The sequence below is a fragment of the Python bivittatus genome, unplaced genomic scaffold (assembly GCF_059951505.1).
Source record: "Python bivittatus isolate LINGU-HERP-01145 unplaced genomic scaffold, Pbiv_v1 ctg000670_np1212, whole genome shotgun sequence".
NCBI classification, from domain to species: domain Eukaryota; kingdom Metazoa; phylum Chordata; class Lepidosauria; order Squamata; family Pythonidae; genus Python; species Python bivittatus.
Genome location: NW_028277094.1, coordinates 2,889,466 through 2,992,468, shown reverse-complemented (window position 1 = coordinate 2,992,468; position 103,003 = coordinate 2,889,466). Strand labels below are relative to the sequence as shown.

The 103,003-nt window shown below is 44.6% G+C and overlaps 9 protein-coding genes across 14 annotated transcripts; 2 read left to right on the top strand and 7 right to left on the bottom strand.

The window, feature by feature from the left end:
• The first annotated feature begins 219 nt into the window (after positions 1-219).
• On the top strand, positions 220-5,372 carry RPL36A (ribosomal protein L36a). Its single transcript, XM_007434555.4, has 5 exons — positions 220-367; positions 3,141-3,246; positions 3,915-3,982; positions 4,582-4,704; positions 5,305-5,372. The coding sequence occupies exons 1-5, from the start codon at positions 365-367 to the stop codon at positions 5,323-5,325; spliced, it is 321 nt and encodes a 106-aa protein (XP_007434617.1). The 5' UTR covers positions 220-364; the 3' UTR covers positions 5,326-5,372.
• Positions 4,609-15,404, bottom strand: GLA (galactosidase alpha). Its single transcript, XM_088151570.1, has 7 exons — positions 15,021-15,404; positions 12,548-12,722; positions 11,577-11,754; positions 10,025-10,116; positions 9,051-9,212; positions 7,685-7,882; positions 4,609-7,038 (listed from the first exon to the last, which is right to left on the bottom strand). The coding sequence occupies exons 1-7, from the start codon at positions 15,203-15,205 to the stop codon at positions 6,757-6,759; spliced, it is 1,272 nt and encodes a 423-aa protein (XP_088007696.1). The 5' UTR covers positions 15,206-15,404; the 3' UTR covers positions 4,609-6,756.
• Positions 15,405-16,141: 737 nt separating this feature from the next.
• Positions 16,142-19,246, bottom strand: PIN4 (peptidylprolyl cis/trans isomerase, NIMA-interacting 4). Its single transcript, XM_007434556.3, has 4 exons — positions 19,139-19,246; positions 18,426-18,499; positions 17,212-17,331; positions 16,142-16,324 (listed from the first exon to the last, which is right to left on the bottom strand). The coding sequence occupies exons 1-4, from the start codon at positions 19,176-19,178 to the stop codon at positions 16,166-16,168; spliced, it is 393 nt and encodes a 130-aa protein (XP_007434618.1). The 5' UTR covers positions 19,179-19,246; the 3' UTR covers positions 16,142-16,165.
• Positions 19,247-21,013: 1,767 nt separating this feature from the next.
• Positions 21,014-52,000, bottom strand: ENOX2 (ecto-NOX disulfide-thiol exchanger 2). Of its 2 annotated transcripts, XM_025170747.2 has the most exons (15): positions 51,912-51,999; positions 42,018-42,140; positions 40,690-40,821; positions 39,577-39,732; positions 39,075-39,281; positions 37,828-38,061; positions 36,979-37,191; positions 32,090-32,196; positions 27,200-27,311; positions 26,214-26,395; positions 25,410-25,517; positions 24,234-24,290; positions 23,470-23,578; positions 22,269-22,354; positions 21,014-21,513 (listed from the first exon to the last, which is right to left on the bottom strand). In XM_025170747.2, exons 1-15 carry the CDS (start codon positions 51,973-51,975, stop codon positions 21,379-21,381), a joined length of 2,025 nt encoding a protein of 674 aa, XP_025026515.2. In that variant the 5' UTR covers positions 51,976-51,999; the 3' UTR covers positions 21,014-21,378. The 2 variants fall into 2 exon arrangements, with proteins under 2 accessions (XP_025026515.2, XP_088007715.1); XM_088151589.1 differs by lacking the exon at positions 24,234-24,290 and having other exon boundaries at positions 51,912-52,000.
• A 2,357-nt stretch (positions 52,001-54,357) lies between these two features.
• Positions 54,358-55,350, top strand: GPR119 (G protein-coupled receptor 119). The gene has a single exon (XM_007434564.1). The coding sequence runs from the start codon at positions 54,358-54,360 to the stop codon at positions 55,348-55,350; it is 993 nt and encodes a 330-aa protein (XP_007434626.1).
• An 8,499-nt stretch (positions 55,351-63,849) lies between these two features.
• Positions 63,850-74,738, bottom strand: SLC25A14 (solute carrier family 25 member 14). 5 transcript variants are annotated; one of them, XM_088151648.1, is made up of 10 exons: positions 74,175-74,738; positions 71,049-71,196; positions 70,747-70,841; positions 69,823-69,865; positions 69,261-69,381; positions 67,869-67,964; positions 66,894-67,018; positions 66,102-66,237; positions 65,713-65,793; positions 63,850-64,495 (listed from the first exon to the last, which is right to left on the bottom strand). In XM_088151648.1, exons 1-10 carry the CDS (start codon positions 74,668-74,670, stop codon positions 64,454-64,456), a joined length of 1,383 nt encoding a protein of 460 aa, XP_088007774.1. In that variant the 5' UTR covers positions 74,671-74,738; the 3' UTR covers positions 63,850-64,453. The 5 variants fall into 5 exon arrangements, with proteins under 5 accessions (XP_088007774.1, XP_088007773.1, XP_025026513.1 ...); XM_088151647.1 differs by lacking the exons at positions 69,823-69,865; positions 74,175-74,738 and adding an exon at positions 73,927-74,073 and having other exon boundaries at positions 63,852-64,495; positions 69,261-69,346; XM_025170745.2 differs by lacking the exons at positions 69,823-69,865; positions 74,175-74,738 and adding an exon at positions 73,887-74,040 and having other exon boundaries at positions 63,852-64,495; positions 69,261-69,346.
• A 771-nt stretch (positions 74,739-75,509) lies between these two features.
• Positions 75,510-81,644, bottom strand: RBMX2 (RNA binding motif protein X-linked 2). Its single transcript, XM_007434559.3, has 6 exons — positions 81,612-81,644; positions 80,905-81,020; positions 80,738-80,789; positions 79,477-79,606; positions 78,924-79,104; positions 75,510-78,072 (listed from the first exon to the last, which is right to left on the bottom strand). Exons 1-6 carry the CDS (start codon positions 81,614-81,616, stop codon positions 77,654-77,656), a joined length of 903 nt encoding a protein of 300 aa, XP_007434621.1. The 5' UTR covers positions 81,617-81,644; the 3' UTR covers positions 75,510-77,653.
• Positions 81,645-84,616: 2,972 nt separating this feature from the next.
• On the bottom strand, positions 84,617-88,962 carry RAB33A (RAB33A, member RAS oncogene family). The gene is made up of 2 exons (XM_088151686.1): positions 88,480-88,962; positions 84,617-85,207 (listed from the first exon to the last, which is right to left on the bottom strand). Exons 1-2 carry the CDS (start codon positions 88,672-88,674, stop codon positions 84,752-84,754), a joined length of 651 nt encoding a protein of 216 aa, XP_088007812.1. The 5' UTR covers positions 88,675-88,962; the 3' UTR covers positions 84,617-84,751.
• An 807-nt stretch (positions 88,963-89,769) lies between these two features.
• MARS2 (methionyl-tRNA synthetase 2, mitochondrial) lies at positions 89,770-95,363 on the bottom strand. The gene is made up of 3 exons (XM_088151685.1): positions 95,110-95,363; positions 93,660-93,994; positions 89,770-92,943 (listed from the first exon to the last, which is right to left on the bottom strand). The coding sequence occupies exons 1-3, from the start codon at positions 95,351-95,353 to the stop codon at positions 91,777-91,779; spliced, it is 1,746 nt and encodes a 581-aa protein (XP_088007811.1). The 5' UTR covers positions 95,354-95,363; the 3' UTR covers positions 89,770-91,776.
• Between the last annotated feature and the right edge of the window lie 7,640 nt (positions 95,364-103,003).

Genomic DNA, 103,003 nt, shown 5'->3' with positions numbered 1-103,003 from the left:
AAAAAACCTTGACCAAAAAAGGTCGGGGGTGGGAAGCAGCCCTTCTGCTTTTTTTTGCTTGTCTGGCATTTAAGCCCGGTTTCTCCTCTGGTCATTTTGGTGATTTGAACGTAAATCACTGACTGCGCTTTAACGAAACGATTGAAAAAGGAAATTATCCAACATCTTGGCTATTTACTCTTGTACCACCGCCATTTTCTGCCTTTGCCAGGAGGTGGCAGCCGCGGTTCCCTTATTTCCTCCAAGCTCTATTGGTTGATATGACGCTCTATCCTCGAGGCTTCCTTCCTTTTGTCTGCTCTATGGTCTTTACTTCCGTTTCCAGCGAGAGGCTCTTTCTCTGGGCGCCGCTAACGTTGGCAAGATGGTGAGTTAACCGAATCCGGTTCCATCCGCCGCTGGGGCTGAGGGTAGGGGCCTCGGAATGGAGCCGAGAGAAGCGGCGAGACCGAATGCCGTGGTTGTGGGGCTCTCGAGGGACGCCTGTTGGGACGTGCGCTAAGTTTGGCAAGGCCGGAGCGAAATACAGAAAGAATAAAGGACACGGTTCTCTTAACCTCCTGATAAGCGAAGCACTAACAGTAGCGTTGCCGACGCTTGGGCCTAGTTCTCAGTGTAGTGGCCAATCAGCTGAAAGTATTCCTTGATTCTTAAAGAACTGATGCCTGGGCTTAATAGCTTTCCTCCTCCCTCCCTGTCCCGTTTTCCTCTTTTGTCGTGCATCTTAGATTGTAAGTCTAATTATGAGCTCTAACAAGAGTATTGGTTGTGGGTTTTGGAATGTTTCTCATGGGCCAACACTGGTTTTTTTCCCCGTTTCTTGTGAGACAGGGATGGAAAGATTTTAGACTCACTAATCTCTGAAAGGATCAGTGAACCTGCCTGCACAAGGACACATTTTGTGTAAAAGAGCCGTCTTATTTTGCCTTCATTCCAGGAGACTGAACTGTTCAAAGGCAATGGATTCATCTGGGACTAAAGGACCTACCTAAGGGACCGCCTCTCCCCCATGACTTCTACCCGTCCCACCCGATCACACAGAGAGGGCATGTTTCGGACCCCCTCAGTAAAAGAACTCCGATTAGTGGGGTCCAAAGGTGGGCCTTCTCTGCGGTGGCCCCCGCTCTTTGGAACATTCTGCCCCCGGAGGTGCGATTGGCCCCCTCACTCCTGGCCTTCCACAGGGCCTTGAAGACCTGGTTCTGCCACTTGGCCTGGGGCGGGGAGCCCCATAGAGGCCTGCTGTCTTCAGCCCCAGACTCTTCATCTCTTGGACTCTCATTTTCTTTTTAGTAATGTTTTTAAATTGATGCTTTATGTATTTATATATATTTATGGTTTTAACGTTTGTGTGAGTCGCCCAGAGTTCCCCCATTGGGGGGAGATGGGCAGGAGAGAAATTTAATAAATAAATAAATAAAGTCTTATTTATTTTCCAATAGCTAGAAATCAGTCTGGATTCTGGGATGGGGTGTGCTTATTGGAACACCTCCTTAAGCGAAATGGTGAGAATGAGCCTTTGGACATATAAAACCTTCCGGAGGCTACAATAACTGAGATAATCTGCTCTCTGAAGGGAAAAGGGGACAAGACTGAGACAATCCCCTTCAGGCCGGTCCTGTTATCTGAGATGGGGTGTGCTTATAGGAACACCTCCTTAAGTCGAAACTGACAAACTGGGTAAAAAGTAGCTTTCTCCCTGCTGTGGTGAATATCAGATATTGCAGTTATTGTCAGGAAAGCTACACTCCAGAAACGTTAGTCTTGACCTAGAATGTTCAGTGGCCAGTCTTATTCTTACAGGATGCTGAACAATTAGCCTCGTTTCTAAAGTGCCTCCCTGCAAAATGTTTTGCCTGTTTTTTACTCATAGAAGCGGGACTTCCTCTGCAGCGGGTTTGGAAGCGAATAGGGTTGGGGAAAGAGATGTAGGGGTGTCTCCTCCTTTCAGCAATCTGCTCAGTTGCCCAATAAAATTCCAGATTGACAGTTGCAATTAATAGCTAATCATACGACTACTATAGAGGCAGAGCTTGCACAACGTGCTAGACTAGAGTAAAATGGTGATTGGCAGTTTGTGGTTCTGTGTATTGCAGGAAAGACCCTTTATCTTAGTAAATCGGTGAACCAGGCCATCATGGTTGGTTGGCTTGTGTATTACATACGGTTTTGTTAATCCGGGTTTAAGGTTAAATGAGTTGTGTGAGCTCAGAGAAGACTGCATTGACAGCATTTAAACAAACAAAACATATGGATCTCCTCCCTGAAGTTGGGAGGGGATACTAATAGAATAAGTGAATGTGAGAATGAATGAATCAGCTACACGTGTCACATACTGTTCAAAGACAAAATCCATTCTTATCATCATCGTGATAGGCAACTCCAATACTCTTAGTCTTCCTCTGCATGCACCTCCTTCCCCGTTCCGACCGTGGGGAGTAATTGTCTTGCACTTAATAGCTTCTATAGAGATTCTAAATAATGAATGCATGTAAAAGGTTTCAGATTTGCTAAACAAATTTCAGATAATAGATAGCATAGGAAATGGCCCTAAATGGGGATCAGCAGTGTGGCACTCACGATAGCTCTAGATGTCATGTACCGGTTTTTCCGCAAATATATTTCACTCTAAGAAAAAAAAATTAAAGAGCCTAAAAGGGTGTGAGAGAGCCAAACCTCATAAGAGCTTATATTTTATCAGTGTTTATTTTTTAAATAAAAATGATTTTGGAGGGGTGCCCAGGTCATGTTATTCCAAACAGTGTAATGGTTCTTGCTACCTGAAATATTAGCTGGCCCTTGCCTTGGATCTCCTGGTGGTGGTGTTTTTGTTAGCATTGGCTCCAGCAGAAGCTATTCCAGCCTGCTGATTTAGATCCCTTTAAGTGAAGATGCCCAGGGACTGAACCCCTGTTCCTGCCTGTGATTAGCCAAAAGCTAGAAAAGCTTTTTCTTTTCAAGTGTAGGGACTTCAACTCCCCAAATTCCCGGCAGCGGCCATACTAGCTGGAGAGTTCTGGAGTTGAAGTCCATCCCGTCGGAAAGGTACCCAAGTTGGGGAAGTCTAACTAGAATATTTGCATGTTTTTGCCTGCATGGCCAGAGTTCTGTTAATTGCTGTAAAACTGATTCCTTGACAGGTCAACGTCCCGAAAACCCGCAGGACTTACTGCAAGAAATGTGGCAAGCATCAGCCCCACAAAGTCACCCAATACAAGAAGGGTAAAGAGTCTTTGTATGCCCAAGGTAAGCTGTTCTCTTTGGCGCATCACTGTCTCTAGCTACTGTTGCTAGCCCTCCATGCATTACGGCACTGCTTTCTCACTTCCTGATTTCTTTAATTATGAAAGCAAGAGGCCATATTTTGTTTCCACTGTCTTTGATATATTCTTAGGTATAATCACTGTTTCTAAATATATATGCGATGTTTTTTAAAGGCCATTGTTTCCTCTCTGTAATAGGAGAAAAGGGCCACCCTCTCAATTCATTTCCATCTAAACATGAGATACAAAGGGCATGCAGTTTTCACACTGGACTAAGCCTTTCTTTGCAAAGAAAAATGTTTATAACTGATCATGCATATTAAGAACAAAAAGCCCCAGAAGTAGGAAGAACCTGGGATTGTGCACCCTGAAAAGCATGGGGGCAGTGGGGAATTGAAGCATTGAAAGATTCCATAAAGAATAGCAGCCATGTAAATTCCTCACTTTCTAAGCTTCTAAAACTAAGCTTCTAACATTTGCTAACATTTACCACAGATGAGACTTCTGTAGCAGAGAAAAAAGCCATACATTTTAATAAATAAAGATGAAGATTCTGTTGACAAAGTTGGTCATGCCTGTTTACTTGTGAGGCTTCCAACTGAGAAGAAACAGGCCATGATTTTATCTGAGGAGATTGTTTCTTTCTTTTAGGAAAGCGGAGATACGATCGGAAGCGCAGTGGCTATGGTGGTCAGACAAAGCCCATCTTCCGCAAGAAGGTGAGCTTGCTTTGGTGGGCCCTGGGCACTACCTGGACTGTTGAATCTTACCTGAGGAACTGATGTTGGGATCTGTAGAACTGGACCCTTTTTCTTTGCTAGGATGCTGGCAGTGACTGTTGAAGGAATAGGGAATGGCCTTGAAAGACAGCAGGTAAAGCTGCTACCAAGGCAATGGTCAGATAAGAGGGGCTTGAGCCCAGGCCAAGAAAATAATATGGGAAAATGTCTCAGACAAGCCCCTCCCTAGTTGACACGATGATAAAGTGAAGGAGGGGAGAGGCTCATTCAGAAGTGCAAGATTCTGCTACTGTAACTATTACAATGAAAGAAGTCCTGACCTATATGGCATTAATGTCTTAGTCTGGTCTACCTTGTTGGACCAACTGTGACATTACTGAATATGCCCCAGATCAAGAATGGTCTTTTAAAAGCTTTCCAGAAATCTAAGTTGGCTGCTCACCTTCAAGGTCTGAAGCTTCCACTTCTGCATCTCCCCATTTTGCCTTGCAGCAGATGTGGAGGAGGCTGAAAAAGGGAAAGTTTCTGAAATGACCCGGCTTGAGTTTATATGACAACCCTCTCCTTCTTGCTTGCAGGCAAAGACCACCAAAAAGATTGTGCTGAGACTGGAGTGTGTGGAACCAAACTGTAGGTCGAAGAGGATGCTGGCTATTAAGAGGTGCAAGCACTTCGAGTTAGGAGGAGACAAGAAGAGAAAGGTACCACTTTCAGCAATATTACGGGCAGTGGTTGACCCATCACTTTAGGGTTACCACACAAGTCTGGTCTGCTTAGATGACTATGTGCTTAGCAGTTCTGGAGATAATCGCTTTCATTTGGAACACCAGATTAGCAGCAGAATTGAGTTGAATGCAAAGAATAAATGGAAAGTATTTTGAGTAAGGACTATATAGGAGTATGATAAATTTGACTAGAATTTTCTTTTGCCAGGATAAATATTTGAAGATGCACCTTTAATTTTTTTTTTTTTAAATACAATTGTCAGGATGCTGTGACAAATATATTTAAAAGAACTCTAGAGTTGTGGTATCTAATTTGGCACAAGACCATGGGGATTAGGAATTGCAGCCTATCACACTTGGGAAAAATGGGAAGAACCAGGTTGGAAAATGTTATCTGGGGCCTTCCTAGAATTGCATTTCCCGGGATCCTAAGTCCATTAAGTTTGTAATCAAAGTCTAGGTATATTTTCAGTTTTCTAAGATAAGGATTCTTTTTCAAATTGAAAATTCATCAAATGAAATGTGTTTTCATTAGTCACTATAGCAGATACTCAGTGTCTTATTTTTCTTTCACAGGGCCAAGTCATCCAGTTCTAAACATTCTTGGGTATGGAACCCATTAAAATTCTGTCAGAATACACTGATTTGTTGTATTTTCTTTGTTGCTCACTGTTGGGAAATATGCTTAGAGTTCATCTGATATGAATATTATTCTTCCTTACAAAATAAGTGTCAAAATTGATAACAAAATAAGTACAAAATAAGTACAAAATTGGTAACAAAATAAGGAATTTGATTAACTAAAGAAATCGTCACTGATTTGGGGAAATAAATGTGGGAAGCTTTTTTAGATGTCTCCTGCCTTTTGGGAAAGTGTTTCTATCAAATTCTGAGGTTCTACAAATTTATTGTTTAAATTTGGTACATTTACTTGTTTGCTCAAAAGCAAACAAGTAAAACTGTTTCATGTTCCTCCTTTTCAAGACATTAATTGCAATGTATATTATACATATTTGTTGAAAGTCATTAATGTGATGGAGACTATCTTCTGTTTGAAGAAACCTTAACAGAACTTGATCATTTTTCCCCCCTCTTTCCCCACTGGCTCGAAAGAATTGATTAGATTCATTTTGTTTTAGTTTTCCTTCAAGCAGTAACAGCAACTGGAATAAAACTTGAGAGCTTGGCTGACTTGATTATAAGAAGCTGGACCCTCAGCCAGTGGCTGCGTTGGACAAAGGCAGCATACGTCATAGTGAGGCAGAAAAGATTTAGTCAAACTATGGAAGGGGAATCTTCTTGGGGGAAAAAGCATGTTAATGAACAAACGTCAGATTGAGAACTTTATTAAGTGCTGGAATTCTCAAGGTCAAACTAGGGATAGTGCCGTTCTGACACAGGTGCAGAGGCTCCAATCTTGGTTTCTACTCTGGTTCCAATATAGATTTCTGCAACTCATAAAAAACCAAAAGTAACTCTGAGTTACATAATCTAGCTGTTGGATCTTAGGAGGAGCAAAGTGCACCCAAATCCTCTTAAGTAAGAATTTCTTCTGTTACTGCACAAACCTGCCTGTAAAGCTGTTGTATCCTTACAAACACCTTATTCTGATCCAGTGATTGTTGAGAAGCGACTGTGAGTATACACAACTGCACTCATCTTTTCTGTGTCTCCCAAAAGTCAACAGCACAAGAAAACAGGCTGCTGTTCTGCCACCACAGTTGTGCTTGTATGACACGCTGAAAGTTTGACACAAAGCCAGCGAGTCAGTTTTGTTTCGAGCTACACCTCCAGAAAGAAAGGCAAATTATGTCACCCTCTCGAGACTTCAAATCAGCGAAGAATTCAGAAAAGGCCATCTTAGCGCTTGTTGACAATCAGCTTCTTGACTGAAGGAGACTCTACAGCAACCTTGCTCTGATTTCTTTTGGAGGGTTTCTTAGGCTTTGCCTTACAACCTCTTGAAATAATTTATAAGGCAAAAATGCTTCATGTTATAAGGGGTCTTGAGAGTAGCTTTTTCCATTGTCAGTAAAAAGTCAAGTCTGTGTTCACCACTGTCTTCAGCAACACGGTACCAGTTGGATTCACCACCACCTTCAAAAATGAAACCCAGTTGTGTAGCCCCAGATCTTTCCTGGTAGGAAGAATCTGCTGGATCAAACAACTGGGATTACAAGCTAAGCCACTGCCAACAATCACAGTAGCAAGGACGTAAGCCCGTGGTCCACCCATCTCCTGCCGGTTTAATACAGCTATGGCAAAAGCTCCGTCAGAGAGTGGGCGTTCCCACAACTCAAAGTTGTTGTCCTAGAGAAAATAAATGGCATCTATGAGAAGAAGCATGAAGGCGCCCTTAATCAAATTGCGGAGTAAGAGGCCAAGAATGGATTACATTAAATGAATCAAATCTACCTATTTGATCCCTAGTTACAGGGGGCATCATTTAATAACCTGATTGTAAAATGAAATTTTACACTAGGATCGAAACATACCCTTCTCAGTTCTAAAAGTGAACCATCACCAAGCATACATATGAGAATAAAGAGTATTAAAGTTAGTATCAATTCCTTGTAAATAGGCAGTGTAAATTACACAGAATAGAAGTACGTTAAAACTAATGGAACATTTGAGAGAGGGAAGGTCTATTAAATTCTATAGTATGTCATTCATGGTGATTTTTATCACTTGTGTAATGACACACAAATGAAACGATTCAAGTGATGTAAATTTAATTTAACATAAATTTAAGCGCTTTGTCCAGACCAGTTTGGATGCAACAGACTTGTATGTTTTTCAGGGAAGGAAATTTTGTCGGTTGCATCTAAAATCAGCTAAATGGGGGAGGGGGGTGTCCATTAAATCAAAATGTTAGTGTAATATGATTCTGACGCTAAACACAGCTGATAAGAAAACAAAAACATTCTGCAGCTGAAGCCTCCAAGGGCAGACTTACCTTTGTAATTCTGTAGCCCTGCTTGCCCAGGGGATCCTGGTTGATAGCTATCACTTCCTTGTTCTGGAGGAGAGCCTTGGCTTTTGGGCTAATCTGACGCAGGTCGTTGGACATGAGCAGCGGAGCTGCCATGATAGCCCAGAGGGCCATCTGTGTTACTTGCTGGTCCCAGCTCAGGCCAAAATTTCCAATCACCAGCTGGTACAGGAAGAGGAAAGATTAGAATGGATGCCTCTCAACACTATAAAATTCGGCTGGAGAGCAGGAGGTGAGACACCTTGGTGGGTGAAAACTTCCTTCTCCAGGCACATAAAGAATCATAGAGGAGTTCCTGATGCAACCCCTGGGAGATCCCCTTCAAATAACCAGTTTGCAAGTGTTGGAAAGTTCTCTTGGAAACAATGGCTGGGGTTCACACATCCTATTAAGCCCTAACCCAGAGAAGCCAGGTTATGGCTTAATGCGATGTCTGGAGCCCTGTCCCTGCCAGTTGCATCTAATACTGGGTAAAACAGCCATGAGTTGTCCTACAGCTGCAGCAGCTGTTCCACATTTGAGGCAGAAGAAGGGAACAAGGCTTATGGCAAGCCTGGCACTTGGGGCATGGGAGGGTGTGTCTACTGCCTTCCTCAAAACCAGCTGTTCCATTTCAGTAGTTGGTGAATGGGCAACCTGAAGCCCCAGGCCACTTCCTGATGGCTACTATTGCTAAACGTTTTTGCCACAACATCCTGCCGTTTGCAGGTGGGAGACACAGAAATAGGATGGTAAGTCTGATAAGTTTAAGATGGTTTGATGTGATGGAATGGCATGGGACTGGAAGGGGGGTAAAGAACGTGATCTCGTCTCCAGAGCAACGCACTGGAGATAAGAGGCTAACGCTGACGCCCCCCTAACATTCCAGGAGATAGTGAATTCCTGTTCCTGGGAACTGCTGGCCAGTCTGGGAAGATTCTGTGAACAAGCACTAGCTAATAAACCTTGCTGATTGAACCTGCACGGTCTCCAGGAGTTCCTTGGGCTAGGCCTGACATTTACTGCACTTCTAAAAAAAACGAGGGGAAATGGCCCTACCCACTTTGCCTCACTACCCTGCTTCTGCAACTTCGGCTCCCCCAAAACTTTACGTGTGGCCCCTGCCCTCCCTAAGGTAGCCACACCCCCCCCACCCGAGCTAGTCACTGTCCGTGGAACAAAGCTATTCTTTCAACACTACAATTGCCACAATCCAAGGCAGTAACAAAGCACAAATCAGCCTACTGGTTTCAGTGTACTTTTCCCCATTTTGTTTTGATGAATATCCAGGCCGTTAACCGAGACGCATTTACCCTGGCTGGGTAAGTGGCCCGAGGACAGGTTTCCTTACCATGTCTGGGTCGTTCCAGCCACCGGGCCCAGCTATGTCAACAAGACTGTCCTGGTTATTAGAGGTCCAGTCTAAGATATTCTCGATGCTCCTCCAGGAATCAGAGATGTCAGCATAATTCCTCCAGTAATTACAGTATTGCTTAATTTCTGTGTAGTTGACCTGCCAGGAAGGAGAGAAAGGAGAAACATTTATTTCATACTTTTAGCCCTAAAAGTTGAGTTGAAGAGACTCCAGAGTCAGAAAAGGAACAGACTGATTTTGTTTGGTTCAGGATGCAAGTGGGAGAATCTCAGAAATGAATACTACAATTGAACATATTTGAAAAATTATAGGAAACTGCTTTATATTGAATCAGATCCTTGGTTGACCTAGATAAGTATTCTCTACAAGAGGCATACAATCTGGTGACCCTCCATTATTTTACACTACACCTCTCCCACTCCTCTGCTGCCAGCTATACTGGTCAAAGTCAGTAAGAGCTGAAGCTAATTGCAAGGGTGAGAATTAGACCCTGATGGCTTTCCAATTCACAAGACTCTCCTGGCCAATATAAATCATTAGTTTTCCCCAAATTTCAAGGGCATCTCAGTTTTTGATCACCAAAAAATCTGGTTTGGGCTCCAAAGACTAGGAACTATGCCAAGAGTTGGGAACCTGTGGTCCTCCAGGTACCTCCAAACCACAACCCCTAACAACCTCAGCCAACATAACCAATAATTAAGGATGATGGGAGTTGTAGATTCATCATCTGGAAAACGACAGGTTTCCCCATACCTGAAATATGGAAATCTGACTAAACGTAGAATCACCTCAATTACTATCCAGCTCCATTTTATTCCTTGCTTTTTCCCCTATTTTGTTTAGCCAGGTCAGGTACAAAGATGATTTCCCATTCTATGCTAGCCTAAAATCTATATAAATTAATGGGGAATACTATATCCTAGAATGAGATCAAAACAATCCCCTCTTACCTTTTGCAAAAATCTCTGGTAAAGTGGCCATTCGCATGAATATACAATACTTCTGCCAGTTTTATTCAAAGCCCAAGACATTTTCTTATAACCTGGTGGCAGAAAGAAGTGCCCCTACAATTAAAAATATTCCAATGTTTCCAGCATCTGCAACAAAAGTTAGGCCTATGCTCAGCCAAGCTTGACTTCTTTTGACTACAGGTAGTCCTCAGTGACCACAACTGGGACTGGCAACTTGGTCATTAAGCGAAGCGATCACTAAGTGAAACCATGACTCTGCTTATGACCTTACTTCAGCTTTCCTTTGCTTTACAGACCTGCGAAAGTCATCAACATGAGGACTGGTGGCAAAGTTATCTTTTTATCACTGTCGTAACTGCGAACGGTTGCTAAACAAGGCAATTGCTAAATGAGGACTACCTGTATTTAGACACAGAATCATAGGGCTGAAAGGGAACTCGGTGGTCTTCTAGTCCCTCCTGTCCAGGGCAGGAATCCTCTCACCATCCCAGACCAACGGCCGTCCAACCTTTGCTTGAAAACCTCCAGTGACGGAGCATCCACAACTCCAAGAGGCAGGCTGTTCCACTGCCTAATAGCTTTCAGAGTCAGGAAATCCCTCCTTATTTCAAGTTTGGGTCTCTCTGCAGAGCTTCCATCCACTGGTTCTTCTCTTACCCTCAGGTGCTGTAGAGAGTAAATCCATACCTTCTGCCCTATGTATTGGAATACTGTGATCATCTCTCCCTTAATTCTTCTCTTCTTTAGGCTACACCTACCAAGTTCCTTCAACCACTCTTTGTAGGATTTAATCTAAGAGCTCCTTACCAACATTGTTGTTCTTCTCTGCACTCTTCCCAGCTCCTCAGGGTCCTACTTATTTGTTTAGTTTTCTTTGGCATTAACAGAGAAATAGTTTGCCATTGGTTTCTTCCAGGATGTTTTCTTGACTTCCCAGGATAACCTAAAACCCTGGGATTTCCTGTGTCTTCCATCTAATTACTAGCCAGCTCTGACCCTCTTTAGCCTTTTGAGATGAATCTGGTTTGGCTAGGGGTTGCCCCTTGTAGCTGAGATGCAACAAGCCAGTGAAAATTCTGGAAACACACCAGATACTTAAGCTCCCTTAATTTTCTGGCACAATGTTTATTTTTCATTATTTTCCAGAACTTGTATACTGTCACGATTGTGCATCTCTAGGCAACTCACAAACCTAAATCATAAGACCAACTTTTACCACTCATTAAAAACGAGAGAAAATTTAAGAGAGCATACAGCCAGACTGCTGGCAGGAAAGCACAGAAACCAACTGCAAAAGTCTTGCTGGAACTGGCATATTTTTATGGCATATATTTATATGGCTTTCCATCTTTTGACTAAAGTAGAGGCCATGAGTGGCTTGTAATCTATAGTTTACGAGATATTGGTTGTGTGAATCTTCCCACTGTGGCTTGTTCAACAGATCATGGGCAAACCAGCCATGGCTTAGCAAGTTGCATGACTATAACAATTACATCCTTTACTGACGCCCCTTCCTGTGCTGGGCACACACCTTCAGCCATCTGGTCCAGCGTCTCAAAGCCACAACCATCGAACTTCAGCAGATCCACCCCCCAGCTGGCAAAGGTCTCTGCATCCAGTTCGTAGTGGCTGTAGCTGCCGGGAAAGCCCGCGCATGTTCTGTTCCCGACGTCTGCATAAATACCCAGCTTCAGCCCTTTGGAGTGGACCTGAATCACAGATGCCAATAGGAAAAGTAAAAACAAGATCAGAAAACAACAGGCAAGTTGGTATATTTCCTAAGCGTTCCTGAAAAACAATCACGCTCGGGGTAAACTTCCTCGACCTGGCATTCTCCAGATGTGTGGGCCTACAACACCCAGAATTCTCCAGCAAATACAGACAGCAGGAATACAGGGAGTTATACCTCCAAAACATCTGGCCTCAGGTTTGGATAGGCCGCTTTTAAGGGGCCAAACCAGAGAAAGACAGAAACCTACCTATCAAAAAAGATGCTGCTACTTAGCAGAGGGAGCAGGAATTCAGAGCAGATAAACAGATTAGTTTTATCAAAACATACTAGATGGAATGCCCAAGTAAAACCACAGTTGCAATGTACCTCTGAATATCAGGTGCTGAAGCCAGAGAACAAGGAATCAGCTGTTCCCATTATGTCCTGCCTTTGAGATTTGAGAAACAGCCATTAGTTGGAAATGGAGAGTCAACCCCCCTTGCCCGCTCCCAGATAGATCTTTTCAGTTTGATCCAGCAGAATGACTCTTACGGAATTGTGGGGAGGGTAGGTCAGTGGGGCAAGGTTGTTAATTTATGGCTTGCAGTTAGAAATTAATAAAGAAGGCAAAGTATGAATGTGCTTTGTTTAGGAAACCTCTCCCACCTTTTCTGGAGGGGAATTGGATTAACAGCAGCAGTGGTTTCTATGCATCCACATTCCTGAATTAATTTCCAGCTGCCCCAAGTTGGAAGAAGCTCCCAGGAGAAAGTTCCCAAGCACCCACTCACGTAGTCTGAGAGTTTGCCAATCCCGCTGGGGAAGCGTTTGGGGTCTGGCTGCAACCTGCCCTGTTTATCGCGGGTGGGAGCCATCCAGCAATCATCGATGCACAGGAAATGGTACCCAACGTCCTTCCATCCATCCAACGCCATCCGGTCAGCCATCTGCTTGAAGAGCTCTTCGCTGAGAGAAGAGAAGGAGAGAAAAAGGCCAGGAGTGAAGAGGGAAGCAGAAACTGAAAAAAGGAAGCAGTCACGTCTCGTTCATTCCCTGGATAGCTTAGTGTTGTCTATTCTGAGTAGCAAGAGTCTATCACTTCCTACCCAAGTTAGAAATGCCACAGACAAAACCTCAGATGTTCCACATGCAGCCTCTGTCCCCTCGCTAGGCTGGAGGCCAACACTGGCCTGATTTGCACATGGCAGTTGGTTATACTTGGCTTCCTCCTGCTCGCTGAATAAACCATAACAGGCTGGAGTCACCCAAGTAGGGTTCAGCAATCTGTGCACCACAGGTACCCCTCTTCACCAATTTCGGGTCAAGTACCCCAAGATCCCTCTGCTGAAAGTCAGCAGCAAAACAGCCAAACTTCAGCATCCTGGTTCTAGCCTCCAGTACTTTGGAGATGTTAAGAGCAGGAATGGGAGTCACTAATCTCTGGAAAGTCTCCAGTCCCATCTGCACCATTTGTCCTATTTCCCAAAACTGGGCCAAAATTTTCAGTAGCAATCCCCCCCCCCCGCGACACCAGTGAATTGGACCACCAGACAGCCTATGATGTGTGAACCCAGCCACAGTGATACTGAAGCAGCAGTCAGAATCCTTGTTCCTACTGCAGCTTTTTTTAATATTACATACACACTGTATAGCTATGCAGACGTCCTGTTCTTAACCCCTGTTCTCAATGCGATTCAGAGTTCCTTTTTGACAGACTCCAGACCAGGGTTTCTCAACCCTGGCAAGTTTAAGATGGGTGGACATTAACTCCCAGAATTCCCCAGCCAGCATGCTTCATACTCGGCTCTGTTCACACAAACTGAAAGGCTAGGCCCAAACAAGCCCCTTCTATCTTAGCCCAATATGAATTCAATCAGTGCTTTATTCTGGTGTAAATCAACAAAGAGAGGGTTCTATTGGGAATCCACATTTGCTTCACCCCTATTAATGCTGAGCTTTGAAAACCTGTCCTTTTCAGCCAATGGGAAGAGGTTGCATCAAATCAGAACCGTGTGGGCATTGGTCTGTTTTTGGACTTTGGGGCCAATGAAATGGCTATGCTTAGGGTCAGTGAAACTGTTGAAACCGAAACAGGGCCACCAATCAGGCGAGAGCTAAAACGGAGGGAAAACTGAAGAAAAGGGGTCCACTGCAGAAGGAGTGGGTCAGAGGAGGAGGGGGCGGGGAGGGGAGGGGGAGGGGAGGGGAGGGGAAGAAGAAGAAGAAGAAGAAGAAGAAGAAGAAGAAGAAGAAGAAGAAGAAGAAGAAGAAGAAGAAGAAGAAGAAGAAGAAGAAGAAGAAGAAGAAGAAGAAGAAGAAGAAGAGGAGACACTAGACTCGACTTGACTGGTGATGGCAACAGCACAACTGAGGCAAAGAGAAACCCTGTGAGAGAAAGAGCTGAAGCACTGAAGGTCCCAGGACAGCAACACACCTTGCAGCCAGCTGGACCAGTGCCCTGTGGAAACAGCACTGGGGACCCTTTGCTGAAGAGGATCTGAGGCAGCCAAGAAGTCTGCCACCCAATGCTGGGTGACTCCAGGCTCTGTTCTGATTTGACTTGAAACGTGGTTTGGTTTTGGCTCTCCTTTTTCTTCTGGGAGCCCTTGTCGGCTGGTTTAAGCGCAGCCCAGATGAGGGGAACGGGTGAGCCAGAGGGGGCTCTGAGGGTGAGAGAATGATGGATCCAGGAGGAGTCGGGTTTGAGCAACTGGGCTTTTGAAGGATGGAGGCAGAACTGAGACATCTCCTAGAGCGGGGCTGCTCCGCCTTGGCAACTTGAAGGCGTGTGGACTTCAACTCCCAGAATTCACCAGCCCTGTCCTGAGGCTCCATGCCAGTATTGATCAGCAGCCGCTGTCACGTTAGTTCAGTTTTGGACAGGCACCTTTTAAAGCATTCCTAACTGAGCCAGGCTTAACCAGCCACCCAGCAAAGAGGGGCGCTTTGGGGTTTCTCTGCCCAGGGGCATGCCTGGGGCTTTGGAAGGAAGGGGGAGGAAAGGGAAAAGGGGCTGGTGCCACCCCCTCGAGGGGATATTCGGGGCGGGAGGAGAGTCCGGCGTGGCTCTCCCCAGAGCGGAGGGGTCCCAGCTCTCCAGACCCTCGTCCCCGCTGAACAGCATCCCGGCGACCTCCTGGGCGCCCTGGACTAGAGCTCCCATCTTCCTTCGCCACGGGCTGCGGCTGATGGGGAGGCGGGTCCTGCTGGAAGGCGCCGGGCTGCCGGCCCCGATGCGCCCGCCGAAGGGGCAGCCTCGCCTACCTGATGCACTGGCGGGGCTCCCGCTCGCAGTCCGTCTGGCAGAGGAAGCGCTCCCAGGGCAGCCAGCCCATGGGCGGCGTCCGCGCCAGCCCGTTGTCCAGCGCCGCGGCCAGGCCGACCGCCGCCAGCAGCGCCCCCGCGGCCAGCGCGAACCCCGCGCCCCGCTCGCTGCCCGCGACGGTCATTCCGGCTTCTTCCCCCGAGTCACGACCGGGCTTCCAGACCGACGCGCTTCGGCCAATCACAGCGCCCCGCTCTCGGCCCGCGGCCAATCGCGGGGCTCCGCGGGCTTAGCCAATCGTCTTCCGCAGAAGGAAAATAAGTTAAAAACTCGCCGGGGGAGACGAGAGGAACCTCTTCCCTCTTGTGATGTTGTGTCATGTGACGCGCGTTCCAGAGGGCGGGCGCCACGTGACAGGGCAGAACGCGGAAGGGATTAACCCTTCCAAGCCGGGCCACTATTAAAAAGCCTCCCCGTTTAGTCCCTGCATCTTTAGTACCAAGAAATAACTTCTGGTTTTGGGACCGACACAGCGCACAATTATTACCGACAAAAGCAATGGCCGGCTGGGGAATTCTGGGGGTTGAAGTCCACACATCTTCAGGTTGGTGCTTCATGTTTGAGATGCATTTCCTCTCCAGCCTCTCTGCGCAAAAAGCTTTGAGAAACGACTGGGGGAAGGATCTAGGGGAGAACAATGCACTGTAGATGGAGGGCAGGCCCTGGGTCTGATCCTGCCGGTGTAAGAAGGGGGCCAACGAAATGAGGTTTCAACGGACATAAATAAGGCAGCAAATGAAATACAGAAACAAAATCCCAAAGACGAACTAAAGACGACTTGCTGCACGCAGAAGAAACAAACGCAGCGGAACCTTTTCCATTTTGCCACTCATACTTCTACCAGGTGCCCCTGGAGTCAAATTTTGGGCCTCCAAAAAAGCCAGGACAAACTGGGAGGCCTATATATTGTGGAACAATGCCACGTAGATTGGTGCAAGTAGAGAAAAAAGCACCAATGACTTCATGCCACCTCTTAGCCTCAACACGCACTGCAAGCAAAGCCACATCTTTATTTTTTCACAACCCTTGACAAGGAGAGAGAAAAACAGGAGACAAGAACTCCCGGGGTAGCATCTGCTGTTTATTATTTTCGCCCTTCAACCATGATGATGTGATATCCAAACTTGGTTTTAACAGGGGGGTCAGTGTACACCGCTTTGTCCATGCTGCTGACGGGCAAGGCGAACGCTGCATCCTGGAAGGGGCCCACCATGGAGCCTCTGCTCATCCAGCCCAGATCTCCCTGGAAAGCAAGAAAACAAGCACAAGGCAGGGGGGATTTTAATTAATGCTCTTAAGCCGGTAAGTAGCAGGTTTCTGGGATCTACTTTGTCATTAGAATCCCAAGATCAAACAAGAACCAGCAAATGAGGGACTGATGCAAAGGGTGGTGGCAATGACCTCTTCCACCCCACAAACCACATGCTAGAATATTCTGTATATACATGTATTGTTCTGCATTTCAGTACCTATAGGTTTGGAGCTTAAGTAGCCTAATTTTGGGCAAAAGCGAGAGGAAAGGTAAAGTGATTAGTGATGCAACTGGAGAAAAAAGTTTATCTCTTGACAAATGATTCTGCAACCTATCTGTAGAGCTGATCTACATATCCTGTTCTGAAAGACAGTGGCCATTAAAAGTCTAGATTGTACAGTAAACCTTAACCTCAGTTTCCATTTTAAAGCATTGTAACACACAACTTCCACCACAGGATCCTAAAAGCACTGCTTGCTTTCTTTGGAAGTACACATTGCCCAGATTCCCAGTCTAACATTCTGCTTATCTGCTTAGTTACTCTAAAAAAAAAAAAAACCCAAATGCACACAGACTAGTGACCCCACATCCAGCAAGGACCCCACGCTATTTTTACTAAGCGCACACTTCTCTGTATTTCCTCTACAGCTGACGACTCCTTATGTTTAAGTCCAGATCTCAGATATCCTAGAGTCCCCAAAGTTTAACGGACAGCAAAGTTTCCCTTTGGGCCTATTACGCTGCAAAGAAGATAACCGAAGCAATCCTGAGGGAACTGAGCTGCTCACAGGTCCCCCAAATAAAGAGGGGAAAACAGCAGCTGCACCTTGAAACACGTCCTTGTTCTTGCTCTAGTTTTGAGAAACAAAAAGACTTACTCCTTGTCTGGCTTTGTCTTCGCTATACTGGGCAGCTACCTCATTGAAACGCACTCCAGCTTTGAGTTTCTCCAAGGCTTCCAGAGCTCTGCTGTGTTTCTCACACAGAATATGCCTCACCTAAAAAAAAAAAACAAATCCAACCCAAAACATAGTTTAGATACATACAGAGAGGTCCTTCCACATTTGGCTTAACAATACTCCTACAGTTATGTTCCTCAATACTGGTAGCCAAGCCACAGTGTCATTTGCTTCTCAGTCACTAATCCTTGACTTGATGCAGTTTCTAGTGCCCCAATTCAGTTTCCCAATTTATGGCTACCTGAATAAGGATCTTGAGAGACTGAGAATTAGTAGGGCTTTGAGATTATTTGGTAGTAACATTTAATTTAGTAAGGAAATCAACCCTGACTGCTCATTGGAAGGATTGGTTCTGAAGCTCAAGCTCAGATACTTTGCCCACCTAATGCGAAGAGAGGACTCTTTGGAAAAGACCCTGATGCTAGGAAAGATGGAAGGCAAAAGGAGAAGGGGATGGCAAAGGATGAGATGGTTAGATAGCATCACTGAAGCAATGAACATGACATTGAGCAAACTCCGGGAGGCAGTGAAGGACAGGAAGGCCTGGCGCAATATGGTTCATGGGCTCATGAAGAGTTGGACATGACTTAAGGACTAATTTAATTTAGTGATTTTTCCCTTATCCAAAAGCATTGTTCAGCAACATTTTCATAAAAATATGTAAGTAAAAATAATAAAGAGAGCCAGTTTGGTGTAGTGACTAGAAACCCAAAGTCTGTGAGCTCTAATCCTTCCTTAGACACAAAGCCAGCTGGGTGACTTTGGACCAGTCCTTCTCTTTCAGCCCTGGAAAGAAAGTAGCGGCAAACCACTTCTGAAAAGTGTTGCCAAAAAAACTGCAGGGAGTTGTCCATGTGGTTGCCAGGAATCAAGACTGACTTGAAGACACTCCCTAAAAATAACAAGCCAAATATCCTTAATTTTATTTAGTGAACATAAACATATTAAGAGACTTATGACACTGGGCATTTTGTAGCAAATCCAGGTCACTGCCACCTTCTTTCTGGATTCTCTCCACTCTGAAATATCTTTGGCTTTGAGAGGATGATGCCTCATTCTACTCATTCAACCCTGTTCATGGCTGGAAGTGCATTCTCGGACGCCATCTCACACGGGGTGACCAGAAGACCTACCTTCACGGAACTGCCACCTCCTTTGGGCCCTTGACCTTTCTTGTCAGCTGCGTCACTGCCAGACGATGCTCCTCCTTTAAAGACACAAGAAGGGAAAGCAACAGTGAAACGGGATGGATAGTTAACATGGCTTCACCTCCATCTGCTGAATCTGCTGGGCAGGGCTGGACTGGACTGCAGTGCTCCAGGCTGTCACTCCTCACCTGGTAGAATCAGGGAGCAAGCAGGAGAACGCCAGAACCACCATGAATATCATCCTCTGGGGGTTCCCTCATGCACACTGCCCACAGTTTCACTCAGCATCCAGCCAAGAGCAAGTCTGAGCAGAAGAGGAAAGCTTGTTCCCTATTTTGTGAAATTTGGCCTGGCCCTGAGGGGGCATTTGTATTCTGACTAATGGAAGTCCTGCACATCCCACTGCCAGCTTGTCTCCCTATTCTGTGCTACAAACAGGGTCCAGAAGCGATGCATTTGTCGCGGCCATCCCAACTAAGCTGGGGAGCTGTCGGTCTGCAGAGGGACCAGTGATCAGGGCGAGCCGCATTTCCAAGCATGGCCCCAGAACTACAACTCCCAGAATTCCTTGCCAGGCCACCTTCAGGCAAGACCGCTTCCTGCTGGGCGAGCAGAATTGGTCAGCAACTTTCCCAGCAGGGGCGAGAAGCAGAAACTGGGAAAGAGAAGAGAGCGGCCATCCCGGTCCCAACCCTCACCCTTTGCCCCTTTGCCGCCGCCTTTCGCCTTCGGAGGCATCTTTGCGGTTTCTTCCTGCCTTTCTAAAGCACGGGGGAGTCGCTTCTCTATGACGTCACCGCACGCGACAGGGGCACGCAGGGCCCCACCCCTCGGCGCAACCGCCCTGGGAGATGCCTGCGGGCAGAGTTTAAGTAAATGATCTCAGCTGCTGAAATCGCAAATCCGCTTGTGGTGCCCATTGATTCAGAGAAGGGTTTCATAATTCAGATATTCCAATGGCCGACCCCCATTAGAGGGCTCTTTCCCTTTTCTTCTCTCAGCAGGGCATTACTGTTACTCCATTTCAGAAGCAGGACATTGAGCGGGTTAACCTTTTTTATTTTTTTCTCACACCCCTTGAGATATTGGATATACATCCGAGGCTAAGTTGGGAATTTCTGTAGAAGAACCTAGCCAAAATGATGGAAACCGCTAATGCTGGGAAATGCAAAGGGTTTTCCTCTCCTCCAAAAAGTTTTGGCCACCCTGGAGGTGGCCAAAAGTTAGTTCAGAGTTGGGGGAATCTGATGTTTGCCGTATTACAACTCTGGCCTTGGCCATTCAGAAACATCTGTACTTACTGAAAAATGCCCACGTATTTGTCTCTGCGAATGGATGTTATTTGCTTTAATCTAACCAAGATATTTTGCTGGCCAAGACTCTGATTCTCTTCTTTCTTCTCTCTCCTTCTGCAATCATTCTTTCTAGAATGATTGACAGTTGCCTCTTATTCAAGACTCTGAGGACAGGTCAAGATCTCCTCTATCTTGGGGAGCAGCCAGATACCTTAGGGCAGTGTTTCTCAACCTTAGCAACTTGAAGATGTGTGGACTTCAACTCCCAGAATTCCCCAGCCAGCCATGCTGGCTGGGGGATTCTGGGAGTTGAAGTCCACACATCTTCAAGTTGTCAAGATTGAGAAACACTGCCTAGGGGAAAGAGAAGAGACTGCATGACCCACTTCGCTATCCTCCAACCCAGGGAACAGCTGTAAGGAACAGGATGAGCAGACAAGAATCTGTTATCACCACCCTTCAGCATCGACCTCCTAAAATGGTTGCTTTCCCTCGTGGTAGATCTGACTGTGAACATGCTAAATAAGCAAGATACATTACATTCAGATTATTGGCAATTCTAGAATGGGCTACCCAAATTATACCATAGCCCTTTGACTATTGCTTGATCCAGTCTTACATCCAACACAGAAGGGAAACAGTAATATGCTCAAAATCCTGCTTCAAAATCTTGTCCTAAATGTCTGTGCTTCAGTGTTTGTGGTCCTCTGGAAATGCTGCAATTCACCCCAACCAATAGGAGACAAAACTACTTATAGAATTATAACTACGCTCCACCGTGAGCGAGATCCCACCCTTGATTTCTATAAATGTGTTGTGATACTGACTGTCTGCTCTGGATCTGGAGATTTTACTCAATTCTCTTCCAACATAGAGAGTCTCTCTCACTGAATCCTTATTCTGGAATGTTGTTTTCATTCACCTACTCACTACAACCCAAGATCCCTTTTCCAGCTTGTAACCAACACTTCAGAACCTGTCTGAATATATGTGGAAGTTGATTACAGGGAACCGCACTAGCCATTTTAATGACCGTTCTGTCAGATTGAAGAACTTGATCTGGATTTTTTTTTGCTGCTGCTTTTTGCTCTGACCACCCCAAAATGTTCACTGCTCACCCAAAATTTAACAAGTTTAAAAGCTCCACTCTTTTGATACTGACCGCCCCCAACACATTTTTGTTGCAACGTTGCAGAAATTTCTGCTTCTAAATATTGAGCATCTCTCTGTATTATCAAATGATGTCAGGGGCCAGAAAAGAAGTGTCTCCAATGTGATTACTGAATATTTTATTTTTTTAGCTGCTCTCAATGGTAAAAACATTTAACAGAGGCCTGAGTGTAACATGTTCAAAGAAACTATTAAAATGTTTTTAGCCAACAGGAGTTGTAAAAAGTATCAAAGATCCAAAAGAGAGGGTTAGTATCAACCCAACAGTGTGCATGACAGTCTTTTGCAAAAAGTCTCATTTTATTAATGAACAAACAAACAAAAGGACAATCAGAACCTTACAGTCCTTAAAAACTGGCCCCCAATTTTCTTGACGTAGTTTAAGGACTGGCTTTCCTAAGAAGAATCCATATCTGTGTATGCTACAAATATTGCACATTCTGCTAGTGTTCAAAGTGCTCCCGGCTTCAAGCTCAGGTTACAGTCTTCAGTCCTTCAAAGCCACAGAATTTCCATCTCTTTTCTAGGCTCGCTCCAACTCCGTTCATCTCTTGTTTGAAAGTATGCTGGAGTCGTGTCATGAGGGTTTCCACTTCACTAGCGCAAATCTAGAAAAAGAGAAGGGGCATCTCGTTAAAACTAACAAACTGGAATAACCCCTCAATGTTTGGGATAGTAAAACTGCCATCAAAAGCATCTGGTTAAGTTGATTGCCCTGCTAGAGGCTTGAATAGACAAAATCTTTCTTTTGCCTTCTGAAGAGCATCTCCCACATAGTCTTTTTTATACAATGGTATTAAGTGATGAAAACTAGTCAGTGTCTATCGTTTAACCATGGGATGGTTAGGAAGATGGGTGCAGGCCTTCATAACAGATGCACAGCATCCTCAACCTTCTTACTCACTTCTGACTTCACAATCTGTTGTTTTAACCAGTTTGCTGAACAAGCTACAATCAGAGGAGTTCACATTATGCTAAGCCAGAAACTACGACTTATAAAGCACAATGACTCGGTCTGCACATCACATCAAGTTATGTTTTAAGCATGGCTTACTGAATAAACCAGGATGGCTGGTTCACACATTACAGGAAGTGATAAACCATGGTTTTACCAACCCCAATGGCTCAGATCACACAAAATAAAAAATGAAAAAGATCGTAACAACTTAGGATGAGGTGCAAACTCAGCCAAAAGGGGTTCAAGCACACTGTTTCATTACTTGGCCCAAGTTGACCCACACAATGGAAAAGAAGCTGTGTGCACTCTAAAAGCAGAAGGGGCTCCTTGAGTTGCAAAAGCTTGGGATCCATTCAAAGGTGGCAAAGACTACCTAGCAGTTTACATTTTAATCTGTCCACCTACCTTACTATCCAGGCGCTGGAGGTAGGAGCAGATGTATTCGATGCTTGCCCCAAAAGGGTGAACATGCAGAAAAGTTGAGATTATTCCTAAAAAAAAATGTGGGGGGGAGGGGAAGATGTTATTCCCAGGAGACAGAGATGCCAGCGCAGAACACACCCTAATTTCTTACAAGAGCCCTTCTGTATTTTGGAGTGTTAAGTAGAAAATGTTCTGTGCATAGATCATTCTGTACACAGAACAGCTGTTTTGGGATGATCTGGGCCTGAACTGAAACATGCACATTTTGAGTGTTTTGCTCTGTGGGTGGAATAAAATGGGGCTCTTCCAGGCAGAAGTGGTTTGTGGCAGGGGGAGTGGAGGGAATAAGGCAAGGGCATTGAGAACAACAGCTAAGGGGAGAGAGAGAGGGAGGGAAGGAAGGGCACGGCCGGTGCGGGTCATCTCCTCTTCCCCTTCTCCCCTCAGCAAGATAGAAAGATTGGGGAAACAGGCAGGCCAGCAGGATATGCCTCCTGGGGAACTGGCAGTTGGGAAGACTGGAGAGTGGGCAGGCCACTGATCTTCTGCATGGAGGAGGGAAAGAGACCATGTTGTATGCCAGCCTTGCCCAAATTGTCCTGTCTGGATTTTGCTGTGTCCCAAATCCCAATCTTCCAGGTTTTGTTTCTGCCAAACCATGGCTGTCCCCAATGGCTCTGTAGTACTTCTGGAAAGCAACCCAAACACAACCATTTCATTCCTTTGTGCACACCCCTGATGGAAAACAGTTCGAGGGTTTCCTTACCACCACCCGCAAATAGCACAGCATTAAAGGGAGAAAACAAACACTGGAGGCTCCAGTTGTTCTGCCATCATATCCAGGGGGCTGCCGTTTATGTGCAGTTTTAATTCAGATCAGGTATGTGCTGCATTGCTGGATATCATTCTTAGGGCCCTTGAGCAAAATCTTGGGACGCAACCACCGAAAACTAGGCTGGGTTCAGTATTAAACTGTGCTAGACCAGAGGCTTTCCTACAGCATATGTTTGATCAGATTCAGATCCAGATAGGAATGGCCCAGGCCTCCGTCTGAAACCCTGGAAGGCGTCTCAGTCGGCGTGGACATTTCAGAGATAAATGAATGGTGCTTTGTGTAAGGCAGCTTCCGATGTTCCTAATTTGAATCTAAACCCCAAGGATCCTGCAGCTCAGTGGCCCTTACCCACTAATAAAGCTTCTCTCTCCAATCTTAAAGGGTTGCTGTGAAGTTCTCTTTCACGTAGGCTCTCCTTCTCTGGACCCATTGAGCAGATGGGTGACAAGTTGCTGCCCTAAAAGGAATTAAGGGGAATCAGCATATGGCACAAGCCTTGTCTCTTAACCACGTGCCAATTTCTGACTTGCACTCTGCAGACGTTGGAATAACTACACTGTCGCAGGCAATTAACTTAAAGGACATCATTTAAAAAGCAGATTGGGGGGAAAAGGTTACTTTATTTTATTTTATTTATTTATTAATTAAATTTCTATGCTGCCCATCTCCCCGGGAGGGTGACTCTGAGCAGCTCACAATTAAAGTAAAACCCAAAAACAGTTAAAAATATAAATATCCCCATTCATTAATTAAAAAGTCAGACTACATGAAAAGACTAAAAACATTCAAAATGACGGGGGGTAGAATCAATTACCCAACAAGCCAATTCCACTGGTGCGAGCCCCCATCTGGCCCCCAGCCCATCTGGCACAGCCAAGTTTTCATGTTCTTCCTGCAGGCCATGAGAGTGGGGGCACCTCAGGTGGTAAGTTGTTCCACAGAGCCGGAGCCATGGCAGAAAATTATGTTTTATATTTCATTCCCAGAAGAAATTCTCATTCATTCATTCTCACACAGAATAACAAATAAATAGATTGGCTGCAATGGAATTGCAATGCATACAGACAGGTATGGTAAGTACTACCATTCACAAAGTTCAGAAGACAGCTTACGTGATCTTTAGGATCTACTGGATCTTTCCCTCTGTCAGGTCCAGCTGCCAGTTCTTGCTACGTTCAGTTGGAAGAAGGAAAAGTGATCATCCCGTGAGTGTATGACCCTTAATGCAAGACCCTTCTGTCTTCCTTATGATTAAAACAGCCTTAGCTTTGCTGCCAAGTTTAAGAAGGAATTTACCAGCAAGTTACTTGGTTATTCAAGAAAGCAAAGCCAGTGTAGCTGCTAATCTTTTTCAAAGTAAATGTGTGTGTGCGCGCATGCGCGCAAGGACCCGCTTCTTGGTGATATTAGTGATTGAGGTTTGATGTTTCTCGGCTGCTTTGGATTTTAATTTTTGTAATGTTTGTAATTGTTTTTATTTTATTTTAATTCTGTTCACTGCCCAGAGTCCCTTGTTGAGATGGGCAGCCATATAACTTGGATAAATAAATAAAAATAAATAAAATGGATTTTGGTTTTTTTGGTATAACAAAACAAAACCCCATAAAATAACGGATCACGTAAACCCAGCAATATTTGGAAACTGTCGGCTCAGAAGCATTATATAGAAAGGCAAGCCAGTACAAAAAGCGATACTGCTATAAGACGAGACTATGATTTCTTTATATGGAGAACATCCAAATTCTTCACTGGAAGCATGAAAAGTCAGCAAAAATGTAACTGACAGGCGTCTAAGCATTGCCATTCTCAAATAATCAGACATAGGAAACATCTGCCTTTATCAAAACTGAAAGCTTCTTTGGCACAGAATCTAGATCTCTTTGGTACACAGTTATTTTTTTTTCAGAGGAAAAATAACCATAATTATGGAATTTGCTTAATAAATAAATAAATGAATGAATGAAATACGGGCTAGCTACTTCTCAGAATCTGTTGCCAACTTCCATCTGCTTGATTTCTGAGCTGTTACTGCCCATATATTTAAAATTATATCCTTTGAAATATAAGGGGGGGGGCAGTAGAAGTGTAAATTGCAAAATGATTTTTTTTTCTGGCAAAACTACGATGGCAGACTATTTTGTAAAGCTCCATCAGCAGACAGCATTATCTATGCCAACGTCCTACCCCGAATGTTTGGCGTTTAGGGAGAAAAAGCAGAGCAGCACACCGTCCAAAGCCTGCTACAGAAGACACAGCCCATACAGTCATTGGCTAAGAATGATTCCTACCTTTTCCTTCAGTCTCTCAAGCAGTTTGTCGAGCTGTAATTTTTCTTCTTTTGCTTTTTCCAACTCAGCTTCTCTTCTTTCACACTCATCTTGTAGTTTCAGAAGATGCTGGAATGGAGGGGGAAAATGCAGTGCAGCGTAGTAATTTACCACTTAATATTACTACTATGCCATGTAGTAATTTAAGACAATTCCAGCCTAGACAATGCAAAACTTAAATAATGCATGAATAAACACAACAAAGGCCAATGTGAGCTGTAGAGAAAGTCAATAGCACAGTCTTGTCTGCTTTCCCACTTTTTCCTCCCGTTTTCTTCTAATCTATTCCCGAGAAAAGCGTCTTTTCTAGGATAGCCTATATCCTTCCAACTTGCCTTGTGTTCTTAGCAAGGAGGGGAAACCTAATTTTCTTTGTTCCTGAACACCAATAAAACTCACGTAGATGACACCTACTGCTAACAAATGCATTCAGATTACAGCCCCATCCTGGGAGCGACTCAGACTTCTTAGATGGAACTTCTGCCCTAATTTTTAACTTTCCTTTTTTGCCTCTTCCATGTCCTTGATTTTTTACTATCTTCTTTTCTGATGAAGAATTGGGGAGAACTCAAGCGTTTGCCTACTATAGCCTGTCATCTGGGTCAGTCCGAAAAAAGGCAGAGCCCAGCTACGCCTCTCATTTGGGAAAGGGGGTTTTGGATAAATTACAAGTTTCACAATGAGATGAGCTTTTGCTCCAAGGAAAGGACACCAAGGAACCATTTTGGAGATGCCTCCTTCTCACATCACAAGAGAAGCCCCCACCTGCTGCATTCCTTGTAAAGTCTGCTGGAGAATTTTCAGCTGCTGATCCTTGCTTGGGTCATCTTCTCGCTCTGCTTTGCCCTGCTCCTGCTTCAAGAGCTCTATTTCATTTCGGTAGGCGTCCAGCTGACACCGTAAGCTGTTGTTTTCTTCCTTCAGAGCTTCTGTTTGTGATACTAAAGCTAGGATGGAGGAAGACAGAAAACTGAGATGGGCTAGCTTTCCTTATCACAAATTTCAGGCCAGTGTTCCACCGTGCACAAATAGCTTCTCGGTGGTCTTCTTCTAAACCAGCCTACCCCAAGCAGAAGATCCTCCAGATGTGAGAACCAATTCCCAGAATGCTCAGCAGTAGCCTTATTGGCAGGGGAATTCTGGCAATTAAAAGTCTGAAGGCCATCACATAGAGGGAGGCTGTTCTAAGATCTAATTCCATAATCATTTGTTGTGTGCGTGTTGTACATGTCCTTGTAAATGCAGTTGATTCACAACTGGACTTGCCTGTTTGAATTATTTGCTCTGCTAGATGCTTTTTCTTTTCCTCTGTATTTGCAACATTATAGCTGAATCAGGGATAGCTGGGGGGGGCAAAAAAGTCAAGATGGCAGATATGACTGCATGATCAAAGGCCTGCCCCCTATTTTACATTCATCCCTGAGAATCATGTTAATATGCTGCCTAGATCAGCTTACCAAATTCATCTCAAAGAAGGGAACTCGGAAGCAACAGCATTACAATGAAGGAACAAAGCATTTTCTACTTGATAATCCACAATGTGCATTTGTACAATTCTTTGGCTGCATTTTAAGATTTGATACTTTAATCCCTGATTTATATAACTCAGATATACTGCTTAAGTAGGTCGCTCCTAGTGTGTGAGTGATGGGGACACATTAAATAATTATAGAACAAACATATCTGAATTTTGCTCACAGCTGAATCAGGGGCGTCTTCCGTTTTTCATACTGTAAGCGTTACATGGATACCTGATTCTTCTGTTTCTTTGATCTCGGGTGACTCTGTTTCATCGTCGGACATTTCCATCTCCTCTTCTCGTCGAATGTCCATCAGTTCATCATTGTGAAGGTTACGGAGTTCCTAGGATTTAAAAAGCATTTTTAAAACATTTTGTTATGAGCCACTATGGCCACAGTCCATCATGGAAAAACAGCATATAAACTAAACCAATTTACAGTTTGAATCATTCCAGATATTCCACACCCAATAAAAACATATCTTCCTCTGGGTCCTCAAAAGCCAAAATAACTTTGGCAAGAACCTGAATGCATTGCTTTTTCTGTTTATACTACAGTGCAGTTTGGCCTTTGTGAAAACTGCTCTCGATTTTCACTTGATAAGCCTCCCTCCCCACAATTGGGCTCCTCGGCACGTGTTGGGAATCCAATGCCCACCATTCTGGTTGGGAATGATGGAAGATGTAGTTCCATACATATGAAAGGCCCCCAAGATAAGGAAGGTAAAGTTAAGGGATGTCCTCAAAACATTACTGGAGAACAAGGTATATTTACTGCAATATTTGAACACCCTTACGACATTTTCACTGAGAGGCTTTTCAGTAAAATCATACGAAGGTGTGCCAGGTTCTCTTTCATTCTAGATTCCAAAGAGGAGCAGCCACCACAGTGGACAGAGGCCTCCTGGGAACATAGGATGCTACTTTATAAATATCTAGCTTAGATACGTACGGTCCATCCAACTTAGTAGGTTTATATCAGAGCAAGCTCCCCAGGAATCTTGGATTACAGCGGGGTATTTATGAAAGCAAGCATTACAGGATTGTTGGCCAAAACATCTGGAGGGCACTTAGTTACCTCTGACTAGCAGCAGCTTCCCAAGGTTTCAGGCAGATTTTTTTTTTCTCCCAGCTTTCATAATGCAGTCAATATAAATAGACATTGTACATGATTTCAAAACATGTTTTTTTTTCCATAGCACTGAGTCCATAAGGCTTCTGAAGGTGGCTTGCTACCTTGTTTTTAAAACTGAGCACCATCAATAAGCCAAACAGCAGCCAGTCCAGAGCCAAATAATTGGGGCGAGGGGGGGGGTTGCTGTTGGTTTTTCTATTTTGCATGCAAAAAAGGCCCCAGATGTACTAAATTGGGCTGGCAAACCCTGGAACTCTGAGTGGGTATGCAGGATTTTTTTTTATTTAAGAACAGCACCATTGCTGGGGAACTGCTGTTCCAAGACAGGCGTATTCAGCTTTTCCTGGGTGTTTGTCTACTCTGCTTTTCACCTCAAAGGTAGAGTTTTTTCAAACCACTAAAAAACACTCAGCAGATCATCAACTTTCTCTCCTGTAGCTGATTCGGATGTTCTAGCATACCCTCCATTGTACTTTTCATTCTGTTTTTGTCTTTTTAATGGAACTTGCAATGAGGAAGGGGAGTTGGTTGTTTTTTTCTATTTGTTTTAAAGAACAACAGTAAGATACAAATGTTTTTGTTTTTTAAATATATATAAATATGTCCTGCGCATAAGCAGATAAATTCCTCTCCAGGCTGGATCCATATTTCTTTGTTTCGTTCCCATTGATCTTTTACTGAAATAAAACTAACAATGAATGCTTATAGGAAAAAGCCTTGCCTTGAATTACAGGTTACACGTCAGAACAACTTACCTGGACTTTCCGCTGATTGCAACGAACCTCTTCTTTATGTGTGTGTGTGGCTTTTTAATGGTTTGCCAAGAACAGAGACTGCAAGAGGTTTTCCCCTCCCAGTGATGAGCACTGCGGCTACTGATCCTTCGGAGGCCAGGTGGAAAGGCCTTTGGGTTGACAGCTGTCACTGTGACCCAGACAATTTCAGGGATGCTACTTTTAGCAAAACCCACTGAATAATGGGGGAGCTTGCACCACACCCTTAACCGGGTTACAAACCTAGTGGCTGCTTTCAGATGGTAACATGTCGAACTTGGCATCTGTTTGTTCGGTGGCTTAGCCCGATGCGTGTACTCCAGCCATATTGATTAGTTTATGGTAAAATGTAAAATCCCCAAATGGGTTATCCGCAGGTAAGATCAGTCTCCTATCTGTACGCAGAGGGTAGAAGGTATGATGCAGGCCACCGAGTCCAACCCCCGTTCAATGGGAGGGATTCCAAGAGGAGCTCCCTGAGAGATGATAACCTACCCTCTGCTTGAACATCTCCAGTGAAGGAGACCCCACTAATTCCCACCCCCCACCCTGGAATTGTTTCCACTCTTGAACTACTCTTATTGTTAGGAAGTTTGACCTAACATTCAGCTAGAATTTGCCTTTCTGTAGCTTTCTTCCATGAACATTATTCCATATTCTGCAACCAAAGAGAGCAGATGTTGGTCTTCTGCAACACACTTTCCCAAGTTGGCAGTGTGCTATTATTATATTTCCCTCGGTTCACCTACTCAAGACTAAACACATCCAGGTTCTCTCCCTCTCTCATCGAAGAAACTCATTTGCTTACTAGCCTGTCCACTGAGTTTCTGAGTTCTCTCAGAAGTTTACAGTAAAACATAAAACCTCCTGGAAGAACCTTTGGATCTTAAACCCAAATCCATTTGTCTAAAAGCATCCCAGAATCCAGGCCTGTTTGCTATGGGCTTGGCAGAGGGTTTAAACTACAGTCCCCATTACTTAGGATGATGGGAATTGTAGATCAGCTCACCTGGGAGGTGCCAGGTTGAGGAAGGATGCCTTGGTGATCTTGACGCTAAGATGCTTTCCTTCAAGATATGCCTGTCACGTTCATTTCTCTTACATATACCCATAGCAGACACCAGGCCCTATGATTCAAAATGTCACCTTTGCATCCAATGGAAAGTCACAGTCTGAAACCCCAGCCCCAACAGAAGTCCTTTAATCCATACCTGACAATGATTCATCTGTTCTCTTCCAACAGCTGTTGGAGTCAGGGGAGGCTTCCAGAGGAAGAGGAACTAGAGAGCCCTTTGCTTCAATCACTGCCAGTCTTTGTCAAGAGCTCTGTCCAAGCTCCCAGCCCTTGGATGAAACTTGAATTCAGAGCAGGTACCTGATCCTGGGGCCTATCGCATCCTGGGCCCCCAAGGCTTCTCTATCGCAGTGTCTGCCCCCCGGGATGAGGCTCCCCTGAGATCTGGATGGCTCCCACCCTGTTGGTGTTCTGAGAAGCCATAAAGACCTGGCTGTTCTCCCAGGCCTTGTGCTAGGATGGCTGGAGCCCCCTTTGTTGGACGTCAGTTGTTGGGATGTTCTGGGCTTTGCCATTTTTGCCTTGCTTCTTTTTCTTTCTCTCAGCCTGGCTTTGCTGTTTGCTTGTCTCTGTTACACTGTTTTTAATATTGTTTTGGTGTATTGTGAACTGCCCAGAGTCATCTGGAGTCAGGTGGCATTGAATGAATGAATGAATGAATGAATGAATGAATGAATGAATGAATGAACGAACAAAAACCACAGAGCTAATCTCAGTGCTGACCAGAAATTACCCCTATCAGGTCCAGGGTTGGGCGATACACTTGGAATTTGGGGACACAAACGGCTACCATCACGGGCACAGCTTGGTACAAAAGACATATACCAGGTGGGCAAGCTCTCAGGTGAAGAGTCTGACTGCAACTCAGTATCATTTTTACTTTCTAAGAAAGCCTATGGCAGGACTCTGAAGCATTTTTGATTACAATGGTTTCCACAAGGTATGGTAAAAAAAAGTCAAGATGGCGCTGGGACGTGCCATCAAACTTCCACCTGTTTTTACGTGCACTGCACATGAGACGCACATAAAAGCCAGGTAAAATAAATAAATTTATTTATTTATTTATTAAATTTATCTGCCACCCATCTCCCCCAGAGGGTGACTCTGGGCAGCTCGCAATTAAAATCAAACAGTAAAAATATAAATATCCATATTAAATTAGCTAAAAAAAATCATACTATATAAAAAGACAAATTCAAGATGACAGGGGGAATCAATTACCCCACCAGCCAATTCCAACGATGCGAGGCCCCATCAGGCCCCCAGGCCATGTGGCATAGCCAAGATTTCACACTCTTATGGAAGGCCAGGAGAGTGGGGGCGGACCGCACCTCGGGTGGTAAGTTATTCCCCAGGGTGGGGGCCATGGCGGAAAAGGCCCTCTTCCTAGACCCCACCAGCCGAAATTCCTTGACTGGTGGGGTCTGCAACATGCCCGTTCTGCCAGACCAAGTGGGGCAGGCGGATATAACAGGGGCGAGATGGCTATTCAGTTAACCTGGTCCTGTGCCATGAAGGGCTTTAAAGGTGATAACTAACACCTTGAACTGGACCCAGAAGCAAAATGGCAACCGATGCAGCTCACGTAACAGACGTGTTATATATACAGGTGTTATAATATAGAGGTTATTTGCCATTACTTTCTTCCCAGTTTAGTCTACAGTCCTGCGATTTCCAAAGCATAAACGAATCTGACCCTCGCCTAGCTTTTTTCAAATCGGCCAAGGCTGGAGAGGCGCTGCCACCTGCTTGCTGTCTTCCCAATTCACTTGAATTAAAATAATTTAGAAAAAAAAAATCCAGGTGGGAAGTGGCAAAAGAAGTAGCTGTCGTGGTGACCCGGAGTACAGCTTTTAATCGGCTTCCTAATGAAGATTATGATGAGTTAAGATGACTCCAGCTGAATTTCAAATGCCAAAGGAACCCCTATTTTCTAAGCAAGGGCACTCGTAACACACGTCCTGTTTGACTCTCTTATTCTGAACTTCTCTGCCTTTCAGCCTACACTTTGTTATCACCTCAGCTTGGTCTGTATGCTGCCACTTACCTTGCAGGCCCGTGGGCTAAACAAATCCATCCTTTCTAAGCAAGCCTAGAGGCGCAACTGGAGCTAAGAGAAACGTACTGGAAGGTACCAACCTCGGCTTGCTTGCACCACACGCTGATGTTCTTACGCTGCGCTTTCGTGAAATGGTCCCACGCCTTTTGTTTGCAGGCAGAATGGTACACGGCCACGATCTGCTCGACTGCAGGTTCAAAATCAGCAGGCAAAACCGGGCCACAATATCATCCAAAGTGGGGGGGGGGCAAGAAAAAGGAGTAAAGGAGTAAGAAAGCGCAATTAAAAAAAAAAAAAGGATTTGTTAGGTGAAGGCGGTGCCCTGGGGGGGAAAAATCCAGAATTGCAGAGGTTGTGTTGCCAGCAGCAGCATGGAGCACCTGTCGGGTTTTGATTTGAGGGGGTTCGGTCCAATCAGGGAGAAGCCAGGAAGGGATACTGATGAGAAGGGCGGTGGCATCGAAAGGTAGGGAAAACAACCTATGGGAAAAGGAGGAGGAGAGTTTCTGGAAACTGAAGAGGAGAAAAGCAGATGCTTAGCCGGAGAGAAGCTCTTGTTCGCAAAGAGAGCATCATCACCAGGGCTGGGGCTATTTCAGAAGACTGTAATTGCAAGTGCAGCTTGGGCTCAAAACCCTGCTCCATTCCTTTTCAGTCTTAAAGCCAATCTTTTGCCTAAAATGCTACAAAGATGGGTCTGAAAGTGCATGGGCAAAGCTGACCCAAATCTCAGAAGCCAAAAGGAGAGAGTGGGATTTCCAGTGGGGCCAGCACTGCATTACCTGTACAGAACATATATGGAAAATCACAGCAAACAGATTTCCTGATGGTAAGGTTTTTGTTTGTTGTTTCAAAATGAAGTTGATTATGTGAGAATTATAATTTTACATTAATTATGTTAAATTAACTACCTCACCAGTTATGAAGACACAAAGGCTTCTCTCCAACATCTGAAACAGGGGTGGGAAACCTGTAGGCCATATGCAGCTCTTACTACTCCCAGAATGGGTGGGAGCAAGCTTTCTGATCTTTGCTTTGGGGAGGGTTGGAGGGAGATTAAGAATAAAATGTGTGCCTTAAGTTTGCAGAGGCTTTTGCCCTTAAAAACCCAAACCTGCTCCTCAAAATTGGGCAGATTTTAAGGGGTAAAAGCCAGAGTTTAGGATACTCATTTGTTTCTGAAATCCCACACCAAAAGCCCCCACCAAGATGCCATAATATTACTCACTTCACTAGAACAGAATATCTGTAGCTCAGGGTTGAACTGTGGAGTCCTTGATAACCTCTGACCTTGGTTTACTTGCAGATGTTTCATTACCCGACTAGGTAACATCATTGGTGAACTCATCAGTACACTAAATCATCAGTGCATCAAGGTCAAGACACCTGTATCAAAGGTGAAGACCACGGGGTCAAGAGTCAGGAACCCAGGGTCAAAAAGAGGGACCCCAGCAGCGAAGTTTAACTCCCCAGGGCCAAAGCTCAAGACCTAGAGCCAAAGGACTCTCAGGACCACAGGGCAAAAGGACAGAAACCCATGGTCAACAGTCAAGATGCAAAAGTCAAAGGTAAAGACCACAGGATCAAAGGTAAGCACCATATGGTTTGAGGCCAAGACCACAGGGTCAAATGTCAGAACTACTGGTTCAAATCTCAGGACCTATGGGTCAAAGGACAGGGTTCAGTCACCACTCAGGACAAGGAGTCAGGGTGTGGGTGACCAGTCATGAGTGGGTCTTCAAGAGTGAGAGTCCTGATTGGGAACTAGGAGAATATTCTGCAATTGGAATTACAGTCTTCCCTCTGAAGAGGCCAAAGAAACCAGATACCAGACATTAAATAACTCTGGGGTCAGGATCAGGGTCTATAATCAGGCCTCCGAAGTGAACCGTCAAGACTCAGAGCGCTTCTTTTTAAGCCTGTATGAAAGGCCAAAGGCGAGGAGCCTAAGGTCCAAGGATGGGACCCCAGGGACAAAGGCCAAGGCCCCTGTATCAAAGGTCATGACCACAGTCAAGGGGCAGGACCCCAGACTCAAAAGGAGGGACCCTGGGTCAACAGCAGTGACCTCGGGGTCAAGGTTCAGGGCCGCTGGGTCAACGGCCAGGAACCCGGAGCAAAATAACAGGGCCCGGGGTCAAAGGCCAAGACCCCAGGTCAAAGGTCAAGACCCCCAGGCCAAAGGTCACGGCCCCGGGTCAAGAGGGAAGACTCCAGATGCAACAGCAGTGAGCCCCCGGGTCAAAGGTCAGGACCCCGGGTCAAAGGTCAGGACCCCAGGTCAAAGGACAGGCCCCCTTAGTCCTTGTCTAAGATTATGGCAACGGGTCCAGAGTGGAAACAGTGGTGACCCCAGGGCCAAAGATCAGGGCCCCAGGGTCAAAGGTCAGGGTTGGGGTCAGCTCTCAGGAACAGGGATCTCTGTGTGGGGGTGACCAGGCAGCTTCACCTGCCATGATTCGGACTTCAAGGATCAGGCTCAGGCGCTTTCGCCACGGACGTATCCGGACAGGGGTGAGAGGGGCAGAGGCTTAGAGCTACACTTTGGTTTAGGATTAGAAGGAAGGGCAAGGTTTATTGTGCTGCACCCTGATAGCGCATCAAGCAAAGGAGGAAGGCCAACCCTCCACCAAACTGCTAACTGTCTTTGTAACCTGCCTGTTTGATCTTCCATGGCATCAGGCAGTTAGCGTGGCTTCCTGCTTTCTCCGCTCTGAGCCACGTTCTTCTCTTTGGGGAGAGACTGCCTGTCCCACAGTGCTTGATCTTCTGCAGGGAGAATATTCTGCGCTTAGGATTAGGGTGCTGCCCTCTCAAGAGGCCAAAGAAACCAGATGCCAGACGTTAAATAACTCTGGCGTCAGGATCAGGGTCTATACTCAGGCCTCCAAGGTGAATCTTGGAGACTCAGAGCTGTGCTACTTAAGTCTACGTCAAGTGTTGGGTAATGAGACGTCTACAGGTGAACCACCAAGCTCAGAAAGCATCAAGGACTCCACATTACTGCCTGCTTCCCATGGAAACCCATTAAATTAAAATTTTCCACTCTAGGTTTAAAACACATCACTTTTTTCCTGCAAATACCCTGCCAAAAGTTAGGTAGACCATCAGCTCCTTAATGGAAAGTTGAAAATCACTGACTGCTTACTGGCTGTAGGAAATATTGTTCTTCAACCTGCTACTAGACTGACAACTCCAAACGGGATTTATCTTATGTATTTCTTAAAACGCAAACTATCACAATACAAGTTTAGGGTGCTTCTGGTATTGCTGAGAGCTACACCTGCTATCCAACGGTCTGATATGGTGTTTTGGCTTAGGATGAGCTGGTATGGTTACACCAGGCAACCTTGAAAAGAAATGAGGCTAAAAGACTATCAAAATAGCAACTCTCTCAGATGCAAGATGAGGGGCATCACAACGGCACAACCCAAAATAGGAAAGCAGTGGACCTACATCTACCAGCTCATCTGAAGCGCTGCCAGCAAATGCCAGTCCACTTTGTAAAGGTGGGCTTCATGCTTCCTTTTTCTCCAAAGGTTCTTTCCTTGATTTCTGGCTGTCTTGGATCATAGGGAAAAACTGCAGCCTGGGGTAGGGGAAGTTCTCCATCCTAGGGCACCTCAGGAGAGCAGGGAGAGGCTTTAGGCTTTTGCCCATCCAAGGCCTCCTTTGCTCCTAAATGTCCCATTTTGGGGCCTTTCTCCGGTTATGACAACTGCAGAGTCTTCGCTTGGTTGAGCTAGCCAGCCTGAGTGGTTTTGTGGAGAATGGAACAGGAGCACTCCTCCCACTCCCTGCAGCTGAGGGTTCAGATGGTTCTTTCATAATAATCCCACCTTTTCTCAGAAAACTCAAAGCAGCTTAGCCAGGGAAGTCCTTTAATTGTATTCTCTCACCAATAACCGTGTGAAGCTAAGACTAGCCCAATGTTACCCAGGAAACTATTGAGATGTGGCCTTGAATTGAGCACAGTAGCTGCTCTCTCTGCACCTTGGAGAGGGAGGCCAGGGAGAAACACGGGAGTCCAAACTGCACAGCAACGCCAGGACTGGAGAAAGCGTTAAATGACCGTAATGCAGTTCAGAACATGGGAAAGGAGAGGAAAAATACAACAGAATTACATTACCTGGAAGACTCAAACCTCTCAATTAGCAAAATGACCTGCAGATCCTCAAATGAAAAGAAAGGTGTGGGTAGGGGGGAGGACTGGGCTATCAACCTACCTTGGTTGCCTAAGCCCCTTTCCAATCAGCAAAATCTTAGGGAAGTCTGTAGGAAGCACCATCACTAAGGCAGAAAACGGAGCTGAGAGAGATTTTTAAAAAGGCCTGCTTGACCTTAAGCCTGTTCCTAATATAACCCAGAAATTAAAGAATCTGGCAAAAATGGAGCTGCCTTCCAGAAGTGGTCAGCGGCATCACCTGCTGTAGAAATGAGTGGCTGGCCTTCTGGTGGGGTGAATGGTTTGGAAGCGCATGACATTTACCAGGCCTTGGTATCTGCCTTCAAAAGCCCACAGCCTGGAGAACGTGGCCTTCACGTACCTTAGTTCTGGAACAAGCCATCTTTTCAGGCCTCAGTGGAAAAGGAGTGAACTCACATCATCACCAGAAGGAAGGGCATGGACTTTGCAACCTACGTATTGTCCTACTCAGAACGGTCTAAGGTGGAGGACTTGGTCTTTGAGGTTCTTTTCTTTCCTTACACATCAGAAATTGGGGGAGGGGAGGGAGAGAGACTGGGATCAGGAACACACTCCATGTATCCATCTCTTTGTTTCATGCTAGAATGGCAGAATCTGTTAGACATGCACAACAAATGAACCAAAGTATCTCCCCTAAGGAGGAAAATGCATACTTTGGATCTACATTTTCTCTGTCTCTGTCTCACCTTCAGTGGGAAATGTAACAAGGAAATGTACATACCAGCTAAGCAAAACCCCCTGGTTGCGACCCCTTGCACTTACACTGAGCAAGAATCCCCGACAACGCAAGTTTGAATTTCTCCTTTGCTTCCTCCATTTCCTTGTCATGGACCGCTTTTTCATTCATCAGCCGGCGGATGTGGCTGTTAACTGACTGGATCATGGTGTAGAAGCTGTTGGCCGTCCGCCGGTTCACTTCCCCCCTCTCTAACCAGGCCAGCAACGTCTGAACTGCTTCCAAAAACTTGGCATCAACTGAATGAAGAGGAAAAGCCTAATTCAGTTGCAAAGCACAGACTTGTTTATTGGGCACACTTATTAAAGCAATTCATCCCTTTGCAAGGATATTTACAAAGCACACAAAGGAAAAGTTTCCCCATGCAGAGATCTGGGTAGAATAGTCCACTCAAGCAAAGTGTATTCTGGAAGACTGTGGGTGAGGAGGTTCACCCTATATCCATTTCCAATGTTCTCCTCTATATGTAGAGGGGCAGCACAGCTCAGGGATAGAGTTCCTGCTTTGTCTGCAGAAGGCCCTAGGTTCAAATTTATAGAATGTCAGTTAAAAAAAAGCAGAGAGCAGATGACAGGGAGATCCCTGACGGAGATCCTGGAAAAGCATCATCTGAGCTCACCCACTGCATCATGCCCGACCCAAACCAAGCCAAATGCATCTTTGTACAAAATGGGAACTCAACTGCTGTGGCCTGTAAATGGCATAATGGGTTGTGTGAACCAGTCAACTGAGGTTCACTCAAGAAACAAGCAAGCCAAAGCCTTGCATGATAGGTGAATCCAATCACCCTCTGCTAAATGGACAGATTATTTAAGCATGAGGACAATGCTTATGATCTCATGATCACCTTGCCAATGAAATGTATCCCCAAGTACCTTTTAGCTTCTCGACCACTAGACTGCACTCATAATCTGAATAGTTAACCACGGGAGGCGGGGAGGGTGGGTGGAACCGTTCTTCTGTCTTCCTTCTGCGATGGCGTTCTTCTCTGGCCAGCATCCGCTGCTTGCATTCCCATTCATAGAGATCATCCCGGGCTTCAGCAAAATCCACGTGAAGGCGCCCCGTATCCTTTTTGTCGGTGCTGGAACCCAGCCGGATACGATAACCTGATGGACAAAGAATTAATCTCTGGCAGGGTCCTACAGCTTGAGTCTTCCTTGGCTTCTCACTTAAAACACTAGGGTTTCTACACTGCCAGATAATCAAATCCGAAGAAATGCAAACAGCTACTGCTTCGTTTAGGGAATATTGCTCTTTTGAGCTTGGTACATAAGCGATCATGGCCTGTTATGCCCAGCTGTGCCCATCAGTGATTCTCAGCATTTGCATTTTCAAAGATACTAACTGGCCACAAAGGCTGCAAAACATTTCGAATCAACTCCTTTAATAAGCAGGGTTACTACAATTTCAACCTGTGAAAAGAGGAGAAATCAGTTTGCCAGAAGGGCTGTTATTGCTGCAAGGCCTGACCCCTTGAGAGCAGTAGAGAAAGACCTTCCTGAGGATTCCTAACACCGCCTGCGTTGCAAACATAATGCCAGATACTTCTGATGCTTCTCTAAACCAGGAGCAGGCAGCCAATTTCAGCCAGAGACTGCAACTCATCCCCCAACTGCCTGTCAGACCACAGAAAAGCTTCCAGTTGACATGGTGAAAAGATGTGGGCCTTTGGGGGTGATTTTGAATCCAGGCACTTAGGACAGGAGAACAACGCAGGTGTGTTCGAATCCTCTTTCTGGAGCTCCTCTGTCATCAGAGCCAGAGCGAATACTGCCTGAACTCTGTTCCTTTTGGGATGATGTCTGAAATTATACTTTATGCTAGTTTCATCTGCACATCGGAGCTTTACAGTAATCTATAATATACTTTTTGCCAGACGCTTCCCAAGGGGTGTCCATTGTCCGGCTGAGGTTTTACTTCACAATCATTCACAGAATTTACCTATACTTTGTGCTTCTTGTAGGCCTACAGTGTTTTTTCACATTCTTTGTCCTTTTCCCCATTATTAAGGGAGGAAAGATAGAATAGCTGCATGAACATCCTGGATTAGAAAAGAACATTACAGAGAAAGGACCCTCCCTTTTCTGAACAATCTAAAGCGCAATCAATGAATACCCACCAGACAGGTAAACTGCTTTATCCACCATATACTCCTCAGCAAAACGGATATGGCAAAAATGCTTTTTACTCTTCCGAAGAGCTACAATCTCTCCACACTTCTCAAAAATCTCTACAATGGTCTCTTCTGTCCCATTTTCTGGCAGTCCTCCAACAAACACTGTCTTACATCCAGGAGGTCTTTCCCTTGTTGTGGGAGGAGGAAGATCTACAAATTGCAAGAAATATGACACGGAAACCTTCAGTGAGCAAAAGGCATCTGGTGTTCATCTACAAACTGACAAAATCTGCTCTTAGCCATGCCTGCAGCTGGCCCACTTGATTCTGCCAGGCACCGTTACCTCCCATCTCCTTCAAAATCTCAGAAACCAGATCTCTGCAGCACCACAGTCCTTCTCTTGATCTACTGTTAGTCGCAGGCAGCCTTGTGGGGTGTCACTTTCTAACCCCAAGGATTTCCCACATCCCTCTAGGGTGGTCACAAGCATTAAGGCAAGGCTCACTTGGATTAGGTGGAAAGAGTGTGCAGCTTTTGCAGTGAATGATCTCCTTGGCCACCGGCATATCTGACAGGATTGGTGGTGGCACTATTCCCAAACCAGGCATCAATGGATTAATTGGCGGGATCCCTGTCATCATTCCAAGGGCAGGGTCAAAGTCTGAAAGACACAAGTATTTCAGATGTAATAGCACAAGAATCCCAATGAGGATTCCAAGCACATTATACATCAGTACAATCAAGAGCCCAGGATTGTGAGAGATTCCTAAGGCAACGAGCTTGGAAAAGTCAAGCTATTTGGCAGCCTGGACTATCTCACATTCTGATTTTGGAAGAGGAAGAGTTCTGGAAGAGGAAGCATCCAGAGTTTATCTAGTCACTTATCGAGTTGCCCCCCATCCTGTCTTCCTGCTTTGTAACTAAAATGAAAGGTGTGGATGCCAACACATTGAACACTTGCTTAGTTACTCTCCTATCTTCTTTTCACCCAGATGGGTTGCTCTTTCTCCTGTTCAAAAAAAGACTTACAAAAGATGACTTCTAGGCTGGAAGCATGAAGAGCCCCAGTCCACTTTAAAGGAGAGAGGAAAGTGCACCTGAGCTTGAACTGGGCAGATTGATATAGCATTTTGCACATCAAAACACTGCCAAAATCACCATTTCAATACCCTCCAGCTAGAATTGATATTACAAAAATTGGTCACAATAAGGATCACTGGAATACTGGCTATCAGTAGTAGATAGTTCTGCCCAGCAAGAAGTCAAGAACAGAAAACTGCCCATGAATATAAATAGCTCTAGTCATAACTTGAGCCATTGAGCCAAGTCACAGGTTGCAGCGAAGCCAAGCAGGAGAAAAACAGAGAACAATTTGTACCTGGCAAAAGAACTCCGTTTATGCTTGTTTTCCTGATTAATATGAGAGGAGTAAGTAGAAAAGCACTGGAGTATCACCAGCACTTCTGCAACATGCTAGTGCCAGTGTATTTATTTTTCATCTAGAAAGGAGGGTGGGATCCTTCAGGGCATAGATCTCATGCATCTGGGGTGTATGCATTCTCTAAGAACAATGACACTTGACACATTTGTACTCTTCTGGGCCAAGAGTGCTACTTACTAGGTAAAGGAGGATCCGCTGTCATTCCCATTGGAGCCATTCCTAAATTATTCATTGCAGTGGTCCATGCTGTTGGATCAGACATGCCCAACTCCACTGGGGAAGAGTCAAGACTCAGAGTCTGGATGCTGTCTGTAGAGGAGGTCGTTATTAGAAAAAGGGTTGAAAATGCTTTCTAACCTAGTAAAAACGATGGGAGATTTTTTTAACTGGTATTTTTTTTGGTGGGGGGGGAGTATGTGCAGTGGAGCCAGAGATAAAACATATCTGGATAAAGAGTAGGGGTGAACTCCAACTACAGAACAGGATGTAACAAGAGATTCAAAGTACTTTAAGCCGTAAGAACTCAATGGTAAATACACACTCTTCCCCCTAGTAAGGACCTGTCCTTTCCAACACCAGAACTCTAGGTGTCAAGGTTCAAGCTCAAAATAGACGTTTACAAAATACAAGCACCGATCACAGCCTCTGAATGATCCCCCGATGGCAGGTGCACAACCCCTAAAACACAGACCACGATCCAGAGGAGTGCACATGTGTTATTTGCACACGCAAAACCATCTGGCAAAATTCCCTTAAAGAAGGGCTCTTGCTGCCAAACTCCTGATCTGAAAAGCAGACCCGCGTGAAGAGCAGAATAAGATCATCTCCGTTCCACACAGTGACAGAAGTTGAAACTGATCAAGGGTTGGGAAGCGAGAGAGTTGCTGTGGGGACTCACAACTATAAGACATCATAATACAGAACTCTTCCCTCTGTTAGAAAAATACTTTCTGTTTCCTCCCCGTATACTTAGGATGGCTCTCTTCTACAGAGAGCCATCCTATACACTCTCAGTATAACAGTGAAGGGAAAGCAACGGGAACCGACTGCCCAAGATGGGGCAGGAAGCTTGCTCCGTGCTGCATCAGATCAGATTTTGCACTCCAGACCTCTGGCTCATACTTTTAAGTATGGCTTAATACCCCCAGTCACCCTCTGGGGGAGATGGGCAGCATATAAATTTAATGATAAATGAAATAGGATAACAAATCCTTCACCTTTGCCTTGCTTATCAAACTGACCAACCCAAATAAACCCAGGTATACAGATTCATTTTGACTCCAACACAGACAGTTTTACCTTGTTGACTTCTAGCTATCAGGTGTCAAGCATCAGAAATCTCAGCACTCAGGAAGTGCATGAGGTAGAAATAACAAGACTTTCCTGCCCATTTTGAGAAGGATGTTGGCTGTGCTCCTTAGATCTCCTCACTTCACTGTCAAAACATCTCCAAGGAACAAGCTCAGTTTGCTTTCCACATTCTTCCAACATGCAGCCCAGTTTACCTGGCAGCATATCAATTCTCTTCCGCTTCTGGCTTGCCTTCCCTCCATTTTCAGCAAATCCAGCCCTGCTGTTGGATGGCAGGGGTTGGCTGTTTCCAAGGTCAGAGGGCAGCTGGTTTAGCCCTAAGAGAGATTGAAAAATGGGCTTACAAATGTTCTCCAGGTAGCCTACACAGAAAAATTAAAATATGCAAAAGCATCTAAATAATTCTACACAGGACAGCCGAGATAAAACAATACAATCAAGACAGGTCATATAATTTGAGAAGCAGAAAATGTTGATCTCCTAAAAAGAGGGCCTTCAAAATCTGGGAGCTTCAAGCAGGCTTCACTTGGCACCCCAAGGAAACTGGAATAAGTGAGTACCTTTAGCAAAGCTAAAGGCTGCCCCCACTTTCCTGGCCTTCCGAAAAGGTGTAAAAACATGGCTATGCCAGATGGCCTGGGGGCCTGATGTGGGCTCACCTTGCTGGAACTGGTTGGTGTGATGATTGATACTGCTCCCCCATCATCTTGAATTATATACTGGCTTTCATAGAATTGTTACTTGCAATTTTAATTGGGGGATATTTATATTTTTATTGTTTTTATTGTCTTGGTTTTTAATTGTAAGCCACCCAGAGTCATCCTCTGGGGGAGATGGGCAGCATATAAATTTAATGATAAGTAAAAATAAAATAAAAAGCTATGCAATGAGTTGCCTTATGGTATAATGTGCCCCCCAACCCTTCTCTTGGCACTCACCACAGTCCCTCTCCCCTTGCTTTTCTTAAAAGGCTTTTCTAACTAAATTAAATAGAAAGCCACAAAGCAAAATATTGTGACGCAAAATACCAACCTAGCCATATAGCTATTTGCAGAAATGCCTTTGGTCCCACACTGGTGTCACTCCAATAGGCAAGTCTGCCTTTGGGTAAATGACAGGCTTGTGACTGCCCACACCCACCGCACCCTCTCCAAATTTCAAATGTGCCCTCTACTCTAAAACGTTGCCTGCCCCTGCTCTGGAGGGACATATTCAACTGTCTGGTTGCTGAGAAGACAAATCTCCTTCACAGACACCTGCCAGATCTCAGATCTTCAGTAGTAGCTAGAGAAACATCTCTGACAATTCCCAAATATGGGAACAGGCAACCCAGCTGGTTCCAGTGGTCCAGGGTTTTGAAAGTTTTAAGAAATCACTCATGAATGGGCCCTGCGGTATCTTCCACAAAAAAAGGCCACGTTTGTCTTGTAGTCTTGTAGGAGTCCCCTCAAATGACACACTTTGGAACTTTCATTGCACTTCAGCCTGGGTACATCCAGCACCTTTAATTCAGCAAATGAACGATGTAAAGGCCATGATCTGGCCAGTTCTGCAAAGCTTTGAAAGCTTTCTTGACTGAAGCCCACACTCAGCTACCACCAACACCAGAGGAAGAGTCTGGATAAACAGAGCATTTTTGACCAGGTCTTCTTGGGATCAAATACTGAAATGAGCCCCTGTGGAGAAGTTCTGCTGTCATGTCCCATCTCAACCAAACCTGTCTCTTGCTGACAGAATTTTACATGATGGTGTCAGGTGTTAAACATCACGCTAATCCCAAAGCCCTCAAGAGTGAAGCAGCAGTGAACCTCAGCCATCCCTGGAATTGTTGGAGAGTCTTAGGCGCTTCTGAATGATAAACATTTACTATAATAATCAAGCCTGCATTTCCCTTATGGGATCAAAACTGAGGAAGTGACCATCTCTTCTCTCGCAAAGTATTGGAGCAAATGTGGTTAGAATGAATTGACTTGTAACCAACCTTGCATACAACGGGGGTTGTGACCCACCACATCAAACCAAGACCCCTCAGATATGGAGGTCTTAAAAAGCCCCCTGTTTTTGCTATCTCATAAGGACTGGCTTGATTTACCTGGAAGGAAAAATGAAATCTTGGGGGAAAAAGCAGCGCCATCAGAGGACATCTTAGAAACAAAGCTATCTGCATTATAGCAATCTTTTCGAGAGCTATATCTGGAGAAATATCCAGAAAAAAGGACCTCAAGTAAATCCATTTGCCAATACTCTTTGCAGATCTATTCATGCTCACATTTTCAGCATCCATCTAGTCAAGTAATCTTCCACAACTCTTAATTTAACTGCTTTTCAGTCTTTCTCCATCAAAGATTCCAGCCACAATGCTTGTATATAGAGAGGGCCTCAAAATGGCAAATGATTTTTTTTTTTTTTTACTATCCACACAAATAGTGCTATATAGCATATGGTAACTGGTTTGTACTTATGAAAACGTACCGTCTATTATACATCACAGGAAAGAGATTGCGATAACAGGGAAAGATACATATTAATCCAAGTTATATATTTATTCATTAGGTTTACATACTGCCTTTCCTCTAAAAACTCGAGATAGCATACAGCACTCCTTTCTCTATTTTTTCTCTACACCAACCCTATAAGGAATGCCAGTCCAATCCTGTTTGTCCAGCACAACTAACCCTTACCAAGTTCAATGAGATTTGTTCCCAATCAGTTTAGGCTTCACTTCACTAAGTCAGGGATAGAGAATCTGGGGCCCTCCAGAAGGTGATGAATTGCAACTCTCAGCAGCCTCAGCCAGCATTGGAAATGGTGACCACCAGCATTCAGAAACCTTCAGAGGGACACAGATTTCCTATCTCTACACTAGAAGCTAGAAGAGTTAATTGAGTGACAAAAAACAATAAAAGGCTTCCGCAAAGAATATCTGATGCTGTTAAAAATATTAGCAAACCAAAAGCAACACTGAAATATCAAAATACAGCTACTGCTAGTCATAGGAAAACAAATTAGGTGAAACAATGGCCTGACTCCATTCAATTGTCCTGATCAGAGATTTGCTACACTGACAACCAGCGTAATCTGATTTTGGGAACTCTGGGAAGGTTGATGACAATACATTTGTAGCTACAGAAGTTCAATACCATGGAAGCAATAAGAGCCATCTATTCATGTTCTTTGACTGCCAGCACCTTGTAAGTGACAAATGAAAAGAATGCAGGAGTATCATCTCTGGATCTGAAGCCCCTGATCTGTGACACCAGTGCATTTTGGAAACATAGAACATAATCAACAGTTAGGAAGGCTGCTTGACTATAAGATGGGATAGAGTTTGGTCATGTAATTAAGCATGCTGGCTGCACAAGGGTACAAAGAAAATCTAGCATGTTCATTACAAGTTGATATTGACTAATAAAACACCCCTCAATAAGACTTGGATTTTTAAAAGTTATATTTTTGAAAAGCTTCATATGGACAGCACCAACTTAGAAGAGGGTCTCCTTCATACATGAAAGAGAAACTCTTCTATGTGATCTAAAAAGAAACAGAAACACATATCTTCCTTTACAGTTATTCCTTTTCATCACATACGTGGATTTGATCAATCAGTGTGATTTCTTTAATGTTGGCACAGCCCTTAAATAACTCAGCAAGGCTGTATTGTTCTGCAGAAGATTGTTCTCACTATCTTCCCACTCCCATTATTTAAAATTTGAGTGATCAGCACTTCAGGGTCAAGAGCAATGTGCGTGTTTTCAGCTTGCAAAGAAAAGACTGGAAACTGCATGAAACTGACAACTCTTTAAGACAAAGTGAGCAGAAGTTTTATCTTGGTGTTTTAAGTGCAAAGGGACTCACCACCAGCAGTAAGACCACATTCTCCAACAACAATCTCACCAGGGGGTATTAAAAACCAATGAAAGGCATGAAAGAATCAAGATATCAGAATTAAGTAAAGCATATCTATTGGCTAAAACGCCATTTTAAATTATGTACTGTATCCAGCTATAGATAATTCATACTGGGGAAGCTAAAACTTGACCTAAATGCAGATACCAATGTTTGAATTAAAATGTTAGTCACACAGTTGCCTATCAGCTTTTTTAGAACTAATAAAAAGTCATACAATAGTTAGTGGGTTAGTAAACGACACAGAATTCTTTCTCTATCAGCCAGGATATTTAAAAACGGGGAGAGGTGGAATGATGAATTACACAAGTTTTTTTTTTCCAGTAAAACCCAACCGGAAAAGAACTTTCTCTTGGATCAGCTGATGGCTGTGCTGCCCAGACATCTGAGAGTTGCATTCTTGGTACATACGAGCAGCAAGGGCTGGGGAAACTTGCTATACATTAAATCACAGCACTGAAGTACAACAGGGCATCTGCCTCTAATTCAGTAATTTTCTTGACAGTTAAATTTGATATTCCCTAAAGGGAAAAATGTAATTAGTGATAAGTGACAGGCTTGAATAACTGGTGCTTCTAAAAATATTTTCAGCAATGAACAATGGTTATTTCACCCTCACGGCTTTCTTATATTCTTCCCTTGGCAACAATTAAGACTGATATCACCTACTTGGGAGTAAAGTCCAGTAAATTCAGGGAGATTTGTATTTTACTGGACAGAACCTTTTGAATTAGCATGTTAAGACTGTTACTTACTGCAACTCATCCCCTGCAATCCCTTATTCTCCTCATATTTATCCAAATCCTCTTTTTTCAGACATTGCGTAAATCAAAACAAGACTTTCCCCCATTTTCAAATGGTTCTTAAGAAAAAATATTTATGCTCATGCTGCTGTTTGAATTTCTATAACCACTTTGCTGATCTGTACACTTTTCAGCCTGAAGACCTTATAATGAACATGAGTAGTCTACAGACTAAGGTGGAGTTGACACAGCATTCCACTGTTTGTTTTAAATATAGTTTGCTGAACAAGCTATAGTACTTAGGTTCAATCCATAATTAAGCCAGAAACCATGGTTTACAAGCCACAATGACTGGTATCATAAATCATGCTAATTCTAAATTAATCAAAGTACATAATGACTTAGATTGAGTGATGTCTGTGGAGGCTAGCCAAAAAGCCTCTCATCTCCATCCTTAGGACATTAGAATCTGTAAATCTGCAGGGTGTTTTATCACATGCCTCCAACACACCTGGAAAAGGTTTTCATAGAGAAAAAAAACCCTATCATATTCATAAAGCAAATTTGTGAAAAATGGAATCAATCCTTCAAGATACTGATCCCTGTAAGATAACTTTAAATCTTCCACAATTATTTGTCACAAAGCATTTCCATGGCATATTGCATAAAACACAGAACTTAGTTTCCAATAGGAGGTGACTTAAAGAAAGCGGAGACATTTACAGTATTGTTTTCTCAATAGTTTAAAACTCGAAGTTTAAAACCCAAAAGTACTTTCCTTCAGTCTCCTTTTGTTTCAAGCCACAGCTAGAAATATCTTCCACCCAACATCTATCAATGCATAGAAACATTTAAAAGGGATTTTAAATCCCTTCCTGACACACATCTCAATGCATAAAGAATCAGGAAATTAAAAAGGCTATGACCAAAAAAAATGACGTTAAGAAAATACTGAACATTCTTTTCAAGATAAAACTGTCTCTAACTCCAGAACTGATCTGGAAAGTTAAAAGATGGGATGCCTTCAGGATGGCGTAATTACAATTCAATAGGACAGAGTACAGATTTAATTTAATAATCTCATAATTAAATGGTATTCTTGCTAAATCAAGGTAATCTGAGAGCAAAAATCAGGGAGCAAAGACTAAGCATTACACTCTACCTGGAATACTGATTTTAGCTGGCTTGGTTTAACCTCACCACCCCTTGATAAATACTGCTCAAAGCCAACATTTTGGAGAGGAAGACTTCCTGGGTTAAGCTCACTCCTCCAGAATGCGGACCTTACCTGTGAACTGCAGCAGAAACATGAGGATACTCTGCCCAAACGAACTGTTCGGTCCCAGCGAATATTTTGCAATATACCCAACAACATGCAAACATCACTCAGGAGGAGCACACACCAGCTCTTGGGTGACACACCAAGAATCCTGATCCTCTCTAAAAACCCAAGTGCCAGGAATAAGAGTAACAAGAGGAGAGCTTAACGTCAATAAAGCTACCACCACAGGCAACTGGAAACACCAGGATGCTAACGTGCAAAGGCATGAGACTTTTCACTGCTGCCCAGTTCTGCATCTGTCCTTGTCAGTTACCAATCAGTGATACTTAACAGACTGAGTTCTGGAATATTAGGGAGAAGACGGTCAGAGAGCAGGTGGCGAAGCAATTAACAGCGTGCTCATCTGTGAATCTGCAAAGGATTTGATTTCGGTCCTTAAATCGCTAGAGACAGAACGCAGTCGGCGAGCTGGGATCTCACTCAGTAATCTTGCAAGCAGCTGTCTTAGCAGACAAGCCAAACCTACCTTGGCAGCCCAAAGAACCCATGACTTCTCAGTGTTGTACATTCCCACTCAAAACTGGTGTTCTACATACCCCAAATGTACCATCAAGTGGAATATGGGCAAGAGAAATCAAACTATTCTGAGCAAAAGATCCACAAAGTTTAGCATAAATTAGAGACGAGATTAGGATGCAGAAACCACTGTTGCAAGCTACTTATTTTCCCGAGCGGCAGGGAACTTTTCTACCAGCTTCCACAATACAAAGAACATACAAACAACACATCCTGCTGATATTGGTATCATGCGCGGGAATTTGGGGTGGCTTATTAACAGCACAGGAAGCATTTACTGCTCTGTGTTGAACTGAATCAATACTTCAACCAAGGAAGGAAGGAAGGAAGGAAGGATGGATGGATGGATGGATGGATGGATGGATGGATGGAAGGAAACAGGCACAGAAAAGAAAGAACAGAGCACTACCAAAAATGCCAAATTCCTACCAAGAGTTTAGGAAGCTGGTGGCACATGTTTGACGTAGTAGATACCAAATGGCCACCAGTTAGCAAGTGAGAGACAGCACCAGAGGGACAACCACAAACCCTCTTGATATATAAGCCGATCGTAAATGAAAACTATTCAAAACCCTTTTCATCTTGTTTCCTGCTACAGAAGATACATTGCATGAGAGGACAAGTTATGTGATTTCTAAGAGGAGAGGTGCGGAGACCAAACATTTTTCAGCTATTGCATCAGCTGTCCCAAAGCCATCCTTCCTATTGTTTTTAATTAGACAAATTTTAGTATAACAATAAAACTTTCAGAAAAAAGCCATGAAGCAGAAAGATTCCAACAGTTGATATAAACCAAATAAACAAAAGCACATTAAATATCAAATGGCTAAGATCTCAAACACGACAGGAAGAAAGAAATGGCAGGAAGATGCTTTGTTTTGTGTGTGGGAGTGTGCAAGTTTTTTTTTTAAATAGCTCAGCAGTTAACCATGCCTGAGAATACCTTCTCTGCAATGGCCATAAATATAATATTTAACAGAAATATATGAAAGTGGTCTGTCTAAAACTTAAAGGTCTTAATATGTGAAGTTGAGTCATTGTCAGTTTTTGAAAGAAAACTCACACTCCGCTTATGCTTAGAGCAGTGTTTCTCAACCTTAGAGACTTTAAGATATGAGGACCAACTCCCAGAATTCCCCAGCCAGCATGGCTGGCTGGGGAATTCTGGGAGTCAAAGTCCACATATCTTAAAGTTGCCAACACTGAGAAACACTGGCTTAGAAGCTTAAGCCTAACTTGTGCTTCAAGGGTTTTATCTTCTGAAGTCTAACAATAATCAGGCAAAACTATGGAATAATCCTATTTTGCATATACCCCGAAACTCTTCTCTATTGTCATTGCACTAAGTAAGTTCCATTCAATTAGACAGACTTATGCAGAAATGTTTTGTATAACCTAATATTGATAATGAGCCCCAGGATTAAGACAGGCACATATTTAGTATTAAAGCCTTCCCCATCCTCAGAGTCTGATTTCAGAGAGATGCCATGCGCTCTTCACAGATTAAAATAAGAACATGCATAACTATCCAATTCTCATACCAAGAATCACTGACCAATGTTTTGCCGCTCACACTATATATTGTTTAAAGTTTTATCCTGCATGGTTTTTAAACCTCATCAAAAAAGGGTCAAGATACCAAATCTGACATTCTGATCACTGGATTACTTTAGTTATAACTAGATGAAACACCTGTAACATGCTTCATGTGGAAGAGCTTTTGCAAATGGCAATTGCTCAGAATGTAGCAGCAAAGTTACTAGGTACTTGCACTGGGTGGCATTATATTACATCTGCACAGGTTGTCAATATTGTTTCCAGGCTCGATGATGAGGACCGTTGATCATTCTTAAAGTCTTAAATGGCTTAAGTCCTGGATATCTTACAGGTTGCCTTTGGATAGACAAACTCTTTCCTCTGTCCAAACTATGGTGAAAGCCCAGTTGATGGGGACAAGAAAGTATGGCAAAGTCTAATTTTTGGAACTCTTTGCCCTGGATGGCATAATTGGCACCCTTTCTTACAGCAAAAACCTTTCTGTTTAGACAGCTGCTGAACCAAATATTATTTGACACTGCTTTGATATCCTGATGCAGTACTGTGTAGTTTTAAAATTAGGGTTGCTAACTGTGATACTGAACTTAGAAGTGGACAAACAGAATATAAATCTTTAAAAATATACTGCATGTACTTTTGAGCAGAGGATGAGAAACTGGGGGCCACGTAGCATCTTAGCAAGCATGTAAGTGTATTTGCACAGTACAGAACTGCATTAAAATTTAAGTATGCCCATCCAGCCATTCAGGAATCTGACCACTGCAGCAGTTGCTGCCAATCCGATGCCCTCCACGTGTGTTGGATTATGTGTCCCATCACCCCACCAAGACAACCAATTGTTAGACAGATGAGATGCAGTCCTGTGGAGTCCTTGGGGTTCTCTGAGCTTGGTTCTTTTCTTACAAACGTTTCATTACCCGGCTAGGTAACATCTTCAGTGCTAAAGTGGGAACCCCATCCCATTTTAGCACTGAAGATGTTACCTAGCCGGGTAATGAAACGTTTGCAAAAAAAGAACCAAGCTCAGAGAACCCCAAGGACTCCACAGTTCAACCCTGAGCTACACATATTCACCTCTATTGAGATGCAGTCCTTCGGAAGGCACCAGAGTGGGGCATGGAGGTCCATATACAGCAAGGACTTTAGCAATATAATCCTTCCCTTAACCCCTGTACAGGTAGTACCCAGGTTAAGTACACTGGGTTTAAGGATGACCCATTGTTAAGAACAGAGCCTACTGTAGCAAAATTTAAGTTAAATACATAATGATTCAAATTAGATACACGATGGTTCAAGTTCGTTACACAATACTACTTATACAGTATTACACAATAATACTGTTCCGACTTATGTACACATTCGATTTAAGGACAGACCTTGGGAACGGAACTTGTTCTTTAACTGGGAACTATCCCTAACATCAATAAGCTATTCCTGTAGGAACTCCACAACCTGGCCATGGTTCTATCCACAGATGATGATGATAAATTGAACTTCTACGCCACCCAACTCCCAGCATCCTAGGGGATGGGCTGGTCTAACAGAGAATATAAACCTTGACTAAAGTCAGCCACAGACTTTCAAAGGATCTGAGTGTGGATCTCTCCATCCCACTTTTCTTGCCAATTTAAAAAAAAAGTCAAGATTGCAGCATCCCCCCCCCCCCACGCGGACTGGAAGTCACTACGCAGACCCAGCGAAGCAGGCACGGCTGCAATGCAGAAGCCCAGAACCTGGAGACGGACACACCTTGCAGGCGCACCAAAACCCATGCTTCCCAGCCAGAAGCGGAATGCCGGTGGGGACAGCGGGCGCCTCCCAGGCGTGCCGGGACGGCAGCTCCCTTGGTTCCCAGCCAGCAAGGCCCACATGCCCTCCTCCAGATCTGCCGGGAGGGCTGGGGACCAGGGGAGTTGTAGTCCCAGGGCACCCGGAGGGTCGGACGGCTGGCTCAGGCCGTTGGGGCGTCCCTTTCGGACCGGAGGGAGGTGGCCAAGCAGGACCTGCTCCGCCACAGCCCTCACCTTGCCTTCCCACGCGTCCGCCGTCCGGTCCCACCGGCTTCCGGCCGCGACTCCCCAGAGACATCGGGGTCTTCGCCCGCGGCTGCTCCACCGCTCCCGCCCCGCCGGCCAGGCCTCGCCCGCTCCTGCAGCCCCGCCCCCAAGCAGCCCGCGCGCGCCCCCATTGGCGGTTGGTCTCTAGGGGCGCGGCCGCATGATGGAAATGTCGCCGCCGCGCGGAAGGCAGGTTCTGCTCCGCGCTCGCTTGATTGGCTACTCGAGGGGCTACGTCGCCATATGCCTCGGGCTTCTGGGCAATGTAGTTTCAGAGAGGCTTTTTGGTGGGGCACAGGGACTAGGATGGAGGAGCCTCATCTGGGCTGCGCCCCCTCTTTTTCTCCCTGCTGGAATCGGGTGATGGGAGTTGTAGGCTGGGGAGGATGGGTTACAGCTATTACCAAAGGCTTAACCGCAGGCTATTGGCTTGGAACAAATTTTAAAGAGAAATCGTTTGAGAGGAGGGCTAGTTTCTTCTTTGTAAGTAGAGGAACGCTGTCCTCATCCCGTCCATGTTTTAAAACTGTGTTTTCAGATATTTTTCCTGTTTTTAAGAACAGTTTTTATTATTGAAGAGAGTTTCAAATTATTGCACGCCCACCCTGGAAATCTGTACCCGTAAAAAATGGGCTGGATGAATGTTGCTCTTTTGTTCATGTCAACAGCCTTTCTCATGGTGATTCCTCTGTAAAAGCTGTATAGCGCTGGGCTTCCTTAAGATATTATGAAGTCCAGCCAATCCTAAAAGGAGTAGCTTTTGTGGCTTCCGTTCAGATTATCAGTAGATGGGCAGCACCCTTTATCTACAATGTTTGGGGTGCATTTCAGAACACACACAAGTTGGAGCAAGGCGGGAGGGGCATTGCAAGAAGTAATATGCAAAGGAAATAGGAACAGGGAATACAAAAGAACAGTGAGAGCTAGGAAAGGATTCGGTGTGCCTGTTGGAAACACTGAGATTTTAGAAAGTGGTTTTCTACAAAACAGCCACTCTTGTTTAAAACCATCTATGAAAATGTCTTCGGTGACTGTGGCACCTCTAAGCTCCTGAGTCCTGCCTGAAGTATTACAGAAGGATGTTCTCTGTGCTGGGCCCCTGTTCTGACATGCTTGGGAGGTGGGTCGGTGGCTCCACCCCAGCTATGCATCTGTTCTTGCTGGAGAAGAGTATGGATACCCTTTATTGATGCTTTCTTCCGTATCTGGGAGGGTTGAGAAAGGAATGGAAGGGAGAATAGATAGAAACAATGAAGAGATAGAAGGCAAGCCCATTGGCAGCTTAGCTCATACATTGAAACTTAGTCCAGGTATTGAGAAACCTGGGAAGAAGTGTTTCAAATCGTTCAAAAATATGCCACCTTAATGAACTTACTGTCATAGGGGTAGGAAATTCCTCTTATAGTTTTCAAAATTCTATACTTATGCCCACAATTCTATATTTACGCCCAGATCAGCATCAAACTCCATTGGATTGGGCAGCCAATACAGAGGGAGAGAAGTTTGGAAACTGTAAGAGGAATTTCCTACCCCTATGACGGTGAGTTCATTAAGGTGGCCATCTGCTGGTCTATGACCGAAATAAAATTGATTGATTCATTCATTAAGGTGGCATATTTTTGAACGATTTGAAACGCTTCTTCCCAGGTTTCTCAACACCTGGACTAAGTTTCAATTTATGAGCTAAGCTGGATATAATTATATAAATAAATAAATTATTTATAAATAAATAAATAAATGGCATGTTATTGAAGTCAGTATAATTCTTGCCCAGCTATGTGGGGCTTGACCATATCTGAAGAAATAAAATGAGACTGTGAGGCGGGGTTGTCCTCTGGGCCTGAACAGAAATCTCTGGATGCATATACCCTAAATGTAGTGCTCCCAAAAAAGGCCCTTTTTCTTACATGGAACCTAATTGCAACTTCTCCCACCAATTCTTTTTTATCAGGGTGCCTTTTAGAACAAGTTTGTTCATTGTTTAAACTCCATAGTCATTATAATGTGTTAGGAACATAATGGAAGTTCACACACCTACACATACACATACTTTGAGGTCATCTGCAGAGGACAGACTATTTTTCAAATACTCTTGAAGAGCTAAATGCAGTAATGCTGCAGGAAGCTGCTGCTTCTCACGTTGTCTGGAAACTGGGGGAGGGACTAGGCATGGCAATAACAATACTGTATGTGCTTTGAGAGGCTACTGAGCTGAAGGCTGCAGGAGAAGCGGACTAGGCTGGCTAAGGATGGACCCAGTGCTTCACCTCCTGGTTTTTGAACTTCTACCAACTGGCTACCCAACTCGGGGCATCTTTTTGAAAAACAGTTCCAAGGATCTGCATTTACACTGATTTTTAAGGGCAGCTTTAGCGACTCTGCACCCACTGTGCTCCAGAAAAGGATCATCAGCATGGGAAGTGTTAGCTTTGGAGTAATTCTTGCTATTCTGGCTTCACTCATTATGCTCATCAATTGTGCTGTGGTTATTGCACTGGTGCGGCTGATCTGGAAGGACCGTTGCCGTGGTCTGTGCTTTGTTTTAAACCTCGCTATCTCTGACTCCTTGGTGGGCTTTACCATCACAGGTCTGGTTACGGAAGAGCTGTCTGGTCCTGAGCACCAGACTCCCCAGCAGTACTGTGTCTTGCGAATGGCTTGCATCACCTGTCCCTCAGCCGCCTCCATCTTCACCGTGATTCTGGTCACCTTTGACCGATACTTGGCTATTAAGCATCCTTTCCGTTACTTCAAAATCATGGGCGGCCCAGTTGTTGGGATTTGCATTGGAGGGCCCTGGGTGCTGGCCTGCTTGATTGGTTTCCTCCCTATGATGGTTCATGGCTTCCAGCAGAAGAGCTACCAAGGTCAGTGCACCTTCTTTGGAGTGTTTCAGCCCACGTACACGCTCATGGTCTTCTGCGTCAGCTTCTTCCCGGCTTTCTTTATCTTCCTCTACTTCCATTGCTACTTGCTCAAGATTGCTTCTTTGCACATCCAGCACATCCGAGAACTGGAACCCGTTGGCCTGCCAGCGACCTGCCCAGCCTCTCACCCTTCCAACGATACCAAGGCCCTGCGTACGGTGGGCATCCTAGTTGGTTGCTTTGCCCTCCTCTGGTCCCCCTTCTTTGTTGTGAGCATTGTCCAGGTTGCCTGCCAGCGCTGTTACCTGCATCGCCTCCTTGAACACTATCTCTGGGTGCTGGGTGTGTGCAACTCTCTAGCAAATCCCCTCATCTATGGATATTGGCAGAAGGAGGTTCGCCTGGAGATCTATCAGATGTGTTTGTGCCTGAAGAGAAAAATCTTTCCTCTTGTCCACTTCGACAGCCACCCTGGTACTGGTCCCACCCAGTCTGGGGGACCACTATATTTCATCTCAGTAGCCCAGCTGAAGGAGTGATGTTAGTAAAAAAAAAAATGCCTCCCTGGGCACATTTCCTGGTAAGGTTCTTCTCTTGTGTCTTTCACCAGGTCTGACACCCAGAAGCAAAGTTATTCCATGGTAAGAGGGTGGGGAAATCAGGTTTGCTGATCTTTTTTCCTTAGCAGTAAGAAGTTCAGGGCCACTTTGACCACGTATATCACAACATACAAAGCTATTTATTTATTTATTTGATTTATACTCTGCTTTTTTTTACTCAAGGCAACTAATAAAAAAATAATACTAATATTAAAATCAACTAGCACTCAAAAGTTATGTTGTTGTGGATTTTCTAAATGTTGGGGGGGGGTTCAGTCCAACTCTCAATGGAGTATCTTCCTGCCTGCCAGAAAAATGCTTAATGGGGCGTAAAACTAAAATTGCTGAATTCTTAACATGATTGCACATGCTACAAGAAACGAGGGGGTTACTGCTAGCCCCAAAATACTACCTTTCCCACCCTTCCTGACATCCTCTCCCCAACCCAATTCAAGCAGTTGTTTTCAGATCCTCGTTTTCTCACACACATTGTCTGGATTCATCCAATGTGCATTAACCCCTAAACTCAGTCAAACAAAACAAATTGTGGTGTTCATATCATATGTGGTCCAAATAGGTAAACAATATTTTGGCTAAATATGATCGCCTGATTTATAATGAATGGGTTCCCACCGTACACTGATCTACCAACTTTTAGCCAGGCTTAACGTGTTGTGCCATTCACATTGTGCTAAGCTCTCTCTCTCACTCTCCCTCCCTCTGTGTACATTATTGGTTTTAGCTTAGCAGTTTTGTGGGAATGCAGCCACTTGTGGTTCAATCGATAAACCATACTTAAGCAAACAGAGGCATACTGTAAAAATGAGTCCAGCCTCTTATTCTTTCTTTAGATACACACAGTTTCAGATTCTAGCTGGGTATGCTTGTTTGAACTCTACCCTAAGGTCCCTGAACAGTTCCTTCTCTTTAGCAATTAACTCCCATTAATATCCATTAACCCTCAATGTCTTCATTTTCCCCAGACTGAGCAATATGTTCTAAACTTTGTGAAAGTTCCCTGCTTGGAATTATACTTGATTAGTGTAAGCGTGTTCATTATGAAAGAAAACGAAGGCAGGGCTATGTTTTGGATAGCTTCCAAGGCCAGTGGTGGAGCAAAACTGCCTCCTTGAGCCTCCTTGATCTTCTTTCTTGCCGTTACTTTACCTATTCTATCCAAGCTTGTGCAAACAGTGACACAGAAAGCAGGATGAGAAGCAGCCTTCACAGCTTTGCTTTCTTTCTAAACTTTGATAAGGATTACACTAAGCTGGAAAGGGAGATGGTGGCAGTACCAAGAGACTCCCAAAATCTGGAGCCAGCACTGGAAGAGAATCAAGAACCTAAGTCCTAAAGAAGCTCCCATTTTGGATCATCCACATATGTTTGGATAGAACTTGGGGGTATATATGCATTTATTGGCTCATGGGTTGTGGCAGAAGAGAAACAGCAGCTTATGAGGATCAGACCTAGATTCCCTAGTTGACATGATCTCCAGCCAGGAGACAAAGAATGGAAATGCAGCTTTACTTATGAGCTTTATGGAAGACTTTGCTGCATGAAGGAGAAAGAAAACTAAACAAAGCACCATTGTACTTTGATGCAAGTGCTGGGTGGGTGAGATAGGAGCCTTGTTTCCCAATGGTGCCCATCATCCAGATTCCAACACTAAAAAATATGCAAAGCCCAAGATAGCTTGGAATTATCTACCTTGTGCATATTATTCTCCAGTTCCACTAACTGTGTACCATGACTGATGATGGCTGTTTTTTCTTCATGAGTTGAGCCTTACCCAAGGGCTTGATAATCGTAAAGGTAGTATCTAGTTGTGTATAAGGTACTCGACCAGACTGTTGTTTGTAGCTGGGATGTCATACCTTCTTCCAAATTTAGGCAATCCAAATTCTTTCTAAGTCCTTGTGTTATTGTACCTAGTGTTCCAGTGGCAATTGGTATCCTTGTTGACTCCTTCTTCCAATTTTTTGTGACCTCTCTTTACAAGTCTGTATTTTGTCATCTTTTCCAAGTTTTTGTCTTCAACTTACTTTCTCTTGGAATATCTTTTCAGTGGCAGTTCAGGAACATCAAACAGTTCTTTTCAGTGACAGTAATGTCTGGTGTGATGTTCCAGAGTTCAATATGTCTGAATTCTAAAATCTCCTATTTTTCTGCGTGCTGAGATAGAAGCTCCTCATGGCTCAGATCAGGTTGACAGGAGTTTCCTTTATGTTTTTTACTTCCAGGGCACTTATTAGCTGAAGCTTGTTCTTTCCAATGGGAAAGCTGGCTTCCACTGCTTCTTCTTTGGCCAATATGTGGGACCAAGTTGATCTGCCCTCTAAAGACCTTTCTGAGAGGCAGAGAATGTACCTCTTGGTCCCCTGGCTATATAATGATGCTCTGCGCAGCTTTTCAGCTCTTTATTGGCACTCAGGATAGCTTAGAGCAATAAAATACAAAACCAACCACATAAAAACAAGACAGTAAAACCTATCAATAATATAAATCAAACTTACAGTTAAAAATCAATTGCATCATGTTTACAACAGCCATAAGAAGTCCTCTTAACAGCAAAGAAGTCTGTTCTGCGTAGCCTTTCTTAAGAATGATTTAACTGAAAGGCAAGATCTAAATCTTACAAATAAATGATTAAATTGTATCTGCTTGATGCCCAGCCTGGTTGCAATCTCTAGGCAGATCACGTTGCAGAGAATTCTATAATGTAATGTAATGTTCACATTACAGTAAAAGTTGCATTGCGACAGTGTCACCTGCTCTGTTGGCAGCCTGCAGAATGCGCGCAACCTGTTCTCGAGGCTTTTCAGCAAAGATTTTGTCTTCATTCTGCAATCACTTTTAGAACCTCCAATTATCTGTCATGCAGATCCAGCTCTATGTGTTGCATAAATCCATGCCCTGCAGGAATCGTCCCCTGTTCAGGGTAGGGGGTTAGGTTCATTCCTCTGCCCCATTTGTCCTGGTATGTTTTCCAGCTGCAAAGATCGGGGTTGGGGATGGGGGGATGAGAACAAACATTTCCTTCCAGTGCGCAAATGCTATGTATGTATAAGCCTATGACTTGGCCCTGGCCCGCTTATACAGCAATCCCCAGGGTTTACCCTCAAGAGATTGAAATCAATTTATCTGATCCAAAGGACATTTGTTGATGTGATTGGTTCTAGACTGGGTTGCATGTGGATGCTTGTCCATGGCAGCAGCCTGTTGGATTTCACCCAGTATGCATGAAGTGACACAAGCTGAGAGCTCTCCGTCCTCATACATCACGGAACTTGCTTTCCTGAAGCCATTTTTATCCTGCCCTTTGTTTCCATCTCTCTCAGGTGGATTTCCAAATAAGACCAGGGAATAAGGATACAAGTGGAACTGGCCACAACATGCATGTGGGGATCTCATGCTGGCTTCCCAGATGCTCTTCTTCCCCTTACCATCAGCCAACAGCCCATGATCAAGCAGTGCACTCAGCGGCCTTTAAGCTCTTCCTCTCTCTGCAGTTTTTCTTTTTCCTATTTTTTCATCCTTATATAAACTTGGGGGTGATACCTCTAGGCATTCCCTAAAATGCCCAGAACCCTTGAGATTCCTGGATAAGTCACTGCATGAGCCCACTGAATGGATTTCCTCTAGTTCTTCTCCATCAGATTCAGAAGGAGCAGGAAGATTCCCTCCATATTCTGTCTTCTCTTGGGTGCCCCTACCAAATGAAGAAAGGAGTAAGCTTCAAGGGAGCACCTAGCTTATGGAATCCCTTCCCCAGAGAATTGTCCTTATTTTGACACCAAGCAAAGACAGTCCTCCTTGCTCAGGATTTCTATAAATTTGCTAACTTTTCCATCCTCTTTACTGATTGCATTTGCTTTGTTTTTAATGCATTTGTAGAAACATTTATAGTTTCAGAAATATATGTAGCCCTCCTAGAAAACTGGGTGGGTTGGAAAACAGGTACGTAAGCATCTATGTCATTCAAAGCCAGCACATCAAATGAGGAATACTTAGCTGTAGAATCCCGTTTGGAGAAAAAGGGGGTACTGCTAGCAACGCTTCGTCTTCCCAGGATGTGGTTCAAGACCTAAGATCTGAACTGGAAATGCTAAAGGGAACTGAGCAGGGATTTCAGAGGTATAAAATATTTTGCCAAACCCTCTCCTGGCTCCTATTTTTTTCCTTTATGTTGCAAGAAATGTATGTTTAGCATGCTATATGACATCAGTAAGATGTGCAGAAGCAAGCTATGGGAGAAAATTTACCATGTTTTCTTGCTTTCTTACTACAGCTTTGGGTGAACATCTTGCACTAAGAAAAGATGCTATAGTTCTGCTCACCAGGAATCTCCAGACCAGAACAGGATGCCTGGTCACCCACCTGCATTACAAAGGGAGAGACAACCCAAATCTCTTCCCCAGTGGATGCTTAATTATTCATTTGGGGAAATTTGCTGCAGGCTTCCAGATTGTGCTATGATTGGGAAATACCAAACATTCCCTAAGTGATTGGTCCCGGCTTTGAAGACAAACCTGATAAACTGAGAAGTTGACATAAACATCATACCTGAAAAAAAAAATCATAATGTGCAGTTGATTTTCTATAGACGGTTAACTGCTGCTTTTTACAAGAACAGGGTCATCTAAGGCTGCACACTTGAGGTCATTTGAGGTTAACAGTCTTGAGGTTTTCACTCTTTGGCTCCCACAAACATCCCATACCTTCATATTAGGAGAAATGGGAGAAATGCTATGAAGTACTGTTTTTTTATGAAGAAAAAGAAACACATTTTATTTTTACACCTTACTGATGGGAATAGGAACAAGAGCAGAAAATGGAAATCTAAGCCTAGGACGTGCAATCTAGAATTACATTTCTGTGTCATTGTAATAGTGATGAAGAAAGAATCCCCCCAAACCAATATGGAGATCCATTCCATTACGCTTATAAAATGTATTGTTTATAATTTTCTGTTATGCATGGAGAGATCACATCCTGACGATTTCCTGTTCAATTAAATTGGCAGATGGACAATATTTACTCCCCAACTGAGTCATATTATTACTAGCTTGGATTAGTATTTGTAAACTATTAATAGCTTGGATCCTGATAACTCAGCCTTGGAAAAACAAGAAATGGAAACTGGACATTTAAAAGCTGTAATTGTATAATGCTTGCATTTCTTCTCTATGGAAACAGCCCTACAGAGGATAGGAACTACACCTTGCTGAATACGAACTGGATTAGCCTTATTTGTGCATTATCAGTAACAATATGGGCAAGACATGCGGGAGGAGCAGTGATCCCACATAATACAGCAGAGTCAAGCAAGCTGTATTCATAAAGGCCCAAATGGAAAACGTTCGTCTTGATTTGTGGTACAGTGGGTGCAGTGTGAGGTTAAGGTGGAGATGGTCAACTTCTTGATCAATGGCCACGTTCAACATTTGGAAGGGAATTGGGGGTCATAAAGTGAGGGTAGATTTTTCTTCCCCCCCCCGGCAGAGTTTCAGCTGTTCCCCATGCTTTGCAAACCATGATATTCCTATATAAGTTTTGCATGATAATTTCAATGTATTTGCACCCCAAAATGGCAGCAAACTGTCAGTGGAGACTCCAAGGACCACTAAAAATGCTGTCGGGCCAAACGTTGCTCACCTGGATTAGGGCCACGAGTCCCTGATTTATGTTTTTGTTTTGGCAGATTTTGAGCAGAAGGTCTTAACCTAATCTACTTCACAAGGTTGCTATGAGGGCAAAATGGAGAAAGCAGCTAGGTCTGTATCATTCTAACTCCTGGGAAGAAAACCAGAACAAAAATAACCATGCAAACGGAGGATGGGAGAAAGGCTGTTGTCAACGTTCTCCAATTCTTATAATCCCATGAACAGGGATTGCTCTGCTAACTGGGCTCAGAAAGATCGCAGCCTTGAAGGCAAGCAACAATGCTTTGCAGGGTTTCCTGGCAGTATTATCACTTGGCTATCCTCGTAAACAATTCTCAGATCTGGGTGATCATAACTTTTTGGGGACAGAGCGGGGGGGGGGGATTTCCTCATTTTTTATTCCTTCCAGGTGATAAACAACTGACCTCTGTAAGCAAATCGTTGGCTAGTGAAAAATGTTATGGGATACCAACTATTCACTGCATAAATGGGGGATTGCATCGTCACCTCAGTGTGACTGTGGGGCTGCACATCAAACTATATTGTGACCAACTGTAAGCTGAGGACATATACTGGCCCAATATCTGATTTTTTTATATAAATGATGCTGCACTTCAATGGTTAGATGGCCTAGACATTGGTATTCAAAATATGAATATTAAAAATATCTAAACTCAAAGTGTTTTTAACTTAGACTAAAGGTTAGTATTTAATGTAAGTCCATGTATGAGATGTCATACGCTAAATAAATATTGAGAATTACCTTGAAGGCTGTACACTTCTAAGAAAGGGAAGCCTTTATCCAAATTTTATTAACTCTTAGTGCTTAATTGCACCTAATGATGTCAAGAAACTCTGGAGTATGCAAACATAAGCTCCGAGCAATTTCCCATTGGACCAGTTTTATTGTCCTTTGATTGTGTTTGCCCTTACAAAAACAAACATATGGGTAAGTGAATGATGCTGGAGAAACCCCGAAAGGAGGAATATTAGCAAATACGCTGGAGCACATTAGGGGGAATTGAGCAGAAATGCCATCTGTGAGAGCTGCCTGGCTCTCATCAACAGTCATCTGAGTGCGGCCACAAGAGCGTGACCAAGAAGATGCAAGTCCATCTGACCAGTGTGGGTGGAGGATGCTGGGGCTGGGAAATCGTCCAATGCCAGTTCCACAAACCACTGCAGATGGATCAAGGAAGTCAAGACGACCACCTGATTTTGTGCAACTGCTAGGTCGTGGCTGATGTCGTGGAAGTCCCAGTGAAGTACGGGACTGTCACACACGCTCTGCCTGCTTAGGGGGTGAAGAATCGATCAGGGCTAAATCCTGTTCTATTTTCTTTCAAAGCACGGGCTTGCTGGAAGTAAGACACCTCTCCCCTGAAACCTGATGTGTGTCTATTTTTATTTGTCCATTGTGTTGTCACACACTTGCTGAAGTTGAATTTCATCATTAGGATGCATTTCCTATCCCAAATGGCATCAGGTCTTGGCTAGCCACATTCCTAAAAAGCTACTTTATTTGCCAAGTGTAAACATTTGCTTATCACTTCAATTTAATAGCCCCCTTTTTCATTTTTTGGACAAATCAAATACAAAAGTTCTTTTGATGTAGCATTACTTCCTTTCTAAGGAGCCCAGGGATGGGGTCTCGAGGGAGTCCTTCAGAGCAGAACAGCAAAGATGGTAAAGGACTGGAGGCTAAATCCTACAAGGAGTGGTTAAAGGAACTGGGTGAATTTAGCCTAAAGAAGAGAGGGCTAAAGGGAGACATGATAGCAATCTTCCAATACATGAAGGGATATCATAGGGCAGAAGATAAGGATTTATTTTTCTATAGCACCCAAGGGTAAGACAAGAACCAACTGGTGGAAGCTTAACAGATCCAAAATTGAAATAAGGAGGACTTTCCTGACTATGAGAGCCATTAAGCATTGGAACAGCCTGCCTCCTGAAGTCATGGGTGCTCCGTCACTGGAGGTTTTCAAGAAAAAACTGGACAGCCATTGATTGGGATGGTCTGATTCCTGCACTGGGCTAGACCTCCATGGTCTCTTCCAATCTTAAGATTCTAAGGAAGTCAGCCATTGAGGGGGGGTGGTTTAAAACAATACCAAACAAGGGTTTTCCCACTTTCAGGCTTACAGTCGTCAAAAGCTCAAGATAACCTCAGATGACAAGTATTTATTAGAAGCATAGACAAATATTTGATCGCACTTTCTGTAGCTCTTCACTCTTTCTCCTATCAAAGTTACAGAGCTTTTATTATTGTGCAGTGATAAAATACTTGTTCTGAATGATATGCCTTAGTATTTTGTGTGTCATGGCAAATGGTAATAAATAATTTGACCTGAGGATTTGGACAAGCCAGTGGAATGGAGGCTTCCTGCTAATATTCCCAGAATCTACCATTCTAAGGGCCTGTCATGAAATCTATTGCTTTCTAGTTTTTGTATCCTCTGTGGAACAAGAAGACTCAGAAACTCATTAGTTGGAAATTAGGTTACAGTGATAAGATATGTAAGGAAGGGAGCCATGTTGGTTGATTGTAGCCAAAAATCAGGAGTCTGGTGTAGTAGCGTCTTTTCCACTAACACGTTTTATTAAAAGGCATAAGCTTTTATGAGCTGCTAAAAATCAGGCTTCTTCTGATTTTTAGTCCTTATCATATGAGTTATCCTGTAGTCAACCAGGTATTACAATTCTCTCAATTCACTGGATGAATTTTAAAGATTACACAGGTGATCCTTTCTCTACAGTTGGACTGGTTTGCAACAGTTCCAGGTCCAGGACTCAGTGACATTAATTTGGCAAGTGTATAAATCATGTAGCTGGACAGGCAATTCTGATTTCCTCCTTTTAAAAAGAGACCTGTTGTTTACGCATGCAGGCACCTGCCCTATGTTTAGAAAACTTAATGTTTGCAGAAACATTCACACACACATACACCACAGGATTTGATTCCAATAAATAGTTTAATAGGGTAACATGACGATGGAAGGACTGTAGCAGCCCTCTTGACTTCCCTCTTGGCCTCTGGCATGGGACAAAGGGAGTGGGGTTGCCTACTGCAAAAGCCACATTGCAGTGAAAAGGATCGTTGACTCACAGCTCTTCATGGAAGATACAAACACAGACCTAAGTGCCCTCCCTTCATGTTCCACCTTTGCCTCTTGGGGGAAAGCACGTGCACGAGGCTCTGAATACTGTATTTGTGGACCCATCCTCTCCTTCCCCTCAAGCCACACTCCCAATGCTGAGCACTCAGCACGGGGGTGATAAGACAGAGTCCATGTAGGCAAAAAACAAAAAACATGAAGATGCAGGAATGGAGGGGAGCAGGAAGGGCAGCTGGATTACCAATCCAAATGGGCGCCTTAAAAAGGAAGCCTCTTCAGCTGCTCGTAGGTGATAAAAAACTGACACTGAGTTAAAGAAATACCTTCAAAAGAGGAATTTCTTATCCCTCCCTCCCTCCCTCCCTCCTCTCTGTCTCATTTTTAGCTAAGTAACATTTCTAGTTTTGCATTTCAAAGATCCCAAGAGCCCAGACTTATGCAGTTAGAATTGCAGAAATCAAGGGAATATATTAGTGGGTCTAAAAAGAAGGCAGAAATTAAAAGCAATAAACAAATAAATAGCCCTGATTTCCCCCCCGCCCCCAACTTGGAATTATAATGGCTGGTCATCATCTGTGATACTGATGTAGGAGAGCCACATTTCCCCCATCCATGGCAGGAAAAGGGGAAAAGACATTGTCTATCGTTTAAGTGGAAAGGACAACTCTGGATAGCTATCCAAAGGTGAGCTAATACCCTGAATACATAATAAATATGTGAAGTTGCCTTACAAAATTGGCAGGGTTCTCCAAATCACTTAAGCAGAGGTCTTTTCCAAGCCCCAAAAGATCCAGGAACCGGATTTGCTAAGGATAGGATCTGACTTCTTACCACTGCACTATAACTTCTCTACCCTTTGAAATGTGCAGCACAATTATACAACTCACAAATTCATGTGTGCTATCTAAATCAGCACACCCCGAACAAAAGTGCACTGTTCAAATGTCTCTGCAGAGCAAATAGTTCTGGAAGGCTAAATTATATTTAAAGAAAAGAAAAACATTCTTGCCATTCCAAGAGTTACAGTTCCCATGAAATTGCATAAGTTGGGTTATAATGTACCCTTAATCAGGTTAGTTAAAAATGTAGAAGCTGCCTTTGCACAACAGATCAAGGGCGCCTAAATTTAACCCTAGCTTTGTTGGCTTTTGTGATTCAGCATGTTGTGTGAATCAAACTTGTTTGATCAGTTTTTCATTCAAAATATTGTGTAAACACATAAAATGAGTGAATGCAGCAACCAAATTAAGTACGTAGTACAAGTGTAGTCTTTTAACATACAAGTTCACAAAAGTCACCCAACTCAATAACAAGGAGGCTTCTGGTATATATTTACAAAGAGGTTCACACAACATGCTAAATTAGGTCAGAATTGGCTTGGGTAACTTATGATTCAGCCTTTGCTGGAAACTTGCCACAGAATGATGTATCTCTTGGCTATGACCAATAATTGCTTCAAAAATGTTCCCCAGCCTCCCCTGCATGACAATGCCTCTGTCTTGCACACAAAAGGATACAATGATATTCCAGGGACCAAGTCTCAACCAATTTGGCCAGAATCCTTTGTAAAGTGCAAAGAAACCCTCACTTTTCCAAGTCTGTAAAGGCGATAAGAAACCACATTCAAAATGCACTCTGATCCACACCTTCCGTGTTACCCCCAGCATTTATTTATTAGATTTATATCCTGCCTTTCTGTAGGAGCTTGAAGCTTCCCACAAAGAATCTCCCATTTTATCCCTACAACCTGCTCCACCACAGAAAGAAAAGTAGGGCAGAGAGAGTGCATTTCCATAACTTAGGATAGAAATGAACCAGGGTGTCCCCATTACTAGTCCAACACCTGAACCACTACACCGGGCACCCTACCCTGACCCCCTTAGGATGGTTACACTGTAGTCCTTACCTTTACCAGGCCATCCAGTGTTCCCCTATAGAGATCCACACTCCCCACTATGGCCCGCTGATTCATCATGCGGGTTCGAACGACATCCACTGGATTAGAAGCAACGGCACCAGCAAGTCCACAGGTAAAACTAGAACTAGACAGGCAAGCATAGAAGACACCATTTAAAAGTTGGTGCACCTAACAGAGTTACTGGAGGTTGTGAATTCCTTCCTTCTGTGGTGTACTACTTTCAGGAACAGCCCTAATATAATTTTTGTCAAGTGTTGGAGAAAATGTGTGAAGGAAACCACAAATTTTAATTGCATGTAGAACAACCAACTCTTCCTCTGAGTTTTCCACAACTCACATAAAACTTTAAGAACAGGTAATGTAGGTCCCTCACCTAAAGATGGCTTTGGGAAAGCAGCATAAGTCTCTCTTGCTGCTTATAATTTCTCACATGGGTTCACATTCGTTTTCATCATATTTAAATGCCATAAGGCCTGGATCACACATAGTATTAAGCCATATGTCCTGGTTTATAAATCATATAGCTGGGTTCACGTATCACATTAAGTCAAAACTAAACAAGCCCACAATATGGTTTAGTGCAATGCCTGAATCCACTCACGGGAAAAATGCATGACCTCCAGAAGTCATAGGGAAAGCTCAACATTGCCAAAAGCTGAAATATGAGCTCTTGACTACTCCATGCCCACAATTTGGGAAACACATGTCTCTCTTCACAGCCCACGAATCTTGAGAAGAGTGCATTTAGGTTAATCACACAGAACAGTGGCAGGTACTCACATAAAATGAGTGAGGATTGTGTCCCCCATGAGTCCTGAAAGTATTAAGTGCTTCTTGGTGATGTCATAGACTGGTAACTCAACCCCCACCACAATAGCAGCTCGCTGAGCAGTGGGGACCACACCCTGGCCAATGAAAAGACCAGAAGTTAGAATGAGTTTAACTACAACATCACCATCAAAGACCCACCATCTTACAACTTCCGTTCATCCCATCCTTAACTGCTTTGATGATTGCAGGATACTTCATTTTTCAAAGGAAAAAAAGGTCCACTGGCTCTTAGATCTAATCTCAAGATTCTTAGAAAAGATAGATCTTTACACGTGATTTCCTATTCTCCCCTTTGGCAAAATCCTGATTCCATTACAGAAAATTAAAATGTATTAATTGCTATGTATTATTCTGGTTTATATTATTTTGCTTTCTTTCCTTGCAATTCCCTTTCCTCTAGAGAATTAGGGTCTTATTGGCTGTTCACTGAAAATTGGGAAGAAGGACAACACTTGAGTTAAGAGGAACAGTATTAAAACTCCTCTTCACTACTAGAGATCTCTCTCTCAACATTTTTTAATTTTTGAGACTGCTGCAACCATGTTTAGAAATTTCTTTTATACACAACTGTGATTCTAAAAATTCTAGACTTGGCTACCAGCTGTCACATCTGCATAAGGACTGAACCTTAAACGCAACAACAGTCTTTAAGCTGAATGGACCACTTAATTGTGGAGGGCACTGGGTAAGTCTGAGCCAGTAATACTCTCTCTCAGCCCAACCAATCTCACAGCATTGTTGAAGTAACAATAAAATGAGGGATGATTCTTTTGAGTGCTACCTTGAGCACCCAGAGGAAAATCAGAATATAAATACAATAACAAAAAATAAAATACATTGTCTTAGATAAGCCTTCTCCACATTTTTCTTTGGAAGCAACAACAAAACACATGGATAGTGGGAGGGAATACAAGAAGCCCTTACCCTCCAGAGGCCCCGAGTGCCTTCTTGCTGGTAGATGTCTATGAAGCTTCCAATCATCCCCCCCTGGAACAGGCTGCCCTGAGCTTGCATTCGAATCTAAAAATGAAGAGACATCTGCAAGGGCCTTTGTTAGCAGGGAAGTTGATGGAAATATGAGAGCCACCTATGACCCAACATAATTGCTTGGAGGTCAAGATACTGAGCATGAATATTCCCAGCCTTGTATGGCAACCCAAGCTTCTACAGCTGCTTCCCACTTTCTCTATAATCATTTGCTTTACACCAGTCTTCTTCAACCTGATGCTCTCTAGGTGGGTAGAGATTACAGCTTCGAGAATTCCATGCTAGCATAGATTGGGAAAGGGCATCTGCTAGTCTTCAATAGCTGGGATCACGTCCACAAGATCATGCTCTAATAGTTTTAATAGGCAGATTCCTTAGGATATAATCTATTGATAGAGTGGTGCTGCTAGAATCATAAAGTTATAGAGTTAGAAAAAGCCGTTACGTCCAACCCTTTGCTAAGGGCAATAATCCAGTTGTCTATCTAGCTTCCACCTGGGCAAATACCATGTAGGTGAACCTACCATCTCCCTGGCTAATTGGTCCCTGTCCCTACTGGTGAAGAGGCCAAAGCCAATGATAATAACAACAGTATTCCTTCCTTCTTCCATCCTACTAAGCAAACTGCCAGGTTAGGGAAAGCTCACTCTTGCAAGAGATCTGAACTGATCATTTATAGAGGATTTCTAAAATTAAGATGATGACCACACAATGCTGCTGCTGCTCTAACCTAAAATTGTATCACCACTATGGGGTTTTTTGTTTTGTGGGGTAAGAGAAATATACAGGGAAAGGATGGTCAGGTGGAAGAACAGCCTCCTATAGCTTTAAAAAGTTGTGTAAAAGACAGAATTTTCTTATGAAGGTAGCTCTTCTCAGTCCTGAATGAGAATGTGCAATTACCAAAATTCTCGTTTACTGCACAGCTTTTAAAAGGTACAGAAATCTTTCTTTTGATTCTGTTCAGTCAAAAGAAAGAAGATGGTCGTGTCTTCAAGTGTGCATGTACTTATGCTTGTATTTCATGTTATTGGCTGTAGTTAATAATGAATCCTGAACCTGAAAACATTGAGGAGCATCGCTTTACATTTCTTCCCTGTTAGGATAAGAGGAAGCCAATCACACCAATGCAACACTGAACAATACTGTATTCACACCGTTCCTTTCTCTAGTCATCTTTTCTTTGACATTAAGAGAAGGCATATATCGAATAGCAACTACAGCAATGTCAGGGGCTTGGGAGTAAAAATAAAAAGCACCCACAGACCAGGGATGAGCAGAGGCAGCATGCAAAAGCAACAAGTATCCAGCAAAGCAGACCCCTCTTACCTTTAATACATCTGTTGGATTAGCCAGAGCTGAGGAGATCACCCCTGAAATCACTCCACAGATGACATTGATCAATAATGTTTCATCTGCAATTAGGAAGGACAAGATATAACCCAAAACTCTGATCAACAAGAAAAAGCAAAAGAAGTAGATTTCAGGAAGGAAAAGTAAAGATGAAAAAGATTATTTATTTATTAATTATTTATTTATTTTTAGGGAAAGACCAGGTGCTCAAATTTTCTAACCATCTCTTTCTTGGACCTAAGGCATCACGGAGATATTATACACCTGCAGATTCCAATCAAAATATTTTTCTAGATTGTTAAAGCAGGAATTAGATTACCAATTATCTTGCTTTTTCCAGAATTGTTAGATTCTAAAGGAATGCCACCCAATCCCTTAAGCTTCCTGAGAGGTATATGCTCAAAGAATTTTTGATAGAGATTCAGTAGAATCTGAGAGCTAGAACCAAAAAATCCAGTAAATGAGATTAGGCAGTTAGTTCAGAAAGGAAAAGCCAAGAGTTAGAGCAGAGTTAGGCTGGGAAGGGCAGGGTACTGACCGCAGCACTCTCCAAAGAGACCGGGTCACTGGCTGCCCAGGGCCTGCAGGAAAACAAACATTTAGGACATAGTTCCCATAAGCAGAGACCACAACACAGCACATGTGATAGTGTAGACAGAGGCAACTTTGCTGGGTGATGAAAAGACAGGCAAGGGAGCATAACACCTGGATCTTTATCAATGTGACATTCCACTGTTTTCAATTTTGGAACAAGCGCCAAAATTACTGACTTCTGATGTGTGTTTTTAAGAGGAAAAGTCCTGAATTTTAATCTTCATAAAGGAAATAAGAGAACTATACACCCAGAGACTTGATCTAGATGTATGAGGATGTCAAAAAATGGATCAAGAGGAAACCAAGAAGCAGCAAATAGCTGGAATGAAGGCCTGAACTTTGCTTGTTGCAGCAATTTTCCTGCCTCTGTGAAAGAGCATTGCTCTTCATCAAATCAGTTTCATCTAGAAAAGCATCTATGTTCTCTCTGATAGAAACATCCACGCAGGCTTACCCTGGTGTGCTCCATACCAATTTCTGCTTCATATAGCAGCTATTGATGAAGATGGATAATGAACACCATTTAGGGCCTGAGTGCAATGAAACAAGTGACAATACACGCCAAAATGATGTAGAAAGAATCAGAGGTAAAGATTAAGAAGAGAAAAACATAATTCACACTGCCTCGGGGAAAAAAAAAAAAGAAAGCACTTGATACAGAACATAGGTGATTTTCTATCCCGCTTTTAGGTGCAATTCTGCATTTTTAGTGCTTTATTTTCCCACCTTGGGAATCTGAAAGTCCAAGCAGCTCATGTGAGCCACACCCAGATAAATCGATTATCCATACAGGACTGCTAATATACCTGACACTTTATAGCTTTGTGAGGGGGAAAAAAGACCTACAATGTTTTCTTAGCATACCAACCTTCCAAACGGTTCACAAAAAGTCGTTTCAAACTCTGGTATATACCAATCTTTATGGTGCCATAAGATGCTTGTCTTAATAATGCTGGTGCAATTCTACAATAGACAAAGAACAACAATGGACCTATTTAGGAAAACAGCAGCACTCCCACACTTCATTTTAGCCAAGCCCTACAACAAACAACCCTAAACCACACAACTCATGCTATGGGTTAGTATTTCATGTGAACCCAACTACATAGCTGTATATGGCAGGAAAGAAGCTGTACATACAGGAGAGGAACAGAAAGGAGCTGTACTCACCCAGAGTACAGTGCCAGAATGCCCTCTTCTCTGGAGATGCGGAACAAGGCATGAAACATGCCCCGATACTTGATCTCTCGGAAACGGGCATCAATGCTTTGGCCTTGGACTTGAAGTCGTGTTTTGGTGAGATCCACAGGGAAGGTCCCTAGGAAAGAAGAGGCCAATGAATCACATAGCAATACCTAAGAAGTAATTCAGTGACTGCTCTATCATGCTAGCTGTTCCACAATTTGTAGGATGGACTATGGCACAGTCACAGACCTGCCTTTCTTCCTAGAGCCCAAGATGGTTTGCCAAGCCATCCGTCTTGATCTAATAAGATTTGCTATTCTTCATTGTACAAGCGCCCAAGGAGCTGTAAAGAACATCAGTGGAATTCTCTGATGGTCTTCCACCTAAATTTTGTCCAGACTCAGACTAACTGATCTTCAGGAGTACAAGCCTAATGAATACCAGTCTTATTTTACTTAGCAAAGGGGAACTGTTAACATTCTAGGGTGAAACTTTCCATAAGCTTCACATCAGCTCCTGTGACAATAAGGTATCACACTTGCATTTGCACAGCAAAAACTCTGACACTGTGATGATAAGCACTTCGCAAATATTGCTGAGCAATGTGGCTATTGCTACTATCTTTTCAATATGTATGCTGCATTTTCAGTTTCTCAATGACAAATTAGCCAACTACATTATAACCTAGGATATTATGTGAACCCAGCTTGTGTAGTTAATGGCTGAGTGTATCTGTAATCCCAGTAAACTGAATTAATTGGGCAAATCATGACTGTTAACCGTGGATAAGACCATAATATGAAGATTAAAGCCCACTCTATTAGATGAATGCTACTTAGGGCTTTAAATGTGGCTAATCATATTTTGAACTGCAACCTTAAGTAGGATGGATACAATGTGATTTCATGGACATCTGATTGCCAACATTTTAAATAGTACAATTTTGATCAACCTCAGTTTCCAAGACACTTTAATTGTACTTTCACGTAAAGCATAAAATAACAATCTAATTCTGAAAAAGTACTATAACAACTAGTTCCTAATTAGCTTGTTTTCCTGTTCCCTTCCTTAGCAGATCTTGAAAAGCTAAGTAGAGTTGAACCTGGTTAGTACTAGGATGGAAGACCTCCAAAGGTATCAGGGCTGTAAGCTAGACTGGGAATTGGAAAAAAAAACTTCCTGGAAGAAGACAGTAGCAATCTACAATGGCTAAGAAACCTACATGGGCATTTCACCAAATCATCAGGTGTAGAACTTGAAAGAGGCTTTTTAAAAAAAAGTTAAGACTATAAGCCTACATAACTGCACAGTCATAGAAAAACGTAGGCATGTTATAATACTGACTGCATGCTTGTGAGGATTTACATGCAAGCGTGTTTACAAAATACAGTGGTACCTTGGGTCATGAACGCTTCTGTTCATGAACAATTTGGGTCATGAACAGCACCGTTCGCAAAATTTTGCTTCCGTTCGCGAACTCCGCACCGGGTGACAAACAGGATCCGTGGCCATTTTCCCTGCCGTGACACGTGGTTGTGGCTTCCTGTAGGGAGGGGGACTTTCCCTCCAAACAATAACTGCCTCCCCACCCGCCTTCCTGTCCTCCACGCCTCGGGCAAGGTTAGTGTTCTCTCTCTTTGTACTGTACTTTGTGTCATATTTTTGTGGTTTAAAAAAAAATACATATGGTTCAGAACGGATTAACCGTATTTACATTGAACCTTATGGGAAAATTTGATTTGGGTCGCGACCAGAGTCACGGAACGAATTAAGTTCGTGACCCGAGGTACCACTGTAAAGGCAAAGACTTCCCAATCTAGCCTTCCAAGCTGGATTTGCTTGAGTCTCTCATCAATTACTAACTAGATCTGATGCTGCTTAACTTTTTGAGATCAGCCAAGTTCAGGGGTTGCCATCCAGCTGGGCACGCTGAATAAAACCACACAGCTTGTGCCCTCATACTAGATCTTGCCAGTGTTTCCCAACTTTGCTTACTTTCACATGGAGGATCTGAACTCTCAAAATCCTAAGAGCTGATTCACCCATCTAGTAGTGACAAAGGTTGGGGAAACAGGCATTTTGGCTTTGGGAGTCCAAACTGGAGAAGGAAGCAGGAGGCCTCCTAGCCAAAACCTTGGCATCACTGAACCTGCTTTAAAAACTTACTTATATTTCTACAGCCCTTTTTGGCTCTTGTTCCTTTCTGGCCGACCACTAGTGATAAAATCTCATGTCCAAAAAAGGTTTTGCCCCACAGCCAAAACTCATTGGTGGGCTAAAAAGGACCAAGAGCCTCATCTTTGTCTAACGACCTCAGTTTTTCCCACTCTGCTTTCTTTATAACCAGTTTGGTATAGTGGTTAAGGTGCTGGCCTAGAAAGCAGGAGACTGTGAGTTCTAGACTTCCCTTAGGCATAAAAGCCAGCTGGGTGACTTGGGGCCAGTCACTCTCTCTCAGCCCAGCCCACCTCACAGGGTTGTTGTTGTGGGGAAAATAGGAGGAGGAGGGAGTATTAGGTATGTTTGCCACCTTTAGTTATAAAAAAAGGTGGGATAAAAAAATCTAATAACAACAACAACAACAACAGCCCGACAAGGTAGATTAGCCTGAAGGAGGTCTGATCCAAGGTCGCCCAGGGACTCAGGCCAGCTTCTCCCCTGTCCCAATATGGCTCTTTATCTCCACGCAGCTTCCTTCGTATCCTCTTTTTCTTCCAAAGAGCCGAAGGCCTCGGGACAACTCTCCCTCCCGCTCCCCGCGTATCCTCTCAGCATCCTGCGGTTAGGCCAGGCGGGCGGTGCCACTGGACGGCCCAAGGTCACCTGCTGGACGGTTAAAGGGGGGTGGGGGCTGGACCAGGACCTGCTCCGTCCCACGGACTTCCCTGCCCTTCCTCGCCAGGTCTCCGCGGACCGACACAGAGTAGCCCGACCACCCGCCAGCGCAGCGAAAGGCGCTGGCCAAGTGCGCGGGCCAGGAACGGAGCCGGGCTAGGGCGTTGCTAGGCGCCGGAGAAAGGGCGTGGCCTACTGCCCGGTAACGCGAAAGGGGTGGGTCGAATAAACAGCGCATGCGCACGTGGCCCGGCCTTTCCTCTCCATCTCACCTACCGAATTCGGCCACGAGCGAGGCCAACCCGCCGTAGACAAACGGCTTCCAGCTCAGTGCGGACATTGCGGCTGAGGAGGAAGGGAGCCGGCGGGCCCCCTCCCCCCTTTCCCGGTGCAGCTTCGTTCTTCCTGCGCGCGAGCCGCGCTCCCTCGTTTCTTCCCCGGCCAGAGAGGATTCGAGATGGTGCAGACGGCAGCCAGGAGAGGCCAAAAGTATTAAAATAAAGGGGTTCGCTCTCGGGAGGCTCGGAAAATGCGGAGGACAACCTCGAGGCTTGTGATTGGACGAGCCGCCTGGACGTGCCCGTGGGTTGGGGATGAACTGGCCAATGGGAGAGCGGCGGAGCCCAAAAGTCTCGCCAGGAGAAGAAGCGCCTGCCCCGCCTCCTTCTCCGGTAAGGGTTCTCCGCAAGATCAGGGGAGGCGTGGCTAAACGAAGAGGGGCGGAGCCCGGAGGGAAGAGAGCGCTTAGCCCGGGGCAAGGGCACCTTTCCATCGCCCGCGAACCGGGAGGGAGACCGGCGGGAGATACAGAAAAGCCATCTTGGGCTGGTCCTCCGCAAGGGCCGAGGAGCAGGCTCAAGATCCATCTGCGATAGGGGAAATCTGGCTTATTCAGGTTCCCCCGGTTGGCATTCACAAACGGAGGGACCGGAGGCACGATGCGGCGGGGCGCTCGCCTTCCTAGGAATACGAACGGAGGACCCGGCCGCATCGACAGACGCTTAGACCAGCCAGCCAGAGGCCTAGCGGATGCGTTCATGCAACGGGCACAGCTCGGCTAGCTTTCTCTTTTCTGCCTCGCATGTTGTGTGAAGCCATTCCGTTCCATTGCTCTACGGTTCAGTGTAGTGTGCAGACTCAGAAAACGAGTTAATTCCGTCAACTGTCATTTGCAAACCAATGTTGCCTTATCACACTACGGGTTAGGGTTTATTGCTTCCTTGCTCTCCTGGCAATTCAGCAGCACTTGCCCGACCCTCCCATAAAGTCTGAGGCACAGTGGCTGGTGTGGGTCTCCCGGGCTGTGTGGCCGTGTTCTGGAAGTTTGGGTTCCTAGTGTTTCGCCAGCATCTGCGACCGGCATCTTCAGAGGACAGGAGCACGGACAGGAGCGGTTCTCTCTGCGCCCAGGATGATGTGACCCATAAATACCCACAAAAGGGTCACATCATCCTGGGCACAGAGAGAACCGCTCCTGTCTGTGCTCCTGCACTCTGAAGATGCCGGTCGCAGATGCTGGCGAAACGTTAGGAAACAAGACTTCCAGAACACGGCCACACGGCCTGGGAGACCCACACCAGCCATTGTATTCCGGCCGTGAAAGCCTTCGACAATACTCTGAGGCACATTGTTTTAGTTGGAGGCAAGGAGAAATGCACCCTCCCTTCCGTCAATAAAACAACAGAAAGCTAATTCAGTTGTTAGCATCAGTGCCATCCTAGCAACTCGTTTGGTGGGAAGTCTGGCTTCAGCATACATCAGAGTTTCTCAATAGGTAAATGAAGTTAACAGGTTTTCTTTTTTTTGTTTTATTCTTTTGGGGGGGATAACCTTAGGTCCCTTAATCAAAATATTATTTAAAAATACAATTACTCTCTTCTCATTATCTGTGTAGGGGAGGGGAACAGGGTTCAAAGATTACAAAGACATAATTTATATCCAAAACACATTATCTTCTGTGAAAGTCTTCTGGGTTGATTAAACATGTCAGGTCTTGATTGTTTAGGGTGGAGGTACACAGCTTGTTATATTTGTACTTTTAATTATGTACCAGGGCCCGCTCCCAAAAAGGGTGGTGGAGTCAAGACAAATTAATGGATCTGATTTCCACTATTTTTTAAATTAAAAGTAAATATAACGAATACATAATACAGTAATACTTTAGTCTCTGTCTTTAAAAACTGACATATTCTGCTGACATATTCAGATTTACAATTTGATAAATATAATTTGGAGCTCTTTAAGGTCACGATAAGCCTTTTTGGGACTAAATACAGCCCTGGGCTTGGGAACTTTTGCTCTGGTTCCTTGGCTGCCAATTCACATCCTGCATATTTCTTCTGCTCAGCCTATTTATGTACCGTCAAATCAGACCAGCTCATGGCAGTTTTTCAGCAGAGAAACCAAACATTTTAAAATTACAAAGATGCAACCCTCAATGAACAATAAGGTAACCATTGCAGAAGTCATCCCCAATGTGCATAGCAGCAGCTGTACCTTGAAAGCCCCACAGAAAAGTTTTAACTGCCTTTTGCAATGATGCCGAGGTGAATATCAACCAGGGTGCTAGGTGGAGGCTGTTCTGCAAGGGGGGAGCCCCCCACAGAAACACATTATTGCTGAGCTCCCACCCCCTCACCTCGCCTAATGTTTGCATCTCCACTTGGGAGAAGAGTCCAGGACAAGTGGGTTTCACCTGGAGGAGGCAGCCTTGAAGAAATCTGGGACCAGCGGCTTGTGGGGCTTTATCAATTACAACCAGCACTTTGAACTGCGCCGGGAAGCCAATGCAGTGCTCACAACGGGCTCCCACCCCCCAACAGGTGGTGGTTGCATTTTGTATCGATTTACAGTTTCCGGCTAATATTCAAAAGTAAGTGCATGTAAAATGTGTTCAGTAGCCTCGTCTACTTGTGATAAGGGCCTAAGTCACATTTGCCAGGGCCTTCTGCCCCTGATAAGGCTGCAATTGGCACATCTCCCTTATCAGAAAAAAATCAGCTGCTGCTGCAAACAGAAACAGAAGCAGCATGTTGTGTATGTTTTCCATCACTGCTAAAAAAAAAAAGTGCCTGAAAAAAAGGAAAAAATAAAGCAAAAAAGGAGCAGGCAGACAATATGAGAGGTGGTGAGAAAATGCAAGCTGACAGATACACACACACACACACACACACACACACACAGAAGAGAGGAGGCAAGAGAGATGTGTGGGTGCATGTGTGAGAGAGGATGAACGGATGAATCAAGGGGATGAGAAAGGACATGGACCACACCTTCTGCTTTGGTCTAGTCCACCACTCCTGACCACTTACTTGAAGGAATGCAGCCCCTCCCTTGAAAAGGCTGCCCATCCCTTGCTATACAATTATATTGCAACTTAAGAAGGATCAATGCAAAAGTCCAAGTAGCAGAAACGAGGCTGGCATGGGAAGCTGCAGACCCTGGCAACAGTTCAAGGTGAATTTATTAAGCCTAGCTTTTGAAGTGGGGGATGGAAGGCTCACACTGCTGCTCTGTACCTGGAATTCAGGCATTATCTGCAACTGGGAGGCAAAAGAGCAGCTCTGTTTTGTTTCTTGCGGTTTTCCTTTCTGGAGAGACAAACCACTGCTCCAAAGAACAGACCACAACTTGCTCCTCCGTTTCCAAGGTTTCATGCTGCATTCTCCCCCTGCCTATCTCATAGAGCCAATGTTCTGACAGTACAACTTACAACGGCCCTTTTTCACGTGCAAGGAGGGAACACAGCAGTTGAGTTAATAATGGCTTGAGGACTTCTCCCGGGAAGGCTTGTCTCTGTTTTCTGAGCGATCACGTGATCTTCTGCTTTCTGCTGCGTACTGTCTATCTTTGATGGCCTCCGTTTTCTTGTACTTCTCCTCGCTGAAGGGCATTCTGCGTTCGTGTCTGTCCCTCTCTGTGCCTCTTTCTCGAGATCGCTCTCTCCTACTCTCATATTTGGGCTCTTGCCCTTGCTGCATCCTGCTTGGGTGCTGGTGTCCAGATGTGCTGCCCCAGGTTTCCCGGTTTGTACCAGCATAGCGTTCGTAGCCCAGGTCCTCCTTTTCCACTTTAATCCTGGATTTGGAAAAAAGCACATCTGCAGAAGGTTCCTCTTTCAGATGTTTCCGATGCGCTCGCTTTTCTTTCTTCTTCTTCTTCTTTTTCTTTTTTTCTGAAAGTACAATAAGTGCAATCAAAATATCTCCTTCAGAGGCTTTTCAGTGCCTGCTTAATTTCCTGGTATTCCATTTTTCCAATAATCTTTTTCTAGCTTTCAAGCTGCATGATTTTCTTTCCAAGCTATTTGACAGGAAATGCTCCTAAAACCATCTTTCCCCAATCCACTGATCTTTTTTAATGTTGTATTTCTCCTGCTTACCCAGAAATGTTGACTGTTAACCCTTATATTTATTATGCCTCCTCTAACAGCAATGACTAGCACTCTCTACTTCAGTGTTTCTCAATCTCAACAATTTTAAGATGTGTGGATTTCAATTTCTAGAATTCTGGCTGGGGAATTGTGGGAGCTGAAGCACACACATCTTAAAGTTGTTTAGAATGAGAAACACTGCTCTATTTTATCTTGCATTGCAACAAGTTTTTAAAAATTAAAAAATCAGCCTTTTTTCACTCATCCCAAGGTTCCTTTGCATCTTCTCAAAACACTCCAGTTAATCAAAAGGTTGAAACATCACATGTATCATGATGCAAGTACAATCTAGTCTAGTCAGACATAAAACTCAAAAGCAGAAAAGTAACAGGATTCTGGACTTCCAGAGATGCTTTTTCATTGAAACACTACACACATTGTGGATTCCTACATCCAGAAGCTTCCATAGTTTTAGAACTATTGAGATTTACACACAGCACACAGACAGACAGCAGCCTGGTTAAATCAAGGCACATTATAGCACAGCATATTGTGTGAATCAAGTCAGTTGTGACTTAATCAAATGTGATTAAACAAACAATTAGCTTCCCAGGTTGTGTAACTCTGGCCACAGAAAGAAAAAGATGTATCACCTTTCTTGTGCTTTTTTACTTCCACTTCACCATCTTCTGAGGATTCAGCTGAACTTGGAGGAGGGGTTTTAATGCCACATCCCTTCTCTCGGAGGGCCTTTGTAACCTCATCAGTGTCCTCAGAGTCTTTTGGTGGGCGATAGTTGGCCACATGATCCACACGAATTGTCCTTCCCTTTATCTGTGAACATTATGAAATAACCAGAGTTTAAGCTATGAATGTTTTTTTCTCCACTGAAACTAGGTGAGCAGGAAGCCCACAAATACAAGCAAATTAGGATTTTGGCTTAAGAAACTGTGAAGCCTGAGATCATCTTTGGACTATTATGAAAGAGGCTTCATTTTTGCTGATAGGAGAAAGAGGACTTTCTGCCTGCTGCTCCCTTTCTGCCACAATCCCTGAAGCCCTGCATAAATTCACTACGTCCTTTCATAAGAGGCCTTGGTGTTTCTCAATATACACTTTGTGTGAAACTATATCACAGCCCAACCTGAGCAGCAAAAGGCCCAGAGGATTCCCAGATACGTGTGCATCTCCAAGGGCTAAACTAACCTTTATCCCATTAAAGTTATCAACTGCAAGAATAGTGCTTCGCTGATCTTCATAGCAAATGAAGCAGAAACCTTTGGATTTCCCCGTCTTTTTATCACGTACCAGGTTTATATTCACAATTTCTCCATACCTGAACATAAAAATGAAGGTTGACAATGTTTACTCTTGGGTCTAAACAGCAAGAAGGAAATGGCACAAGCAGAGATGAGTTTGAGAGAATACAAGTGTAGACGTAGGGCTTGAAGACTGCAGCCCTGTTCAATACACTGAGACTAAGAACACAGTTAGGTAGTCCCTGGGTTAAGAACATCCAGTTTACGGATTACCCATAGTTAAGAACAGAGCCTAGTATACCAAATTCGAATTAAATACACAATGATTCAAGTTAAATACACAATGGTTTGAGTTCATTACATATTTGACTTAAGGACAGACCTTGGGAACGGAACTCGTTCTTAAACTGGGGACTACCTGTACTTTGCTAGATCACATCTCTTCCAGCATTGTAGACCAACCAGGTACCTATAAGCACTGATAAGATTCCCAAAAGACTATAATTTTCTACACTTCTCCTTTTCCCCTGAAGAAATTCAGGGTGGTTATAGGAGAGCAGTTTAAAAAAAACACATTTTTAAATAAAACCATTACAATAAAGCTAACATGCTTAGAAACAATAAATAAAAAAGTTAAAATTCTTTAAAAACAAAAAAATCTGAAAACAAAATAGCAAACAATTTCAAGAGAAAACCTGCCCTAGAGGAGCTGCTATTCCAAAATGCCTGGGTTTTCTCCCACAAAACACTCAACTTGACATTCTTTTTTGTAGCTGTTTTAGCTAAACTGATGCCCTTAGCTTTAAAATTATTTTTATTGTTCAGGGCTTTTTAAAAAACTTGATGTTCATCGATAGACTTTCCCAATGGAGGAAATTCCACATTTAGAGTGCAAAATCTGTAACAGCAGCAGCAGCTCCCTGGCAGCACTGTGGTAAAGACAAGAACTAGCAAGATAATTGCTGAAATTGCAAGGCTGCACTGACCTATTTTGAAGCAAGCACTATTCAACTCAACAGCAGTTACTTCCAGATAGATGTATGCGATTTCACTGTAAACTTTTTAAGCTAAGTTTGCAAATTACCCTTTTTATGTTAATTGTTGTTATTTGCATTACGGTTTGGTTTTAACTGAAAAGCAATATTAAAGCAATCTCAAATAAATAAACGCCTCCTCATTTTCTGAAGCTAGGCTTTCATTGTCCTTACTGTGAAAATACACAGATAATGTCCCCTTCAGTCAATTCATATGGCAATCCCCCTAGAAGGAGAAAAGAAGGAAAATTATTATTAAATTTTTAGCCATTTGCCTGTGTGATTAATCAAACTACTGTGCAACAGGGGCTTGACGTAGGGAGATGCCTCTATGTACACACCCACAAACACCCAGGCGCTGTCACTATACTCTGCGTGCCAGGAGACCTTATCCTGCACTCCAAGCTGTGCTTCACGCTCATTCAGCTCATTGATCAGCTTCACTTTGGTTAACGGGCTAGAGAAAGAAAAAAGAAGAATAAAAACGATGAGTCCCAATCTGCAAGTCGCAATCCTTTTAAACCCTCACCTTCCAGGAGGAGCTGGCAATCCCAACAATTACTTGTATTGCCTCCTTTTAGCTCACCCTTCATCCAAGAGGAGAGTGTGACATGCCCAAATTTCACCCTACCACCTCCACTACTATCCGCACCACACCAGGCCAGCGAGAGAGGTTAGGCTGAAAGAGGGGGCCTGGATGGCTCCTGAGGCGCAAGTGTTGGACGCTGGGCTACCCCATTTTCTAGCCCCCCTGGTACTGCCCTTGCCTCCACCCTACAAAAGGGTGATCTACTCATCCTAGTAGCTCAAAGGCTTAGGCCTTCGCGGGAGCGACAAAAATGTCAGTGGTTATTGCTAGATGAAAACGCACTCTGCCTAAGCCCAGGAACCCTCTTCCGCACTAGCATTTCATCGATTCCACGCTGAGCCCAATTCACAGATAGTTCCGAAGTTGAATAGTTATTCAAAAAGAAGCCCTGCTCCCACTTTTCCCGCCTCCATAAAAATATTTACCATCACCCTCTCCCATTATCCAACCACCACTTACTTCATCCTGAAAGCGTCCTCCCGGGTTTGCACATGCGCCCTACACCCCGCTGCACTGCGCAAGCGTGAGCCCGCCTTTCCCTCCCTCCGATAGGTCGCGCCTCCTGTGCTGTAATCAATGGCGAACTTCCCTTCCTTCCGCTTCACCTCCTATTCTCCCCCCCTGTGGATTTCAGTAGCAGAAGCATAGAGATAGAAAAGTGTAGAGTAACACAAAGCTTAAATTCCGTGCAGAAGGAAAGGCCGATTCTTTGATGTCTACGCTCTAGCACTTCGCTTATCGATGGTGAAAAATCTGTAGTTCGCCTTGGGAGGTTGCAGAGGAATTGCACTGGCGGTCGAAATGCACCTAAAGCCACCTCTTGTGACGCTAATTGCTTGTAACGTGTGCATTTGAATTCATTGTGTGCCGTGTACCATCCATTCTTAAACTTCTTGCTGCACAGTGTGAATGTGGCCACTAGCCCAGATGGTTTTTAAAAGGGAATAGACACGTGCTTGGGACAAATATCAATCAAATCTTTATTACGGTCACTAATCAATGCAATGTAAGAAGATAACGAAGCAAATGAAACGTTGGCACCAAAAAAGCATGGGCCAGACCCAAACCAATCTCGGGGACTGAGTAACTGGTTGCTAACCTGATTCCCAAAGAGTTATTTGGTGGACCTGATGAGCTGCAGCATCTGAGTTGGCCAAAAAGAAAAAGTATAAACTATATCAGATCTACCTGGTGTGTTACTGAAAACAGAATGGGTATGGGTGACTTGAATGGCTTGATAAGATGAGCAATGCATACGCTAGAAGATGAGTCAAGGTCTCAGTCTCCCGGGGCTCCAAGGACAGCTTATGTTTCCCATACAAATATTACAAAATTCCCCTTCCAAGATTACTGTTGGTAAACCAATAAGGCAAGCTCGGGTAAATGCTCTTAGACAATCATCATACCAGGGGGATTGGAAAAGGGACTTGAGTGGTGAGTTGTCAAGGCACATAAACACGACCTTTTGTAGCCTGAGGCCCTCCAGATACGGGACAGCGACAACTCTCAGAATCTCCAGCTTGGAATTCTGCACATTGTAGTCAGGAGAGTGGTGCCCGATTGGGGGGACCCCCCAAGTAAGAAGTCAAACAAAGCAGGGATGAGCAACATTTGCTCCTCCAAATTCCAACATCTGTCAACCTTAGCCAGGATGATGGGTAAGGATGATGGCCACTGCAGACCAGCAACATGTCTTGTTCACTCCTGCAGAAAGAACATCACCTTTACTAAGACTGTCAAGGGATTTGGGGCCAGATGCCTCCTTGGATCTGATTTCACCATTGTTTTTTGGCATTCATTTAGTCCTCACATTGGCAAGGCTGCCCATCTCCACAGTGACTCTGGGAGGGGTGCCGTGTTAAAAAGCAAATCAACCACAGCAATAGGGCAAGAAGTGTTGAACATCTGAAGAAAACAGAACCAAAAACTTCTCAGCCACACCACTTTCCCTGAAGGGTCCCACCACCTAACCTAACCTAGGATCTGAGGGAAGAGCCAGGTTTTAAGGGCTCATATTCACATGGTCAGAGTGGGGGGAATAGCAAATCTCAGAGCGCAGGCACTGCAACAGAGAAGGCTCACTTCCTGGGTCCCATCAGATGATGCAGTTCAATCAATGCGACCCAAAGCGTGCCAACTCTGTCACATTGGACAGGATGGGCAGACCCTTCAAGGGATGGATGATAAACAGGCCCTATGCCATTATATTTTTGGGGATTATGCTATGCCTTTTGAAGCAAGCTAGTAATTGTTTTAGTCATCAGTTGGTCAGATGTGGGTTAAAAGCTGATACTGCTTTGCTTTTCCCGGGAATTTAGAGCACCTGGAACTTACCTAGCCATTGCTCCAAACAGCCGTTAAATCTGACAGCCTGATCTACTTCCCACATCCTGCTATGTGACCAAAGAGTTTGCATGTTGTATGAACCCAGCCGTTCTGATAGGTTTACTAAGGTGTAATGTATTCCTTAGTCCAAGGTAGAAGCCCAACTGCTGAAAGAATTCAGATTGCTGTAGCGCAGGAGAAGCTAGGCTGCAAAGCGATTGAGCCAACTACATGGCAGAAGTTATTCATTACTTATGGATATGAAAGTGTACATGGATGGGCCAGGGACAGCTTCTGATGTTAAACCTACCTTGAACAGCTATTCCACCCCAAATCACTACTGCATCATTCAAGGGCTGAATCATATTACCAAAAAGGTGTGGGAACGCTTTCTTTTTGCTATTTTCCATGCTGCTTCAATAACATTTGGAGGAAACAACTTCTAGGGTGGACATGTGAGTCAAAGCGTCTTGTGTCACATAGTAATAAGGTAAGATTTAGCAGATAGCAGTAAACTCTGCCAGCTGCTCAACAGTTACTGTTCTTGTGAATAGTCGCTTTGCCTATCTTATGCTTTAGGTAACAAGAATAACTTTGCAACTATTCAGTCCTACTTTTTGTAAGGAATGCTGGCCAAAATGAGGATGACCCTGTATGCATCTGCTGAAGAGACTTCTCATCTACAAGTGAGAATATGTTTTTAAGTTTTAAAGATGCCGCGGGATCCAAGGCCATTCAGGCCTTTTGTCGACGGGTTCAGTGTAAGGAGGAGCCCAAAGTCACACAATTTAGCTCCGTTCTCCGCTGCAGACGCCCTTGTTGCCCGTCACATGCTGCGAGGGAACTTTTCCAAGGACTGCTTGCAAGCAAAACAAATAACTGAACTTCAGCCTACAATCAGACAGCAAAATGTACCCTATGATGTCCTCACTGCCTGGATTCATAGGCCATGCTAGGCCCTGAGGTGGTTTTTCATTGACAGGCTACGTCTGCCCAACTGAACGCAGTTCGTTCAATAAACCCCCCATAAGATTTAGCATCGAGTGTGAACCAGGTCAATGTCAGGTGAATCCAGCCAGGGAAATTGAGGGGCCCAGATTGCTCATCACCGATTCTTGAGGAGGGCAAGAAAAAGCCACATCCAAACCAAGTGTGAGCCATACAAACGTTTATTATTAATTTAACATGGATTTCACCAGAAACGAGCAACGTTGATTCAGTTTATTGAGGCACAAAACCACCTGCCCTCCCCCCATTCAATGGTCAAGACCACTTCAGCAAGGGCAGGCATTTCTATTGCTAGAGGCCGGCGCCAGCTCTGTTTTCTGTCCCTTCCCTTGCTGCCTCTCCACGTCCCGATAGAGCAGAGACTTATGGGCCTTCAGCCGGCAGGCCAGACACATGAAAATAGACTCCACGTTCTGACTCTCTTTGGGGTCCTTGGCAGAGGTTTCAAACAAAAGCATATTGTGAGCATCGGCAAATTTCAGGGCCATGCTGGATGGGACCTGGATTTGATCCCGCAAGTCACACTTGTTTCCCACGAGCACTTTGGGGACGAGGGCCGGGACCGCGTGGCCGTTGCACTCCTCAATCCAGGTTTTCAGGTTGAGGAAGGACGCCATCTTTGTGACATCATAGACAAAGACGACAGCATGGACGTTGCGGTAGTAATGCTCCACCATGCTCTTCCGGAACCTCTCTTGGCCTGCCGTGTCCCACACTTGGACCTGTAAAAGAGAGCACAAGGCTTGGCGAACCTACAGATTCAGCGTTCCTGCCTCTTCCAGTTTTAAGCTGTGGATTCTTTCTCCGTTGCAAGATCCCCAGCTCCATATTGCTATTTTAAATTTCCCCTTGCTATAACTTCCCTTCCTGGGGTGTGCACTGGATTCCATACAATGGGGCATTTCAAACAGCACCCTGCAGGTCCTAGGCAGAAGCACCAGGAACATGCGTTCCTGACACCAGGAATCTGGCAGATACCAAAGACGTTGGGACTTGCATTTATATCACCTCCTCTTGTCAAGGATAATGCAAATGTTTTTCTCCTTCTTCATTTTATTCTCATAACAACCCTGTTCTGGCTGAGAGTGGGCAACCCTCACTCAAGGACCTCCACAGTGGATTTGCACGTGGAAATTTGCACACTCTAAAGACAGCATTGATCCTCTCTTCCTAACTCAGCCCAGCATGACAGACCTTGCTCAGCAAATAGGGACCGCCACTCCCTTAACCTCATTCCTCCTCCAGCCAAGGCTCTTTTGCACAAGCTGGCCTTTGTATTCTGGCCTGGAAGCTCCATGTGGCTACAAAGCTATCTTTTGTCCCTAGAGGATGTGTGAGATTGCACTGACACACACAGCAAAACAAGGTGATAAGATGGATTGCATTGCGAGAGAATTTCAGGTGAGGGGGAGAGAAAGAAGCCACTTTGGACTGTTCTCCACAATAAAACAAAGTAACAGTAAACCTCCTGGAAGGACGACGGATTCAGCAGACAGAAAGACTCAGCCTTTTTTGCCTGCTCCTTAAAGTCTGTTCCTCTCTCTTGAAGATCCTTTGCTCTTTTCTTTACTTAAAAGACATTTTAGTATAATTTTGCCTCAGGACTACAACTGGGTGATGGGTGCAGACCATCAGATAGTTCCCTGTCCAGAAGCATCTCCCCCATTTTGCAAAAGGAATGGAAAGAGAAATCAAGGCAAAAGAGGAGAGGATTTTTTTTCCCTCTGATCGCTAGATACTCAAAAGGTTAAGAGGAGCAATGCCTCCACAGACCCCCCTCCTGTAGCAATACTCTGAGGTCATCCTGTCCTCATCCACATCTGGGCAACACAGAGAGAAAAAGGAGCAAGATGGGCACATAGAATGGATTTTCACACATGCCAGATTAGGCTAAAATAAGATTAAGAAGTTTGTGAATTCTGCATATCATGGATAGAGCCCAACCACTGTCTCAGTATGTTCTGTGAACAAGGCCTTTCAGACTAAACCGGAATATGATGCATTTGCCTAGGTATGACGTTACACAAACAGAAATATGCTTCTATAACCCAAGTTTAATATATATGAATACCATTTTTAAATAACGTGGGTCTTATATCACAAGTAGGAACTAAAGATTATCCCTACTTCTGAAACAACGGAAGAGTACAAAACTAGTTTTGTTTGTCCCAGAATTCAGGGCAGCTGAAAAACCTGAATCCTCCTGCAGTTATTTTAGTAAAGTATCTTCTTAACTCTTCCAGATTTGTATTTATCCCACTAATCTTTATCAATACCAGAATTCTGACTGGCTGGATATCACAAGGATGGTAGCAGATGTGATCAAACTGGTGCAGTTTACAGATGACCTCTCTTATGTGCAAAGTGAAAGAAAGATTATGCTTTTCCTAGGCATCTAATCCTGTTTTCCTCCATGGAGGACGTAACAGAAGGATGCTTAGCAGTACCTGAGTTAACAGATGGGTTGGTAATCTTGGTGCTCCCACTCCTTTCTCTTCCTTCTTGCCAATCTCTCCCGCCCACATGCCTACCAGACCTTTGCTCAATGGGATACATGCAGCCCTCATGCGGAGTGCATCCAAGCATTACCAAACGGGCTCATCCATGTATCATCATCTGATCTGGACAAAACAGCAATCTACGGGTGAATGAAGCATTACAGATTGAGTAACGCCGATAAACCGATTCAACACTGATTCATCCCAAAGGCAACCCTGGAGATGCATGAACAGCTCACAGAGCACTGAGTAATGAATGGATGTAAACACAAAGCATGTCTGGGGCAGTCATGCTGATTTTCCTACACACACACGCACACACACAAAACACATACAAATGTATTGAGTTTTCTCAGGGGAAAATGGCAGTTTGGATGCTTTGGTAACTGGGTGGGGTGAAAGAGTATAGGGAAGATTTCCAAAAATACTAACTGCTGAAGCCATTGTTCAGAGGACCGAACCAGGAAAATCCAATCCAAATCCCTAATTAGTCACACAATTCACTAGATGACTTCAGGCCAGTCACTTTCACACTCACCCTTCCCACCTGACAGGGCTGTGGTGAGGAGAAGAAGAAACCAGTGATTCCAATCAGATGAAAAACAGACAAACAAGCTACAGCCACACATTGCATTAAAAGGCTTAATTAAGGTTTACTGAACAACTGACTATGTTTATGCAAGGCCCTGAATCTGAAGGCCAGAGCAGGATAATGATTAAGGTGCTGGACTAAATTCAACTCCAGGCTCAGCTGCAGAAGCTCGACAGGTGACTCTGGGCTAGTCACTTTCCCAGGACAACCTACCTCACAGGGTTGTGGGGAAAAGTGGGAGTACTCTTGGAGCAAGGCATATAAATCTAAGGCAGCGTAAACCAATACACAGATAACTCCGAAACTATGTTTACAAGTAGAATGGCCAAGTTCAAACAGCAGGCAGCCCAAAACCAAGCAAATCTCATTAGCCAGACGCGTGAACTGAACCGAACCACCTCCTTCACCCGTCCAGGGCTGGAGAACTTCCAGCAGTTTAGAGACTGGGGTCGTGACTCCGCCGGTCCGCTTCCACCCCGCTGGAGATTGGCCTAGGGTCTGGCTGCATTCACACGACCCGCTGATCCAAACCCTAGGGTTTCTGGGAATATATGCTTTTCCAAATCACGGTTTACGGGCTGTCCCAACAGACCGGCGCTATAACCAAGGCTTAGCACGACGGATGGACGAAGCCACGGTTTCCCAGCCGCTCCCTCTCGGCCAGCCCTCCCTGTGGGCTCCGCGTTTTCCCCTTCGACGGAATTCCGGCCAGGCTGGCAGCCGGCGGCCCTTCCGAGCGAACGGCTGCAAGCCCGAGCGGCGCCCGGCGCAGGAAGGTCCCCGAGAGGGGGAGCCGAGCGTCTCCTCCGCAACCTGCGGCGCCCACCGGGCGGCGCGGAAGGTGCTCCCAGCGGGCCCGGCCGCCCCCGCCTGCCTCGCCTCGCCTCGCCCCGCCTGCCCCCACCTTGATGTGCTCGCCCGCGATCTCCACCGCCTTCTCCCTGAAGTCCACGCCGATGGTGGCTTCGGTGCTGGCGGGGAAGGTCCCGCCGCAGAAGCGCACCGTCAAGCAGGTCTTGCCCACGTTCGAGTCGCCGATGACGATGATCTTGAAGATGCGCGCCTGCACCGACTGCTCCAGCGAGGCCTCCAGCTCCATCCCGGGGAGAGGGCGGGGGGCGCCGCCGCCCGGGAGCGGCCGCGCGACCTCAAACGCGCCGCCCCGGCAGAGCGAGCATGACGCGCGGGCAGCGCAGCCCGCTCGGCTCCCGCGCCCCAGCCAGCCGCCCGTGCGCGGCCAGTCGCAGCCGCCCGAGCAGCCTCGCTTCGCCGGCCGGGAGCCGCCCCTGGAGCCGCGCGGCCATTGGCTGCCGGGCGCAGCCGGCTTCCAGCGCCCAGCCCGGCTAGGCGGAGCCTCCGCCGCCAGCTGCTGGTACGCGCCGCGCAGCGCCGCGCCGCTTGGCCCTCGGGCAGCCGGGCGGAGAGGCGCCCGCCCCTTCCCCTCCCCTCCCTTCCCTTTCGGCCGGCCTCCGAGCCGCGGCTCGCGGGCTCAGCGACGGACTGGCTCGCCCACCGCTGAGAAGCCTTCAGCGACGCAGGGCGTTGCGCAAGCCCCCTTATTCTGCCTCGCTTAGGCGGGCGGTGGGCTGGGGCGAGGCGGACCCCCCGCACTGGATTTGCTTAAGAAGGGGAGGAAGCTGCAGCTTGTTACGAAAGGGCCGTCCGCTGCGGGAGCCAGGCGCTCCTACCCACGTTGGGACACTGGCATCGCTGGGACGTTGGGATCGAGAGGGCGCGCTCCGAAAATCTAGAGGGGGGGAGGAGAGGATGCTAGTTTGCGATTCCCGTCCTCCTGCACTGACCACGCTCTGCGCTGGACAGGTATGAGCCGAAGCTCAACATCTGGAGGCCAGACTGCCCCCCAGTTTTACTCCGGGGTGGGGAGAACAGAGGCAGGAAATTTGACTCGCGGGAAGGAACTGCGCCTAACGATGAAATGGGGCATGCCTAGTTTCTTAATTGCAATCTTCTGTTTTTAGCCACAAAAGGGGCCTGGATCCTGAACGGTGAGAATTGCACCCTGAAAATAACACTAAGGTGACATCCTGTTAGAAGTGTGGTGCAATCATTACTATGTGTTAAAAAAATTCTTTGGTATTAAAGATGCCCTGATTATAATGACGCGTGCACAGCTTGTAAAACACATGGTGACCTTTCATTAATGAAGGGATTTGACTAAGTCCATTAAAAATAATGCCATTTAATCACGTTTTTAAAATGTGGGCAATTTTTTAAAAAATAAGTCATACATTCAATGCATACGCTCAAAAAGAAAATAGCCGGACAATATTGTCTGACAACGGTTATATCAAAATTAACAGATGTCATTGCTTTTCTTCATACAGAGCATTATTGTTGAAAGAAATAATAAAGTGACTAATTAGTCAAATAAGGGAATTAATATTCTTCCTCATTTTCCCATGCCCATGACCAAAACTGCATTTTATTTAGTCAATACATTTAGTTTACACCCTGCCTCTGGAAGCTTAAGACAACATACGTGTCCCTCTCTCCTCCAATCTCTTCTGCAACAACAACCCTGTTAGGTAGGTTGGCTGAGAAATTTGCCTGGCCCGAAGTCACCCAGTTAGATTGCATAGACGAGGGTGGATCCCAACCTGGATCTCCTTTCCCATAGTCAAAAAACACTTTAAACATTGCACCATGCTGGTAATGCATTGGAAAGAGAGCAAATTAAAAATCTTAGTAGCATATGAGAGTGGGGTGGCATGCACCCTAAAAAATTATTATTATAAGACATGACACTGAAAAGGGGGGAAAAGAATAGAGGAGAGAAAAAGAAGCTTGGGTATGAATACCCAGTTAACACCCCCACTTTAATTAACAATTTGCACTTGATCTCTGATGTAATGCCGGGGGGGGAAATCACACTGATTTGTTAAAAAAGTATTAACTACAGCCAATATGGTTACTGCCCATTAATTTCATACGTTTTCCCTTTTGTCGTACTGAAAAATTAATTTGATAGAACCTTTTGGAAAGATTCTGGAGATACCACTGCCAAGGATTTAGAAGAAACATTTATTACTCTGAGGCCTTAGCATATATGCCCTCTAATGAGCTCAGTTGATTCATTCTCAATTCTTTATGAGATTCCTTTAGCCTTTTGGAACTGTTTTGCCCAGTTCAAATTGAATTCATCTCAGAATTCATTTATTTTTGAGTGCAGGGAGGTTCACTTGTAAGATGTCAGATTGCAGTCTTAAAGACCTACGTGGAAATAGCCCCCATTAAGATGAACAAGAACTTGGAATACATGTGGTTAGGCTTACACTGTTCAGCACTTATTTGCATGCCAATGTTTAATTACATTAGCGGCAACAAACTGCCTTCTGGCGAAATTAAAGAACTACTTCATCTCTTGGAGCTTCCAGAATTAGCTGCTATAAAGACTTTTATAGCATCCATAAATTGAATGCACACGTGTAAAAATGGCATTTCATCACTCAATAAGAAAGCAGTAGAAATCACTCTTTCTGTTACAGCTTTTGTAGCCTCTCTAAATCTTCTTTCAGGAGTTCAACAGCACCAGGAATATATCACCTAAAACTACATCTGATCATTCATCTCCCCTGGCTCTTCAAAGTGGTAAATAAATCAAGCAATTAATATGGGGAATGTAACTCCAGAACAGAGAAGTAGCCATGAAGATCAGCTGAGCCCTGCAATCAAAGATTGGGGGCAGTTTTGTTACTCTGAACACAAAGCTTTTTACAGTGGCATGATTACATTTAGATGCAGAGCGTCAAGCAATAAGGCATGTGTGGAAAGAACAAAGAATCCTGTGGTCTGCTACAACACTAGAAGACCTTGGCAGCGAGTAGTGAAATACAAACAATAATGCTTGGAACTCTAACATTTTGCACTTCTAAGGTTCTGTTTTCCTTCGACAGAGTTATTTTGCTCTTTAGGTAGAACATTCATTTATTCATTTGATTTACTTAGTCCCATACACCTTGAATAGTCTCCTATTGCTTAAATCCAAGTGAATTATACTAGAATGGAAAAAACGTAACCTGCAGAAGGAGTATGCATGGAAAGCTAATAATAACAAATCAGAGGTCTGAGGTAGTTCCATATTATTATATGAATCCTTTTTCCCTTCTTTTAGTTCATTCCAGTTGCACACTCTCAGAAGCCTTAGTTCCCTGTTCCTCTCCAATTCCTTTTAAAAAAATATTTAAGGACCTGTACAATTGCTGGCTTCAGATTTCTTCAGCCTGGGAAACAGGAGACCTGGATCTGGACCAAGCTTCCTGCCTTCAAAGGGGCATTTTCTGCCATGGTAGCGAGGAAGAAAGTTCAAGTTCTTTAGAGATCTTTCTGTGGGAGAAACACCCAACCTTGAGAGAAGCTTGTCAGACATGGCTGGGACCACCGGTTGCAGCAGGAGCCCATATACCCGAAGACATTCCAGGCTGACATGGAGAATGGTCTCTTGCCACTGCCGCTGTGCTGGATCCTCAGGGCAGAGTTTCCATGGCCTGTGCCTCTGGATGAAGCCGTTGGTCTGTCTCACACATTCCATAATGGATTCCAGAGCCTTGTAGATCTGGAAGCGATCAAAAGAGGTGCTCACTTTCAGAGGCAGGCTCTCTACCAAGGACACCAGCTTGTAGTCCTCCGCTGAAGCCTGGCCAGATCTAGTCTGAGTCCCCCTGTCCCTAGGGAAGCACGCCTCTGAGAAGATGGGATAAGTCCCACTGGGATTCAGGGCAGGGGCCGTGCACCGGTTAAGGAGCCCCCCTAAGGCATCGGCCAGCTCCGAGTTGAGCAGCTTAATCACTTTCTCATCATAGTAATCACAATCCCATTCTGGGACACCCTGTCTCAGCAGGAAGTACCGAAAACCATCCAGCGTGTAATGCTGGAAGCAGTCCTTTGGGGCAATGACATTCCCCAAGCTCTTGGACATCTTCTGTCCTTGCACCGTCCAATGAGAGTGGACCTGGATCTGCAGGGGGGGCTCCAGGCCGGCAGCCATCAGCAGGGCAGGCCAGTAGATGGCATGGAACTTGAGGATGTCTTTGCCCACAATGTGGCAAGCGGTGGGCCACCAGGCCTGGTGCTCCTCAGGGTAACCTACAGCCGTCAGGTAGTTCACCAGAGCATCCACCCAGACATAGATGGTTTGTGTTGAGTCCCCAGGGACAGGGATACCCCAATGCAGCCGGTTTCGGTCACGCGATACAGAGAGATCAGGTAGGTCCTCTTCCAGCCACTGGAGTACCTGCTGATAGTAGGGCTCAGGGTTTATGGCATCCTTATTCTCACAGAGCCATCGCTGCAATGGCTCCCGGAACTCAGACAGCTTGAACATGTAGTTTTCCTCTCTAGTCCAGTGCACCTAAGATGTGAGAGAGAAGTTATCACAAGGTTTTTCCTGGTTTCATCCACTAGCCTCTCCGATACAAATATATTTATCGAAGCATTTATATTAATGTCTCATTTTCCTTCTTTAGAACTGAAAGTAGCATGCATGCATCAAAAAACTTGCCTCCCAAGTTAGCAGCATCCTATGCCTTCAGTCTCCCCTTCCCCAGTTTTCTTGGGCTGTATCTTTTCTTCCTGCTGTTAGCCCTTTCTATTCTGGCAGTCCTTGCTTATCTGGTGAATCAGTCTGATGTAGTGCTTAAGGTGCTGGCTTAGAAACCAGGAGACTGAGAGTCCTAGGCCTCCCACAGGCGCAAAAGCCAGCTGGGTGACTTTGGACCGGTCACTCTCTCTCAGCCAAACCCACCTCACAGAGTTGTTGTTGTAGGGAAAATAGGAGGCAGGAGTATTAGGTATGTTCACCGCCTTGAGTTGACATACAAATGTAAGTGGGATAAACATCTAATAATAATAGTATGGAGACTCTGGGGATTATTTAAATGTGTCTTCTCCAATCTAGGCATTCTGTAGACATGTGGACACATTACACTATGCTATCTAGTATTTGCACATCATTAGTTGGGTATGCACAGAATGTTAAAGCACAACGCAGAACAGCTGGATTCATTCACACAACTTAAGCCAAGACCAAAGACACTCAGAGACTCGCCAGGGTAGACCATACTGTACCTGGTGCCCACTCTCTAAGGAAACCATCTGCTTGCTCCCTTGGGCATCAGGGCGCTCCGTCACCTGGGACGCTGCCAAAAAGCTCTCCTCTGCTGTGCAATACCACCCCTCATAGTGAGCGCGATAGAGCGAGCCCCCACCCTGCAAGGCAGCCCAGAAGCATTCGACAGCCCGACGGTGCCGTAGCTCTGTGGTGCGGATAAAATCGGTGTAGGAGATGCCGGCCTGTGCAAAGAGCTCCCGGAATTCAGCTGATACACGGTCACAGAACTCTTTTGGGGAAATACCTGCAGCTGTGGCTGCCGTCTGAATTTTCAAGCCATGCTCATCTGTTCCTGGGAAGGAAAAAAAGGACAGTACAACTGGTTAAGGAGCCAAGAGGCAGCCTTCTCCAACCCACTGCCCCACATGCTGGGAGGGCTACTCCTAGAGTCATATATATGAGATGGGCAGCTATATAAATTTGAAGGGTACATAAATAAATGCATTCGTTCCCTGCCATCAGGGCCATTCCTGCCAACAGTACTCCCAGAACATTTAGAGGAGCCCTGCTTGTGGAAGCTTACAATGAATGAAAACTTTGGGAGTTACATCACACTAATCCATGGTTTGTTGAGCAAATCCTAGTAGCCTAGTTCCCATGTAATATAATCAGCCAGGGTGGAAGACCTCATCAGAAAAGTGAGGTTACAAAAAGAGGCATTAGCCAATTTGCTGGTTGAAATGGGACACTTTGGAAAAGCAAACCCTTGTATTTCTGCTGTCCCAAGCATTCGGGGCCAAAAATCAGGGGAGCAATGCCAGGGTGTTGTGAATGGATTTTCATCAATCAACTTTGCTTCCACCTACAAAAGATCTATTGCAATGAACAGAAGCATGCAGATTTGTTTGTGCCAACAGTCCAGCATTGGACATATGGCACTGTATTGCAATAATATTATGCTGACTCAGTGTTTTTCAACCTGGGCAACTTTAAGCTGTGTGGACTTCAACTCCCAGAATTCTCCAGCCCACACATCTTAAACTTGGCCAGGTTGCAAAACACTGCAGCAACTCCTGGACCAAGTGTGGCTGGAAATACAAAAGGAAAGGAAGGTTTGCTTCTCCATTTATAGCACCTTTTATGCAGCCTTGCTAAAAAGAAACCTCCCTATTTCTGCAAGCCCCGCACTTCCACTTGCAAAAACAAAACCATGTACAAAGTTCCTGGATTCCCTAAAGCGGTGTTTCTCAAGCTGGGCGACTTTAAGATGTGTGGACTCTGGGAGTTGAAGTCCACACATCTTAAAGTCGCCCAGCTTGAGAAACACTGTCCTAAAGCTTCTTCCATACTGATCTAAGCCTTCACCCGAGTTTGTAGCCGACTCTCACGCTTCTAAAACAGACGCGTGTGTGCAAAACCCCCGCAGCCTCATGCACGCGGCTCCCCATCGCCCTTCGCCCCGCCGACCTGTAGCCAACCGCCCTCCCTGGCAGCCCAGCAGCTCCCGGTGCCGGTGCAGCGCATCAGCCAGCACGGCCGAGTAGAGATGCCCGATGTGGGGCGGGCCGTTCACGTAGAAGATGGGCGTCGATAGAAGCAGCCGCCGGGACCCGGACGAACTCCAGCGGAGGCTCCCGCCCGGCTCAGCGAAGCGCCCCAGAGGAGCCGCGCGCAGCAGGCGTCGGACGGCGCGAGCACCGAACGCCAGCATGGCCGCAGCCCGGATTCAGCCACGCCCCTCCGCCACGCCCCTCAGGAGCAGAGGATGAATGCCTAGAACGGCGGCTTCGCGGCCGCGCGTGCCCAAGGACAAAGAGGGCGACCGGTGGCGCGCGTGCGCAGATGAGGACCGTGCTCGTGAGAGGACGGACGGCGGAGAGGAAACGGGGGTGACTTGAGCCGCCTCTAAGTTCGCAGGGACCGCTGCTGCCGTCATGTTCCGCTACCGCTTGGCTGCCAACCTGATGCGGGCGGTGGGCCCAAGGTCGCGTTTTCTGGAGGGGCCCGGTGAGCGGAGCTTCGCTGGGCGGGGGCGAGTCTGACAAGCGGTCGGGGGGAGGGGTTTGTCGAGGGGGAGGGGTTTGCGCGGAAGCCGTTGCCCCCTCAGTCTTGCCTCCCTCCGAGGGGCTCGTCGGCCCCTTCCTTGGCGGAGCCGGCTTGAGGGGGCGGGACGGGTCCTCTTGGCCGGGCGCTCGATTCCTTAATTTCCCTCCTTTGCTCTTACTGCCCGGTCCCCCGGCCCCCCGCCCCGCGTCGACCCCACGTCCCGAGCCCCCGCGGGAGAGCCGGAGGGGCGCCGAGCCTCCGGTGGCCGCGAAAGGGCCCGGCTGCCTGTCAGTCGGCGCCAAGGTCGTGACAGGCCGCGGACGGAAGTGGCTGCCGCTCCGCCGAGGGCCTTCGGCCCGCGGTCTCGCGCCCTTCCCTGGGAGGAAGCTCGAGAACGGCGGCGGGAGGAGCCCGCTTTGGGCTGGGTCTCTGCAGATGCCTCGAGGGGCAGTTGGGCAGCCCTGGCGGGCGCCCGGTTGGAGGAGTCTTCGGAAAATGGGGGCGGGGGGGGGAATATCAGGTGAACGTCCTGGTATGGGTTTGTCCGGAGACTGGGCTGAGATTCATAGGTTTTTAAAACTATCCATACAGCTAACTACATGTTGTACCCTCAAAATATCACAATGCAGCTGTGATGAACATTGGCTTATTCATTTCAGATTCACTGGATTTGAGGTTAGGATACAAGGGCATTAACTTCAGGTGAACAAGCCACTGAGCCTAATGGGATTAGCAAATAGCAAAGAACAATGTTTAGAATCAAAATGTGTTGCATTAGTGATCAATTGTATACAGAAGGAAACTCACCCTTGGGAGTGAGTGCACCCTTTTGTACCTTAAACTAGTTGGATAGTGTGACAGGCTGTTGAATGTCAGAAATAATCTCATTCCTAAAATCAATAAAATCATCCCAAAAACAGAAGTGATTGGATTGCTGGAATACTTACGACTTGGCTCTTTATGCAGAGTCTGATGTGTCTAAATCCACGGAGTTCAGTGCATTTAGGAGCAGCTAGCTTGGCCTAGAATTAGGTTGCAAACATATATTGATAAAGTGCTATTGATTTTGTGATAGAAATGGATTCTTGTAAGAAGGTCAAAGTTATAAAAGAGTCTCCAGTCTGGGAGCCACCAAAGCAAAAAAGTCCAGATATCAGTAATACTTGTTCTCATCATCAGTTAACGCTTGAGTTAGTGCGTAGGGAAGATTGTCCAAGTGGGGTTTGTCCATAAGGGTTTAGGATTTACAGGTTAAACTTACTGTCTCATGGAACACCACATCTGTCTGCTGAATGTGGCCAGCTGAGAAAGAAATAGATACAGCTTACCACATAAACCATCCTGATCTGAGGTATACAACTCTTCAAATGTGTAATTTGGGTTAAAAATACACATATTAGTTAAAATTAAAAACCAAAACCATACAATGTAAACAGTTATGTGTACTGGGAGTCAAACATTCTGAAAAGCGCAATTAAAATGATTACTCATCCCAAGGAACGGTCCCAACAGCCCTGCCCCCAGTGCTGGATAAAATAGCTTAAACTTCACTAATTTTCTGAGGATTGGGAAGGAGGGAGGGACATCTGAATGTCTGGGGGATGCTGTCCCAGAGGAGGGGGGTAGTGACTGAAAAAGCATGTTTCTATGACCCTATAGGTAACAGTCTCTGATTAAGGGGACATGTGAAGAACCCACCATACTGGATCTAGCTGGTGGGCAGATATTACTGGGAGAGTTCTCCCTTTCTAACCTGGTGCTTATCCAGTGTATGTGATCTCAACCACTGTCTTCGGCCAGTCAACTGGCTGTAATGGGAGCAAAGCCTGCTTGTTGGAGGGTTGGCCTTGTTTTCATCAATGGCTTGTTAGTGCATTGTTGACAACCTTCCCTCCTAATAAATTGTGTTTCCAGGCCTCTTTCAGCGATGGAAGGCTCCCTCAGAAGAACAGCCCTGCAGACAAATGGCCACCTCTAGTTTTGCATGGCGGCACAACAAAACTCTCTATGTCTCTTTCGTGTTGTCCATCTTCGCTGCTGCAAATGCATTCTATGTAAGTAGAAAGGCCTTGGATGTTCAAGAAAAGGAACCTAGTCTCCTCTAACGAGGTGGCTACCCTAACCTGTATTCTTGTTCCCTATGTTTTTTTTTCCCCTCTCCCCCTGTTTCTCTGCAGAACCTTAAGAGGAAGCTTAATATGTAAGAAGTCAGTGGTGGGCTTGGCTCAGATTTACCCTTTGTCCTCTCCTTACCCTTCAGTTATTTTCCTAGAAGGGCACTTGAAAGACATGCAGAAACTAAATACTGCCTTCTCACAATTTGGCATATAAACTCAGCTTGCAAATCTAGATGTACTGCTCAAGAGAGCAAGAGAGCTCAAGAGAGACATAGAAGTTTTGTGTGGACTCCCATATTCCTGCTATAAATTGAGATTGCAGAAACCAGACCCTGATATATCAGGGACACTAGAACAATCAGTTTTCACTCTTTTTAGGCCCTAATGTTGTGCACGTCAGAATGTCAGTTGGATATGGCCTTGCCATTGGCAATGAGAAACCTAGCACGCTACACAAGGAATGTTCATTGGGGTAGCCACTTGGAAGATGTCACTGAGTTTGGGAGGATGATGGCATGCTTTTGGGGAAGCAGGCCTTTTCCTGTCCACCAAGAAAGTTGCATTCTCATCATCCTACCCAATCTCAGGTTGAAACAGACTTTTAAAGGGCTGGTGTAAGCTTATGGCAAGCTTCTTTATCCCAACTGTTTATTTCAGTTGTCAGATTATTCAACCTTTGGCACCCAAGATTTTTTCTTAACTTGGAGATGTATGGATTGGCAAACACAAAATGAATCTTGCTTGCTTTTTAAAGCTATTCATCACACTGTCTGCTTATCAGACAGAAAAGAAACAGGGCAATGAACAATTTTTGAAGAAGTGTACATGTGCTGCACCCTCACTGGAAAGGTTCCTACTTTCAGAGCATAAATTTATCAGCTGTTTGAAGCAGCTTAAGAACAACGAGGCTTGCATATTTCTATTTATGGAGTTAGTTAGAAATTACTGTGCCTTCTTCATCCAATGATGACCGTTTATTTGTTAGATACTGTTTTATTCATATTTAAGGAAAATCCCACTATTGGGGTATGGTGTTTTATTTCTTCAGAGTCTATAAGGAATGTGTAAGAGAGACAGGGAACTGGGCAGGTTCTTGACTGTCCATACTGCTAAGAAACAGAGTTACCTCAACTCAGTAGCAATATTGAGGACAGACGTTGGGATGACTGGAAAAAATTCTCCTGCTGTATCCCAAATGGTCCAGTGTCTTAAGACCACAGCCATGGATTTGTCCACTTCTGTAGACTTTTTTTGTTTCTGGTTTTATGATCCTTTATCCTACAAATTAAGGGAAGGTTATTTATTAATGAGGATTAAGTGGCTAGCAGGCCCTGGCTGCCTGCTACAATAAAAGAGGGAAATAATTATTTACTTGGGGTTAGAGCAGAATGTTTCTTTTCTTGTAACTCACAAGAATAAATAGGAAGAGCTAATTTGTCTAAGCAGCCTCTTTTCCAGGTGTTAGTTAAAACATGCACCCACCCAGAATCGCTTCCCTTCTGCCTCCACCATCCATACCTTTCCTTATCAACCAGTAGGGTGGGTTCTCTTGTTCCCTTGAAATGCTGCTGTTTTCCAGAACAGGTAGAATAGAGAGTAAGCTCAGCTATAGCAGAATGCAAACTTGAAAAAAGTGTGGCTCCCCCTGCCCCCTGTGGTATTACGTAAAATGTTACCTTTTTGGTTGCACAGGGATACGAGCTTTTGAGGAGGGCTCGAGAGCGAGATGTAGACCGTGCAGAGAGGCACGCACGCATGGAGCGTCAGATGAAGGCTCGTTCCTTTTAAGGTATGAGTAAAGTTCTAGTAGATTGGTTTTTATAGCTGGCATTTGTAGGCTTTCTGTTTCAAGGAGGAACTCTAAGTGGCCTTTTTTAGACTCAGTATGAAAATTCCAAGGAATGTCGATCTCCAACTATAACAGGGTGAGTACCAACTTCAAGAGGGATTCTGGAGGAACCACACCCAAGGATTTAGGGATAAAGCACTTAGCGCCGTGGAGCCATGCCATATGTACCCTTTAATGATCTCAGTGTGATCAAAGATTGTAGGGATGTAGTTCAACAAGGTGCCTCAGTCAAGCCTTTCAATAGCAAAGCGTTATTTTCTTTCTCAGAGTCATTACTCCTGTGCAAATTCACACAGAATTATTTAACTTCTGCTTAATTTGTTACAGATTAATTTACAGCCATATTTTTAGTATGTAGTATGTTTATCATCTTTTTTTGAATCCTGCTCTCAAGACAGTAATATGGGTCCCAGTTTCTGCGTTATGTAAGGACCAACTTTCTCCAACCTACCACTGCCTGGAAGTGCTGAACAACCCCTCTCAGCCCCAACCAAATCTATACCCTAATAAGGAAGGCACACTATTGGATTAAACACTACTGGATTCAAAAGAATGTTGATAAACTAAATAAAACAGTGTTGTTAATTTGCACTTGAAAGAATGCCTAAAAACTATGCCACTGTGGTATTGAAGATAAACATGCAGTAATTGTTAATTATTTGTGAAATTCTTTTAGTCTTCTGGAGCTGTTTTACCCAATTCAGCTTGCATTAATCTCAGAAATTGTTTGTTTTGGAGTACAGGGAGATTCACTTGTAAGATTTCAGATTGCAGTCCTAAAGAGCTACATGGAAATAGTTTCCATTAAGATGAACAAGAACTTGGAATACATGTGGTTAGGATTGAGCTGTCAGTGTTTAGTTATATTACATCAGGGCAACAAACTGCCTTCTAGCTAAATTAAAAAAAAAATCTCTTGGAGCTTCCAAAATTAGCTGCTATAAAGACTTTGGCTCTTGTTCCTTTTTGGCCTGCTAGTGAGTGTTGGCAGCTTATTTCAGCTGTCCTGCCCGTTTTTCCCGCCTGCTTTGTGCAATATTCATATACCTGAGTTGTTGATAAAAGTTTGCAGAACCTGCCTGGACAAATATATCTGCTGTTGGGCAAAAACTTTTTAAACGTGAAATGTTATCACTCCAGATGGGTAAAAAATCAACACGAGCCAAGAATTTTATAGCATTCATAGATTGAATGCACATAGGTAAAAATGGCATTTGATTGGTCAATAAGAAATCAGTAGAAATCACGTTCTCTTACTAGTTGCAGCTTTGTAGACTTTCTAATCTTCTTTCAGGAGTTTAACAGCACCAGAAATAATATCAACTAAAGCTACATCTGATCATTCATCTCCTCTGGCTCTTCACAGTGGTAAATAAAGCAATTAATATGGGGAATGTAACTCCAGAATAGAGAAGCAGCCATGAAGATCAGTTGAGTACTGCAATCAAAGATTTGGGGGCAGTTTCCTTACTTTAAACACAAAGCTTTTCCCAATGGCATGATTACATATAGATGCAGAGTGTCAAGTAATAAAAACATGTGAAAAGAAGAAAAGAATTGTGTGGTATGTTACAGTGCTAGAAGACTTTGGCAGTGAGCAGTGATTACTTTTGTCTATTATATTTTAGCCTCTATGTTTTCTCACCTACAGAGACAGATTATATATAAAAATAAATAGAAAGCTGAACCTATTTACTTTTATAGGCATAGGGAAAAGAATGGCCATTTGGCTTATTTATTCCCAGTGTCAAAAACAATAATTTTAGTACCTTTCTTTGACTCTGTTGCTTCATTCATATGAAATGGAATCATTACTGAGTTTTTTTCTCCCCAAGCCCCAAAGAAGTCATTTTCCTTGTATAAATGCTTGATACCTTGCTGACAAAATATTCTACACCCACCAGCTTCTGTTTTTTTGGGGGGTGGGCAGGTGGGGGACAAGGCATAAAATAAACCATTGCAAAGGAATCTGGTTACAGCATGTCTGCAGTTTGAAATCTTCAATCGTCCTGCCTTTGGGTGATCAGGGTTAAAAGACACCAGAGGAGAATAAGCAACCTGAATCATAGTAATCTGAGACAGCTGGGCATCCTGTGAAATAATCCTTGTTTTGGCAAGTCAGAGGGCCAAACAGGACAATGCAGTAAGTCTTCAATACATATAATGAGCAGCTTGTTTATTTTTCTTGGTTAAAATGTATCTGCTAGGAGAGATCAGCGAGAAGCAGTCTATCCAGTCATACAAAATCTGCCCTAAGCTGCCTGGCCGCAGAGCTTTTCTGAAAAAGGCTTACCTGAGGGACTAAGCTATGGTTTGTTTAGCCATTGTTTACTGAATACAACATAACTAGGAGGGTTCATACTACATGCTAAACCATAACCATCCATACAACATACTAAGCCAAATTCAAATCAGTGGTGACTCAGTTTTTTCCACATTCCAATCAATATAATCCACATATATTAATTAACAAGAAAAAAGCCTGGACTTATTGAACATAATTCTCTTTTAACATAGTGGTGCATTCACACATTCCATTAAACCATCAAGTGATTTGACCGGGTTTGCTGAAAGGTCATATTCAGCTGAATCACTAATTTTCCCTTCTAAAGGCTCCAATTGCAAATTCTTAGAAGTCTTCATTCCCTGTTCCTCTCCAAAAGTGGAATCCAGGATGATCATTTTTAAAAAAGTAGGTAAGGATCTGAACAATTGCTGACTTCAGATTTCTTCAGCCTGGGAAACAGGAACCCAGGATCAGGACCAGGCTTCCTGCCTTGAACGGGGTGCTTTCACCTTCTCATCATAGTAATCAAAATCCCATTCTGGGACACCCAGTCTCAGCAGGAAGTACTGAAAACCATCCTCCAAGTTCTGCTGGAAGCAGTCCTTTGGGGCAATGACATTCCCCAAGCTCTTGGACATCTGTCCTTGCACCGTTCTGCAGGGGGCGGGGGGGCTCCAGGCCTGCAGCCATCAGCAAGGCAGGGCAGTAGATGGCATGGAGCTTGATAATGTCTTTGTCCACAATGTGGCAAACGTTGGGCCACCAGGCCTGGTGCTCCTCAGAGCAACCTACAGCCGTCAGGTAGTTCATCAAAACGGAAGCTTACAATGAATGAAAAGTTAGGGAATTAGATGACACTAATGCATGGTTTGTTGAAAAAGTCGTAGTAGCCTAGTTTACATGTAATATTTTTATTTTATGTATTGATCATATTTTCATAGCTGCCCATCTCACAGGATAATATAATCAGCTGGGGTGGAAGACCTCATCAGAACAGTGAGATTACAAAAAGAGGTGTTTGCCAATTTTTTGGTTGAAATGGGACACGTTACAAAAGCAACT

Excerpts from the sequence above, each read along its gene's own strand:
- RBMX2 (XM_007434559.3), bottom strand. Across the intron at positions 79,607-80,737 it reads ATTATCTGTGTATTTTCACA|GTATGGAGAAATTGTGAATA; the intron begins GTAAGGACAATG and ends TTTTATGTTCAG. Across the intron at positions 78,073-78,923 it reads AGTAAAAAAGCACAAGAAAG|AAAAAAAGAAAAAGAAGAAG; the intron begins GTGATACATCTT and ends TTGTACTTTCAG.
- RAB33A (XM_088151686.1), bottom strand. The coding sequence starts at position 88,674 with ATGGAGCTGGAGGCCTCGCTGGAGCAGTCGGTGCAGGCGCGCATCTTC. Across the intron at positions 85,208-88,479 it reads TCGCGGGCGAGCACATCAAG|GTCCAAGTGTGGGACACGGC; the intron begins GTGGGGGCAGGC and ends TCTCTTTTACAG.
- ENOX2 (XM_025170747.2), bottom strand. The coding sequence starts at position 51,975 with ATGTCTCTGGGGAGTCGCGGCCGGAAGCCGGTGGGACCGGACGGCGGA. Across the intron at positions 26,396-27,199 it reads CAAAGAAACAGAAGAATCAG|CTTTAGTATCACAAACAGAA; the intron begins GTATCCATGTAA and ends CCTCCATCCTAG. Across the intron at positions 25,518-26,213 it reads CTTTACAAGGAATGCAGCAG|CATCTTCTGAAACTACAAGA; the intron begins GTGGGGGCTTCT and ends CCTCCATTCCAG.
- PIN4 (XM_007434556.3), bottom strand. The coding sequence starts at position 19,178 with ATGCCTCCGAAGGCGAAAGGCGGCGGCAAAGGGGCAAAGG. Across the intron at positions 17,332-18,425 it reads GAGGTGGCAGTTCCGTGAAG|GTGAGGCATATTCTGTGTGA; the intron begins GTAGGTCTTCTG and ends TTTTTTTTTTAG. Across the intron at positions 16,325-17,211 it reads AAGACAAAGCCAGACAAGGA|GGAGATCTGGGCTGGATGAG; the intron begins GTAAGTCTTTTT and ends CTTGCTTTCCAG.
- GPR119 (XM_007434564.1), top strand. The coding sequence starts at position 54,358 with ATGGGAAGTGTTAGCTTTGGAGTAATTCTTGCTATTCTGGCTTCACTC.
- SLC25A14 (XM_088151648.1), bottom strand. The coding sequence starts at position 74,670 with ATGGAAAGGTGCCCTTGCCCCGGGCTAAGCGCTCTCTTCCCTCCGGGC. Across the intron at positions 70,842-71,048 it reads ATTCTGGCACTGTACTCTGG|AATTGCACCAGCATTATTAA; the intron begins GTGAGTACAGCT and ends TGTCTATTGTAG. Across the intron at positions 67,965-69,260 it reads ATCCAACAGATGTATTAAAG|ATTCGAATGCAAGCTCAGGG; the intron begins GTAAGAGGGGTC and ends CTTCATTTTTAG.
- MARS2 (XM_088151685.1), bottom strand. The coding sequence starts at position 95,353 with ATGCTGGCGTTCGGTGCTCGCGCCGTCCGACGCCTGCTGCGCGCGGCT. Across the intron at positions 93,995-95,109 it reads GGGAGGGCGGTTGGCTACAG|GAACAGATGAGCATGGCTTG; the intron begins GTCGGCGGGGCG and ends TTTCCTTCCCAG. Across the intron at positions 92,944-93,659 it reads CCTTAGAGAGTGGGCACCAG|GTGCACTGGACTAGAGAGGA; the intron begins GTACAGTATGGT and ends CTCACATCTTAG.
- GLA (XM_088151570.1), bottom strand. The coding sequence starts at position 15,205 with ATGACCGTCGCGGGCAGCGAGCGGGGCGCGGGGTTCGCGCTGGCCGCG. Across the intron at positions 12,723-15,020 it reads GAGCCCCGCCAGTGCATCAG|CGAAGAGCTCTTCAAGCAGA; the intron begins GTAGGCGAGGCT and ends CTCTTCTCTCAG. Across the intron at positions 7,883-9,050 it reads GCTGGAACGACCCAGACATG|CTGGTGATTGGAAATTTTGG; the intron begins GTAAGGAAACCT and ends TTCCTGTACCAG.
- RPL36A (XM_007434555.4), top strand. Across the intron at positions 3,983-4,581 it reads AGCCCATCTTCCGCAAGAAG|GCAAAGACCACCAAAAAGAT; the intron begins GTGAGCTTGCTT and ends TCTTGCTTGCAG. Across the intron at positions 4,705-5,304 it reads GAGGAGACAAGAAGAGAAAG|GGCCAAGTCATCCAGTTCTA; the intron begins GTACCACTTTCA and ends TTTCTTTCACAG.